A 141,167-nucleotide genomic window follows, 5' to 3' on the forward strand; every position below is an offset into this window, starting at 1 on the left:
AAATGAAACCTGGGCTTGGGTTAGTTTCAACTCTGCTATGAATGAGTCTTCCTGTATGCAACTTAATAATTATGTGCCTGGTGGTCTCTCTTTAATTACACATCTCTCCATGTCACAGGCTGTGGGGTCATTTGCAAATTCAGTCCATTTTGTGTTCATAAAGATTTTAATAAATTAATCTGGAACCAAAAGGAAATGAAACTCAGGCAGAAATTTGAGTTGTGATTCTGCCCTCAGCTCTTTTTAAACAATGACTGAAGATAAGAAACACAAAGTGCTGCCATTATTTCCCAAGACCATGATCTTCTCAGTGGTTCCAGTAGAACTAGTGGACTAGATGCTCAAACCAAGCCTCGTAGCACACGCAGGGGACACAGGACTGTAAACAAGAGCTTAAATTCCTAGTTGAGGCTGGGGACGGTGGCTCACACCTGTAATCTCACCGCTCTGGGAGGCTGAGGATCACCTGAGGTCGCGAGTTCGAGACCATCCTGGCCAACATGGTGAAACCTCGTCTCTACTAAAAATACAAAAATTAGCTGGGCGTGGTGACAGGCACCTGTAATCCCAGCTACTTGGGAGCCTGAGGCAGGAGAATCGCTTGAACTTGGGAGACAGAGGTTGCGGTGAGTCGAGATCGTGACACTGCACTCCAGCCTGGGCGACAGAGTGAGACTCCATCTCACAAAACAAAAAACAAACAAACAAACAAACAAACAAAAGACAAAAATATTCCAGTTGGGGAAGGATGGCCTAGGTCAGTTGATTTAACTCGAAAAATCTTACATCTAGATTATTCTCTGATAAGTAGCCAGAGATTGTAAGTTCAGAATTTGAACCATTTTAGGAGAGGAGAATCAGAATGCATTAATGTTATTGCTTCTGAGCAAATAGATTTCAGTAGCTAGTTCACACCTTCCTTATTTAGGAACTAGGAGAGAGCATGATGTAATGATCATACTTGGACCTTGGTGTTAGGCAAAGCTTGTTTCAGATTCTATCTCAGCTGCCTGCCAGCCTTATGACCTTGGGAAAATTGCTTAGCCTCTCTGAACTTTAGGCTTCTCATTTAGGTCACTGCACTGTTTCTCAACTGGGAGTGATTCTCATCCTCCAAATTCTCCCAGGGAATGTTTGGTAATGTCTGGAGACACTTTCGATTGTCATGACTTGGATGTGGGGGATGTTACTGGCATTTAGTGGGCAGAAGCCATGGTTACTGCTAAACATCCTATAGTGCACATTCAGCTCCTCACAACAAAGAATTATCCAGTCCAAAATGTCAATAGGACTGAGGTTGAGAAATCCTGGTTTAGAGATAATGTATGCAAAGTGTCTGGCTTAAAATAGGTAGATGCTGAATGAATGGTAGCTACCATTGTCAAATGATCAATTCAGTGTGGCTGATTAAAACCCAGATTCTGGGGAAGTGAAGACCATCCACGTCTGTCTTATATTCAGAAAAACTCCCTAACAGTGGTAGCCGCAATCTGTCAAACAGCACAGGTATAGCAAAAAGGTTAAAAGTGGTTCCTCTGGAGCCAGCCTGCTTGGGTCCAGATCCTGGCTCTACCATGAACTACATACGTGTTCTTGAGTAAGTCACTGAACCTCAGCCTGCTTATCTATAAAATGGGTACACCATGATATCCGCCTCACAGGGATGTGTTAACATACAAAAGAACCTAGTCTGCATAGAAAGTACTCAACTAGTATTTGCTGTTATTACTGGGGGAGTTGTTATGAGGCTAATGCTGAGAGGGGCACTGGTTTGAATAACAAGCTCTGAAGTTTTTGATGTGGAGTGTGAAGGGGAACGCACCAAACAGAAATAAATCATCCATGCAGCAGTAGGAAAGTGCATCAACCCACTGAGGACCCACTGTTAGTTGTTGGGCAAGGGGCCAGGTATCTATAACTAACATCTCATTGAATCCCCTTCACAGCTCTTTGAAGTGGCTTTTATTAACCTATTTCAGTCTCACTTCACAGATGTGAAAATAAGCTCAGAACAATTAAAGTAATTTGCCAAAACTCACACAGCCACTAAGTGGCAGGGCTGGGGTTTTGAATCCTAATGTGATTCTGGTGTGTGCTTTTTGTGGGCTGAAATTCAGAAATGCTCTACTCACAGCAAATTCTCAGAATATGAAACATTTAACCAGGTTTCTATATGTAAGGAAAGGAAGAGAAATTTAAAACCAAGCCTCTGGCCCTAGTAGCCTGGCTGCAACAAATGGCCTGGGGTATGTAGAGAAGAGAGTGACAGGCAATCTGGACGGCAGGATGCAATTAACAGGAGCAGTCCTTGCTTGCTTTTTTTTTTTTTTTTTCTATTGACAACTGGTAAATCCAAGGAAGTCATCCTGTACTGCTATAGCAGCATAAAGCTACTTAGAAAGAACATTTCTTGGAGATGTCTGAGGTGTGATAGCCTAAGAGAAAGGCTATGGACTCAGTCTCTCCAGGAGAGATTGAGGGTTCCTCAGACATCCCTCATTGCACTAAATGTTTTCATGAGGCTAGTGTGTGCATGCGTGTGTGTGTTTGTACACATGCGCAAGCATGAGCTTGCACTTCTGCACTTGGGAGGGAGGGAGGAAGGGAGAGGAGTGAGAGAGTGTGGGATGGGGCCATAATAGCCTGGGACTGAGAAGCCAGCAGAACCAGGGAAAGGTTCTAGGTAGTTGCTGTCACCTTCCCCTAAGCAAACAGCTCTATTTAGATAAGAGTGAGAATGGTGCTTGGAAAAAGCCGAAAGGTCTGATTTATCCCAAGACTAGCTGTGTTAAGAGGTTTATACATCAACACTCAGGGCTGGGGCTGTGGAACAAGTGTTGTTTTGTGGATTTCTGGCTTTCCCCAGGGTCCCCTTCACCTTATCCTGTGTTGGAAGGCATCGCACACTGCTCATACTGGCACAACCTAGCCTGGCCTGCCCACTCTCTTCCAAGCTGAGGTCTTCTTCAGACTTCAGCTTTGCGGCTTTCTGCCTGGAATAATGGGAGCTGAGGCCTTCTCAGAAACCCTGGGCCCCACTCACCCAGCAGAAGCTGAGGAGGAGCCAAGAACAGGCCACAGGCCTCGGTTGGTGTCATTGTGTGTCCTGTGTGCTCTGTTGAGGGCGTAGGAGGGTCTGTTCTTCCCTGGGCAGAAATGCTCTCTCGAGTTCACTAACCTGGTTGTTTAAATTTAGGGGAGGAAACAGATGCTGGCTGGGGCGGAAGTCTAAGGAGAAGAAGAGGTCTTGGCAGTGGTTTGCTGAGGCTGATAAGAGCATGAGATGTGCTCCAAGCCCGGCCTCTGCTGATTTGCTTTTGGGCCTTCCTGACGTCGCCCTGAGCCATCACCATCAGAACTTGGCTTTTCTGCAAGTTCCTCCTCCTGACTGACCTGGAGGGGGTTATTTTTAAGTTGATCTTTGTGACTTCCTTTTGGCTCACATTTCCACTCCCCTCTCTCAAATGCCCTGAGAGCAGTTTCCTGCTTAGGCCAACTTTAGCACAAGGTGCTGCCTGCAAGGCCCTGGGAGGTGAGGGCTGTCGGCCCTGGACAGCGGCCTTGCAGACAGGGGTGCTGAGGGCGCTGTCCTGGCAGGCAGGGGGCAAATCCAATTGCTCTCATGATAGGGCTGTGCAGAGGACTCCCAGCCTCCCAGGGACTGGCCTCCGATCAGTCCTCCAGCAGGAGTCATGCAGTCCCACCTGCAGGTCCCGGCCGCTCCCTGACATAAATGGTAGGAACGCCGCGGTTAGTTCCTCCAGGCTGTGCTGACCTCTGAGAGCTGCGGGGGAACACCCCTCCCTTCGGCCTCCCCGGCTCCCGGAGTTCCGGAGGAGTGCGTCCGGCCCCCGCAGCACCAGCATCCTCAAATTGTGTCTCGGATGAATCAGGTCGAGAGTCCCGCCCCCTCTGCCAGCAGCAGTAGAGCAAGGTAGAAGAGCCCACGCCACTGCGACTTCTAGGGGGTTGTCGGGGCCACAGTCCCTGGCGCCAGGGCCCCCTCAGCGCTGCTCCTGGGCTGCCTCTGTGTCCTCCTTCCCAGGCTCAGGGGAGCGGCCGTGCAGCCGCGGAACCCAGACGCTGCCAGGAGGCTCGGCGCGCATCGCCTCTGGCGCAGCTGGCTGCTGCAGGAACCTTCTTCCTTGTCATCTGCTGAAAGGGGACTGGCAGCGTCCCTAGCTCCCATTGGGGAACACGACGCCCCTGTCCTCTACCTATCTCTACAACCAGGGCATGAACAGCCTCTCAGCGGCGACTCCCTCCTCGCACAAGCAGGGCTAAGGACCGCAGGCCACAGGGTAGAGAACTGGCATTTCCCCAAGGCACAGGAGAAGCCAGGCTCAGTTTTTAGTAGGTGGGAGTTCTGGTTCAGCGACCCCAGTGAAATCAGGCAGGAAGAGCCAGTCGATCCTCCCCACTCTGCCGGCCACTGTGATGCTCAGAAAATCACTTCCAGGTTAGTCTGGGTCAAGAACTAGGTCTCACTCTAGAGATTCCCTCCGCATTGGAAGAGCTGACCAAGGACTGTCCTTCTGTTGAATTCAGGATTCTGAACTCTCAGCCTCTGTTTTCTATCTGCAGAAATGAGCCAATCCCACTTCTCAAGGTTGCAATTGGATTCAATGAGGGACTCCAGGCAGTGTAACACAGGCGACTGGGCGTGGGACTGCCTGAGGTCAAGGTGGGCTCTGCCCTTTGCTAGCAGTGTAAACTTGGGCAAGTTGCTTGACCTTGCTCAATGTCAATATCTTTACCTGTGAAAAGAAAAGGTGATGAAAATGACAGGCTCTATTACAGGGCTATGCCAAGGATCAAGGGAGAGCCTCTGACAAGAGTATTCCAAGGTTAATGAAAGATTAGAGGATGTGCTAGTGTGGTCCAGGCCCAGAGACAGCCCTGGAGTGTTACCATTATTGTGTTACTGCATGGGGAAGTCTGAGCATGGCTCTTGGCTTTAAGGGAGGCATGACTCTTTTCACTATGACTTTAAGGGAGGCAGCATGGTATGATGTGTCTGTGCGTGTGTGTGTGTGTTCCCACACTGCACGCACACTGATATACTAGCAGTGGGGTGATGGTGGCTCTGGGTATGGTTCAGACTTTGCTGCTGCTTTTTTTTTTAAAGACAAAGTCTCACCCTGTCACCCAGGCTGGAGCACAGTGATGGTGTGATCCTGGCTCACTGCAGCCTCAACCTCCCAGGCTTGACCTCCCTGACCTCCCAAGTCCCAAGTTGCTGGGACTAGAGGTTCAGGTCTATAATTTTTTTACACCATGCCCAACTAATTTTTTTCTGAATTTTTTTGTAGAGACGGGGCCTTGCTATGTTGCTCATGCTGGTCTTGAACTCCTGGGCTCAAGCAATCCACCTGTCTCGGCCTTCCAGAGCACTGGGATCACAGGTGTGAGCTGCCGCACATCCTAGACTTTACTTGTAGCTACTACATCTACTCCCTTTTTGGGCCTTTGTCGTCATCTCTGAAATGGCGAGTTGTACTTATTGTTTTCTAAGAGCCATTTTGGCTTTACCACACAAGAGTTTAACATTTTAAATGATATTTATAAAAGGATATGTGCATCCTCCCTTCACTTGGTCAAGACACTGCAAAGAGTGAATGTTTGGAGAGTAAAAGAAGAAGGGACGGGGTTGTGAGACCTGTGTGCCTATGTGCGGTTTTCTTTTCTTTCTTTTTTTTTTTTTTGAGATGGAGTCTTGCTCTGTCGCCCAGTCTGGAGTGCAGTGACACGATCTTGGCTCAGTGCAACCTCTGTCCCCCAGGTTCACGCCATTCTCCCGCCTCAGCCTCCCGAGTAGCTGGGACTACAGGTGCCCACCACCACGCTTGGCTAATTTTTTGTATTTTTAGTAGAGACGGGGTTTCACCATGTTAGCCAGGATGGTCTAGATCTCCTGACCTCGTGATCCACCCGCCTCGGCCTCCCAAAGTGCTGGGATTACAGGCATGAGCCGCCGTGCCCGGCCTATATGTGGTTTTCTGTTGAGGCTTCACCCTTCGCCCTCCTCCCTGAGATTCTTGGACCTTCTTCCCACAGCCCCTCCCACCAGCTCCCGTGCAACCCCATCCCAACTAGGGGCTGCCCTGCCTCCCTGCAGATGTTTCCAGTTTGCAGACAGCATGGAGTTCACGTTGGTCATTTGTTCCATTTGCTCAGAAACAACAGCTAGCATTATTGGGAGGAAATGGAGAGGGTGCCAACTCTGAGATAACACAAAAAGCCCTAGTCATGGGCACTAGGCGTGGGTGGAGTAGAGGGAGGGAGGGGGCATAGGCTGGACCATCTGCAGTGACCTAGAGTTCTGTTGGCCCTGCTGAAGTCATGGTCACTGAAGCAGTGTCGAACTTTCCTCTGGGAATGAGCAGGCCTGTTGACTTATCTTAGAGGGACAAGAACAGAATGAGATTTTATCTTGGAGGCATAGGAGAGACTGGAGAGCCTGGCTCCCCTGCCCAGCCCTGAGGCTAAACTCTCAACTAGAATAAATTCTATTTCTTTACTTCTTTGAAAGCAGAAATGATTCCAGGGTTAATGAAAGATTAGAGGATGTTTTGTATTTCAGGTCAAGAGAAAATACAGATAAATGTAATGCAAATTAAATTACTGGCCTCATGTGCCTCCGTGTTTGCCCGTGTACAGTTGTTGTGGCTGGAGTTGGCTGTAATATCCCCCCTTGTTGCTGTTATTCAGCAACCCTCACACCCTGCGCAGGAGGTGGCCCCTTTATTGTAGTGAGTAGTGCTGAGTGATCCGCCAGGCCTTCTAAAATGAGTGACACTCAAGAAACAGAAACTGTGAGTATTGCTCTGAATACTCTAGTTCTTGATATCTGGCCCTTAGAGGGCTTCACCTGCAGCAACTGAGGGGGCCTGGGTGGCTCTTGGGGACTGGTGACCTGGAAAACTATGTGTCTGGAAGCTGTGAACTGTCAGACCTGGGGCAGCCTTTCCCCGGGGTTCACAAAGTCCACCCAGCAGGCCTGCTTATGCTGACAAATCACTGCTTCCTGGCAAGGATGGAGAAAGGAGAGGAAAATGGTACCGCCTCCCACAATCTCTTTTGGATACTTCCTATTTCTAAAGCTGGAGGTAGCACTGGGGCAGTTGGGACAGGGATAGAGCACCTCCAGAGAAAGACTGAGACAATCAGCCCTGCAGAAAGACAGGGTCTATGGAACACATCCTTGTAGCTTCCCAACAAGTCAGTATCTCACAGTTCAGTAGCCCACAGGGTGGTGGATGTGGAATGACTTTCCTTTAATTCAACCTCCACCAAGCACCTTGTAAGTGGAAGTAGAGCACGGGTTGGGCACTGGAGTGGCTCTGATAGTGAAACATCAGCTCCCGACCCTACCCAGCTGTAGTACTCACATTTCTGGTAGCTGCCCGAGATGGTGGTGCCGGGGACCGAGTGCTGTGCCAACTGCCGTGCCTGAGTTACTTCATCCAGTCCACATGGAAGTATCTTATTTATCAAAGGGGGAAATGAAGACACAGAGATTCAGCAGTTTGGCCAAGGTCATCCATTTAGAAACAGAGTTCAAAATAGGAGAGACGCAACATATTCAGAAACACATGGCTGGAGCCTGACAGTGATTTCTCCTCTGGAGCACGTTGGGTTGAGTGGAGTGGGGCGGGCCTGATGCCCAGTGAGGAGGCACTAGAGTACATGCTATGCTGGGCACACAGGTGGCTGTGTCTCACTGCAGCTGAACATCTATTAGGCACAGCTTGAGAGGGCCTGAACGGCACTGCTGACGTGGGTAATGTAACTGATTAGCACCCACTGTTCTACCCATTAGCATGGGTTGACAGGCCAACTGGCAAAAGGCAAATGCAGTGATGAAGAAGGAAGGGTCAGCTGTGTGCTTGATTGGAGGGCCCTAAGCTCTTTGGCCCAGGTTTCAGAAAATGGGGACATGAGTGACAAAGGAGCCAGTGAAGGGGGCTTGCTAGCAAAGAAAGCGGGCTGCTTTTCCAGTTTTGACCTTGAACTGGCCACTCTGGGCCTCCATCCCCTCTGGTGTTCCATCTCACTCCAAATGTGTTGCGCCCTAAAAACACCATCATGAACACAGTGATTTGGGGCAAAATCAGTGGTCAGTGATCAGGAGTAATGTGTCAGACTAAGCTGATAACTAGAGCCAGAGGTGGTTCCAGGTCTGGCAGATAGAAGTGTGAACAAGACAAGCAAGGGGACAACCAAAGACAAGTAAATGAACAAACGAGCTCTGACTGTGGAAGGTGCGGCATAGGAAATACACAGAGAGGATGGAGAGAGCATGTGGGGTGTGTGTGTGTGTGTGTGTGTGTGTGTGTGTGTGTGTGTGTGTAAAGGGCACCATTTGAGATAGATCACAGAGATGAAGGAATGAAATGGACTGTTATAGGTAAATATGCTGAAATAGGAACTGTAATGTAAATGTTAGACATTCTCTCTGAGGGTTCCTTTAACTAGACCCAAATAGGTCACGTGGTGTTTTCTATCTGTACTGATTTGTGATTGAAGTTAGAAGATGCAAAAATCTACTTTTTGTTTAGGGAGAGGTCTTCTAAATATCCCTTCTGATTCCTCATTGGACATAGAGAGGTATAGCCAGCATTCTTACAGGTAAGGAGAAGACAGACCTGAGAATAATACATAATACATTCAACTGGAATTTATTGCAGGTTTCTTATGTGTCAGGTGTATTTTAGGATCTTCATGCTTTGGGGAGAGGGGGAGTGGGAGGAAGATACGAAAATGAATAAGGCATCATTTCTTCATTTAAGGAGTTTGCCAGCTAGTGGGAGAAGCAGTCATGTAAATAAATAACTACAGAATTGTGTAGTAAGTGCTCCAAGAGAGGAATGTGTAAGCTGATGTGGGAGTGCAGAGGAAGAAGCCATCGACTCAGCTTGACAGTAACTTTAGTCCTTTGTGGAAATAGGTGGGGCTCACATCAATAAAAATACATTCTTCCTGGGGGAATCATAGCATTATGTTTTACCCAGCGCCATTCCTAAGGAAGCATTTCCTAAATATTGCCGGATGTGGGTGCCTATGAGTGCTGTATTAAAAGACTCACTTCAAATGAGGGGACATTTTTAGTCTCATCAGTTTTTTTCTCTTTTGCCAAAATTGATAATCTAAAATGTTATTTGGGCCACTTGTGGGAGAAAAAAATCCTCACCCCCAAATCATGGGGGTACTGACAATTATCCCTGCATGACAGACTGGACCGAACAACCTGCAATATGCCTGGAAACAAATGCGTACTCCTTCTAACGTGAGATCTATGGAGTTATTTCTTATACCTTGCATACTGCCAGAAACGACGTGCAGCTCCTCATGAAAACAGGGCCTGACAGAATTACTAAAACACCGGTAGCCGAGGAATGATTTGGGGCACGCAGACATCCTAGAAAACCTAAGCCAAGTGTGATTACTGAGACTGAACATCGGCTCTGACACTCCCGGCTGCTCACACACAAATGAATGAGACAAAGCTTTGCCACTAACCAGATGAACAAGGCAGTCTAATTTATTAAGAAAAACGACCTCTTTTCTAGGACTAAAACTCCTCAGAGAAATTTATCCTATGAAACTTTATGTAAGAGACATAGCAACAGATAGTATCTTCAATCATGATGAAATGCCGAGACTTACTTCATAGGACAGTTTTTTTATATTAACCTTTCATAAAAAGCAGAGGAACTAAGGTCATCTGGGAAGGCATTTCAGCAGGGAACTAAAGTAAAACGGTTTTGCAATGTTGTTGTCTGATCAGGGAGTAGACGCAGGAGTTGCGGGTAGGGAGTGTAGAGGAAGGGCCTGCTGGCTGCTCTCCATGGGCCTGGAATAAAACTCTTGGCTGAGCTTTGACAAGAGCTGGAGAGTAGACAATTGACATAGAATGCACAGCCTTCAATAGCTGGCCCAGCCTAGGAAGCAAGACTTACCCATTAGGATACTGAAGAATGTCTGCCCAAAATGGCAATTTGGATTTTGGCATAATTGATATTGGACTGTTTTTGTGTGGCTCATTGAAAGAGTCAGAGCTTTGCAGCCAAGATAGACTTGGGTTCAGGCCCTAGCTCTGCCATTTGCTGCTGTGCTGCCCAGAGTGAGTCAATTGTCTCCTATCCTTAGTTTTCTACCTGTGAAACGGATCTAATAATACTTGCCGGCAGGATTGATATAGAATTGTGAGTGATGTGTGCAAAACACCTGGTGAAGTGCCTGGCACATGTGAATTGGCATTTTATCAATGGCAGCTCTTACAGTAATAATTATGAAAGGACCTTGTGCAGTAGGAGGGGAAGACACATGCCATCAAAATCAGGAGGTTGCTTATCTCCCACTGTGGCGGTAGGGTTTACATGCAATTCTCTGAGAAGTTTTGTCCCATTTGATAGGTAGCATGTTAAAAGAAGGAGACCAGGACATTGCCCTGCTGTAAACATTCGGGATCAGTAGTTGATATATCCAGAACTCATTGCTACACCTCCCGGTGTTTAGATAAAGGGCATGAGAATCAACATCAGGATCCAAAGTCTTCCTGGGTGAAATCAAGGGATGAGGCCCTACCACGGTGAATAACCCCTGACAGGGGTGGGGACACCGGGCCTGAGCACCCAGAAGCTGAGGGCTGTGACAAAGAGGAGGTTGGGTGGCCAAGAGACATGAGGACATTTGTAAAATTCTTGGACGCTCTCCAGCAAAAGCTGGGAAAATTGACCAGTGCGACCTGCACTCACAGGAGGGGAAGGATAGGTCAGAGGTTGACAGGTGCCAAGGGAAGGATCAATGACGTATGTGGCTAAAAATCCCACTGCAACCCCTTACTGGCAAATCCCTCCTGGTCTTCTCCATTCTCATCTTAAGCAAGGAGACCAGGAGCTGGGCTCCCATCCTGGTGCTGCTTTTGTTTTCTTGTTTGTTTGTTTGAGAGGGAGCCTTGCTTTCTTGCCCAGGCTGAAGCGCAGTGGTGTGATCTCAGCTCACTGCAACCTCTGCCTCCCGGGTTCAAGCGATTCTCCTGCCTCAGCCTCCTGAGTAGCTGGGATTACAGGCGCACACCACCTAATTTTTGTATTTTTAATAGAGACGGGGTTTCACCATGTTGGCCACGCTGGTCTAGAACGCCTGACCTCGTGATCCGCCCGTCTCGACCTCTCAAAGTGCTGAGATTACAGGCATGAGCCACCATGCCCGGCGGTGTATGATCCTGAGCAGATCACTCATTCCCCCGCCTCAGTTTCCTCCTCTGTGAGATGAGATTGGTGATACCTGTCTTGTGGGGTTGTTGAGTTAATTCAGTAAAGTTTACTGCGTGAGGAGCTTTGCACATCACAAAGCAAAACACAAATACTGTGTTTATTGGAACAGTCACAGGTTTGAAAGGCAAAGCTGCTTCTCAACCTTCTGGAGTCAGCAGGACTGAATTTTGTACTGCCCAGGAATATTCTGTGGGATTGGATTGACTTTAGGCAGTTGGCTACCTATTGTTGTCCCCTTTGCCTTCCCTTAATTCTCACTTCTTTCATTTTCTGCACCATCTGAGGTTGCTGGTTAAGCAGTTTCAAAGGAGCATTTCAAGTTCTTCCCGTTCTCTTTCTCAGCAGCAGCCTGGGTCCCGAATGACAGCAGGAACGTGCTGCCCTCTGGTGGCCACCGTTGAGCATAGCGCCTCAGCTGGGACGCAGGAGTCATTCTTTCAGACGCTTGAAGCTGATGCTACCGTGCTAAGACTCCGGCAGTTGAAACGCTTCCTCACTTTCTGAGTGCCTTGAATTCAGTTAGCTGAATCCTTATCTTTCCCCCAGGGCCTGGAGACCTCCTGACACACTCGGTGTGGGTGGGGGGTCTGGTGGGTGAGGCTGAGCGCCCAGAGCATTTCCCCGTCGTTGGGCAGGATTTCCTGTTGCTCAGAGTGAAGGAACCTTGACCTCCCTTTCCAGGCCTCACCCTCCCTCCCACCAACACTGGCACGGAGTGAAATTCCAGGTACTCAGACTACAGCCTGTGAGTCTTGGGCTCCTTGGATTGGCCTCAGTGGCTGGGCCCTGGTTAGAAGGCCCCTGTGGAGAGCGGCTCCAGACCAGCCCCTGGGCGCGGGAAAGCCTGGCCAGACCCCTGGGGCTTGATGGAGTGGCAGACCCGGAAGAGTGGTGGGGGAGGGGCCTAGGGAGCCGCACCTTCAGGGCTGACCCTGAACACTTGTCTTTTCTAAGCCTCTGCTGTCGGCTAGCAAACATGAAGCTCTATAAAAATACAAGGCTTTGGGGAAGTGGTGATGGGGCCAAGAGGAAGTGAGCAACCTAATTTTGCGCAACTCTGCAGGCCGCCGTGGGGTGGGAGAGAGCCTTGGGCAGAAGCCCCACCTTTCGCCTGCCTGACATCCGGTCTCAGCTGCCCGGGGACCAGCTCTAGGGCTCCAGAGGCCTTTTCCCTGGGCTCCTGCTAGCACTGCATCTTGCTGTTTTCGTAGGCTGGCAGCTGGGGTTTTCTAGGCTTTTCTGAGAAGCTGCAAAGGATCAGATGAATCATCTCTCCTGCCAGCCTCTCAGATTGTTACGCGGAACCCCAAGGGCAAGGTTGCAGCCTTGTGGTTGAGCTGTGCCCAGTTGCATCAGACCCAAGTGGGCCCCAGGCCAGGGCTTGGGACAGGTGAGGCCTTTCCCCTCCAGTCACTCTTCCTGTGATTTAAGCCAATGGTTTCTCCTAGATCTTTGCTTCCCTGATGGAGTTCAGGTTCTTTTAGTAGAATTTTAAAATTTATTTTTAATTAAAAAAAATAGAGATGGGGTCTCACTATGTTGGCCAGGTTGGTCTTGAACTCCTGGCCTCAAGCAATCCTCTCATCTCAGCCTCCCACAGTGCTAAGGTTACAGGCTGAGCCACCACACCCAGCCTCTTCTAGCAGAATTGAAAACAGCCATGGCCTTTCTTTTAGGTGGGAAATTCTCCTGAACCACAGTTAACCACAGTTAACATATATATATATATATATATATATATATATATATATATTTTTTTTTTTTTTTTAGAAAAAATTGCACCTTGAGCCAATAAAAATGTTTTCCTTTCTGGCCCAGAGCTCACCTTGGGGCCCCAGCCTTACCAGCGGTCTGCTCATGCAGTCATCTGGTCCTGCCATCTCTTCCTAGCTCAGAGCAGTTGCCAGATCTACGTGATACTTGAGCTTTGTGCCCATAGTCTTGGTGGCTGCTTTCTTTTTTAGATCTGAGAATACTGATCTCTACTAATTTTGATAGCATGGCAACATCAAACCCAGGGACTCCTTGTACTTTTGAAAGGTTTGTGTAGTTTATTTGCTCATTTACTTACTGAGGGCTGCCATTCAGAACCTGGGCTCCGAAGCAGAAGCCTAGGTCTGAATGCTGGCTTTGCCACTGCCTAGCTTACAACTTTGGGCAAGTTATTTAACCCCGCTGAGCCTCAAGTTGCTCAGCATAATGGTAGTATCTATTTCATTCGAGAGCATTGAATGAGTCTGTGAATGTAAGCTGCTTAACACTGAGTAGTTGGTATGATGGAGAGCACTTAAGAGTCCTCGCTGATTTATTGTTTCCTTATATACCCAATGCCTAGTTTATGCCACCTGATTCACTGAAGTGCTTTCCTATTCATTCATGAAAAATGTACTGAGCACCTATGATCTGCCAGGCATCATAGTAGGGGCGAGAAATGCAGCAATGGAAAGTGGTGGTCCCTGCCCTCCAGGAACTCATAGGCTAAGTGGGGAAGCCATATACACCCAGCACAATGCCGTCCCGGAGGAGAAGTGAAGACTGGGAAGTTTTCTTCAAGGTCCTGTTGGGGAACAGTCTTGGAGGAAAAGTATTTGTTTTCTAGGCGGACTTGGGGCAGAAGGGCCCTGCAAACCGGGCAAAGAGTGTGTGCACAGCGGAGAGGAAGTGAAAGAGAATGACTCTGAGCCACGAATTGCTCAGCAAAGTAGACCCAGGTGTCAGGAGACTGCAGAGACCGGGAGACCCATCAGAAGGGTGTAAGCCACTCTAAAGAGTCTGGACTTGATCCTGAGGCAATGCACAGACTAAATGGTTTGGAAGCGGCAGGGGTCATCCTGGGTGTTGAGCTCTGGCATGGTTCCTCTGGTTGCCTGAGGCGCGGAGTAGGAGGCTGCAGCATCTCCTACTTGAGATGTGATGAGGTGCATGACCAAGAGTGGCTGTGTGCCATGGGCTGTGGGTGCAGCGGTAGGAATGGGCAAATGAGGTGGTTTTCTGCCCCAGCCTCTCTGTCCCCTTTCCCAGATTGCCTTTTGGTTTTCAATCTAGGGCCGGGTTCCAGGTCAAAATGTTAAGTGACTGTGAAAGTCCTTCCTCTCTGTTCTCAAATCACCCGCAACCCCAACCCCAGCAGTGATGGACCTTGTCTATTCAGAGAACATGAAGGAAGGGCTTCCCTTGTTCACAGAAAAGAAACCCCCCATGGTATGTGCAGAGAATCCTGAGGATAGAATTCCCAGGTGGGCAGAGGTGGCTAGGTTGGTGACCCTAAGTGTGTCTCCTGCCTTTCTTCTCTCTAGTGGGTTATTCTTTCATGTGTTATCTTGCGTACAGCATGCTGGGTTTGGACACAGACCCCTTTCCTTGGTTTCTCTGACCCAGCTGAGATGGACTGATTACAAAAGAACTCACCTATATACTGGAGTAGGGGAGGGAGGGTTTTTGCAGTGTTTAACCAAGGTTCAAAGAGTGCTATATAGTGAGAAAGGTTTTTGGGTTTTTTTTGTTTTTTTTTTTTTTTGGTAGCATGCAGCCTCTTAGAAATTTCTCTCAGTAACTTCCTTCTCTGAAGCACAGATAAAGAAAGCAATTACAGTAGAAGCATTTGTGAGAGGACGCATTGGAGGCTGATGAAGCTTTTCAAGTTCCAGCAGTGCAGGGATGTGGGCAGAACTGATGTTGGAATATACTAGAATGATGGAAATTCAGTTGGAGAGGACTGCCCCTTTTTAATGTCTGGGGAGTTTGCTCCGGGAGAAATGACAAGTCTGGCAGGGACGAATATGGGATTTGGTAAGACTTGGATCAAACTGGGATACAGCGGTGGTGGTAGGGATTGGAATCAATGAATGATGCCAAAGCAGAGGAACTAACAAGAGGACCCTGATGGGCCCCAGGCAGAGGCCTCTCCCGTATGCCCCACTCCGAAGTGTTTGTTAGTAAACACCAGAACACTATTGTTGTTACTGCTGAATTTTGTTTTGGGCTGTACATATTTAGATGCTTAAGGTAAAAATAATAAAGCTCTCAAGCTACTGTGTGGGCTTCGGTCCAAGTGTTCCTTCTTGTTGCCTCTCTAACATGCCTGGTTAAAATAATCCTTTTGGGTGGTGCTGAGAAGCACCTGAACCAGATGGACTCCCCAAATAACAATGGTGTGCAAGTGTCTCGTTCCCAGAAGTTGGTGACTAGGTAAGCAGCTTCAGGGAGAGGGGGCTGATTCCCAGGCAGTTGCCTGTTTCTGCGGGGATGGGGCTGAGGCGTGGGGAGTGTGGGCAGGAGCACATGCCATTTGATTCTGTTGCATACGTTCTTTTCCCTTCCTTCTGTATGTCTGGTCATTCTGCTCTTCTGTCGTTCCTCACATAGGTTGGACATTGGCCGGCTGCCAGTGTCAGGGCCAGTGTGATTTTGCTGCGGTGTGAGCTGAGAAACAGAGGTGGAGGCTAAGCAGGTGTGATGCTTTGCAGAGGTGCTGAGATTTTGCCCTTCTGACCAGGGAATCTTTGCTTATCCCTTTGATCAAGGATCCTTGCTGCAAAGGCTGGGTATCGGCTGTGCTCAGTGAAGCAAGAACTTAGCAGGAATAGTTCTGGCTAAGGTTAGGAGGCTGCCACCAAAGTCTCTTTTGTTCCTCTTCTCCCCTTTGCCTGCTTGTCATGAGATCTTTTTGCTAAGCTGGCAGAAAGATTGCATAGTCAGTGCTTCCAGCTCCTCTCCCACCTGATTCTGCACTGTCATCTGGTCCCTGGATGAATGAATTCTGACACCCAATCTTGCTTTGAGCCTTCTCTGTGCCACTCGTGACTCCTCCTCTGCTCTTTCCATCTTTCTGCTGAGAGTTCCTGGCTCTGTACTTCCTCTTGGCCCATCTCACTTCCTGAAACAAGCCTGAAGAGGGTTGCTTATCTCGATGGAACTCAGAAAGCCAAAAAGCTGCAGGCAGAGGCCTTGAGGGCATCGGTTTGGGGAACTAAGAGCAGCAGCACTTTCAGATTCAGTCCATATAGAACTGTCCTCCAGGGTTCTGGGAACCTGAGGATGTGCGGCGCGTAAAGGGGCTGGAAGTGATCCACCTGTGATGAGCCCTTTCTAAGAGATCACCCCACCAGAAAAGAGTAGGAATGAGCGAGTTGGGAATTTTAGACTGTCACTGCACATGGACCTCTGGGAAGACGTCTGGCAAGAGCTAGGCCCACTGGCCCTACAGACGGATCTTGCTGGCTCACCTGTCCCTGTGGAGGTTCCCCTGGGAAGGCAAGATGCCCAACAACAGCACTGCTCCGTCATTGACCGATGTTACCTACATCACCATGGAGATTTTCATTGGACTCTGCGCCATAGTGGGCAACGTGCTGGTCATCTGGGTGGTCAAGCTGAACCCCAGCCTGCAGACCACCACCTTCTATTTCATTGTCTCTCTAGCCCTGGCTGACATTGCTGTTGGGGTGCTGGTCATGCCTTTGGCCGTTGTCGTCAGTCTGGGCATCACAATCCACTTCTACAGCTGCCTTTTTATGGCCTGCCTACTGCTGATCTTTACCCACGCCTCCATCATGTCCTTGCTGGCCATCGCTGTGGACCGATACTTGCGGGTCAAGCTTACCGTCAGGTAGCCTGCAGGGTGGGGTGGGCAGCAATTGAGACACCTGGGAAATGAGACTACAAAGCCCAGAGCCCAGACTTTTTGAGTAAAAAATGAATCCAAATTGGCCCTTGATGTTGAAAGAGGGCAGTAAGTGTCTTTTTGTGATATGGTCTGTGAGGGGGTTAGCAACAATGAGCTGGGATTCAGGAGCTAGAATCAGAGGAATGCTCCAGTCCTCTCCCCACTGATAGGGGTGGGTGCTCAATCCCTCCAGCTATAATTACTAATCCTTGGCTAGAAATGATGAAATCTTGATGCATCTTTAATTAGTAAAAAATTCTCTTCAGTTTTAGAAATGATAAAAGCCTACTAAGATAAGACGTATTATTTTAGGAGAAGCAGGCAGATAAGAATAAGAGGAGATAAACCGATGGCTCTATTGTTTTGCAAATGTAGGTTATTATTTTATCTTTGCTTCCTATTCTGTGCCCACTTCAATGTTGAGAAAGGGATTCTTGGAATATATATATATATATTCCTATATATATTTATTATATTAAATATATGTATCCTGTGTGTGTGTGTATATATATATTTTTTTTCCTCCTTCTCCTCCTGAGATGTGAGAGCTTTTTTCCTAAAAATATTTTTCATTACATGTGACTATATGAAGAGAACGGACTGCCAAATGGAGAAATCTATTTCCCCGGGCGACCTAAATTGCATTGGTCTCATGTTTCTCTTCACTTCTCTGGAGGAAAGAGCAGAGTGAGGGAGCTACAAACAAGCTTTAGATGTAGACAGTCTGGGTTCAAATCCCAGATGTGAGATCTGATCTTGAACAAGTTGTTTAACTTTGTCTCCTTTGGTTTCCACTCTGTATCACGGTGGTGACGATGCTCGGAACTCAGACTTACCTTTTTTTAGTTTTAGCCCCACCACTTCCAACTTATAAAAGTTACTTGTTTGTGTTTCACTTTTAATCTATAACATGGGGATAATTGCAGTATCCTCATAAGATGGAATGCGTTAACATATGTAAAGCTCTTAGAAACATACCAGTCACACAGTCTGTGCTCAATAAATAGTGGCTGTCATTACTATTATTTTCACAATTGCCATCAATAAAATGGAGGTTATAATAAAATATCTCCTGTTTGTTGTGAGATGTAATTGAGATAAAAATCTACTGATACTTAACTGTATTTGTTTCCTTTTTGTGGTCTGTACAGGCTGTTGTCCGGAAGGACAGTTTAAGGAGAAATGAGGACTCTTACTGGATGAGTCTTTTCAGGTCTCTGAAACACTTCAACACAATTTTGTAACTTCATTGATTCATTTAACTCAAATACCAAGTATGGATGCCCATGCAGATAGAGAAGCAGGAGCAGGCACAGGTAGAGGGGAAGTGTTGGGGAGGCATAGTATAATTTATGAGAATCTGCACAACAGCCAAAACAGAATAGTGCCAAGAGCAGCAGGCAAGCTTGCTTTGAGAATATCATTTCTCACCAGGCAGACAATCCTCGGAGACTTAGATGAATCTTAGCTCCCAGGAATCGAATAATTCTTGGGCTTACGCCTTATTGGGAACAGAAGGAGTAAACTGAGTTTAAGGGGGACTTAAACTGCTGAATTCATCTGTGGATGTTTTTGAGTTAAAAAAAAAGAAAAAAAAGAAAGAAAAAGATAGATAACTGTTGTATAGCTCTCAGGAAGTGGAGCCCTGAGTGGGGCACGTAAGCACTTGACTCTAGGCAACATCTTCCTTATCCATTCAAGAGTGTTCTTCTTTAGAAAAGTCCCCATAGATGTTTCCTGGATTTTTCTCCAATCGTTGTCTGCTCATCTTGTCTTCATATCCAGTGGAGTTTAGCTGAAATCACCATAGAATACCAATGCCACCCTCCCTTAGCAGAAGATTGGAGAATTAAGAGATTATATGCCTTATCTCACCTCTCTCTCTCTCCTTTACCAGCTCCATCTCCCTTACCCTTTAGCAATTCCTGCTATGAACTCACTGGCTCTCTTCATTCACACAGATACAAGAGGGTCACAACTCACAGAAGAATATGGCTGGCCCTGGGCCTTTGCTGGCTGGTGTCATTCCTGGTGGGACTGACCCCCATGTTTGGCTGGAACATGAAACTGACCTCAGAGTACCACAGAAATGTCACCTTCCTTTCATGCCAATTCCTTTCTGTCATGAGAATGGACTACATGGTATACTTCAGCTTCTTCACCTGGATTTTCATCCCCCTGGTAGTCATGTGTGCCATCTATCTTGACATCTTTTACATCATCCGGAACAAACTCAGTCAGAACTTCTCTAACTCCAAAGAGACAGGTGCATTTTATGGACGGGAGTTCAAGACAGCTAAGTCCTTGTTTCTGGTTCTTTTCTTGTTTGCTCTGTCATGGCTGCCTTTATCCATCATCAACTGCATCATCCACTTTAATGGTGAGGTACCACAGCTTGTGCTGTACATGGGCATCCTGCTGTCCCATGCCAATTCCATGATGAACCCTATCGTCTACGCCTATAAAATAAAGAAGTTCAAGGAAACCTACCTTTTGATCCTCAAAGCCTGTGTGGTCTGCCATCCCTCTGATTCTTTGGACACAAGCATTGAGAAGAATTCTGAGTAGTTATCCATCAGAGATGACTCTCTGTCTCACTGACCTTCAGATTCACCATCAACAAACACTTGAGGGCCTGTATACCTGGGCTAAGGGATTTTTACATCCTTGATTACTTCCACCAAGGTGGGAGCATCGCTCGTGTTCCCCAATTTTATCTCCCCCACTCCACTACTCTCTTCCTCCACTTCATGTTTCTCTTGGCCTTCTTCTGTATTCAATGTTTTGGAGGCCTGACTTGAGGACAACATATTATTGATACTATTGTCTGTTTTCCTCCTTCCCAAATAGAAGAATAAGTCATGGAGCCTGAAGGGTGCCTAGTTGATTTACTGACCAAAGGCTCTAGTTGGGCTGAACATGTGTGTGGTGGTGACTCAGTTCCATGTCATTGTGGAATTGAGCAGAGAACCTGCTCTCGGAGGATGCCTAGGAGATATTGGGAACAGAAGGAATGAACTGAGTTTAAGGGGGACTTAAACTGCTGAATTCACCTGTGGATGTTTTTGAGTAAATAAAAGATAATAGCTAACTGTCATGTAGCTCTTTGCTGGGGTAACTTGGAGCTTAAATACCCAGCTGGCTGTCTTTGGCACTCAACCTGCTTGCTACCTGGAGCCATGTGGTGGCATACACACCTTCTTACTCTTAGCCCCAGAACACCCTGATCCTTATTCCTGGGTTCATCAGAGCATTTGTCAACTTTATGAACCATTCCTCTATTGTGAGAGAAAGAATCCTACTCATTTTTCCTGGTGTTTCATTCTCATAGGAGTAGTGGGGGTAGGGCAAAAAGAGACAATGGATAGCCATGATTTGTTGAGCCCTTTTCTTTCTTTCTTCCTTCCTTCCTTCCTTCCTTCCTTTCTTTCTTTTCTTTCTTTCTTTCTTTCTTTCTTCTTTCTTTTCTTTTTTTGAGACAAGGTCTTGCTCTGTGACCCAGGCTGGAGCATAGTGACTCGATTACAGATCATTGCAGCCTCAACATCTCTGGCTCAAGGGATCCTCCCACTTTAGCCTCCCAAGTGTCTGGGACCAGGTGCATACCATCAAGCCCAGCTAATTTTTTAATTATTATTTTTTTTTGTAAAGACAGGGTCTCTTTATGTTGCTCAGGCTGGTCTTGAACTCCTAGCCTTAAGTGATCCTCCTGCCTTGGCCTCCCAAAGTGTTGGGATTACAGGTGTGAACCACTGCACCTGGCCTGTTGAGCACTGTCTATGCAGTAAGTACTTTGCATGCATTACCTCCTTTGATCCTGACAATCTGTGAGGTAGGTACCACTATAGTGATCATCTCCATTTTGCAGAAGAAAAAAACTGAGGCACAGAGAAGTTAAGTAACTTGTCCATAGTTTCATGATTAACAAATAATAGAGCCAGGATTTAAGCTTAACCTTGCCTTGCAGATCCCAAGCTTCTTGCCACCCATTCTCAGACATAAAGAGGAACTTGTAACATTAAAGCCCAAACTTTCAAGCTCATCTTACGTACGATTAACAGATAGGTACAGACTACAGCTTTGTACACTTGAGGACTTCCAGAGTTTTGCCTTAGCTACTATTGCTGATCTCTAATTAATCAGGATATGAGACAGGATAGAGTGCCAGTCACATCTTCTGAGCATTGAATGTGGCTCTAGAGATTCAAGGTGTCATCTCTGATTTGATCTATCCAAATTTGCTGCTGTGAACTCTCACTTTCAAGACAATATTTTAGCTAGACAAGAGCAATAAGATGGAGATTTCAATTAAACAGCATCAAAGTGGGTAAGCGTATCTGAAAATGAAATTAATTCTTAGCTGAAGGGGTGGCCTGCCCCTCCACACCTGTGGGTGTTTCTCGTAAGGTGGAACGAGAGACTTGAGAAAAGAAATAAGACACAGAGACAAAGTATAGAGAAAGAAAAGCGGGGGCCCAGGGGACCGGCGCTCAGCTTACAGAGGACCCACGCCGGCCCCGGTCTCTGAGTTCCCTTAGTATTTATTGATAATTATCTTTACCATCTTAAAGACAGGGGAGTGGCAGGACAATAGGATCAAAGAAAAAAGAGGAAATCGGCAGTAAGACATATGAACAAACACCTCTGTGACATGAATAAGTTCAAAGGACAATGCTGTGCCTTGAGATGCATATGCAAACATCTCCATAAACCTTTTAGCTGCATACTTTCAGTCTATCACATGGGGAGAAACCTTAGACAATATCTAGCTTTCCTAGGCAGAGGTCCCTGCGACCTTTGGCCGTGTACGTGTCTCTGGGTAGTTGAAATTAAGAGAATGGTGATAACTTTTAACCAGCAAGCTACCTTCAGGCATTTGTTTAACAAAGACACATCCTGCACAGCCCAAAATCCATTAAACCTTGAGTCACCGCAACACATGTCTCTTGCAAAGGACAAGGTTGGGGGTAGGGTCACAGATTAACAGCATCACAAATACAGAACAAAATGGAGTCTCTTATGTCTACTTCTTTCTATATAGACACAGTAACAGGCTGATCTCTCTTCCTTTTCCCCACATTTCCCCCTTTTCTTTTCAACGAAACCACCATTGTCATCATGACACCGAGATTACATATTTCACAAAGTAATAGAATATCACAAAGCAAGTGGAGGCAGGATGAGATCACAGGATGGTGTTAAAATTAAAATTTTTGGGCATGCATAGTCATGGATAACATCTTATCAGAAAACAGGGTTTGAGAGCAGACAACCTGTCTGACCAAAATTTATTAGGTGGGAATTTCCTCATCCTAATAAGCCTGGGAGCGCTACAGGAGGCCGGGGCTTATTTCATCCCTTCGGCTTCAACCGTAAAAGGCGGCACGCCTCCAAGGGGGTCGTTTATAGGCCTACCCTCAGAGCGCATTCTCTTTCTCAGGGGTGTTCCTTGCTGAGAAAAAGAATTCAGCGATATTTCTCCTATTTGCATAATGAAAAGAGAAGAAATATGGCTCTGTTCCGTCCGGCTCACCGGCGGCCAGTTCAAGGTTGCCTCCCTTGTTCCCTGAACATTGCTGTTATCCTGTTCTTTCTTCAAGAAGCCCAGATTTCATATTGTTCAAACACACATGCTCCACAAACAATTTGTGCAGTTAAGGCAATCATCACAGGGTCCTGAGGTGACATATATCCTCCTCAGTTTACAAAGAAGATGATAGAATTAAGAGATTAAAGTAAAGACAGACATAAGAAATTACAAAAGTATTAATTTTGGAGAACTAATAAATGTCCATGAAATCTTCACATTTTATGTTTTTCTGCCGTGGCTTCAGCCAGTCCCTGCGTTCAAGGTCCCTGACTTCCCGCAACGTTCTCCCTCCCTTTTCCTCTATATAAATGTGCCATGGTGATGAAGGCTTGTTCGTTAGTCAATGGTGCTCGATTGCGGTGTTTCCGTCTCCGTGGAGGCGCTTTTCTTTGCATCTCCGATGGGTTCATTGTAGAACTTCAAATGTTTAGTGGGTATCCAAACAGGAAGCTGATTTTCTCCTGGTGAAACACAAGCAAAACCTCTTCCCCAGGTTATCACCTTCCCTATTTCCCATGTCTTATTTTTGTTGTCTTTCCACCAAATCAGTTTTCCTTCATGTGGACTGTTCTTTTTACCAGTAAGATGTTGTTCTGCAGAAGTAGTAGTCTGATTTCTATAAATGTTTAAAAAATTTAAAGTATAGAGTGCTAGATTAAGCTGCATCTGAGGAGTGGTACACTCCTTACTGTCTCCCCCTTTTTTTTTGTTTAACTAACTGAGTTTTGAGTGTTCTATTAGTTCTTTCAACTATGGCCTGTCCTTGGGAATTATAAGGAATTCCTGTTGTATGTGTAATATTCCACTGATTTAAGAATTTTTGGAAAGCTTTACTACAATAACCTGGTCCATTGTCAGTTTTAATTTTTTCTGGAACTCCCATTACAGCAAAACAAGATAATAAATGTTTTTTAACATGGGAAGTACTTTCTCCTGAAACCTGGTGGCTGGTTCTTTATTATTTATTTATTTATTTATTTTTTATTTATTTATTTATTTATTTTTTTTGAGACGGAGTCTTGCTCTGTCGCCCAGGCTGGAGTGCAGTGGCCGGATCTCAGCTCACTGCAAGCTCCGCCTCCCGGGTTCGGGCCATTCTCCTGTCTCAGCCTCCTGAGTAGCTGGGACTACAGGCGCCCGCCACCTCGCCCGGCTAGTTTTTTGTATTTTTTTTTTAGTAGAGACGGGGTTTCACCGTGTTAGCCAGGATGGTCTCGATCTCCTGACCTAGTGATCCGCCCGTCTCGGCCTCCCAAAGTGCTGGGATTACAGGCTTGAGCCACCGCGCCCGGCCGGTTCTTTATTATTTATGGCTGGTATAGTAAAGGCAAATTTTTCACAATCTTACTCTGCCAGAGGAATGGTAAAAAAGCAATCCTTAAGATCAATTATAATTAAAGGCCAGTCTTTTGGGATCATGGCCGGAGAGGGCAACCCGGGTTGAAGAGGCCCCATGGGTTGAATTACAGCATTTACGGCTCTTAAGTCCATTAACATACGCCATTTGCCTGATTTTTTCTGAATTACAAATACAGGAGAATTCCAGGGTGAGAATGAAGGCTCAATGTGTCCTTTTTTTAATTGTTCCTTTGCTAATGAATGTAAAGCCTCCAGTTTTTGCTTTGGTAGCGGCCACTGATTTACCCATACCGGTTTTTCTGTTTTCCAAGTTAATGGAATGGGTTTAGGAGGCGCTACAGTGGCCGCCCCTAAAAAGGATACCCTATTCCTTTTCTTTCTTGATTTTTCTTAGTCTCAATTGGGACTTTAATGCCATTTTCATTTTTTCCTAACCCCTTTCCTGGTATATATCCCATCTTAGTCATGATTTTTTGACTCGTGGGGCTGTATAATGGAGCGGGCATAATGATTTCCGTACCCCATTGCTGTAATAAATCTCGACCCCATAGATTAACAGAAATTGAAGTAATCATTGGCTGAACAGTACTTTCTTGATTATCTGGTCCTAAACAATGTAAAATCATTGTACTTTCGTACACTTCTGAAGCTGTGCCTACGCCGACAAGTCTTGTAACAGCCTTTTGTTTAGGCCAATTTTTTGGCCATTGATTTAAAGCAATGACAGAGATATCTGCTCCAGTGTCTACCAACCCTTCAAACTGTTTTCCTTGAATAATGGCCTTACACACAGATCTGCTCTCAGAGACCAGATTTGCCCAATATGCAGCCTTTCCTGTTGGATCAGTGCTTCCGAACCCTCCTGTTCTTTTTATCTCACTGTTTCCAACTTTAATATAAGGTAGGAGTAATAATTGAGCAATCCTGTCTCCTGGACTGGCACTCCAAGGAATTGAGGAACTAATAACCAATTGAATTTCGCCTTTACAGTCTGAATCAACCACACCAGTATGAATTTGAACTCCTTTTAGATTTAAACTTGATCTTCCTAAGATTAGTCCTACAGTCCCCTCAGGCAATGGGCCATATACCCCTGTGGGGATTTTTCGAGGCGGCTCCCCTGGAAGCAGAGAGACTGCTTGTATGGTGCATAAATCTACTGCTGCACTGCCGCTTGTGGCGGGGGATAATTGCTGTATTGTGATAACTGGCTTATTCCCTGAGACACTTGTGACAGTGGGGGTTGTTGTTCCTGAAAACCCTGAGGAACAAAGGGCTGAATTTGGAATGCCCCAGTTTGTTGCGGGGCCTGAGGCTGGCCCCTCCTCTCGTTTCCCGACAGTGGTTGCCCATTTTTATCAAATTTAGAATGACATTGATCACCCCAATGTTTTCCCTTTTTACATCTTGGACATAGGCCAGGTGGCTCTTTATCTGTTCTTGTAGTAGCTTGAGTAGTTACATTTTGTTTATTTGAGACTAGGCAATTCTTTTTTAGATGACCAATTTGACCACAATTATAACATCTTCCCCCAAATGTTCTAACCTGTCCTCCTAAAGCAACTCCTGTGATTGCTTGAGCCATAAGCATAGCTTTATGCATAGCTCCTCCAATTCCATCGCAGGCCTTAACGTACTCTGAGATTACATCTGATCCTGCAGGAACCCTTCCTTTTAATGGCTTAATGGCTGATTGACATTCAGGATTGGCGTTTTCATATGCCATCAACTCCACTATGACCTCACGGGCATTCTCATCGGTAATTGACTTTTGAGCAGCATCTTGAAGTCTTGCTACAAAATCAGGGTAGGGCTCTTTAGAGCCTTGTCTTATTGTATTAAAGGAGGGGCAGGCAGTTCCTGGGTCTTGGATTTTCTCCCAGGCCCTAAGGCAGATAGCCCTAATTTGCTCAATGGCCTCATTTGGCATTATTACATGTTGGTCAACAGTGCTCCAATTTTGACCTATTCCTAATAGTTGATCTGCATCTATGTCAATTGGAGGATTGGCAGTCCTATTTTTTCGGACCTGTACTTGTGCCCCATCAATCCACCAAGTCTTAAATTGTAAAAATTGAGAGGGTGAGAGTGAGGATTTTGCCAGAATCTCCCAATCATAAGGAATGAGTCTATGTCCATGAGCAATGGAATCTAATAATGTTCTCATGTAAGGAGAGTTGGATCCATACTGTTTTACTCCCTCTTTCATTTCTTTTAGCATTTTTATAGAAAAAGACTTATATCTGGCTTCAGCTACGGGAAGCTCTCCCTCTTGGGCCCCTTCTCCAGGTGGTCTTGCTTCTAATATTACTGGGAATTGCCACGCCTCAATATCTCCTTGTTTTCTTGCCTCATCAATAATTTTATGTAACGCACTACCCTGTGTACTAGGCGGTGCTGTAGGATTAAGTCTCATGGTGGGCGGCTGAGGATATGGCGACCTGCCCTGTGGCGCTGGAAATGTTCCTGGCTGTCCATACGGATTTTCTGGGGGCTGCCGATACTGCAGTTCGGCTGGCAGCCAGTATTGATAGGCTACTGGCGGCTGGGTCTTATCTTCTACCGGCTGATATTGTGGACACTGCATTTGGAATGGCATTGCCATGATAGAGACTCTATCTTTTTCTGTTTGATCTTCTTTTGGAGTTTGTACTTGTTTAACCTGCATTTGAGGTTGTAAATTTACAGGCATCTGAACTGCTGGAAGAGCAGTTGGCCATCGTGGTCTAGACTCTGATGGCTCTGCTAATTCTGAATTTTTTTCTTCTAATTTTAACGTTTCAGGATACACTACCTCCTGTAATTGATTATTGTCAACATTTTGCGTTGACCGAGCCATAGCCGGCTCTGATACACATTGACAGTGTGAACTTTCCTTTCCTTTTCGGGATTCTATCCCTGCCTCTTTTTCACAATCTACTGCACAGCTTTTAGGGACATCAGAAATTGGAACGCTATCTTCTTCTGTTTGAAATGGTTCTAAAGCTACTTTAATAATGACCCAATCATTCCATGCTGTGAGCGGAATGATTTTACCTTCCCTACTTGCTTGTTTTAATTCTTTGCCAATTTTTTCCCAATCTTTTAGATCTAAAGTTCCCTGTTCCGGAAACCATGGACAAAACTGCTCTATTGTTTGAAATAGCGTAATTAGATTTTTGGTAGAGACTTTAACTCCCCCTCTTTTTAAGAGAATTTTAATAAAGCTGCGATAAGAGGCATATTTACTCTTAGTTTGCCCCATTGTTACCCTAGGTTCTTCCGAGCGCACAAGCTTACCGCAAGGCTGACTGTAGACGTACTCGGGAGTCTCTCGTCGACTTGTCCTCAGTGACCACGCTCCAGCGTACCTTCACCTTAGAGAAAAGCTTCCACGTTGGGCACCAGATGAAGGGGTGGCCTGCCCCTCCACACCTGTGGGTGTTTCTCGTAAGGTGGAACGAGAGACTTGAGAAAAGAAATAAGACACAGAGACAAAGTATAGAGAAAGAAAAGCGGGGGCCCAGGGGACCGGTGCTCAGCTTACAGAGGACCCACGCCGGCCCCGGTCTCTGAGTTCCCTTAGTATTTATTGATAATTGTCTTTACCATCTTAAAGACAGGGGAGTGGCAGGACAATAGGATCAAAGAAAAAAGAGGAAATCGGCAGTAAGACATATGAACAAACACCTCTGTGACATGAATAAGTTCAAAGGACAATGCTGTGCCTTGAGATGCATATGCAAACATCTCCATAAACCTTTTAGCTGCATACTTTCAGTCTATCACATGGGGAGAAACCTTAGACAATATCTAGCTTTCCTAGGCAGAGGTCCCTGCGACCTTTGGCCGTGTACGCGTCTCTGGGTAGTTGAAATTAAGAGAATGGTGATAACTTTTAACCAGCAAGCTACCTTCAGGCATTTGTTTAACAAAGACACATCCTGCACAGCCCAAAATCCATTAAACCTTGAGTCACCGCAACACATGTCTCTTGCAAAGGACAAGGTTGGGGGTAGGGTCACAGATTAACAGCATCACAAATACAGAACAAAATGGAGTCTCTTATGTCTACTTCTTTCTATATAGACACAGTAACAGGCTGATCTCTCTTCCTTTTCCCCACACTTAGCCAGTCCTGAAGGTTTGTCCTGAACCTAATTTTAGGCCAGAGCCTGATAACCAAATTTATCTTAACGTTTCATTTCAGCAAAGGAGCCTTGCTTCTCCTCCTGCCAGCCCAGGAATCAATAATTCTAGGTGTTTCCCTTCTAATTTGTAGTATTTAAAAGGCACTTCCAGGATGAGGCCCTAGGTTTATTCTAGGGCTTCAGGAGTCTCAGGCACACTGTTCACCTTGGAACAACTTTTGCCCCATTGGAGAAATGAGAGGAAGGGTCCTGCAGCCCTCAGTCTCCTGGTAATCCCCACACCATGCTTCTTAATTTACAAACAGCTTCTAATGTAGATACACTACGTTGTACACTATGTTGCCATAGAAACACTTAACACTGCCCTGTTTTTTAAAACTTGATTTAAATGGACCACTTCCCTCAAGACAAAACAGCATTCTGTCCTGAGTCATTTGGTATCCTTAGCTCCTGAGTTTCAGAACTGCTTTTACTTTTTTCTTTTCTTCCCTCTTCCTCTTCCTCCTCTCTGTCGCTCTCTCTCTCTCTTTTTTTCTTTTTCTGATTGCCGCTGCTTAGCAAGTCCACTGATAGCTTGCTGGGAGTTGTTTTTTTATTTTTGTCTAAAGGGAATCTTCTGACTTAAGGTGTTCCGTAAGCCCAGGAGTCCTTACAGTGAAAATAAATGTATTTCAAAGTAAACTCAAAAAAGATGAATGAAGAATCACGGTGAGGAGCTTGGTTAGAAGTGACAAGATCCACTCTGGTTTCAGGTTTAGAGATTAGTGTCACAGGAATCTCCCAGGAGCCCCTCTTCTGGCTTGCCCTCTTTCAGCTAAATGGTAAAGGATAACTGCAGACTTTTATTCTAAAGGAATAAGATTAAAAAGGCCACCCAGACAAAACTGAGGTTTGCTTCCTCCCTTTCCTCCATATGAATAAGCTGGAACTAGGGTGGATGTTGAGTAAGTGGGTTTATTTGCCTTATTTTTAAAATCAAGTCAACTGGGGAAAAAAGTAGAGACCCACCTAATGAGAAGAAGCAAAGGCTATTTATTCTGAGCTTGCTATATAGCAAGGGGGTCAGCTGTAGTCACTTGCATTTTGGCAGAGACTCAAAGGTAGGCAGAAGAGTGGGAAACATTTATAGTAGCATACAAACACAAACTTAGGCACATTCAAATTTTAATGAGTTTATTTGAGCATTCAATGATTCATGAATTGGGCAGCACCAGACTGCAAGTGGTTCAGTGCTCCACCAAAGGGGGCAAGAGAGGAAACTTTTATGAGATATTTGTGAAAGTAAGACAAAGAAAATATATTTTATTGGTTAAAGTGGAAAGTCCCTAGTTCAAGGTTAGGTTGGTGTTTTCTGATTCGTTAAGCTTAAGTTTTGTTTTACTGTTTGCACTGAGTTGGGTTTCAGTTTGTTATGTAGGAATCCAAGGCGCCAGAGCCATCTTCGACTAATGGCTGTTCAATTAATTTTTTTCATCAGTGAAAAAAGGGAAAGGCTTTAGGTGTACCTTGATTGGAGGCTGTTGTATGGGGAAGCTGTAGGCAGGGTAACTAGAAATGGGGCAGCCTATTTGATTAACTGGGGGCACATATTTGGCTTTCTTGGTTGATCCTAAGTTGAAACTGGGGACAAAAATTAGGGGAGTTTTTCAGTTACTAATCAAGTCCTGGGTATTTTTTAATATCTCTTTTTAAAAATTTTTAATTTTTTTTATGTTTTAAACTTTTATTTTAGGTTCAGGGATACGTGTGCAGGTTTGTTATATAGGTAACTTCATAGGTTTGTTGTAGAGATTATTTCATCACCCTGGTTCTAAGCCTAGTACCCAACAATTATTTTTTCTGCTCTTCTACCTTCTCCCACCCTCCACCCTCAAGTAAGCCCCTGTGTCTATTGTTTCCCTCTTTGTCTCCATGTTTTATCATTATCTAGCTCCCACTTATAAGGGAGGACATGCAATATTTGTTTTTTTGTTACTGCATTAGTTTACTAAGGATAATGGCCTCCAGCTCCATCTATGTTCCTGCAAAGGACATGATCTTGTTCTTTTTCATGGTCGCATAGTAGTCCATGGTGTATATGTACCACTTTTTTTAAAATCCGGTCTGCCATTGATGGGTACTTATGTTGATTCCATGTCTTTGCTATTGTGAACATACACATGTATGTGTCATTATGATAGAACAATTTATATTTCTTTGGGTATATACCCAGTATTGGGATTGTTGGGTTGAATGATAGTTCTGTTTTTAGCTCTTTGCGGAATTGCCATACAGCTTTTCACAAATTAGTTATACATGAATTGAACTAATTTTATTTAGTAATTGGTTCAATTAGTATACTAGTTGAACTAATTTACCCTCCCACCAACAGCATATCTAAGTGTTCTCTTTTCTCTGCAACCTCACCAGCATCTGTTATTTTTTGACGTTTTCATAATAGCCATTCTGACTGGTGTGAGATGGTATCTCATTTTGGTTTTGATTTGCATTTCTCTAATGATCAGTGATATTGAACTTTTTTTCACATGCTTCTTGGCCACATGTATGTCTTCTTTTGAAAAGTGTTCATGTCCTTTGTCTACTTTTTAATGGGCTGTTTTTTTCTTGTAAATTTGTTTAAGTTCCTTATAGATGCTGGATATTAGACCTTTGTCAGATGAATAGTTTGTAAATACTTTTCCCATAATTTATTTTGCTGTGCAGAGAAGCTCTTCAGTTTAATTGGATCCCATTTGTCAATTTTTGCTTTTGTTGTGGTTGCTTTTGGCCATTTCGTCATGGAATCTTTGCCCATTCCTATGTCCAAAATGGTATTGGCTAGTTTGCCTTCCAGGGTTTTTATAGTTTTGGGTTTTACATTTAAATCTTTAATCCACCTGAGTTGATTTTTGAATATGGTGTAAGGAAGGGATCCAGTTTCAATCTTCTGCATATGGCTAGCCAGTTATCCCAGCACCATTTATTGAATAGGAAGTCTTTTCCCCACTGCTTGTTTTGTCGGTTTTGTCAGGGATTGGATGGTTGTAGATGTGTAGCTTTATTTCTGGGTTCTCTGTTCTATTCCATTCATCTATGTGTCTGTTTTTGTACCAGTACCATGCTGTTTTGGTTACTGTAGTCCTGTAGTATAGTTTGAAGTTGAGTAATGTCATATCCTCCAGCTTGGTTCTTTTTGCTTAGGATTGCCTTAGCTATTTGGGCTCTTTTTTGATTCCATATCAATTTTTAAGTAATCTTTTCTAGTTCTGTGAAGAACATCATTTGTAGTTTGATAGGAATCACATTGAATCTGTAAATTGCTTTGGACAATATGGCCATTTTAATGATATTGATTCTTCCTATCTATGAGCATGGTATGTTTTTCTGTGTCTTGTAATTTTCATTGTAGAGATCTTTCACCTCCCTGGTAAGCTGTATTCCTAGGTATTTTATCCTTTTGTGGCAATTGTGAATGGGATTGCATTCTTGATTTGGCTCTCGGCCTGGCTGTTCTTGGTTTATAGGAATGCTAGTGATTTGTATACACTGATTTTGTATTCTGAAACTTTGCTGAAGTTGTTTATCAGCTGAAGGAGCTTTTGGGCTGAGACTGTGGGATTTTCTTGATATAGAATCATGTCATCCACAAACATGGGTAGTTTGACTTCTCTTCCTATTTAGATGCCCTTTATTTATGTCTCTTGCCTGACTGCTTTGAGTCCTGGCCATTTTGGGTTGATTGCTAAAGGGGCTATTGTTTGGCTTTCTGGCTTAAGATAGCAATCTGACTTCCTGTTAGTCTGACTTACAGCAGGCTGGCTTACTATTTATTGATTACCAGTTGGTTTCCTGAGCAGGTTGCTGCAGGTTGCAGGTCAGGATTCTATTTTCATATATGCTCTGGCCATAGTCCACTTGTATATTCAGTTTCTTTTAACAAAATGCACATTTTCTAGAGAAACTGCTCTTAGCTACTATAGCCGAGTATGATGGGCATAAGAAAACTTGGGCTGCATCTTGCTCCAGCTACTCAGATGACAGATGTCTGTAAAGATCCTTTGTAAATTCTAATATGCTCTACAATTTTACAGTATTATCACTATTGGGAAAGCAGCACAATGTTTGTTTTCCTCCCAGATTTACCACCAAATCACAGTGGCTCTACTAGCTGTGTGCATGGGGGCAAGCTACTTAAACTTCTGAGCCTCAATTTTCTTCATTTGTAAGATCAGATTAATAATACCTGTGTTGAAGTTGTTTTTGTTTTTTGATTTTTACTTTTTCTTATGGAAAACTTCAAACATACAAAAGTGGAGTGACTATGTCTTAGTCTGTTTGTGTTGCTATAAGAGAACACCTGAGGGCAGGTTATTTATGAAGGAAAGAGGTTTATTTGGCTCACAGTTCTACAGGCTGTATAAGAAGCATGGTGCTGGGACCTGTTTGGCTTCTGGTGTGGGCCTCATGCTGCTTCCACCCATGGTGGAAGGCAAAGAGGAGCCAGCATGCAGAGATCACATGGTGAAAGCAAGGGAAGCAAGGTGTGGGGAGGTGCCAGACACTTTGAAACAATCAGCTCTCGTGGGAACTAATTGAGAATTCACTCATTACCATGATGACAATGACAGCACCAAGACATTCATGAGGGATCCGCCCCCATGACCAAAATACTTCCCACTAGACCCCACCCCACCTCCAACATAGGGGATCAAATTTCAGTGTGAGGTTTGGAGGGTCAAATATACAAACTATAGCAGACTAGAAGAAGGACCCCTTATTTATCTATTATTCTGTTTAGTAATTATCAAATTATGGCCAATCTTGTTTCATTTGTGCCTGTATCCGCTTACCCTGCCTGACTATCTTGAAATTTTAGATATTAAGTTATTTCATCTATAAACTTTTCAGTTTGGATTTCTAAAAGATGTCTTAAAAAGTATTTGGTTTATTCTTATTGCCTATTTACCTTCCTATTTACACATCTAAATAGAATGAAAGTTAATTCTATGGAATTAATGCACCAAGTAATATTCAGAATACTAGTAGATACATCATTCATTCTCTGTAACTCTAGCACTTTCATTTACTTTAAAGATACTTTTTTTTTTTTTTGTAACCAGAAACATGTATACCTTATTGAATGCCATTGTAGAAAAGTGTGTGAGGATAAAGGGCTGATACAGGACTCGGCTCCTGGGGCAGGACCAGGAGTGGAAGGTGGAGCACGTGGGATACAGGTTATAGGCAGAGCTCCTGGCCTGAATGATGTCTCCTGATCTATCGATGGGCTTGGTAGATCAATACTGGGATGACAGTGAGCAGAATGGTCATGAGGATGCCCAAAATCAGGGCCCAGATGTTCAGGCACTTAGCGGTGGAGGCATAGGCCTGGGCCCCAGTCAGGTCGCCAACCATCTTCCTGTCCCTGGACTTCATGGAGTAGGTGAATGCTATGAAGCCCAGGCAGCAGGGGTTCATGAAGAGGGTGTTGAACAGGGACCAGACAACATGGTCAGGCACGGAGGTCTCACTGCGGATGTGGATCACGGTGGACGTCGGGGGAGCAGGGTTGTGGGGCGCCCCCAGCACAGCCACCTTGTGCTCTTCCTTGAGCATCTCATAGCTGGGGGGCTGGCCGCTGTTGACAGGAGAGAAGACGGTTTGGACCGTGCGGTTCATGGTGTCCTGCGAAGGCCAGCAGTGGTCAGGTTAGTGGGATGGTTCTCAGTGGGCCCTCCCTTTCCCTAGTAGTTTCGATTTCTCCTTTAAAGATACTTTTTCATGTCTTGGGTATTTTGCCGATATCTGTGCACAATCCATTTCTCTTTTTGCTGCTTTCTTTGGTTTCATGTTGCCATCTCTGAGCAATGCTGAGTGTGTTTGTTTTGCATGAAGTATTGTCAGAGATAAGGACTGCCTCTTAAAAATATAACCACAATATTTGTATTAATTATTCATTGCTGTGCAACAAATTATACCCAAAACTTAGAGGCTTCAAACAGCAATCCTTTATCATCTCTTATGGTTTCTATGGGTCAGGAATTCAGGGGGCATGATTGGGTGGTTAATGCATGGTGTCTCATGAGTGTGCTAGGTCTGCAGTTTTCTGAAGGTTTGACAGTGGCTGGAGGATCCACTTCTGAGATAACTCTCACATGTCTGGTGAATTGGTTTTTCCATACGGGCCCCTCTATGGCCTGCTTAAGAGTTCTCACAGCATGGTGACTGACTTTCCCAAGAGGGAGCAGCATGAGAGACTAGGGTGGAAGTTGCATGCCTTTTATGACCTAGCCTCTGAAATCACGTGCCATCACTTCTATATTTTATTGATCACACAGGCCAGTCCTGATTCAGTGTGGGAAGGAACTACATAAGGGCATGAATTCCAGGAGCCATCCTGAAGGTTGGCTATGGCAATGCCATTATCACATCTCAAAAAATAAATTGAAGAATTATATCCTAATAGTATCGATGTCCATATATTCTAAATTGTTTGCTTCAATCAGGATCCAAGTTAAGTTCCACATATTATAATTTGTCAATATGTCTCTTAAGTCCCTTTTGATCCATAGATTCTCCTTTCCTTCCTTCCTTCCTTTTATATTTATGTAATTTATTTGTGAAACTCATGGAGGTTTTTGATGAGGAGCAACTGAGGTGATGTAGATAAAAACCTACCATGATGCAGGCTTGCTGCTGCCCCACATGCTGACTTCACATTAATTAGAGACAGGCTCCCCTTCCTTCAGAGAGGACATTATTGCATAACCTGAACAATCTATATATGACCCTTGATGGGACGTGCTGGCTCTGGGATGTGATAAGTAGCACCCAGCTTAACTTCACCGGAGAGGTGGTTCAATAATTCAAACTTTTAAAGCCAGTGGTCAGAGCACAAGAGTCCCATTAGAATCAGGAGAAGCTGCTGCTGCTGCAAATACGAATCTTCTTGCTTTGTCCCAGCTCTTCTCAGGAAAGCTTTCAGGAAGTCTGAAGACGGCAGCCCAAACTGCGGCCATCCAAACACCCACACTTCCACCTGCTCACATGTTCCCCGTCCCAGGCATGCAGGCTACTGACAGCTGGCATGCTCCACCTCTGGCTGTACTCCCCAGATGAGCCTGCAGTGTCCACTTGGGAGCTGGGTTAGTTAGGAATCTGATTACTAGGATTTCTTTCAGCTATGTAAGAAATTGGGCTTCCAAGAGTGGTAGACAGACAAAAGTGGCCTCTGATGATGCCAGGACCATCGGCAGCAGGACAGGGCACAGTAGAGCACATACAAATGGGTACCAGTGATGGTTGTCTGTGTGTGCTTTTCTGAGTGTGGGCCAGAGCCTATTTATGCAGGAGGGAGATCTCTATTGCCCAGAATTTTCTTGGTTGCCCCGTCAGTAAGTTTATGTCTATGAAGAGCATGGGGTGTGGTGCGTTGTGCGGTGTACTTATACATGGCAGCACTGCTTGGACTAACTGGTTGTTTTCCCTTTTCATTGGTCTCTTCAAACCAGGATAAAGCCATATTAAACTCAAGCATATGTGTTTCCCTTAAACAGATTCAGAATGCCTGGGCTCCCTGGGTGCATTCTGTCATTCCAGTTGAAAGTTTGCTTCCTTCCAGTCATGTGGTTCTTCATTCTACTCTCCTTGGCTCTCTTTTCAGGTAGGATGGGGGAAGGAACAGCTCCAGCCCTTTAAGCTGTGCCCTTTCCAGAGACTTTGCACTGAAGTCCTCTCCTACTTGGAGTCCCTGCTTATTAACTCGAACCGTCTAAGGAGTGGGATGGGAAAATAAAAGGCGATGAAAATAGGTCTTGTCCATATTAGTTCTTGTTCTTAGCTCAGATAAGAGAGTTTGTGAGGAAATTGAAAAGCTTGACTAAAATGATGACTCTGCACTCACTTTGGCAGCACATATACTAAAATTAGAATGATACAGAGTAGATTAGCATGGCCCTTGTGCAAGGCTGACATGCAAATTCATTATGCATTCCATATTTTTCCCCAACATCTCCACTAAAATAAAATAAAATAAAAAAGAGCTCTGCATTTTCTCTTTTAGTTCACCCAGGTTCCCCTTCCCCCTTGTCCCCTCAAAAATATATGTGCACATATATGAGGACATGACTCTCCCCTTTCCACTCGTGCTTGTTCCCAAAGATGAGACGTGGAACACTGGCCTTTTCCTAGCTCTGTCTGACCTTCAGTTGCGTGGCATTTAGAGTTGCTGCACCTTTCTCTGGGTCAGCATTCATACTTATAAACTGAAGCCCATGCTATCTTCCTCGTGGGGTTGTTATGAAAACAAAATGTTATAAAGAAGCTGAGCCTGCATTTTAATAGTCTTTGCTATACATCTGGAAGGCTGAGAGAAGGATGGGCTCTGCTGTCCCATCTTCTCTTCTTGGTCAGACACTTTCCCTCCTATGGTCAAGCTGGACGTGGTGTGCACGACTTCCTCATTGTGCAATATCCTGAGATGATAGGGGTGCCTATGTTGGTCTTGTATGGAGGGAACATGAAGTTCTTATCCCCTAAAGACAGAACATGACTTCCTCTGTTTTTAGCCCCGTGCAGCCAGCAGAAGCCTCCAAACCTCACTTTCTTTCTGAGGGTGCTAAGGTGGGTTGGGAGCTAGGGACAGAGGGCCTTCTAACGGTAAGCCTCAGGCTCTTCAAGGACCTCTGTCACGCAGTGGTAGGAGGCCTCCATATTTTACCCACTCTTAAGCCAGGGAAAAAGACTTCTCCAGGGTTGCTTTATCAGTTTACTAGGGCTGTGATAACAACAACAGCAACAAAACCACAGCCTGGGCGGCTGAAACAATGGACATTTATTTCCTTCTGTTATGAAGGTGGTAAGTTCAAGATCAAGGCGTCTGGCAAGTTTGGTTTCATTCTGAGGCCATCTCTGGGTTTGCAGATGACTGCCTTCTGGCTGTGTCCTCATGGGCCATTCCTCTGTTTGTATTGTCAGTGTCTTCATCTCTCCTTTTTATAAGGACATCAGCTGAATTGAATTAAGGACTACCCCAATGACCCTATGTTCACTTAATTATCTCTTTGAAGGCCTTATATCCAAATACAGTCACATTCTGGAGTCACTGGAAGTTAGGATGGAAACATATGAGTTTTGAAGGGGACATAGTTCAGCCCATAACAGTTGCCAGTCAAAAGGAGGCAAAAAATTAGCCTCCAATTCTTTAATTAATTATCCTTCAGGAGGGCAGGAGCTGCAATGTTTTGAGAGAACAGTGGTGCTTGTGTGTGTGCAAGTGTGCGTGTGTGTGTGTTTTCACAGATGCCATGGTCATGGATGAAAAGGTCAAGGAAAGCTTTGTGCTGGACACGGCTTCTGCCATCTGCAACTACAATGCTCGCTACAAGGATCACCCCAAATACTGGTGCCGAGGCTATTTCCGTGACTACTGCAACATCATCGCCTTCTCCCCCAACAGCACCAATCATGTGGCCCTGAGGGACACAGGGAACCAGCTCATTGTTACTATGTCCTGCCTGACCAAAGAGGACACGGGCTGGTACTGGTGTGGCATCCAGCGGGACTTTGCCAGGGATGACATGGATTTTACAGAGCTGATTGTAACTGACAACAAAGGAACCCTGGCCAATGACTTTTGGTCTGGAAAAGGTAAGGAGCCTGCCTGGGGTCTGGCTGGATGTGACCCACGGCCATGGGTGTTTGCTGCTAAGAGAGCACCCTCTGAAGCCAGTGAGCCCCAACTCAGACTCCCACTGGGTACTTTGGGCCTGCCTGGCCTCTCTCTTCCACCAGCAAACATAGGGTGGTCATTAACAGTGCTGGGGAATAGTGGAAGTTGGGGACGAGGAGGGTGTCTGTGCCCTGGGGCACTTTTAGAACTTCTCTTCCCTTGCAGCAATCTGGTTTAAGGACCTTAGAAGAGGGCTGACAGGGTCTAATAGATGTGAGATCTTTGTGTTGAAAGGCTTTGAAGTTGTTATTAAATGTCTGTGTGAGAATCGCTTGAACCAGGCGGCAGAGGTTGCAGTGAGACGAGATTGTGCCACTGCACTCCAGCCTGGGCGATAGAGTGAGAGTCAGTCTCCAACAAAAAAAAAAAAAAAAAAAAAAAGAAGATGTCTGTGTGCCTTGTGGGTCTAGAATCTTGAAGATTAGTTTCTTGAGAGGTGTCTGAGGCTGCAAAAAATGACCCAGATGCCTGCTAACTGTCAGCTTAAATAATTTAATAATATATGGAGGTAGCCAGGTGCCATGGCTCACTCCTGTAATCCCAGCGCTTTGGGAGGCTGAGGCTGGTGGATTGCTAGAGCCCAGGAGTTTAAGACCACCCTGGGCAACATGGAGAAAGCCGGTCTCTACAAAAAATACAAAAAATTAGCTGGATGTGGTGGTGCCTGCCTGTAGTCCCAGCTACTTGGGAGGCTGAGATGGGAGGGTCATCTGAGTCCAGGGAGGTTGAGGCTGCAGTGAGCCATGATTGCACCACTGCACTTCAGCCAGGATGACAGAATGAGACCCTGTCTCAAAAAATAATAATAATTTACAGATATAAATATCCAACTAGTGGTCCAGCTAGTAAGCACCCTCTTTTGCTTTTAAGGAATGTGCAGTTTATATTTGGAGACCGCTGAGAAGGTATGGGTGGAACTGGAACCCACAGCAGAAAAGTCTGAGTTAACCAACTGTGACTCTTGGCTGGAGCTAAGACTTAGGATTTCCAGACATTCACTCAGGTTCCTTCTGTTGAATGATGAAAACTTCCTTTTGCACTAGAAAACCTCTGTCTCCCAGACAGAGGACTTATGGAAGGCACTAGCCTTTCTTTCTTCTTCTTCTTCTTTTTTTTTCCTTTCCCCTGTGCCTTCTCCTTGTTTCCATTTCTAGAAAGGATGTCCTTTTCTATTACAGTCCAGAGCACAATGCTGGTAGGAAAACAAACCAGAAGGGCTTAAGGGGTACCCTGGGAAACCTAGCCCCATGCTAGAAAGAGAGTTTTGCTAACACTTGACCAACTAGTGATTGATTCAGCAAGCATCTTATGGAATGTAATATCGTTCACACCCACAGTGTTTCTACTTTGTGTGGTTCTCCTTTTACTTAACTGTGCATCTTGACCTGAATCTTAGGCTCAGACAAGAGAATGTTCCCACCTGAACGTACTCCTTAGTTTAAATGAAACACAGACTTCTCCCACATCTTATCAGAGGGGGCATCGTAGGTGGTCGTGGTGCCACTGCTCCCATTGGGTTTTGGTGGCTGTCATAAGAAAAACATGGCAATTACATCACCAAATGAGCAATTCTTTAAGGATAGGATTGGCCCTCTGGTGCCTCTGGCATCCCCTTCTATGGGGAAGAGACCTCTGTGGGACTCTAACCATGGGCCACTTCTAGTCCATTTGGGGCCTTTGTTCAAATCTGGAAAAGGGGCCCCTTCCTTCAGGTGCATGGAGCCCAGTGGCAGGGTGCATGGCCTAGCAAGCAGAGTGTGGGCTAAATGTTGGTCCCTGATTGTCCCCTCAGCTTTGTTCCCTGTGCCGGGCACATTTATACAACTGTACTTGGTGCCTCTGCTTTACTCTGAAGTCAACCAGGGAACTCACTCTTTGGAGACTGAGAGAATGACAGGCAGAGCTACAGCTGGGAGGCAAAGGCAGGACCTGGCTATGGGCCTCACCTGACTTAGCAAATCCTTTCTGATTTAGACCTATCAGGCAACAAAACCAGAAGCTGCAAGGCTCCCAAAGTTGTTGGTGAGACTGACCACTCCAGGTGAGTCATAGTCTTGGCAGATGAATGGGCTTGGGGCGGTGGGGTGGAGGTAGGGGCTGGCGTGACAACAGTATGATATGACAGTTGATTTGTACCAGTAACTTTTCTGCTGCACGTTATTTCTCCATCTTAACTGTGTATCCTTAATGTGAGTATTTGGTTTCTTTCCAAAAAAAATATAGTTTAGGACTCTTGGTTGCAAGCAGCAAAAATGTCCTCTAGCTGGTTTAATTAAAAGGGGACATTTATCATAAGGAGAGAGAGGTGCAGGAGCAGGGTTGTGGTCACGCTTGGAAATTGTCAGATGCATCATCACGAATTTACCTCAGTCTCTAATCTGCCTCGAATCTGTGTGTTTCCTTCCTTCTGTCTCTGTATTGCCCTTGTATATTTCTCTTTTTTCCCCTAACAGTCATCCATTTGTGGTTCCTGAGTTTATTTCTCCCCCATTCAAGAAACTGGCAAGTCTGAGACTGGATTCTCCTATTCCCAATCCACAGTTAATTTCTGAGGAAGGGGTTCATTGGCCCAGCTTAGTCAGATGCTCAGCAGGTCCCATTGAGTGTGGTCCAAAGGACAGGGTCACTCTAAAGGAATACAGTTGCCAGAAGCTACTGTAACTGGGTTGGGTGGGGGCAGGGGTGCAAATCCCAGAAAAAGGGATCTAGAGCTAAGAACCAATAGGCAGTTTCTTCCAGGGAACATGAAATCTGCTGTGGTTCCTTCTAGGACGTCCATTCTCATCATTTGCATACTGATCATGGGTTTGGGAATCATCTCTATAATCAGTCATTTGACCAAAAGGAGGAGAAGTCAAAGGAATAGAAGGGGTAAGTAGTTGTTGTTGGGGGAGGGGGTGGGCAAGAATTAGAGAAAATGAAAGAGGTCAAGGAGCAGCTTTCAAATGAGTGAAGGAGAGCTCTTCATATTGTCTGGTCACCTAGAGACCAATGTAGCCAGCCATGGGCTGGGGTAGATATCTGCTGGATGGTGACGAGGCATCATGAGAAGTGACAGAGGGAGCATTGCAGCTTTCTTAAGTGGATACACGTGTAGATCAGGAAGGAAGGAGATCCTGAGACAACTACCTCACAGGTTCCCATCTGCAGAGCCACCTACCTCCCCAGCACACACACTTTGGGCTCCTGGCACAGGAATGAGCTTCTGGGACCCATGGGTAAGCAGGTATAGAAGAGTCTCCTTTTTCATATACACAGGGTGTTGCCCTGTTGCCCAGGCTGGAGTGCAGAAGTGTGATCATAGCTCACTGCAGCCTCATGCTCCTGGCCCCAAGTCATCCTTTCACCTCAACCTCTCAAATAGCTGGGCCCACAGGTGCCTGCCACCATGTCTGGCCAATTTTAACTTTTTTTTTTTTTTTTTTTTTTGAGACATTGTCAAGCTCTGTTGCCCAGGCTGGAGTACAGCCTGATCTCAGCTTGATCTCAGCTCACTACGACCTTCACCTCCCAGGTTCAAGTGATTCTCCTGCCTCAAGCCTGATCTTTAGCTTGCCCCATTCCTAAATAGAGAAGGGACTGTGTGCCCACCTTTCCCTGTGGGGCAGCACCAGAGACATGACTGGTCAGTAAGACAAGGCTGGTCTTACCGTTTAGAGAATCCTCCAGACCAACATGTGGCAAATATGCCAACCTCTGAAGTGTACACAGAGCAGAAAGAACATTGCACAGTTGCCACTGTTTGGCTAATAGTAGTTTTACATTTTTCTTTTTATTCTCAGAAACCACAGGAACGCCTTAGGCAATGAAGAGTCTGTAGGCATAATTATAAAACAGACTGCAACCACCCGTGGGTATGGAAATGTAGAAGAAAAACATTTCAGAAAAAAAGAGAAAAACACTCCTAGTAACCCTTGCTAGTGACACACCAGGATCCATAGCCAGAAGAATCTGAAATGCAAAGCAAATGCTGCAAGGCCTCATACTTCCCCTGTGATATTTTGTTCCTGTGGTCAGAATAGGAGCCCTAAAGAAAGGAAAGTAGCGGCTCCCTTAGCATTCTTGACCTTTTGTCCTCTAGCAGCCTTGGGAACTGCGAAGGTGGGGCATGTGGACAAGACAATGCCTTTCTCAGGTCTGCCCAAGACCATTCCCTTTGGGACACAGTTGTAGTCTAGGTTTTTGCTAAAACCATTATCACTTTTTTAAGGTGTGACCTTGGGCAACTTTATACTTTTCTGGGTCTGTTTTCTTTTCTAGAAATTGAGGGTCTCATTCTCATACCCCCCAATATTTTTATTTATTAGTTCAACAAAAAATGACCATGCTAGCTAGATGCTGGGGATACAAAGATGGGCAGAACAAATACTATTTGTGTCCATGGAACTTGTAGAGGGGGAGGAAGACAAACTATCACACATCAACACCCAAATGTAACATTGCCACCTGGAGTCAGTGCTCTAAAGGAAAGGCACATGATACTATGAAAGATGAGGCCGTAGAACTCAATGCTATTCCTTTTTAGCAAGAAGTTGTACAGCCTGTTGTAGCCATGGCCTGCTTCCTCAAACTCAGGCAGTTGAAATGTGGCAGCCTAAACCAAGGCTCCTAGCTTTGACATTCTTGGGTTCTGAAGAAGTTCAGTTGTGTTCACATCACCAAAACTTGGTGAGAGGTGATTGCAATCTCTGTGTACCAAGCCTTCCTATTGACTTTCCTAGTGATGAGCTTTGCAGTAATGATATCTGATCTCGGCCCTGAAAATAAACTTGTGTCTAGTCCCCATAAAAGCCCCATGATAGAGTCTGGAACTTTTGCTTCAGAAACACTCTTCAGGGGTAGGCAATAGATCTCAACTCCATTTTCCCTTTCTATTCCCCAACAAAGTAGGCAACTCTTTGAAGCCCTTCTCACGTGTCCTGACTCCAAAGGAAATGGCTCCTACTGAACAGATGTGACTGAAGATTTCTTTTATTTAGTTCATAAATAAAGTGATGCTACAACAGAATAATCACCATGACAAATGGCCCACACCTCAGAGACTGATTCCGATCTCCCAGGAATTCTGAAGGACCCTCTATCCTTGCCAACAATCATTTGCAGCCAGGTAACAACGGCGGTAGTCAGAGGAGCTATGATGGACCAAACCCGAGCAAGGCTGCACTCAATAACATCTCAAGATCTTAGTTCTCATGCATTCCATCAGTCAGAGGTGAAGAAGAGGTGGAGAATCTGGATCGGGGGCCAGGAAATCACTTGTATTTTTTTAGCCAATAAATTCCTAGCCAGTGTTGAATGAACTGCAAGGTATGAGTTACTTCTTCTAGGGTATCACTGTAAAAGTATTTCTGGAAACGTTTCTTTCAAAGAATAATATTCTAACTCATTTCTGAATTGGTATCAAATGCTGCCCAACCCAAAGAAAGGGAGATAGACTAAATCAGTGGTTCTCAGCTTCTCTTGGTGAAAAGGCCATTCTTCTCATCCTTTATGGGAAACTGCCACCTGACTAAAGGGATGCTGCTTTTGATCAATGAGAAACCAAGGTGTGATAGCTTAAGTGAAATAGTCATTCAAATCGGGAAAAACAAATCAAGAACAAGACATCAGCAGCCATGGGTGCGAATGAGGTTATATTGCCATTCATGCCAGAATCACCAACACTCTTAGCTCCCACCCGCATATCCATAACCTCTCTCCCCATATAGGGCCTCTCCTGCTATTTCTGGGAGTTTCCAGGGCCTCCCCATCACTGTCTGTGCTGCCGTCATCACAAGCCTGCTTTTCACCGTGCCGTGATCTCTTCTAATGGGCATGCTGGCCAGCCTCAGTCCTCAGGGTACTCAAGTGGCCTTCTGGTCTGAGCAGAGTTGGAACAGAGAGGTTGTTTGTTGATATGATTCTGCACATGCCCTGCGTGTTTAGATCCAGACTCCCACAAAATCTTTCATGAACACACTTCCTTCAGCTTCCACCCTAACTCCTCTCCCCAAAGGTAGGGAATTCACAGCTACTCAACATCCTGATGGGAAGAGATGAGGGTGTGGATACCCCACCTCTGTGTTTCTGAACAACCCACGTTCCTGCCAGAGGCTCAGATCAAACAACATCAAAAGTGCTCTCTTTTCCCTCAGCCACAAAACAGCCCCAATTCTTCCCCTATGGCCCTGTATTGATTTTAAACAAACGGGGTCATTAACCCATCAGTTCTGCAAATAGCAATCCAGTTTGGGTTTGGTTAGGACATTCCATTCTACAAGGCAAGATAGCAGACATAGATCTTCCACAGCAGATGAAGACATCTATAGATGTCTTGGAAGATTTACACTCACGATGTCTGGAAAACTATTTTCCTATAGATTTGTTCTGATTCCATGATCCAGGATTCAAGAGCCTGCTCTTACCTAGCAAAGATCTTTGAATCTGGGGTCAATCATTTAATTACTCATTTTATCCTCCATCAAGGCTGGCTGCATAGTGTGAAGACAAAAAAACAAGACTCTGTTTAGGGCTATACCGTTTAAAAAAAAATGGGCAGCTTCAAGAAAACAGGAAAGGGCAATTAATTTGATATTTCTTATACAAGTAGATGCCATGTGATAGTGCTTACTCTACTCTTGCCGTTATGTTTAAAAGGTGCTGGCCCTGAACTGGAAAGCTGATATGGCCTCTAGCTTCAGGGATGGCAGGATTGTTTCATGTCAGCCCCGAGTTTGGAAACAGTTGAAAGCTCAAGAGGCCTCCCTGTGTGCACTTCCTAAGATCAGCGAATGGGAGAAGACCGTTCCTGGGTCTCTGCTGCCCTCGTGGGGCTGGCTGCCCTAGTGGTGCTGTGGCCGCCTCACTGAACTATCGCCCTTAAACCCGTCTGTCTTCTAGACCTGTTCATTCCCACAGACAGACTACTTCTTTTTTAAATTAAACTCTCTTCCACTGGCTTCTCCCTCAAAATCCAGCTTCCAGCAGCAGCTGCTCTCTCTCAGAAAGAACATGCTCTCTGGATCACATCACTTGACTCTTTGCCTTTCTCGTCTCCTTGCCACCGCAAGTGCTGTGGGGCAGCTTGGTGTGGAGGCCAGATGCAAAGAATTTGAAGCCAGAGGACTTGATTTAAATTTTTGTCCTGCCATTTATTTTTAGCCAGGTGTCATTGAATAAATTATTTCATCTCCTTGGACTTCAATTTTCTTAACTTGATTTTGCAAGTTATTATTATTATTATTATTATTATTATTATTATTATTATTAAGACAGAGTCTCATTCTGCCACCCAGGCTGGAGTACAGTGGTGTAATCTTGGCTCACTGTAGCCTCAACCTCCTGGGCTCAAGTAATCCTCCCACCTCACCACCCCAAGCAGCTGGGCCCACAGGCGTGCACCACCATGCCTGGCTGATTATTTTATTTTTTGTAAAGATGGGGTCTCCCTATATTGCCCAGACTAGTCTCAAATTTTGGGGCTCAAGCAATCTTTCTGCCTTGGCCTCCCAAAAGGCTAGAATTACAGGCAAGAGCCACCACACCTGGACCACAAAATATTATTTAATGTATTTTTGAAAGTTCTGTGGTGGGTGCTTCTCTCCCACTCCTGCTTCCTTTGGTGTAGACTGAGTTCCATTAAGGAAACACTCCTCGGTGACCACCTATGGGAGGTAGAGGGGGCTGTCTGACATGGGAGACTGGGAATAGGAACTGGGCATACATACTTTCTCTCTTCCTCTTCCTCTTTTACTCTTTTGGGTACAGCTTTGAAAGAGCATGTGATCTCTTCTGCAGCTCCTTAGGGGCAGGCTGAACAACTGCATTGCTTGTTGGGAGGGGTGGGCTTGCTCTGGTGCAGCTTATAACTCAGTTGTGGGGTTCAGTGTTCTGAACTCCTTTGCAGCTGTAGTATAAGCCCTATTCTCCAATGTTGACCATGTTCATAATAAAGACGATACTTTGGTTTCTGTCTGCTGAGTCCTCTTATTTATATCTATATATTTAGAGATCCTCAGTCCCACAGGTAGCAATTTCCTCTCCCCAGAGGCCATCACCAAGACGGTCCATTGTGTTTTCTTCCAGAGATATACTAAATATATAGATACACATATACTGTACTACACGTGAGTAGAGCATATTCATAATTCTGTTCAACAGTTTGCAGTATACTGTAGGTATCTGTTTTTATTAGAACATACAGAGCTGCCTCATTCTTTTTAATGGCTACATTGCACTGAATGAACCAGTCCCCTCTCCGTGTACAGTGAAGATTTTCTCAATCTTTTGCTGTTTCAGAGAATCGAGCATGATGGATAAACGTGCAAACTCTGGAGCCAGCCTACCCAGGGTTGAGTTCCAGAGCCACTACTTAGCAGCAATGTGAACTTGGGCAAGTTACTGAACCTCTCTGTGCCTCCATTTCTTTATCTACAATTTGTAATAATTGTAACCTCACAGTGTTCTGTGAGGATTCCATGAATACATGCCACTCACTTAGATTTGTACTAAAAGTGTAATAAGCCTCAGTGAGTTCTAGCCAATTTGATTACTGTTGCAATTCAAGTTATGTAGGCAATTTTCCATGTATTTGAGTAGGATAAATCCTTAGAAATAGGATTATTTATAAATTCTTAGAAAATAATTTAGAATGTTGTTGGCTTTTGCCAAATGATCTTCTGTGGTAGCTGTACCAATGTGCTCTCCCACCAGTAGTGTATGTGTGTCTTGGTTCCCCCTAGTCTTGCCCAGTCTATTAGCAAACTTTTTGAATTTTGCCAGTCTTACTGATGGAAAAAAAATTATCTAATTGTAGTTGTAATCATTATTTACCCTATTATGAGGGAAGTCAAGTATCTTTTCATATATTTGAGCCATTTATATATTCTCTCCTACAAATTGCCCACCCCATCCCTTGTCCTTTCTATTGAGTTGTTCATTTTTTTCCCCTGTTGATTTACAAATGATCTTTCTATGTCTATAAGATGCTTTGAAAGTGTTTTCTAAGCTTGTCATTTGCCTTTTCACATTTTAATGGTACTTTGGACTTTTTAATTGTACTTTAGAAGTCAAGTTAATCTTTTCTGGTTTCTGAGCTTTGTGACATACATTCAAAGGGCATGCTCTACAAAAATATTTTTAAAAATTCTCCCATATTTTCTTCTAGTGCTTTTATGATTTTTTTACAGTTAAATTTTTTGACATGTCTGGGATTTATTTTCATATGAGAAGTGAACTATGGATCCTACTTTATTTTCATTTACTTGGTTGTCTAGTTATCTTAATACCACTTATAGAATAAACCAATTTCTCCCAAATGATTTCATATGCCATCTTCATCATACTCTAAATTTCCTTATGTATTTTGATGTATTTCTGGTCTTTAAATTCTATTCAATTGATTTATTTATTCATGCACCATTAACATATTGCTTTAATTAGTGATGCTTAATAAAACAGGTACTTTTAGTTAGCTGCAAGGGCTAGCCTTCCCATATAACTTTTATTATTTATTTTTATACATTTTTCTGGATTTGCTGTCTTGTTTATGGTTTACGTAGGAAATTCAGAGTAAGCCTGCCCATTGAAAAATAATCTTATTGATGTTTTGTTGTTGTTCACCTTTGGGATTCACCTGATGATATTTTTAATGGGATTTTTATATGTGATTATTCATTGGGTTTTTGGGGGAATTAATGTTCAGATTAATCTTTATCTTTGGTTCTCATATAATATTGTTATGCATATCTCTTATGCTATAGGATGGAGGTAGAAATCTCCATTTGCATAGTGCTTTATACACTAGGGACCTTGTGTTTGTGTAGAGCTCTGGCATGTGTAGAATGCTTATGTATAAGATATTTCATTTAATCCTCATACTAAACATTAGTGGTAAGTGTTATCTCTGTTTTCAAGATGAAAGACTTGAGCCTTGAAAAGTTTAACAAGTTTGCCTAAATGAATGCCACTAGTTGGTGGCATAGTTTGGTACCTGCACCCCAGTCAAATCTGAGCTTGTTTCCAAGTGCCATCACTTTTGGTGGTGTTTTTGGCTGTGAATGAGCTCTGCACTTTTAGTCTTGACCTCTGGAGAAGGTGGCAGGAACAGACAAATAAATAATAAAGACAGAGGCAGCACTGTGGGGGGTTTGACTTTATTTGAAATTCTTGGTAGACTGTTCATTTGGTTGACTCCTCCCAAGTTGATTCATGATGCTGGGTGAATATTCTGTGCACTGACCTCCGTACCACACACTTTGGAAGGGTCCAAGGAAGGCAGTCTATGCCCCCAAGGGGCTCACAGGCTGTCAGTTCAAGTGGGAGGGCCTTCAATCTTTGCTCTGGCCAGGAAAAGACTGACCATTGGTCTCCAAAGCTGCTGGATAGCATTGCCAGATCACACCTAAACAACTCTGACTGCAGTTTCACACAGGTGGTGATCCAAAATTTGTAAAAAAGGGAAAGTGATATGTGAAGATGGGGCCGAGATGAGAGGAAATGGATTCAAGCCTCGTTGGAAAAGCCAGGTTAGTTTGTCACTTTAATTTGAGCATAGACAATGGGGTCAAAGTCTGCAGAACGGTTCTCAGCCAAGTGATTGCTCTTATCTTCTGAGAGTTTGAAAGTCATGCTGGCATGGGTAAGTGATTCTCCTGGGATGGATGAAAGCTGCAGAGGGAAAAAAAGGAGGAAGGAGTGAGTTCAGTTTAGAGCAAAAAGGTTGCTCTTTAGAAGCAACCTGAGCACTTTGGTCAAAGAATCACTTGCCCAGTGTCTGGAAATCAATCTCACCATTCTAGTAGATAATTCAGAGTATAGAGGGGAATTCCAATGATGGTAGCCCTTCAGTGTCGCCAAAACAGTGTGGTCATCTTACCTTGGCCGGAGGATCTGAGTGAGGATCCGGGACCCGGGGCTTGGAGTGACCTGCCATGGTGCCAGAAAGAAGAGGGACCCATCTCAGCAATGGGCCTGGGGAAATGGGAAACCTCTCCCTCCGATCTTGGGTGAAGGGTGGGGTGGGGAGGGGATGTTGGCAGGTGGGTGGGGGCAGGGCAGAAGAAAAATGAAGGGATTTGAGTCTTCAGTCTGCAGACAGGGTGGGCTAAGCAGGTTTTATCACACTGCACCCTCCCCTACCTCCTCCCGTTACTCACTCATAGCTAATTCTAGTATCAATGGCAGACAGAGAAGGGCTGTCCTATCACTTGGAGACCACTTACATTTTCTGCAGCTCTTTATGATGAGGAAGATAAAGGCTATCAGCAGCAGTGTCAGTAGAACCCCAGCAAAAAAGGCAAGGATTAAATAGTTTTTGCTGTTTTGGCAGAGAAAGGCAGAGGATGAACTGTTGGGATTTTGAAGGTCTTTCCTAAAGAGTGAAACCTTTCCTGCCTATGGATGGACTCCTGAAATTGTTTTCACACTGACTAATGAATTTTCACCCAGTGGTTTTCAGCTTTTGCTTTTGAGTTTCACATCCATTTGAGGCCTCAGAGAAAGCTGTGGCCTCTTCTTCTCCCCCTCCCTCAACCCACACAATGTTCATAATTCCCCACCCAGCAAATTTTACCTATAAGCTTAGGGGATCCATCGATCTCTTGAAGCTTAGGGGATGCCAAATTAAGAGCCATACTCCTGAGATCACAAACTGATTTTTTCTTTTACTGTTTCTAGTCCTTTCTCCCCAGTCTCCCTGCCCAAGTCCCTAAGCCAAGGATGTCAACATAACATCAAATCCTATGTGGTACAAGATGAAACAGATGGGAGAATGCTCATTTACTTGTGGTGGTTAGAGAGACACGGTGCAGGGCTAGTTGTTGGGGCTGCTGTGGAGAAAGGGCCGTGTTTTTCTACAAGAAAACATAAAAGGAATTAGTGTATTAGTGTATCTGTCACTTTTCATGATATTCTTCCAGCTTAAATGTCCCCACGTGCCCCATTCTACCCAATCAGCCAGTGGAAATTAAGGATGGGCCTGCAACTCTTGCAAAAATGTGAGAATGTTGTTTTTTAGATTCCAAGTACTTTTAAATGAAAATTAGAACTGGAACTTAAAAATCAGCTACATAAATGAAATACAAGCCTAGTGTCCCTTTGATTAAAAAAAAAAAAAAATCTCATGTGTTGCCCTCCTCAAAGAGTTTAATAGGAACCCCTGAAGAGATGTGCTCCTTCTGACCTAAGGAAAGCATCTCCCAGCTAGGGAGAAACAACAAATGCTTGCCAAAGTCCTTGGGGAATTTGACCTTGAAACCGTTGCCCTTTTTTGTTTGCTCTTTTTGCAGAGCAGCTATTAACAGTGCATAGCCAAAAACAGCCACAGTGGTTTTCTCAATGCCTACACCACAAATAGGGGAGAATGACCCACCTAGTTTGATATTAAGCAGAGACACTCTACTCAGATTTGAAGGGCCAGGCAGGTCTCTGTGATTTCCCCTTTTACCCCTCCTGGCATTAGATTCTGTATCCTGGTAAAATTGGATTCTTCTAACTTCAGAAATGCACTAGCTAGTGCCTTTCCATTACAGCCCTTCAGCACAATTTCTAGTTATTTTAACTCAGAAGTGAGGCAGGTAATTATTCCTGTCATAAACTCACCAGTGTAGGGTTTAGATGTGGAGCTAATTCCTCCCATGCTGTCATCCCCTGAAAATAAAACAAGGTATCTCTTAGAAAGCTTGGAGAGGAGAGCCAGCTGAAGGGCCAGCTCTGAGACTGTGATTGTCATATAAGAGTAGTAACAATGAGAGGCAATCTGTAGGTGTTCTACTGCCATCAGTGGTCACAGACCACTCATCAGAGGTCAACAACTCTGGTGTTGTTTCTGCAGCTCAGCAGCCAGCCTTCAGGTTTGCAGGTTCAGAAATTTGATCTTATCAGGGCACCAAGAATTGACTGATTTCTCCAGAACTGATTCCCACCAACCAACTCACAGGAGACTGATGTATAAACTGAAATAACATAAGGTACATGTTGGTGCAATCAGCGAATTTTGCCTATCAGGGGAATATATAAGAATGCCAACGAAAATCATAATTTCGCTTGATAAGCACTGAACTGAAGTAAGTATGAGAGAAGATGAATGGATGATTTTTATACTGACTGCCAACTGGGTCTGATGTATCAGTCTTACTCCTCCCTGGCATTGCTACATAAACTTTGACAAACTTGCTCTTGGAGACCCTTACTCTAGACCTCATTAGACACTTCTAATCTGCTCACATATTATCTTCTCAAGTCTGCCAATAGTCTTGTTTAGGCTTTATATCAAAATGTATAAAGCATCTAAAGGCAGAAAAGTGAAATCACCCAAACTCCTACTACTCATTAATATTTTTAGTGTCTTTCCTTTTAGTCAGACTTCCATGCATTTTTTAAAAAGCTAGTTGAGATATTTCTTTTTATAAGAGGTTATATCTTCCTTTTATATTTAGCATTTTGCCATACACATTCTTCTATGTTACTAAAAACTTTTTATAACATTTTTAGTGGTGATGGGTCTTTCTGCTCTAGCTATGTACTATAACTTGCTTAACGAATTCTCCACTTGATAGAATTGTTTCCATTTTTATTTGAATCAATTACAATGAAACAGATATTTTTATGCATAAAACATTGTATGCCTCCCTGATTTTTTTTTTTTAGGGGGCCAAAATGTTACTTCATATTTAGGCAAACTCATGGGAAAATGTTTTGGCTTTGTTATTTCTTCTATATTTAAGGTCATTTCTTTAAACAAATGTCATCAATTATTTATTGTTGTATTGTTCAGTTCTCATAAGTTAACTTCCAAGTCCTTGGACCTGTGGGAGGGTTGGGAGGACACCTCATCTCCCTGTACCTGTTACAATAGCAGCAACAGCAACATTACCAAGTACCTTACAATTCACCAAACATTTTTAGATCATGCAATGTCAGATAAGAAAGGGGCCAACGGGAAAATATGGTGAGGAGTCTGAGCCATGAGAATAGGAAGCTCACAGTCTTCAGCAGAATCGGCAGTGGTAATTATTCTGACACATTTTGCTCCTTTTCTAACTTGTACATCAATGGTGCTCTTTGCAGACCATCATAATATATTGACATAATATTCTTTAAATATTGACATAATATTTTTAAAATATTGAAATATACGTTGGTGCTAAACAGAATATGAGCTTACACTAGGCTTCGCCACTGGAGAGGTGGAAGAAGATAGGATCATAGGTTTCTGTAAAATCCTGAAATTCACTGCAGCAGTTCTGAATTTACAAAAATGTTACCATAGCCATTGTGAAAACGTTAGGCCACTTCACCCGAACTTTCACATAAATGGACAAAATCATCACACACAGGGAAATAGTTACTCACAAATCCAGGCCAAGAAAAGCAGGAAATACATTTCCCTTTAAGCACAACCTAAACATTTGGCAGAAGCATAAATTAAAAGAGAAGCGGTGCTATATATACTTTTTCACGTTTCATCCAGCACTGGAGAATCTTACTGACTGCTGTAAAATCCATCAACTAAATAGAACCATTCAAATACAACCCTTCCCGCACCAAATAAAACAAGTGACAGAAGCCACTAACAATTAGACGACACTTTCTTTTGGTAAGTGATTATTTAATCTAGATTAAGAGCATGTGGTAAATGCATTTACCTTTCAAGAAAAAGTCCGGTCATACGACGCAATCGTCTAAGATTGAGCATTTCACTTGCTTCCGTTACCTCTCCTATGTTTCAGAAATGACGAAATAAAGATTACTGCCCCTGCCACTTCCAGCATCACATTGTATGTCGCAAAGATCCTGTCTAAACTCAAGGGTAGGCTTCCTCTTTGAGGTCAACATTATGATTTTTTCATCTTTCTTTTGTAACTTTGTGTCTGACACATGAATGCCAGAATGTAAGGAGGTAAGACAGGTTTCTTGCTAATTAAATATTTACTAAGTATTTACTTTAACCACTGTGTCAGATTTACTGTGGAGATCGCATCACTATGACATTATTATTGCCATCAAAAACCTTATAATCTCATCTATTCTAACCAGGGAGATGAGGCTGATAACGAAAAACGAAGAGCAAACAGTGTTAAGAGTTAAGTACTAGCTGTGCAGACTTCAAATGTGTTAAGAGTATGAGATCCCTTCAAAGGGAAGGCGAATCATTTCTTTATAAATTTTTCTGTAAAATAATATTAATAAATATACTAATTAAGTAAATGCTGTAGGCTATACAGTGAGCTGGTGTTATAGGTTTTTTTTTTTCTTTTTTTCTTTTTGAGATGGAATTTCATGTGTGTTGCCCAGGCTGGAGTGCAGTGGTGCAACCTCAGCTCACTGCAACCTCCACCTCCTGGGCTCAAGCAATTCTCCTGCCTCAGCCTCCCAAGATTACAGGCATGTGCCACCATGCCCGGCTAATTTTGCATTTTTAGTAGAGATGGGTTTCACCATATTGGTCAGGCTGGTCTTGAACTCCTGACCTCAGGTGATCTGCCTGCCTCAGTCTCCCAAAGTGCTGGGATAACAGATGTGAGCCACCGTGCCTGACCAGGTTATATGGGTTTAATAACTGACCAGGTTATTATAGGTTTTTTGGAGAGCAAGGCAGAAAAGTTCCTTGCCTCATGGACTCTACCACCTAATTGAGAAGAGAAATGAAAAACAAGGAAATGATAAGTCAATGACACATTGTATTAGGGCCATGAGGGAAAGAAACAGAGTGCTAGCTAGAGAGAATACACTGGGAGAACATCTTTAGAGAAGATGGAGGACTGGGGAAGGCTTCTCTAAGGAGTGGACATTTCCACTTAGAGAACTTGAGGATGAGCAGGAGCTAGCCAGGCACAGAGTCTGAGGAAGAGGTTTTCAGGTGGAGAGAAGAGTAACTCACAGCTGGCAGAGCTGGAAAAATCAGGCAAGGATGTGTGCAGGTAAACCTGGAGCACAGATAGGCTTTGGATGGATGGAGGAAGAAAGGGCTGTGGGAGAGGTGTCCTAGGCCCAGGGTTGGTTGCTGAAATTCAAGTGATGTATTTCTAGGATATTAGGACAGTTCAAGAGTGGAACATTTTGACTGGGTGTGGTGGTTGACGCCTGTAATCCAGCACTTTGGGAGGCTGAGGCAGGGGGATCCTTTGAGCCCAGGAGTTTGAGGCTGCAGTGAGTCACGATCATGCCGTTGCACTTCAGCCTGGGTGACAGGGTGCTTAAATAAATAAATAAATAAATAGGGAGGGGCATTTGGAGAGGGTGGGAGATGAAAAATAGTTGACATAGATGGATTTTAGCCAGATGGTGGGGAGCTTTAAATCCAAGCAAGATATATTTAAAATATTTTTAAAATAAACACTAAATCTTTTTGATTGAGATATAACATGGTAAACATAACCTTTATGACAGATTGTACCATATCATATAAGATAAATTTTGGGTAGAGACAAAGAAACTAGAGGGTATGGGGATATTCTGGGTATTGTGTAGTGAGGGTGTGGGCTGAACCACAGGGATCATAAAATTGGAGGACATATAACTTGGGACCTGGATATGGGGAATAAAACAGTAGGATGAGTCAATGATTACTTCAAGTTTTCGAATCCCAGTTGCTGAGATAATTCATTTCTTCATTCACTTACTCCAAAACATTTATTGAACATTTACTATGTGCTATGTCCCATTCTAAGCTTTGAGGATATTATGACGAGCATGAGGGCCTGCCTTCATGGAACTTTCACGCTAGTAAAGGAGGCCCTTACCACACAAAGAAATGGCAAATTGTGATTGTTAAGTGTGCTGTGAAGGATCAGGACCCTGTGCCATGGATGCCTACAACAGAGGGGAAGAGGACCAGGGAAGCCTTCCTAGAGCCAAAAAATAAAACGACCCAACATTTAAACTGAAATCAGAAATGTGAGTTGGAGTTCCACTAGACCAAGAGGAAGGGAAAGTTTGGAGGGAATAGAACATTTAAAAACCCTGTGCCAGAAGGAGGGTAGGAAGTTGAAGGGGGAAAAAAAAAAAAAAAAGACTAGTTTGACAAAAACTGAAAGAGGAAGTATGTGAAGTGGCACTGGGGTGTGGGCAGGGGGTGGAGCATGATGAGGATGAGGTTAAATAGGCAGGAAGGGGCCAGTCCCTCACAACTTTTGTCTTTAAGAGAAGTGGGTTTATCTGTACTAAACATATTTAAACAAGGGTGACACGATCAGGCCTGCATTATGGAACAATCACTAAAACTGGAGCAAACAGATTGGAAGTTAGCTAGAATAGATACAAATAGACCGGTTGAGAGATTACTGCAGTGATCCAGTTGAGGAGGGTAATAGTAACGTGGACTAGGATGGTAGCAGTAGAGAGATGAAGAGATATATATGGATTTGAGAGATATTTAGGAAAGTGGCAGCAAAAACAATGGGGGATAAAAGATCAGATAATGATCAAAGATACCACCAAAGGGCAAGAAGGAGGAAGAGGAGCCAGAGAAGGAAACAGCTGTAGTTCAAGACTTAGAGGGAGGATTAACTAATTAATCAGACATTTACTTAGCACCTACCCAAACACCCTGCCGAGCTCTGGAGGTTCAATAATGAGTAAGACATAGTTCTTGACTTGCGGGATCTGTCTCTTGTAGAGAGAGAGATATGTTCATTCATCTACAAAAGCATGCTCCAGACTGGCCAGTCACAAAAATAAGCATAATGAAATATTGTAGATGTGAGACATCTGTACAGGATAGAGTGAGATGCAATGAACAAAGGGGTCAGGCTACACGATAAGGAGGGAGGATAGGTGTCAAGAAAAGCCTCATAGAGGAGATAATGTTTGAGTTGCACCTTGAAAGATGAATAATTTTCTAGGCAGACTGAGGAAGGAAGTGTATTCCAGGTAGAGGGACAGGGTAAACAAGAGCATGCTTTGGCACAATGCTTGAGTTTGGGGAAATGCAAGTATCTCAGCATAGGTGGTGCTATGGGGAATGAGGATAGGATAAGGGTGGGGGATGGAAGGGGAAAGGCTGGAGAGGATAGATAAAACCAGGTAATGGCAGGCCCTAAACATACTTTTACCCTTATAGGCAATGGAACGACTGCTGAAGAGGAGTAACACAAGCACATTTGGGTTAAGGCAACAGAGTGTAGAGGGGACCAGTGAGGTGCCAAACAGTGGGTGAAGAATCCTTTGGTGTTGTAGAGTTCCAAGTGAGAAATTAGGATGATCTGAATAGAGGCAATGGCCATGGGGAAGAGGTAGAGTAGATAGGTGATGAGTCTAGTCATTTATTAGGTGTGAGAGGAAAGTAAGAGAGAGAGGGGAGGTGGTAATAACTACGTTTCCTGCGTTGTATCCATCAACTAACTTTGAGAATATAAAAGAAGGGGTTATAGGATTGAGAAAAAATAATGAGTTTAATTTTGGACACATTGGATTTGGGGTGCCAGTGGAACATTCAGGTAAAGATGTTGAGAGAGCAGTTGGATGCACAGATCTGGGGCTCACAAAAGAGATCTAGAATTGTGTGGTAGACAGTACTAGTTCTCACCAACAACCAGTTCTCCTCTCTTTCTTGTGTGGAACCTCCCTTGTCATGCGACAAGTTCTGGCCAATGGGCAGTGAATGAAGTGATGCACGTCCCATTTAGTCAAAACATTTAATTGCTGATGCAAGACCTCCTCTGACCCTCTCCCACAACAATGGAGATTTTATGATGGGAAGGTGAAGGTGAGAGTTCTAACCCTGGATCCTTGAGTCAGCATATGGAGGACAGTTTCTTTGGGGAGTCACTTGGACCTTCAATAGATTCTATATGAGCAAAAAGTAAACTTTTCCATATGAATCTACTGAGATTTTGGGTCGACCTTTTCTTTCTTTCTTTCTTTCTTTCTTTCTTTCTTTCTTTCTTTCTTTCTTTCTTTCTTTCTTTCTTTCTCTCTCTCTCTCTCTCTCTCTCTCTCTCTCTCTCTCTCTCTCTCTCTCTCTCTCTTTCTTTCTTTCTTTCTTTCTTTCTTTCTTTCTTTCTTTCTTTTAAGGCAGGTCTTACTATGTTGCCCAAGCTGGTCTTGAACTCCCAAGCTCAATCTATCCTCTCACTTCAGCCTCCCTAATAGCTGGGATCATTGCATCTGACACGTGCAATGTCACACACCTATGATCCCAGCTATTATCTCATCTCACTTAACCTAATCTATTTTTCCAAATATAATTTGAGATATAGACTAGGAAGTCACCAGCATGTATATGATAGTAGAAGCCATGGGAATGGATAAGGTAATCCACATACAATATGTATTATAGAATGAGAATAAAATTCCTAGGATAGAACTCTGAGGAGCACCAAGATTTAAAAGGGAGGCAGAAAAAGTAGAGTCAGTTAAGGAAATTGAGAAGAAACAGTGACAGCAGAAATGGCATAAACGTATGTGATTAGGAGCCAGAGGAGGAAAGAAAGGAAGGAAAAGCTGTGGCCAACTGTGCCAAATGCAGCTGAAAGAGAGGCCAAGTAACATGAGGACTGGAAAGAGTTGACTGGATTTGGCAATTAAGAGATCATAATCTCTTTTGCTTAAGTAGCTTGGGGTGTGGTAGTAGTAGGAAATTTACCTTCAATGGGGCTGATCAGGAATGGATAGTCCCAGGCATATAGCAGATTAGGTATGTAAAGAAATCCTCTTGTTAAAAAACATAACACTTGTTGGATAAAATATTTTAAACACCATAATTTAAAAGCGCATGGCTAAAGTAGATGTGGGAAATCCTCAAAGAAATAAGAAAGTTGATTGAGACCTGAAATGGGTGTTTGCTCTGGGTTTGGCTACCAGTTTTTGGTGATCTGAAGGTTGGGTTTAAAGGCCATCTATGCAAGGTTAGGAAACCAAGTCTAGAACCTGCACAAAGGTGGCGATTTCGATTATACTCTCTGAAAAGGGACCCCTGGTGGGTGGACCAGGAAAAAAAAAATCCACGCCACAGATGGAGATGGTAGAGCTCTTTGCTGCATTAGTTTTCTATTGCTGCCTAACATATTATCACACATTTAGAGGCTTAAAACAATACACATTTATCTTTTAGTTTCTTTCTTTATCTTTTTTTTTTTTTGAGACGGACTCTTGCTCTGTCGCCCAGGCTGGAGTGCAGCGGCGCGATCTCGGCTCACTGCAACCCCGCCTCCCGGGTTCACGCCATTCTCCTGCCTCAGCCTCCCAAGTAGCTGGGACTACAGGCGCCTGCCACCACGCCCGGCTAATTTTTTGTAGTTTGAGTACAGACGGGGTTTCACCATGTTAGCCAGGATGGTCTCAATCTCCTGACCTCGTGATCCATCCGCCTCAGCCTCCCAAAGTGCTAGGATTACAGGCGTGAGCCACCGCGCCCAGCTATCTTATAGTTTCTATGGGTTAAAAGCCTGGACCTGTTTTATCAAGGTTCTCTGCTTCAGGGTCTCACCAGGCTGTAATCCAGGTATTGGCTGGGGTTGTGTTCTTATCAGAGGCTTCACTAGGAGAAGATATACTTCCAAATTCCGTCTGGTTGTTGGTTGAACTCATTTCCTTGTGACTTATATGACGGAGGGCCCTGGCTTCTTACTGGTTGTCAGCTGGAGTCTGTTTGCAGGTCCTAGAGGCTGTTTACAGTTCCCTGCTTTGTGGTTCTCTCCACAGGCAGTTCACAAGATGGCAGTTTGAATGCCACGGAAGAGTCTCTCCAGCCTGTTAAGACAAAGTTGTATATAACATAATGTCATAATGGGAGTGACAGCCTGTCACCTTCGCCATGTTCTATTGATTGGATGCAAGTCACAGATTCAACCCACATTCAGGGGAGGGAGGATTATACTTGGGGTAACACAAGGGAGCAGAGATCATGGGGCATTGTAGAATTCTGCCTGTCACACATGTTTATCACAAGCTTCGCTCTGGATAGAAGGGGACAAAAAGAAAAACAAAACAAAATACCTTTTCCTTGGACATTCCTAACCACAAACCTAACTTTAGGAGGTTTTAGGCCAGACTTTGTACTCTCTGTGGACCTCAAAATTCCAAGTTTAAATTGGTTGTTTAAGTTGGACCCTGGGAGAAGAAAATGCAAGTTATCTGTAGAAGAATGCCTCTTCGACCAGGTGTCAAAGACTTCCACAGACACATTTCCAATAAATATGAGCTAACAACAAGACAAATCACAAAAACACAAAAAGTAATCAAGCCATCATGAAAGAGACAGCAGAAATAACAAACCACAAAGGTTAGAGACAGAGACCTGCAAAGGCTGTAGGTATAAGAATGATCAGATCTAAAATACAAGTATGCTCAATATTTTTAAGTAAATAAAGTGGATATTGAAAGTGTAATGAAGGAACAAAAAAGTACTAAAATAATCAGGCAAATTTGAAAACAAATAAGTAGAATGTAAAGATGTTAAACCTATCATTGAAATTAGAAATTGCTGTGTTTGGATGTGTCCCCTTCAAAATTCATGTTGAAACTTAATCAGCATTATGATGGTATTGAGAGGGGAAGCCTTTTGGTAGATGATTAAGTCATGAGGACCATGCCCTCTGAATGGATTTAGCATCCTTACAAAAGGGCTCAAGGTTGAAAAGAGCCCTCTCTTGCCCTTCTGTCCCTACTGCAATGTGAGGACACAGTATGCCTTCCCACCAGAAGGTATAGAAGCAAGGTACCATCTCAGAAGCAGAGAGCAGTCCTCACCAGACACCAATCTGGCTGCCACCTTGATCTTGGACTTTCCAGCCCCCAGAATTGTGAAAAATTAATTGTATTTTCTTTATAAATTATCCAGTCTCAGGTATTCTGTCATAGAAGCACAAATGGACTAAGACAGAAATTCAATACTGGGGACAAATAACAAGTTTAAAACATTTGAAGAAAAAAATAGTGGACTAGAAATATAACACAGAGAGACAACAAGATAAAACATAAAAGAGAGATTAAAATATTAAAATTTCTAGAGTGGGCCGGGCGCGGTGGCTCAAGCCTGTAATCCCAGCACTTTGGGAGGCCGAGACGGGCGGATCACGAGGCCAGGAGATCGAGAGACGATCCCGGCTAACACGGTGAAACCCTGTCTCTACTAAAAAATACAAAAAAACTAGCCGGGCGAGGTGGCTGAGGCAGGAGAACGGCGTAAACCCGGGAGGCGGAGCTTGCAGTGAGCTGAGATCCGGCCACTGCACTCCAGCCTGGGTGACAGAGCAAGACTCCATCTCAAAAAAAAAAAAAAAAAAAAAAAAAATTTCTAGAGTGATCATTATAATAGAAATAGAGTAACTCAAACTGTTAGAGAAAAAACAATTGGAATTAGTCAATCCAAAACAATGAATAGCAAAAACCAGAATAGGCCACAAAACAGAAAATATAAAATATATTAGTGGGAATGAATCAGAATAGAACAGTAATTGCTAATTACAATAAATGAAAATGGACTATACTTTTTAGTTAAAAGTCAAAGACTACCAGATTGAATAAAAAATCTGCTATATGCTATTTGAAAAGATGTATCTAGGACTTAAAGAGCCATAAAAGTTGAAAGAAGAAGGATGAAAAGTTACACCAGGAAAAATGTTAACAAGATAGCTGGTATATTCATATCAGGCAAAATATGGCTTAATGTAGACACTATTAGTTAAAAAAAGAGATCATCATTACATACTGATAAAAGCTTAACTCAGTGAGAAGAGATAACAATTCTAAGCTTATTTGCATCTAGTTACCTAAACTACAAATTTATAAAGTAAAATCGACAGAACTATTAAAAAAGCCCCAAAACAAACAAAAAAAACGAACTTAACAGATCCACTGCCAAATTAGAAAATTTAGTTTATATTTCTCGGTATTTGGTAGATTAAGTAGACAAAATGTTGTAAGTATATAAATTTGTGTAATACAGTCAGTAAGATTAATCTAATAAACATATATAAAACCCTGCATATGTTATCTGGAGAGTACAGATTTTTTTCAAGAACACCTACACATTAAAAATTGAACACATTGGAAGCCAGGGGTAGGTAAACTTTCTCTGTGAAGGGCAGATAGTAAATATTTTGGGCTTTGTGGAGCATGTGGTCTCTGTTGCTAGTACTCAGCTCTGCCAACATGGTAGCGAAGAAGCCACAGACAATATGTAAATGAATGAGTGTAGCTATGTTCTAGACTCCTTAGACTACTTTGATAGCTTCCTAGATGCTCCCACCACCTACTCTTACTGTTTTCTACAGTCTTACAGGGGTCAAACCGTTGTAAAAAGAAAACACAACAAAACATAAAGATGATTATGTAGCACAGACTGTATGTGGCCCTCAGAGTCTGAACTATTACAATCTGGCCCTAAAGAAGAAAAGTTTGCTGGTAACTCTTTTAATACATTATCCATACTGACCTTGCATAAAGTCTCTTAAAAAAAGAACTGCCTTTCCATTCTTTTTAAAAAACATAGAATTCTCTAATATGGTCAAAAAGGCCATAAACGTGCATAATCTGGATGATCTACTTCTCCAGCATTATCTCCTGCACCCTCCCTTTCCCTCTCTGTGCTCCAGTCATTCATTTCTAGGGTTGTTTTTCAAGGTGCCATGTTCTTTTCTATTTCAGGGGCTTTGCACAAGGTATTAATATTCCCTCTGTTTGATGATCTCTCTTTTCTACAGATACCAATTTAAATATTACTTGCTCCAGAAGGCCTTTCATAATCTCCTATGCTAGATTAAGTTTACTCACATATGCCCCATCACCCTACAGTTTTAACAATTGTAACCCTTATACTATTCAATGTCTAGATTGCTAGACTGTAAGGTCTGTGGAGATGACATATTGTCTTACCTTGATTTCTAGCAGTAAGCATGATACATGGTATTTTTTTAAATAAATGGTTGTTGAATGAGCTTCCTGTTCCTCCACTGAAAAACGTCATTCTTTCAAGGCCCATCTTTACCTTTCTAGTTTCAATGGAAGATGTTTACCTTCTGTTAATTCCTGTCATCTGAATATTATTCTTCCACTTAGGGATTTTACTATGTTTATCTTCCTTCACCATTTTCTTTTCATCCTCTTCTTCCATTGACTTTTTCTTCATTCAAGCCTCTTGTCTTAAAACATCATTCCCCTGAGCCAATCTTTGGTTCCCTCTAGTTACTGGGGTGAGACATGTTCTGGAAATTATTCCATTTACGTCAATTTCTTCATTGCCATTCAATCCTTTTAACCCCATGTAATCTTTTTCTGTCCCTACCATTCAGCCAAACTACTGTAAGGGCATCAAAGACCTCTAAGCTCTTAGCTCTAATTGGCACTTTCAGTCCTTCTCTTAATCTTTCTCCCTAAAAAGTTGGTTACTATTGACTCTTCTATAGATGAAAACTTCCACTCTCTCAATTTTATGACATTACTCCCCCCTGGTTTTCGTCCAATGACTGCCATTTCCACTTTTGCAGAATTCTTTTTTATCTGCCATGCCTCAAACATTGATGTGCTTTCATGGCTGTATACTTAGCCCTATTCTTTCCTTTCCTGAAGCACAGTTTCCCCTGTATTACAAATCAGTGAATAGTGCCTCCCTTTTCTACTCTCTCAAGCAAGAATCCTGAGTCAACCTGATTCTTTCTTTCTTCCGTAGTCTCTACAGTCAGGTCCTACAAATGTTACCTTTAATATTTCTCATCAATTCTTTCCATCTGTACTGCCAAGGCCTTTGGTTAAGGCCTTCAATGTCGGTTAGCCAGAATGATTCAACAGCCTAACTAGTCTTGCCTCTCCAAACCATCCTCTGTTGCTAGTGATTTTTCTGAAACAAAAATCTAGTCATCATTCCTATTGCCTGAAACTTTTGGGGGGCTGCCCTCTGTCATAATAAAATCCAACTTCTAAGCACAGCATTTAAGAACACTAATATAGGTCAGGTGCTGTGGCTCATGCCTGTAATTCCCGCACTTTGGGAGGCCGAAGCCGGCAGACTGCTTGGGCCTAGGAGTTTGAGACAAGCCTGCGCAACATGGTGAGACCCTGTCTCTACCAAAAATGCGACAAAAATTAGATGGGCGTGGTAGTGCATGCCTGTAGTCCCAGCTACTCAGGAGGATCACTTGAGCCCAGGAGGCGGAGACTGCAGTGAGCTGAGATTGCACCACTGCACACTCTGGCCTGGGTGACAGGGCCAGACTGTCTCAAAACAAAAACAAAAATGAAAACATAAAAACCCCCAAAACCCATTAATATAAATTAAATATTTGTATTTCACTCAAACTTGAGAGTTTTTAAAATGTCACACTCTGCTACATCTTTACAATCACAAATGCTGTTCCATCTTCCTGGACTCTATCTAATCCTTGAGACACCCTCTCGGCTAACTTCCAAATGGCAGCTCAGACACCATTTGTTTTCCGACCTGTCACCTTTCCTCTCTCTCCATGTTTTACTTGATCTCCTGAGGCTGAAATTTTTAAGCATTATTCATTCAGGTTAACAATTATTGATAGGATAGTTAGTGTGGTGGTTTGTAATGTCAGCTTGGTCAGGCAGAACTACATTTTCCAGAATTATCTTCCTTCAATGTTCTGTAAGCCACAAGTCTTGAGCAAAATTTGGAGGGTGAAATGTGAAGCAGCAGCTGTTTTATAGCTAGCTGAACAACTTCCCCTCCTTTCCCTGGATCACTCGTTTCTCTAACCAGGTTTCTCTACACCACGTGTTTGTGTTGGATATGGGGTTATACAGAACAACCACATTATCAAGGCCAGAGATGATACAAACTGACGTGGGTTTGTCTGTGCTTGTTATTTCCACTTGTTCTCACTGCCTCCCATTTTACATCCATCTTCCCTTAACCGACTGTCGTGTGGACTTCAAGCTCCAGCATCAGAAAGAACACTAACAGCTTTATAGATTGTTTAGCTCCCACAACAGGGTAGTCAAATTCCTTATATATAAATATATATTCTGCTTCTCTGACTGAACCTTGACCTGGATGATGTATATGAGGGAAACATGAGGCTGGTGAGACTACCTAAAATGATGCTTGCCACACTCTCAGAGCGCTCTGTGCTCAAGTTTGTATCATCACATATTCTTACTATCTTCCTAGTAGATATTTAACTCCGAGGTGAGGACTTTTATCTCTGTATGATCACTGCATTATGTTGCTTAGCACAAACTAGGTGTTTTATAATTTTTTGTTTAATCAGTTTGAAATACCTGTTGATCCAATCAAATTATCTTTAAGTAACAAAGATATCAATCTGATTTCAATATTAGATTAGTACATTAGCTATGAATATTGGCTCAAATGATTATTACATAAAATCTTAGGAAGTCAATGAAAATACCAATTACCCGTGATAAATATTTTCAAGTATTTCCTATTATGTAATTTGTCCATTTGAATACAAATAAATCCTTGTACAAGTATGGGAGAATCGAATGCAGATAAACCTATGAAGGGAAGAATTTTCTAATTTATCTACTGGATTTTTCTTCAATTAAAAAAGAAATTGTAAAATACACTTAAAATTTACCATCTTAATCATTTTTAAGTGTACCGTTTAAGAACAGTATTAAATACATCCTTAATGTGCCACCATCACCACTATCCAGCACCATAACTCATCTTGTAAAACTGCGTGATGTCCTCAAGGTTCATTCATGCTGCAGCCAGTGTCAGAATTTTCTTCCTTGAAGTGGAGTAATACTCCATTGCATGGATATACCACATCTTGCTTATCCATTCATCTACTGATGGACACTTGGGCGGCTTCCATGTTTTAGCTATTGTGAATAACGCTGCTATCACCATGGTGTACAAGTATCTCTTCAAGACCCTGCTTTTAATTTTTTTGAGTATATATGTAGATGTGGGATTGCTGGGTCATGGTATTTCCATTTTAATTTTATGAGGAATCACCACACTTTTCCATAGTGGCTACACGTACCATTTCATATTTCTACAAACAGTGCACAAGCGTTCCAACTTCTCCATATCCTTGCCAACACTTGTTATTTTCTATGTTCCTGTTAGGTGTCTGCTGGATTTTTTTTTTTTCTAGATGGAGTCTCGCTCTGTTGTCCAGGCTGGAGTGCATTGGTGTGATCTCGGCTGACTACAACCTTTGCCTCCTGGGTTCAAACAATTCTTCTGCCTCAGCCTCCTGAGTAGCTGGGATTACAGGCGCCTGCCACCATGCCTGGCTAATCTTTTGTATTTTTATTTTTATTTTTTATTTTTATTTTATTTTTTTTGAGACGGAGTCTCACGCTGTTGCCCAGGCTGGAGTGCAGTGGCGCGATCTCGGCTCACTGCAAGCTCCGCCTCCTGGGTTCACGCCATTCTCCTGCCTCAGCCTCCTGAGTAGCTAGGACTACAGGCGCCCGCCACTGCGCCCGGCTAATTTTTTGTATTTTTAGTAGAGACGGGGTTTCACTGTGGTCTCGATCTCCTGACCTTGTGATCCGCCCGCCTCGGCCTCCCAAAGTGCTGGGATTACAGGCTTGAGCCACCGCGCCCGGCCTTCTTTTGTATTTTTAGTAGAGATAGGGTTTCACTGTGTTGGCCAGGCTGGTTTCAAACTCCTGACCTCAAGTGATCCACCTGTCTCGACCTCCCAAAGTGCAGGGATTACAGGTGTGAGCCACTGCACCTGGCCTGCTGGGTTCTGAAGAGTGATTTTATGACACACTGAGTCCATAATATTTTCTACAGGCATACTACTAAAATAGTAATGTCAACTATATGAATTAATATATATAATATTCCATTTAGTTATTTTAAGAGTACTAGAATAGCTTTACACATCTCATAACCTATCAGTCAGAAATAGTTCATCACTGAATGGTCTCATAAACAAGACAGTAGTTCAACAACATCTTTAATTTTTACCCGATGACAAAAGCTGAGTATTTCAGAGAATTATACAACTTGAAAAACCTTGTTTCATTCAATTGTCACTTTATTGCAAGATGGTAGAATTAATTGCAAATTTAAACTATAATCTGGTAATCTTTAGTCAGGCTGCAAGTTTTTATAAAGACAAACTGCTTATTCAGAAGTGATCATGGAACAACTCAAAGGCAGAGTAAGAAGGATGAGAAACATTTGACTGGCCGATAGAGATTTTGTTCTCTTACTATATGAAACAAACTTTTCATTTTTAGGAAGGGTAAACTATAACTTCAGTAGACATCAATACAGAAAGATTTCGTCAAATAGACTAGTTTCCATTTAGTCTGTCAACTGTTTCTAGCTGTCTCAATTGGGATAGATTCATTTACATAACCAGGGGTGCTTGAGCCTTCTTTGCCAGCAGCTTTAGGTCCGCAATGCACTTGGCAACTGTCTCCTTTTCCTGTGATAAGGAAAGAGAAATCTGGTTAGACCTTTCCAAAACATAGAAAAGTATAGAGTATAAACACCATTATTCTAAAAGACACCTCCTACCAGACCAGAACCTCAAGATTACTGGCTTAACATTATACGGCTACTAGACAGGTTTAGAAGTAAAACTAATTAACACAGAGGAGATACAATTTATTTTAAGCAAATCCAGGGGGTTAGTTAAAAATCCCTGGCTCACAGCTTTTATGAGTGAAACCTGTATAGAATCTGAGACCAGATATTCCTGTAACCATCTGCCACTGATGTTGGCTTGTACAACTAACAGCTGCTTGAAAAAGACCAACTCAACAAATATTAGTAATATACAAATGTTAAGAATGAAAATAATTTTTAGTCTCTTTTCTAGACTTCTTTTGTATTTTCTAAGTTTCTTAAGCATGTATATTACATTTATGTAAAAGACAGTTTACTAGAAAAAGAAAAAAACTTTTGATAGGACCCTGTTTTTCTTTTTTTTTCTGAAACGGAGTCTCACTCTGTCGCCCAGGCTGGAGTGCAGTGGCCGGATCTCAGCTCACTGCAAGCTCCGCCTCCCGGGTTTACGCCATTCTCCTGCCTCAGCCTCCCAAGTAGCTGGGACTACAGGGACCCACCATCTCCCCGACTAGTTTTTTTTTTTTTTTGTATTTTTTAGTAGAGACAGGGTTTCACCGTGTTAGCCAGGATGGTCTCAATCTCCTGACCTTGTGATCCGCCCGTCTCGGCCTCCCAAAGTGCTGGGATTACAGGCTTGAGCCACCGTGCCCAGCCTAGACCCTGTTTTTCTAATCCTACATACATTATGCTGAAAATGACCAGAAATACTTAAATGTTATAAACCCGAGAAAGAAAAAAAATCAAGTCATATTAAAGCAAAAATATAAATGAAAAAAAAATCGATTCAGTTTAAGCAAACAGAAAACATTTCCGTTCAAAACAGACAAATTATGCAGGTGAAAAGAAGAAATGGAATGTCATGGAATTAGAAAATGGAAGGGGCTTAGAAATAGCCTTGTTCAGTCTTTTATTTATTTTATTTTTTGAGGCAAGGTCTTGCTCTGTCACCCAGGCTGGAGTGCAATAGTGCGATCAGAGCTCACTACAGCCTATGCTTCCTGGGCTCAAGAGATCCTCTCACCTCAGCCTCCTCAGTAGCCCTAAGTACAGGCGTTTGTCATCGCACCCAAGCTACTTTTTAAATATTTTGCAGAGACAGGATCTCGCTATGTTGCCCAGGTTGGTCTCGAACTCCTGGTCTCAAGTGATCCTCCTGCCTCGCCCTTCCAAAATGTTGGGATTACAGGCATGAGCCACCATGCCCAGCCCAGTCTGTTTTATAGAGAAATTAAATATATCAGTTAATGCTACCCAAATTTGAGGAAAGAGAAAAGCCAGCCTGACAGATAGGCAGCATCTTCCTGCTTATCACTATCCAGAAAAACAAACCGGTGTTACACTGCTACTTCTAGGCTAAAGACTCCTTGCCAGCTATTCCTACCTTAATGAAACATCAGCAGATACTTGTTAAGAGATACCAGTACAATGTCAGAACCTGTAAAAATGTTGTGTACCTGCTCTGCGGAGATGCTTTGCACCACGTGCTTTTCCACCCAATTTATCATGTGCTCTTGTTCCTTTCGACGCGTCATGTTCTGCACAGCTATATGATAGTCCAGGCGACTCTTTACTTCCTTATATACTCTATATAGTCGTTCCCGGTAAGTAACCTCCAAAGCCATAGCAATGTTATTCTGGGGCAAAATGAAGAAATGATAAACATTGTATACTTGAAGGAATACTTCTACTCTGAAGATTCTGCCAGTGAGAATGCCCCACTTCTTTTGTATTTTATGTGGAATTCTTTTATTTAATAAATATATACCTAGAAATTATAACAGCATATGGCAAAAACATACTTAAAAGTGTATGCTGTAAGAAATAAGTCTCCTTCAGTCCCCCCATGGCCACTAACTTCCTGTATTTCTTGTATTCCCTCTCAGAAATATTTAATAAAAATATAGGTATACACATGAAAATATAGGCATATACACATCACGTTTATTAATTATGACAGAAAAACCTACCTAAATTTTAAGCTACATTGGATTCCACTATACTGGTACTCCATAATTAATTTTTTGGTTCTACAAATAATGGTGCATACATTGTATATTTGTCTTTGTGTTTATGTCATAATACTTGCTGGATCAAATAATAGTTAACATTTGTAGAGTACTGACTACACTCTAAACACTTTTGTGTTTGGATTCAATTAAACCTTATAATGAAACCATGGCATAGTTATTATAATTATATCCATTTTGCAGTGAGGAAACTGAGGCAGAAGTTAGGAAACTTGACCAAGGTTACAGAGCTAATAAACTATGAAGCCAAGATCAGCATACAGGCAATAAGGCTACAAGGTCAAGCTCTTATATATTTCTACTTAGCTAACCCATAGGCATCACAAACCAATGTACACCAAACTGAAGGTTATTGGCAACAAGGCAATCAGAGTGATCCTTCAATGACTTTCTCTCATTCAGAGTCCAAGTCAAAGTTCGTATAGGAGCCTAAGGTCTTTATGTATCATAGTCCCAGGCCACCCTCTATCTCCTTTTATTCTCCCCCCACCAATTCTACTTCAGCTGTATGAACCTTCTTACTTTTCCTTGACTATATCAAGCAAACTTCCAGGTTTAGGGCATTTGCAACTGTTCTTCCCTCAGCCTGGCACTTATTTCCCCAAAAACCCACATACTTTGCACTATTAGTTCTTTCACGTCTCTGCTCAAATATCATATTAGAGACATTTCCTGAATGCCCTTATGAAAACAGTAACTCCTTCTTCCTGCAATTTTGTAGAAAGGGTCTATGCCCAGGCTGGTCTCAAACTCCTGGGCTCAAGTGATCCTCCCGCCTTGACCTCCCAAAGTACGGGGATTATAGGCATGAGCCAATGCACCTGGCCTGCAATCTTTTTAATACTAGTTTATTTTTCTATCTAGCATTTACTACCTGTTGACATTTGCATCTGTTCAATTATTTATTTTCTGTGCTTCTCCCAAAGACTGGCTAGAAAATAAGACTCCATGAAGGCAGAAGCTGTTTGTTCTCCACTATATTTTCAGCACTCTGCCTTGGTCAGAATATCTACATAGGAAGAACTCAATAAATAGCCATCAAGTAAATATAAATAAATAAAAACCTAAATTACTATCATTTCACTCTTAGGAAAAAGCTACATTTTCCAGTATGGTTTTTTAAAAAAGCCAAAATATATGTATGCATGCATTCACATATGTGTATATACTACGCAAGAAGCAGGAAGCATTTTCCCTTTGTAACCTAAATATACACGGAATTAACATTTTTCTGGGATTTTTCAAATATCCATGTGCTTACGAGTCCTTAGGGATCTTGTTTAAAAGAATACAGATTCTTGGGTAGCCCTTAAGAAAGGTTCTGATTCCACAAGTCTTGGAAAGAGGCAAAAAAAATTAACACCAAAGATAACTCTAATGCATGTGGTACCAAGACCACATTGGCCAAGATCCTAAACATTTCAGATGCTTACTATCTTAGCCAGTATTGAGAAATATTGGCCAAGATCCTAACTATTTCAGATGCTTACTCTAACTCCAGTCTTGACTTCCTGGGTGCAAGCAGTCCTCCTGCCTCACCCTCCTCAAGTCCTAGGATTACAGATGTGAGCCACTGTGCCCAGCCTGCTTTGTGGATTTAGAATATCAGATTTCCTTACAGCAAAGATGTTAAGATGTTCTTGTAGCAAGTGTGTATGAAATACACAGGATGTATTTTACCTATAGTCTTCCTTATACAGTGCATGTCATTTTTAAATCAGCTTTAACTTAATGACTATTTCTTTTTGTGTGGATCCGAAATGTTTTTTTAATAGCTTCTACGGTTTCTAATTTTATAATAATTTGAACTATTTTTCCACTTGACAGTTCTTAAATGTTTGAATAGCCGTGAATGCCAACTGCTACATAAATGTTCTCTTTTCTAAATAAAATATGTTCAATCTATTTAATCATTCTTCATAAAAAATTCTGAATTTAAAAAATGCACACAAGTAACTTCATTCTTTCTAGAAACTTCTGAAACCTACCCTTTGCACATCAAAAAGGTAATGGCGCTTCTGAGTCAGTGCCTGCTGTGACTTCTCCATATCAATTGCATTCTGCATTTGCTGGATGGAAGACTGCTTCGCCTCTTCTAGTTGGGCAAGTTTTTGCTACAATTGCGATAGCAACAACAAAGATCAGTGAAAGCACAAAGGGTAAAAAAAAGAGATTCATTACATGCTTCTTCAAAGTTGCATCTCTCATTTGTAAAAACACCCACAAAGAAAATAGAAAGAAATGCACAAATCCTTAAAAATAATTTCCCATAATAACTATACAATACCTTTTGAATGATTGTAGAAAAGCTGAAGGGTTTAGTAGATATAAAAAAATTATCTCAAATTAGTAACTAACATTAACACTTATTTGAAGCATTAGATTCATTTCTATGTGTTGCTCCCCTAACAATCATATCAAAAATATCACTAAATGACCTTCATGTTTCTGCTAGTCTAAAATAGGAAATAAGGTTTATGGTTCTTACCTCATTGATTTTATCAGCATATGCTGCAACAGACGGACCATATTTTTTAATTCCATAGACCATTATCCCTATTAATGTCATGGCAGTGAAGGTCTCTGCGGTAATCACATATATTTCTTTGGATAAAGCATACAAGATAAGCCCAGTTCCGAGCACATAGGGTCCTACAAGAAGAAGAGTTATTTTATGAATGGATATGCTATGCCTAAAAGAGGGAAGATAGAAAGGCACTTCTATATTTGATTAGCAGAAAGCAAAGTAATGACTTAATTAGATTCAAAGACAAAACACTGGATTGGGAAGCAGTATGGTAGAGCTGAAAGAACAAAGATATGGACTCAGGGAAATCTGTATACTGACTCTGCAATTTTAAAGAAACTGAGCAATCTAAATAATCTCTGAATTTAGTTCCTTATTTGTAAAATGGGGACAATACCTTCTTCAGTCTGATAAATTTGAGAAATAATGTTAAGCACAATACACAGCACAGTAAATTACACTATTCTACAAAGATACCAGATAACTTTCTGAAGTAACTTGTCCAGCAAAATATACTATTTATTGAATGGGAACACTAGACAGGTTAAAATTTACACAAGAAACAAGCAAAAACAACTACAAAGTGGTATGTATATAAAAGAATGAATAAATATTAGGATTCCCAACTCCTGTAGCACCTAATTACAACGCTTCAAATATGGTTTTTTCTTTAACCAGGCCATGTATTCTGAAAGGATGCAAACCATGATTTACATTTCTTTAGTCTTTCCTCCATGCTTCGCAGGATGTAAGAGAGGCCCACAGCAGGCTTTTAGGAAAGCATTTTACAGTATTTCTGAGAATCATAGGATGGCAGGATGTATCATGACAATAACAGGGTTACAAACTCAAATACATTTTACCCGGTTTCCCATACAAAGTTCCAACGTTTTTTTTTTAATTGTCTTTAATATACAAATTTTAAATATGAATTTGCAAGAAACATCTATCATATGTAACATTTTTATCACCCATTGAAGTCTGAGGAGACTAATGTTTCTAGCAATTTCAGTTAGGAAAATGCTACTTTAGGTGACTCTAGGGCTAAAAAAAGAGTCTTTGGCTTCCAATATTCCACAGTCATAGCAATACTTGGGTATGGGCCAAGAAAGGCAGTACATGTAGTAGAGACAATCATAAACTTAATCAGGGGACTCCTGCTTTACCTGGCTTCATTTTTATTCATACCCTTTTCATTATCTAACAGTATATTACACAGTTACTCATTTCTTTATTGTCATCCTACAACAGAATGTATGTTCCATGACAGCAGGCACTTAACACTGTTTAACACCATATGCCTTCAACAGTGCCTGGCATAGAGCAGGCATCAAAAAATTTGATCTACTAACAGAGATAATTCCGTAAAATTAAGTTTAAAATCCCAAATACATTTATACCAAAAACAAGTTGGAGCAATCAAATCAACTGTTACAATTTCCTTTTGAAAACAGCTGACTTGCGGCTGCAGGCGGGTGGCTCAAGCCTGTAATCCCAGCACTTTGGGAGGCCAAGGTGGGTTGATCCCACGAGCCCAGGAGTTGGAGACCAGCTTGGGCTACATGGTGAAACCCTATCTCTACAAAAAAATTAAAAATGAGCTGGATGTATGCCTATAGTCCCACCTACTCGGGAGGCTGAGGTGGGAGGATGACCTGAGCCTGGGGAGGTAGAGGCTGCAGTGAGCTGTGATTGTGCCACTGCACTCCATCCTGGATGATAGAGTAATACCTTGTCTCAAAAAAACAACCAAACCAACAAAAAAACAACCAAACAAGAAAACCCACCTAATTTGATTTTAGTGATGCCATCAAACCATATTATCAAAGACCAGGCAAAAATGCTCACCTGTTACACCAGTTTTAGGATAAAGAAACTGGAAGAATTCCTCAGGGATCAGTCCATAACGAACTTTTCCTCCATATTCAGGAAGAGGCGGTATAGGGGCAAGGTGTGGCTGCCCTGTACGGAAGGTCCTTGTTGCCTGCAATACTCTACAGGTAATTATTGTACAAATGTAAAGCCTATTTCTTTAAGGAGAATACAATGTATGAATAATTAGCAGAAACAATAAATGGGGTTGAGGATTGAGGCAGTTTTCTAATTCTCATAATGGAAAGAGAATGGACTGGGAATAGGAAGGTTAGGGTCCAGTAATCAGCTGTGACAAGAGCAAAGAATTAATTACAGACACTTAACCTTCTACCCAATACTGGAATCCTTTCTATAAGCCTTGCAGATCATCTGTCTAGCACTGTGTATGTCTATTATTAGCACTGAAATATGTAAGAATGTGGATGTGGCAGCCAGATAGACTCCTTGAGTTCAAATCCTAGACCTGCCCCTTGACTTTGAGTAAAGAATTTAAAGCTTTTGTAATCTCAGATTTCTCTCAGTAAAATGGAAATAAAAGATAATACCTTCTATGGTTGTTGACAGGATTAACTGAGTTAATATGTGTAAAGTGCATAGAATGATGCCTGGCACATGGAAAAGTGCTATGTAAATGGTTAGCTATTATATGCCTGGTATGTTGGCTCCTCAACCTTTCTGAATACTCTCTTTGATGGGACTGCTAATCACTACATGTAACAGACTTTTTCAGTACTGGGCAGCTCTAATTATATTCATCTTTGAATTGAGATGCTGCATACATTCTTGGAACCTCAATCCATTCTTAGTTCTAATTTTGCTATGTAAGATAACACACATGTACCTGGGTGAAACATCTGTTCCCTCACAATCCTGATTGCCCATAAAGACTTCTCTGGTTTTGTCTTTTTTTTTAATGAGGTATAACAGAACTGTATATAATACTCTAAGTATAGTCTGGCCAATTCATTCATTCTACAAATACTTATTGAGAACTTGCTATTGCCAGTTTGGAAACTATTCTTGTATTAAAGCAGCTTAAGACTACACGTTTAACAGTTACAGCATACTGATGTCTCCTTAGGCTTCTGATGAAATAAAATTTAGTCCCTTTATGTCTGCTGTCAAGTTTAGTCTCCTTCAAGTTTTCAGTATATTTTTGTCCCACTTCCCACCTCCCATTCCTCTACTCTGTCAACCTCTATCTCCTTGTAATGTAAGAATTTACATTATTTCATTTATTTTGGTACAATGCTTATCTTTTGAATATTATTTCTGCCTCCAAATATATTAGCTACCCCACCAGGTTTTGAAATCTGAGAATCACGCTCGAGATTCCTTCATTTACATCAAGGTTTCTCAACTAAGCACTACTGATGTTTGGACTGGATACTTCTTTGTTTTAAGAGGTTGTTCTGTGCATTGTAGAACGTCTGGCAGTATCTTTGTGGCCTTTACACAACAGATACCAGTTGCCTCCTTCCTCCCCGACCCACCCAATGGTAACACTGAAAAATATCTCCAGACATTGCTAAATGTCACCTGCAGGCAAAGCACCCCAGGCTAAGAACCCCTGATTTAAATCATAGTACTAAAGGGTATGCTTAAGCTGATAAGTCTCCCTAACTAGCTATCTTAGTTCAAGCCCTTATCACCTCTTGCTTAGTTTAACAATCCAAAACCTGATCTCTCTGCTTATTTTATTTTTTTTTTGAGACAGAATCTCGCTCTATCACCCAGGCTGGAGCACAGTGGCGTGATCTCTGCTCACTGCAACCTCCACCTCCCAGGCTCAAGCGATTCTTGTGCCTCAGTCTTCCGAGTAGCTGAGATTACAGGCGTGTGCCACCACGCCCAGCTAATTTTTTTATTTTTGGGACAGATGGGGTTTTGCCATGTTGGCTAAGCTGGTCTCAAACTACTGGCCTCAAGTGATCTGCCGTCTCGGCCTCCCAAAGTGCTGAAATTACAGGTGTGAGACACTATACCTGGCCTCTGCTTCTTATTAAATACCCCAACTTAAACCTAGCCCTCTCACATTACTGCCAATGTTTCTAAGATGAAAATTTGACTTGAAAACTCAACAGGCTCTCTCCTGCCTACTGAAAACTACTTAATATAACATATATAATCTAGTACCTGTCATTTTTTTTTTTTTTTGAGACAAGGTCTCACTCTGTCACCCAGGCTGGAGTGCAGTGGTGCCATCACTGCTCACTCGCAGCCTCCACCTCCTGGGCTGAAGCCATCCTCCCACCTCAACCTTCCCAATAGCTGGGAGTACAGGCGTACACCACAATGCCCAGCTAATTTTTAGAATTTTAAAAAAATTTTGTTGTTTTGTTTTTGTCTCACTATGTTGCCCAGGCTAGTCTCGAACTCCTGGGCTCCGGTGATCCTCCTGCCTTGGCCTCAGGATTATAGGCATGAGCCACCACTGTGCCTGGTCCTGTCAAATTTTATAACCTCATCTTCCTTCATTCTCTTACTCTCCTGGAATTACTTAACAGCTCTCAAAAACAAACGAAGAAACACCACAAAAAAATTGCCCAATGCTGCTCCTTCTGTCTTGTATGCCCTTCATACCATGACTTCATAGCAATGACTACCAAGACCAATCAGCCTCCAGATGTGTAAAGCCCTCCCCCATTTTGGGCTAACATTCATTCTTTTAATCAATAAAACATTTACTGACTTTCTACTAATGCTAGGTACCAGTAACATGGCAATGAACAAAGCTCCAGCCTTCAACATTCTAGTGGGGGTATGGGAAGGGTGAGTGTGTATCTCCATACAAAATTTCAGGCAGCTCTAAGTGCTGTGAAGAAAAACTGAGCAAGGTAAGGGGATAGGGAGCAACAGAATAGGGAAGTTTTTTTGGTAGGGAGCCAGATGACATTTGACCCAATGATCTGAGGAAAAGAGAGAAGAGCAAGTAGAAAGATATTGAGGCACGAATGCGCTTGGTAGTTTTCAGAGGAACACCAAGGCCAGTATGGTTGAAGAATGAGCTAAAAAGAGAACAGAAGGAGATGGTGTCAAGAGATAGGATGGGATCAATTCATGTTGGACCTTCTGGGTTATGCTAAGTTTGGATTTTATTCAAGTGGGATGGGGAGCTCTGGAAGGCTTTGGTGGGAGATTGACATAATCCTCCTGGCTATTATGAGAATGGGCTGTAATAGCACAAGAATAGAGATGCAAGACTAATGAAGAGACTACTAAAATACCTAGGTGAAAGTTTGCGGTGGTTCATACTTTAGTGGTAGTGGAAGCAGCAGTCAGAGTCCAAATTTCTAGAGGAAGAGCCTTGCTGAGGTACTGGACATGAAGTGTGAAAAAAAACCAAGGATATTCCTTGTATCTTGTAAATATAAGTTATTTATTACCTGGTATTACAATTATTTGTTTACAAGTCTGTATGGGGTCCTTTTTCTTCTAAGTTGGAAGCAGTCAATTATAGCCTCACTTCATTGCACACATGAGACTCAATTACAGACAAGACCACTTTTTCAAGTCCAGTTTTTTCAATTTGATAGTTAACATAATTTGCAAGCTTTAGAACTAAATTTGGAAGTAAAAAGAAATCTCTAGGAAAATGAACGTCTTATGAAACAATTTTAACGCAAACAGCTGCTAAATTTACTAAACACACACCATGTACCAAGAACTGTTTTTGAATTTCACAGAAATTGCCTCTTAATTCTCAAAAGCCACAATGCACTATCATGCGCCATTTTGTAGATGAGGAAATTGAGGTCACACAGCTAGTAAGTGGAGGGGCCAGGGACCCTGTACTGGCTTTGGAGCCCTCACTCTAAACCAATACTCTAAAGGTGCCTCCCATTCCTAGACTGTGAGCTCCATGAGGGCAGGTAATTTGCCATACTCATTCTTGTATCCTTGGTTATGTGTTTAGGCAACATAAATATTTACTGAATCAATGAATGATTTCTCTGATTGTTATTATATGGCAGCAAAAACTAGGTATCTGGGAAACAGACTATAAACAACATGCTTCACTGTTTTATTGAACAAAATTTGTTCTTGGGTATGTAATCTACTCTGATTCAGGCTGTGGAGGCTACATGTCATAAGGTCCCAAGGGAAGGTCACAAAGGAGAGGGGCGGGCATAGAAGACAGCAAAACCAATTTCTAGTTTAGTTAGAATACGTTACATATCCTGTTAAAGTCTTGGTCATCAGTTCATATGACAGCGTTCCTGGCAGTTACAGGAACAAGTGTTTGAAAGAGGGTTTAAGTGTCCCAAAATTATCGGAAAGAGATTTCTGGCCTAAAGCTAAGGGGGTGGGGGCAGGAATCGAGAAATAAAAGATAGTAAAAACAAAGACGAAAGGGACCATTATCCTCACACTTACCCTGGACCTAGGAAGGCTGCATTCTTCAGAGACGGGGCTGCAGACAGACAAGACGAAGGTCAGCAAAGTCAAATGAACTCTAGTTTGTCCCTTCCTCATCCCTGCCAGGCTAGATCACTAAGGCTATGTACCCCTCTTTCCTGTCCCTTAAGTCCCCACGCTCCTCTCCGAGCGGCGCTGATCACTCGCCGCTCAGGCCCGTGTCGCTGCGCCCTTCTCCCCTCCTTGTGACCCCTAGATTCGCTTCTTTCCAATCACTCTGATAGCCCAGAGCAGCGTCTACACCCCTCACCCGCTGTGGCGGCGGCGGAAAGTACCACCCGGGACAGCATGGTCAGCGAAGGTGCAGGTAGCAATCTTAGAGTCCCTGTGACCCCGACAGGAGAATCTGTCAGGGCAGGAGCAAGATGGCCGCTCACAAGTCTCGCGAGATGAAAATTTTGTAGTCTTCCTTCAATTTTCCTCGGGAGATTTTTTTTTTTTTTTAATTATCGCGAGACGAGGCAAGTAATGCTGAGAACCTATCGCAGGAGTGCGACAGCCGGAAAGCAGGATGGAGCCACAGAAGCAATTCTCGCGAGAAGTAGACTTGCCGTAGCCTCGGGAGAGGGGCGGAGGCTCAGAGGCACACCACGTGGGGTTTGCTATCGGAGCTGAGTCTCCGGCCGGCGTCCAATTTGAGTCTAGGTTGGAGTTGGAACCGTGGAGATGCGGAAGGAAACCCCGCCCCCCCTAGTGCCCCCGGCGGCCCGGGAGTGGAATCTTCCCCCTAATGCGCCCGCCTGCATGGAACGACAGTTGGAGGCTGCGCGGTACCGGTCCGGTGAGCCGAGATCCCGGGCCTGGGAGCTCCCTTACCCCGGCCCAGGGCGCCCCTCCCCAGAGACTGACCCTCCCAGCCCATCCCCGCCCTGCATGTTATCCTGACCCGTGGGTCGCGCCGCCGAGCTGTCCCCAGCCCTGCCCCGCGTTCCTGAGCTCAGATCCAGACCCGGCCCGAAAGCTGTTCTGTGCGGTCTTCATGGAGGCGAGCCCTTCCACCCTTCACGCGCTGACAGCTTGTACCCCCCGTAGATGGGGCGCTTCTCCTCGGGGCCTCCAGCCTGAGTGGCCGCTGCTGGGCCGGCTCCCTCTGGCTTTTTAAGGACCCTTGTGCCGCCCCCAACGAAGGCTTCTGCTCCGCTGGAGTCCAAACGGAGGCTGGAGTGGCTGACCTCACTTGGGTTGGAGAGAGAGGTATTCTGGTGGCCTCTGATTCAGGTGAGTCACTTTCCCCTCATCCACCCCTCACCCCCACCCCCAGCCCCGGGTGGAGTGGTAGAATGGAGGCTTGGGGTACGGGTAGGGCTGAGCTCAATATCTAATGTCCTATGTTCAGTGCTTGGAGGAGCCTGAGAGTGTTGGCCCTGAATGCAAACTCTTGTGTAGGTGGGAAATATATTTTCTAAAATTCTAAATTGTCTGTTGAGATTTCCTAGAAAAATCCGTAACAAAATTAAGCAACGGATTGGAACCATTTTTCTTCTGTGTAACCTGCTGCTTAACCCCCGCAGCCCAGACCAAGCATAATCTTGATTTTAAGATGACACTGAAGCCAATCTGTGCTACATGTCTCTTTCCATTTCTTACTGCTTTCTTGTCTTCATTCTGCTTTCTTTGTGTTGACTGTAGGCTCAGCGATGCAGGCTTTGGATTTTTTTTTTTTTTTAATCAGAATTTGGAAGTTGGCTGGCATTGCATGGAAGTTTAAAAGACCCACTTATAGATTTAACCTCTCTGACAATTGAGCTTGAACAGTACATAATCAAGAAAACTTTTGGCGGATTCTCTATACTGAGCCAGTCACTGTGCAAAACGTTCAATTATTCAACATATTTTTAAAGACTCTGCAAGACATTTATTCAACTAGTTCAGCAAATACTTATTAGTGTCCAAATAATTGGGAAGTGTTAACATCACTGGCTTTCTCCACCTCCTTGTCTGGGCTGTCATTAGGAAAACAGTAACACAGAATAAAGTCAAAGGCTCAGAAATTAGCTAAACTCTTCAGTGATGTGGACTTTGCTTTTATAGGAATAACTAACTTACTTTGTTAATTTAGTGACAGTGGCTCTTTGAATCCTAGAAGTGAATTACTACCTTGGTATAATTCAAGCTCATGTTTTCCTTACCCTACCCCCAACAGGTGCTGTTGAATTGTGGGAACTAGATGAGAATGAAACACTTATTGTCAGCAAGTTCTGCAAGTATGAGCATGATGACATTGTGTCTACAGTCTGTGTCCTGAGCTCTGGCACACAAGCTGTCAGTGGTAGCAAAGACTTCTGGTGGGTCCCTGTTCTCATTGCTTCTGTCTCTGAGCCTCCTTTGGGCGCCTTTCCTATCCTGTTAACCTCATTAGGTAACATTTTGGGCTTATTCTAAGAATTCAGTGACTAACTTTAGCATGTCTATAAGGTTTCCTTAGGGATTTTGCAGTCCATTGTAAGTAGACCATAGCAGCAGTCCAGGAGGCAAAGACTTGGGGAATGTTGATTACAGGAAGTTCATGTTTGAACACGTTTTTATGTTGCTAGTGTAGGTCAAGATTAAATGTCTGTTTTCTTTTGCCTCTTAGCATCAAGGTTTGGGACCTTGCTCAGCAGGTGGTACTGAATTCATACCGAGGTGAGTATTCTTTCATTTTTAGCCCTGGTCTTAGCTATTGTGTTTTTGGACTTTCTGAAGTTTGCTTTGATGTTAGGAACAGCAATTCCATGTTCTGATAGTTTTCTTATAAAACAGTAGTCAGGCTCCAGTATCTACCCCTTGTCCTTTTCTCAATTTCCTTGTTTCTTTTTTCTTTCTTTTTTATTTTTTTTTAATTCGACTAGTCAAGTACAGTAGTGAAAAGAGGGGAAGAATAGACAAGGAGTTTAGTCTGTAACTGACTGTGAACAATCAACTGAGATAACTCGCTACCTTCAGACCAGCCAGTTTCCCTGTTTCTATTGATGGCCTCACCACCTTGGCAACACAGGGCTCAAACTCTCGGTCCTTTTCCACCCCTTCTGTTTCCCCACCATCAGTTGGCCACTAAGTTCTTTTTAGTCTTTTCCACTGGTCAGTCACCTTCCTATCCATTTCTATGCCCCTATTCGCTTTCAGGCTTTACCTTACACAGGTAGTAGCACTCATGTCTCCACTAGCAATCTAGCTCTTTTGGTCTTTTATTAGTTTCTTGTGGCCAGTGGATTAAAATCCCATTTTCTTGTAATGGCATTGAAACCCTTTTACTGCATTTCCTCTCTTCAAGCTTATTAGATCCTTGACATTCTCAAGGGATAAATCTTGAGACTTTCAAATCTTGAACTTTTGAGTATTTACCTTCATAAAATGTCTGTTTTCTTTTGAGAACCATTGCTTTTTTAATGCCCCTCTTTCTGCTCACTTTCATTAACAGCACTAGTGGTTGACTTTATCTTGGGAGCCATTCTTTGTGAAGATAATGTCTAGAGCCTTAATGTGTGCATGTTCCAAGATTTAGATGCTGGGTGATTGATCACTGTGGTTCTCTTAATGGCTAAGTGCCTTTCCCTGCCATTTCTAACTTCAAAGTACATGATTAAGTTATAGACCAGAGAAATCACAGACTCATATCCAAGGTCCAGTATCCTGGACCTTCAGGGTCACTTGCAAATAGTTTTACAATAATGTTGAATGCCCAGCTGTGCGCAGTGGCTCACGCCTGAAATCCCAGCACTTTGGGAGGCTGAGGTAGGCAGATCATATGAAGCCTAGGAGTTAAGAGACTAGTCTGGCCAACATGCCGAAACCCTGTCTTTACTAAAAAGTACAAAAATTAGCCAGGCATAGTGGTGCACATCTGTAATCCCAACTACTTGGGAGGCTGAAGCCCGAGAATCGCTTGAACCCAGGAGGCGGAGGTTGCAGTGAATCGAGATCACGTCACTGCACTCCAGCCTGGGCAACAGAGTGAAGCTGTTTCAGGAGAGAAAAAAAAAGTCAATGCCCTACGTCTATTATATTTGCCTTTTATTGCGTAGACATATGTGCTTTCCTGGTTAATGCTAACTCTTTTTCAGCATTTCTGCCATGCAGCCTTTCTGTTATTCTTTGTGTTTGTGTCTTATTCCCCCTGCTGAATTCCAAATCCTTTATTTTTTTTTAATTTTTTGTAGAGACAGAGTCTTGCTATGTTGCCCAGGCTGGTCTCAAATTCCTGGGCTCAAGGGATCTCCCGCTTTGGCCTCCCAAAGTGCTGAGAGATTACAGGCATGAGCCACTGCATCCTGCCCCAAAACCTTTGAGGGTAGAGGAACCATGTATTCTTCATCTTTTCTTTACCACCATGATGCTTGTCCCAGAGCTTTGCTTTTTTCAAGTGAGCAATAAATTCCTTTTCTTACTTCTTATTCTGTTGACTTTCTATGAATTCTAGGGCTAGGAAAGAACTATGGAAGCTGGTTTAGTTCCATCCTTCTGCCTCAGGGAAGGGCCACATTCAGACTACCTGGGAAAGTCTGGTAAAATGACTGTGGAAGAGGTTTCCACAGTTTCCAATTAACATGTAGCAGTGACTTTAAAGTTTTTTACATGTAGACCTCCTAAAACAATTTTGAAAATCTGTGCCCCCTCATACATTTTAAAATTGATACCTAAAGAAATTTTTTAAGTAGTTGCAGAGAAGGTAATTTCTGGCATATAATTTATTATATACTTATTTCAAGCGTATATTTGTCCAAATTTTAGGTTTGCAGGTTAATCCTATTTAGTTTGTACAAATGTCTACCAAATAGCCTAACTGGCAAAAGCCAATCTGCATTGTAAAGCCAGTGGACCAAGTTAGACTAAATTTTCCATCAGAAAAAGTCTGACTTTGTTTTTAAATTCAGATAAAGTTGTTGAATATGTCCTTATCACAACGATCTGTCATATGTTTTAGTTCTCGTTATTAGACAGAAACAGAGTGAAGTTACAGAACCATACTTGTGTTTGTGGTGTGACTGAAACAAGATCAGCGCCCCCTTCATTGAATTTTACCTAGATACTCTTTCTTTTTGCTCTTCGGTTCTTAGGGAAAAGCCGCTTTTGTGCCTTAGTTTAGAACCCTTATGTTTTTATACCCCTGAGCATTGTACCATGGAAAGATCTGGGATGAATGACAGGTATGTGTTCTTTCTTTAAAGTGGAAGAAGGGTGATTGTGAAAATAGAGGCAGTTCAATTTTAAGAAAGAGAACATTAGAGAAATTGGCTCTCTTAATACTATTAGCGCCCAGAACTCCCTCGAAAGTTTTTGTATACTACTTGGAGGTATGTGTGCTCCAGTATGAAGACTGCTATTCTAGAATTATTTAGATCTCACGTCTAAGATGCCTTAACTGGAAATTCCTTTGTTATTCTTAATAAGCTCCTAATTTCTCATTCATTGTTTTCACTAATACATTTTTTTTTTACAAGGCTTTTTAGGTTTTATAAGTGTATAAACTTCTCCTCTTAGCTTTTGTCTGATCCATAATCTCCCACAAAATTTGTTAAATTGCATCATGAGACCAGCCCTCCCTCCCTCCTGCACCTTGATTACTCCTGGGCTGGCCCTCTTGTAATGCTTCAGCTTGTTTTCTATCATGTTTCTCTTTCTCTCTCCTTTATAGCTCATGCTGCACAGGTCACTTGTGTTGCTGCCTCTCCTCACAAGGACTCTGTGTTTCTTTCATGCAGCGAGGTAAGAGATAGCTCCTTCTTCCCTAAACACACTCCAGCCCTCCATAGGCCAAAGTCTCTAGTGTGGAGACTTTCTGGCCTGCAGCGCTTTGGACTGTGAGATCCTTTTTCTGTTCCGCCTTCCTCTAGGACAACAGAATTTTACTCTGGGATACCCGCTGTCCCAAGCCAGCATCACAGATGGGTGAGTCTGAGATTCATTGGTGGGAGAGTAGTACTTGGAACCCTGATAGAAGAGAATTTCTTTGGCCAGTGTCAAAGCATAGTTGCCAGATGCCCAGTGTAGTTACTGTGACATGAGTGACATAATCTCCTTCTTTTCCACTGAGACTCTGCTAACCCCATTCTTGCAATGCATACCAAGAGGAAGGGCCAGTTCCTGGGTGGCTGATTTACTTTATTAGACGGGAGGACAAAGGGGCCAGAATTGTTATCTTCATGATTTGTGCCTGAAACTTGCCTGTGACTCATGTCCAGAAAGGGCAGGAAGCTGGTGGATAAATGGTTATGAGGCTCAAGGATGAGGACACTGCTGCCTTAGCAGGGTTTGGGAAATCAAATAAAGGTGCTCCCAGGATTTAGAGTGATGTCATTTGAGAAACCGCTTCTTCTGGACTCTTTTGAGTTTTTGTCCAGACCCTCTTCTCTCCTTTGCAGGCTGCAGTGCGCCTGGCTACCTTCCTACCTCACTGGCTTGGCATCCTCAGCAAAGTGAAGTCTTTGTCTTTGGTAAGGCAGCATGTCAGACTTCATATTGACTCTGGGAAAGGGGAGGAGGAAAGAGAAAGAGCTGACTCCACAATGCACAAGGCCCTTGCTGCTCAGTCTTAGCCCTCATGGACACTAGATGAATTATGAATTGAGGGTGGGGAGGTGGGGTGATGCCAAGGTAGTTTTAGTGTAGCTTTGGAGAACATGATTATTTTCCCAGTGGATTTGATTTTTGATTGATGGATCTAGCTCCTATATTCTGGGCATGGCTATAAGTCAGTGAGCCACAAAGCAAGTGGATTGCTATACAGCGAATTCTTTTCTACTGTGGGTAGGTGTAGAGCTATCGTGGTCATGAGGCTGTGTGTATGGTGACGTAGTTTGTGGTTAAAATAATAACTGCTTCATTCATTAACTTAATTTTCACAATCATCCAGTGACGACTTATCCCTGCTTTGCAAAAGAGATAACTGATGCTCAGAATGGTTAACTTTTCCAAGCTTAAGGAACTAGGATTCACATCTTTGGCCCCAAAGTCCATGCTCTTAATTACCATGACATGTCCCTTCTCTTCTACAGGTGATGAGAATGGGACAGTCTCCCTTGTGGATACCAAGAGTACAAGCTGTGTCCTGAGCTCAGCTGTACATTCCCAGTGTGTCACTGGGCTGGTGTTCTCCCCACACAGGTACTGTTCTTTGTCATCAGGGGCCTGATGGGTATAAATGGGAACAGTGAGGGTGTGTGTGTATGTTTTCAAAGCATTAGCTCATTAAGTAGTTCCTTAAAGCAGACAGTGTTCTAACTGAGGTTTTGGAACATCAAAGATCTCTTAAGTGGGAAGTGGAATCCTTTGGGAATCAAAGGATTTTTCAGATTATACGGTTTCTGTCTGAAATGGCTAAAATGTGGTCTCATTCCTGCTCAACACCCAACATGGTTCATATTGTGGGTTTCTGGGACTGTGAGGTTGGAAAAGCCTGTGTTTCTGGGTTATTGCTGAAGCTATAGAGAGGGACCAGATGGGGCGGTTAGTTACCAGGATGGTTGTCAACCCTAACTTTGCTTCATTTCCTTCATCTTTACTTGAAACTTTTAGTGTCAACTTAGAGTAGCCAGACCTTAGCCAAAAGTGGGAATCAGGCTGCCTTTTCTGGGTCACTTTACAGTAGCGGTGGCGCCAGCTCAGTTAAGGTTTTGTCTTGGGATCCAGGCTGTGCCTTTCACAACCCTCTCCTCCCTCTGATAGTGTTCCCTTCCTGGCCTCTCTCAGTGAAGACTGCTCACTTGCTGTGCTGGACTCAAGCCTTTCTGAGGTGTAAGTGTGAAGTGGAATCCTTTGGGAATCAGGGAAGGGGAGCAGTGGGTGGGTGAGTCATTTTCCTCTTCAGAAAAGTGTATTGTGCTTTTGGAGAACAGATTCTCCGTCTGTATCTGAAGGGACTTGGTAATGGAAGCAGGCTGGCTGTTGACCCTCTCCGTTCATGGGGCACATTCACAACCCCAAGGACAAAGCTGTGTCCTTGGTAGAGCGGGGTGGTAGGTGGAATTTTTAAGTCTAGCACTCCAGCCCTCTCCCACAAGGGGGCGGCAGTATATCCTTTCACATAGAGAACTGCATATGAAATGCAGTCTGCTACAGGGTAAAAGGCAGCACTTGGAAGACCTGAATTGTACTTCCCTCCTTGCCATGATTTGCTGCCTGTTACTGCCCCACATCACTGTCTTGTTCTATCCAGCATTTCTTCATCTATGAAAATAGAGGACTGGATTGGATGATTGATGACATCCACTGTGGATAGCTACACTGCTATCCTGGCGACGAGGCCATACAGTTGGTGAAATGTGTGTAACACACCCAAAAAATATGCCCCAGATGTGTTGGGTTCTCTTTTTTCTCCAGGTCTGCTTTTCTTGTCTCTACTATGCCCTGACTTTTTTTCTTCTAGGTTTAGAAGCCGAGCCCACAGCGACTTTGTGAGAGATGCGACTTGGTCCCCGCTCAATCACTCCCTGCTTACCACAGTGGGCTGGGACCATCAGGTCGTCCACCACATCGTGCCCACAGAACCTCTCCCAGCCCCTGGACCTGCGAGTGTTACTGAGTAGATTGGATTTAAGACACAAAGCAAGTCCCCCATGAGCGTCCACTTCTTTGCCCTACCCTCTCAGCTTGTGAGACAACACAGGAGCCTTCTGTAGTATGTTGATATGCTAGATCTGTGCCATTAAAAGGCATCGTCCCTCAGCCTGAGGGAGGCTGAATTCTGGGTTCCTGTAGTCACAGGGAGGAAAAGCTTTCTTAAAAATGGACATGTATGTGCGTGTGACTGTGTGTGTAGATTTATAGTTTTTGGTAGTGGCAGGAATAAAACAATCCATCCTACATATTCCCTAAGCACTGCCTCTCCCTCACCCCCCAAAACAAGTTGATGAGAGGGTTTTATTCTTCCCATGTAGCTGTCTATGAGGAATTGGCTGTGTCTGGGTGGGTTATGGGATGTGGGCATCCCTGGGTTCTTAGAAGCAGCTCTTATGCTACTTATAGAGATGGGATTGATTTTATTTTTTTAAAGTGCTTAATTCACCATTACGAGAAATGCTTCCAGTCACAAAAATGCAGCCCAGCTCACTTTGAGGAAGAAGCAGGACTTGGTACGGATTTACATAACTCTTTGCCTTTAAACTGAATCAGAAATCCATTTTCTGGCTGAATAAAAAGTTTGGCTTGCCTTTATAATGCCCACTCCCTTCTCCCCGGCTCCCCAGTGATGGGGCATATATGAGAGAGGAGTGTTTTTCTATCATAGATGCCATAGGGTAAAGTTTGGGGATGAAGGAGAGCTTAAAGGCATTTCAGTTAAGTTAGAAAACTGACACAGACTGTTGAGAAATCTTTGCTACTTTTCCCACCCCAAACAGCCTGGGTCCTGACATCTTCTGCCCTGGGCCCCCTTCTCTTGATGTGGAAAGTATGAATGCAGTATTTATAGATTTCTAAGGTTTTAACATCCAGTATCAGGAGGAATATCAGAAATACTGGTTGGTGAAATAAAGAGTTTAGGCATTGTTGGCCTGTCTTTTTTGAAGCGTGTGTGTCATGTGTAGTTAGATATATTTCACTTATGTGAGTCATCATGGTGTCAGTCTTGTAGCCCATTATTTTTCCTGTGCTTCCGCAGCTTCCCAAAGAAGCTAGTTAGAACTTCAGGTAAACATTAATTCTTGGGTTGGTGGAGTGGGTATTGCCAGTTAGAAGTCATGGATCAGTTACTGATTATATTGAAACTAAATATAATCAATTATGTGCTTTTGAGCTTTGCAGGTTCAATTTAGGTAAAAATCACATTATGAAACTGGGGAAGTCTGAAGGAATATGGGCAAATACTTCTCAGTAAAGCTTCCTTGCTTCACCCTTGACATGACTGATTACCCTTGAGTAAAACATGGGAATTTATAGTCATGTGATGATCTGGGGTTGATGAGGAGTAGGAATAAAGTCTTCCATCGTTTTTATAATGTGGGAGGAAATAGAATGGGTAGGTACAATCATTTAAGTTCTGCCTCTCAAAGAGAAAACTTTAATTTTGTGGACACTTAGAGAAAGTAAGGGGTGGGGGAGCTTGAGGTGAGTAGGAATTTGCATAGCCCTTTTCTTCATGGACTTAAGAATGATGGAGAAAAAACTCAGTGAGAGAGATAAGAAAGGAAATGTGTGTATGTGTTAAGGTGGTTACAATAAGGAAGGAAAACATAGGTTTTTTGTTTTTTTTTTCTTTTTTTGAGATGGAGTTTCACTCTTGCTGCCCAGGCTAGAGTGCAGTGGCATGATCTTGGCTCACTGCAACCTTCACTTTCTGGGTTCAAGCGATTCTCCTGTCTCAGCCTCATGAGTAGCTGGGATTACAGACGCCCACCACCATGCCCAGCTAACTTTTGTATTTTTAGTAGAGACGGGTTTCACCATGTTAGCCAGGCTGGTCTCAAACTCCTGACCTCAGGTGATCTGCCTGCCTTTGCCTCCAAAGTGCTGAGATTACAGGCATGAGCCACCGTGCCTGACCAGAAAGCATGGTTTTTGAAGGACCATGTTTTATTGTAAAAAAATGTTTTAGTTCAGATAGATCTGTACTGATGAGAGTAATTCACATCTATCAGTGACCACCACCAAGATATTTATAAACCTTATCAAATACAGTAGGAAGAACAACTAGCACAATTTTGGGTGAATGTATATGTTGCAGTGAGCAAAGAAGATAGTTTAAAATAAAAGATGACCACAGAATAATTAGAAATGGTGCTATCACATGTGGGGTGATTTGCTAGGTCCTTCACTTGAGAATAGTTCTAGTAGAATGAGTACAGAGCTGATGACAGGTAGAAATGAGATCAATCTATTGTTTAAAAATATACAAATATTTTGCATTTAATTTCATTGGTTAAAATGTCTAAACACTAGAGTAAACCCATTTCTCTATCTACATCCTTACTCTGAAGTCCACTAATCAAACCTACTCTTCCACGGCTGTTCTCTGGTCCACCAAGGGCTGTGAGACTCACCCCTTGCATGGTGCTCAGAACCACAAGGAATACTGAAGAAGGCTTGCCTACGATTTCAGGTGGCATCAGACATTGGGCTAATTTCCAGGGTATCTCTCCTGCCCAACAGGACAGTTGGAGTCTGTTTCTTTAATAAATAGCTATATGGACATTACTTACTGGTTCACAATCACATTACAGCAGCAAAAACACCCAAGCTCGATAACTGCTCTGGGCCTCCAGCCATGTTTCCTCCAGATAGCATGTTAGGAGATTTTTAAAATCAGACTGGACTTCAGAGGGCTCCAAAACTTCTTGCCACATCTAGACCTGAAAGTAAAGGGCTCTGATTATTAAGAGGCAGATTCTTGTTGCATTTGGACAGCGCGAGTAATGGTCACACTGAACACATTAGAATCAGTTGTGTAATTGATTTTGTTTCAAAAAAGGATAGGCAAGCTGTAGTCTCAATTTTGAGTTAAAGTTTCTCAAGAACTTAATCAACAGCTCACAGGATACAGTTTTGGAAGAGTAAACAAGGTAAGCAGACAACTCTTGGACCCCAGACACATTTTCTTTTTTAGTTCTCCATCAAAAATAGGCATTTCTGGAGTTTTGGTCTCACTGAGTGATCACAGGACTACTGCAATCCAGGGAACTGAGGGAGCTGTGAGCATCTGAGAGAAAGGTTAACTCTCGTTTTAAGTTGTTACACAATTAGTGATCCCATAATCTTTTATCATCTGGTACAACATTTAATACAGTAGCATTCTACTTACTGTGGAAACTCCTTGTCTCATAAATGATGTTCTGCAGCTTCAATATGTAATGGATAGGCCATCAAAGTTCAAAATATAATAAAGAATTTGATTCCCAAACAACAATTTCACCTTTAACATTCTGGTGAAAGCCCAACCAGTGTCACTGGTTCAAAGTGCCTTCAGTGGATATAGCTATATTTCACATGTCCCTGTGATCATGAGATACCAGATTCCAGTCAAGCGTTTCACTTTGAGAGGCACCATGTTGTAAGCATTAGGAATTTCAGTTGCAAACTAATTTTCCGTTCTGGCAGTAACTTTTATCTGGAGTCTGAGCTCTAAGTCATGAAAACTGTTTAGATTAGAAAATGCACTTTTTATGTACAGCCTAAATTAGCTTCATGTTCTGCAGTTTCTGCAACTTGTCTCAGAAATCCTCTGAGTAGAATTGATGTATGAGACCCTTTAAGACCATTATCCAACTGCAGTTTGCTTGGCAGAGTTAGCATTAATGCAACCTTTGATCTAGGCATCTGGAGGCAGGTAAGACAGGCTCTGCGTGCACCACCGGCCCTGGACCTGTTGTGGCAGACTCCTTGAAGCAAGATCAACTTGGGCCTTGTTTGAGTTTTTAAAGTTTTTTTTTTTTTTAATGTAAAATTTGTCATTTTAACTTTGTAAGTGTACAGTCCAGTGGCATTAAGTTCATTTGCATTTTTGTGCAGCTTTCACCACTTTCATCTCCAAAACTTTTTCATCACCCCAAACTGAAACTGTACTCATTAAACAGTAACTCCCCTTCCTCAAGACCCTGGCAATCACCATCTTCGTTTCTACAAATTTGACTATTCTAGACATTTGTGTAAGTGGGAGCATACAATATTGGTGTTTTTTTGGACGGGGGTTCTGGCTTAATTTTATAAGCCATTAACTTGTTCCTCAAAATGTGTTCCATAAACTGGGAGCATCTGTATAACCTGGAACTTGCTAGAAATACAGAATGTCCAGATCTACTGAGTAAGAATTGACATTTTCAAAAGCTTCCTATGTGACTCATGCGTATTAAAGTTTGGGAAGCACTGCCTTAGATTGCCTTTTGAGAATTCCAAATGGGTCAGAAACCAGGCAGAAATACTCGGCAGTGAGCAGCTATGGTGTATCAGAAGTTGTTAGGCATTTTGTGGTTTGATAGTGAGCAAGGCAGACATGGTTGTCCTGCATTCAGCAACTTAGTCTAGAGAGAGACAGGATGGAATTAAGTGTTTAGGTGCTAGCCAAAAGTAAAGATTACTGGAAAACAAGGGTTCATATCCCAGTCATCAAAGTGATACATTTTCCCTGCTTAACATTTAAATTAAAATAATTAGGCCAGGTGTGGCGGCTGATGCCTGTAATCCCAGCACTTTTGGAGGCCGAGGTGGGCAGATCACTTAAGCTCAGGAATTCATGACCACCCTGGGCAATATGGTGAAACCCTGTCTCTATAAAAAATACAAAAGCCCGGCACGGTGGTGTGCGCCTGTAGTTCCAGCTACTCGGGAGGCTGAGGCAGGAAAATCACTTGAGCCTGGGAGGCGCAGGTTGCAGTGAGCCGAGATTGGGTCACTGCACTCCAGCCTGGGCGATGGGAGTGAAGCATAGTCTGAAAAGAAAAAGTTAATTGACAAATATTGTGTATATTCAAGGTATACAATGTGATGATTTGATAGACGTGCAATGAATTATCACAACAAGCAAATGGTACACTCAAGATGGTTTTGGAAGGTTTATTTATAAGGGGACTAATTACAAAGGTTTGGAAATGGTGTAGGAGAACCAAAGAGCTAGTACCCAAGGGCAAGGGAAGGGAGAAGTTACCTGAAACTGGAAGAAAAGATAGTTTTGGAGAGCATCTGCTTTGAGAGCAGCGGTGACCTTTATCAAGAGATAAGAGTTCCCTTGATGCCATGTCATGGGGTGAATACCCCAATTTCTCTCCCTTCCTCTACTCTTCTGTCAGGCTGAACCTGACAAAGCCCATTTGATGTAGTCCAAACAGACAGACTTTCAGGGGCAGCAAGCAAGGTGGAGAAAGATGGGAAATATTAATAGAAGGGCAGTTGGAAAATATGTTTAGTCTACTTTTTTGCCCCTTATCCTCTCTTGTCCTTAATATAGGTGAAATTTCATGTCCTCAACACAAGAGATGCCCAGAGTCCCAACAACTATTTTATCATTATGGGGTGATAACCATTTGTTCATACTTCCGTCTTAAACCTAAAGGATTAGGTATCATTAGTATCCTCATATAAAGCAGCAGTAGAAAAGTGAAAAGAGAAAAACAAGTAACGGAATATAGCTGTTAGAGTTCCTACTCATAAATGGTCATACAGCCTAAGTATCATGGCCATCTTTTCCCACCATCCATTCCACGTTGGGTTCCCCTCACCCTCTGAGAACTCCTCGTTGAGGTTCCCCTCACCCTCTGAGAACCTTGGTGAGATGACCGAACCTGTGTGCGGGGTCTGAGTTCTTAGTGATTTGCTCTTTATTGGGTTTCTGCTGCTTTCTGTCGTGGGAATTACTGGGCAAGGGAGTACTGAAGATGTCCCTGAGTCCCCAGAGTTGTAAACACAGTCCTTTCTCTAGTTGTGCAGCAGCAACTCAATTCCCCCCTGGCAACTGGGATCAGTTACCCCAACCGGTACAATGGCTTCTTTCTTCACATTTTTTTTTTCCAGTGGCTAAGGAGCCCCAGATGGCCAAGAGGTAGCCTTAGCTTCTAATTCATTGAGACCATAACTACTGGGTGAAACATTGCTCATTTAATGCTAGAATCTTCAAGCCTGCTTAGCCGGGACTACTGAATAAGAAGCAGAAACTCTTCAAGTGAATTATTGGATGCAATAGTAAAAAAGGCAACTCCTATTTCTACCCCTTGGTTCTTAATTGCAGCTATGCATTTTGGCCTTGGGGGAGAGGACACTATATATTCTCCCTGATTTAAGGCATAATGGCATTAATACAGTGGACCAATATAATGTTTTGTGGGCTACTAAGAAAATTAAGTTCACTTTGGACTACATTGTAACAAAAAGTGGAAGAGTTGACAGTCCTGGGGCAAGATGGTATTAATAAAAGTATACTCTTGTCCCTACCATACAAGTGCAGTTTCCCCAAATTCCATAATGATTGGAATGGAAAATAAAGCAGGTCAGTAGCTGTACGTCAAGTGCAAGGGGCTATGTCGTTTTGCTCCATTAAAGAACAGCACATCTGGAATTGCAGTTGTGATTGGCAGCACAACCTGATTATCAACTGTCATTCTTCAGAATTTGTCTGGTTTCCAATTAGGTGAATAAAGGGATGATATTGTAAGAATTATCACTCTGCATTTCTCAAGTTTTTGATGGTAGCATTATTTCTGCCATTTCTCTAGGGACGTCGTAGTGGTTTTTTGTTTTGTTTGGTTTGGTTTTACTATTTTTTTAAACTATAAAGTTTTACACACACACACACACACACACACACACACACACACACCCCACACATACATATATGCAACTCCAGAGGTTTCTGCCTGATCCTACCATAACAGTCCTCCTACCAGAGGCCAGGGAAATAATGTAAGGACTCTGCTTGTTTCTGATATCTATTCTCAGTATACATTCTGGGACTTGGGAAGAATCACATAATAAGTCCATGGTTACGCTGCTTAGATGGACTCAGGCCAAGACTTCATTTACCCTTTGAACTTTATAAGCCCCCAGTGACACGTTAGGTGCATTGGTGTTTCCAGTCTCTGAGAATCAGTGTAAATTTAGAGACAGTATCTAATGTCTCTGCATAGTCTAGGCATTTCTTTTCCCCAATGTGAAGTCATGCAGCCCACACTATCTCTGGGGAAAGCTTGGGTGAAAATTCAGAACGCATACGTGTGGCTACATTGCAGGATCCTTTCTCAGAAGGACCCAGCTTCCTCATAGTTAAGTGGCTCCAGGACTGTGAACTAGCTTAGACCTGGGAACTGGGTAAAAAGCTGTGAATCTGGGTTAGGTTTCTGTCTTGTAGACCTAGAAATTTTTCATCTATGTATATCTAGCTGCACCTTAGTAGGCTGCTCATTTATTTCATTTCTTGGGACCTCACCATCAATTAGTCATCACTACAAATTCTTATAGGTCAAAACACCATGATTATCATATCTTTAGTTTAATTTATTTATTTGAGACAGAATCTTGCTCTGTCACCCAGGCTGGAATGCAGTGGCATGGTCACAGCTCACTGCAGCCTTGAACTCCTGGGCTCAAGCGATCCTCCCACCTCAGCCTCCCAAGTAGTTGGGACCACAGACATGTGCCAACATGCCCAGCTAATTTTTTTAAAAACTCTTTGTAGAGACGGGGGTCTCTCTATGTTATTCAGGCTGGTCTTAAACTCCTGGACTCAAGTGGTCCTTCCACCTCGTCCTCCCAAATTGCTGGAATTACAGGTGTGAGCCCTGTGTCTGGCCCATGACTATCATTTCTTTCTTATGGTTTATTGTGGTCACTGCCTAGCTTGTATCTGATTGATCAGGGAACTGATTCCCTTGTATCTATTCTCACCGTTATCTCCAGCATACAGAGGACAGCCACCATAGAGCTGCACCTTTCTGAATTGGGAATCAGTCACCATGAGCAAAGGCACAGCACTGGGAAGGTGGGAAAAGATCAACTCAAGATGGTTTAGCACCCTGCCCCTTTCCTGCCATCCAGTGGGTCTCTGCCCCATTCCTTCTTTTACTTGTCTCTAAGCGTCTTCCTAGAATATCCTTTTGATTGTTTCCCTTTCCTGCTCAGATACCTTCCATGGTAAAGAAGTTTCTAAACCATCTTCTTCCCAAACAGTACATCCTGCATGTTTTCTTAATCATACTTATACAAAATATAAGTAGATAGGGAAAGGTGACTATAGTAACGGTTGCTATTGGAATTCCTCTTTGGATTTATCTGAGAAAGTACCCTAATATCTGCCTTGGATATAGACAGTGAAAGCCCAAGCATTATGGATCTGGTTAGAACTAAACTGTAGCAAGCAAGGGAGGGGTTTTTCAGGGACTCTGGAATGGGAGAGAGAGAACACCGGGATCGCGGAGAGGAGCCAGGAGTTGGTGAAGTCTTTGCATTAGGGGATGTGACCCTTCACCGGCACCCCTCACCCCTGTTTTTAGTAAAAACTACCAAGAACTAGATGTGTAAGGATTTCTTATGGAGGCCAGTAAAAGGGTTAAGTCATGCACCAGGCAGCTATGCAGAAGAACAGTCTACACCCAAGGATGAAGGAGCACAGGAGTAGAGAAAAACATAAGGAGGAATTCTTGAGACTTTGCTGGATTATCGGGGACACTGGGCTGACACAGGTTGTGGGGCTGGGATTTAGGCAGAGTGTAATCAGACCACTGAGGGGCAGGGAGTCTCTAACATCTAAGTTGCATGCTTGTATTTTAAATTTTTGTGATTTTAGTTTTTGCTTACTCCATTAGAGTAGAAAATAAGTATTTGTTGAATAAGTTAGAAAAATGAATGAATGAATGAATTGCTTTCAGGACTGTGCCACAGAATGAGTAGGAAAGGACTTTAAGGATCTATTAGTTAAACCTGTTGAGCAGTTAGTTCAATGTTGTTAGGTGCTGATCTCACTGCCAATAATAATAACCATTAGCAGCAATAACAACCGTTGCCTCTATGAGTGCCTACCATGAGTCAGACAGTTTACATTTATAATCTCTGTTTTTTTAAACCTTTCAAGAAAAGTGTCATTATTGCTACTTTTCAAATATATTGTCCAGAGTTTCTCTATTAGTGACCCAAATCTGCCTGTTTCTAAGCCAGGGTGTGCCCACTTCTTTGGCTATGCTTTTTCTCAGCTCATTCATTCCAAAGACAGACCATTTAACCATTGGATCTGGGGTAACAAAGGTGAATCAGTCATGAATCCTTCACCAAAAGAGCTTGCTTTGTAATAGATGAAACAGTTTACTTTTTAAATCTAGTGTAATAAGGGTTTAACTAGTAGCACACGGTCAAACTTCTTTTGGAATGAAAAGAGTAAGAACTGATGACCACAAAAAAGCAGTTCTGCTTAAACCAGGGTCTCTCCCCTTTGGCACTATTAAATTATCAGTACAGGTGGTCCCTGACTTCTGATGGTTCAACCTATGATTTTTCGGCTCTACAACGGTGCAAAAACCAAACAAACAAACAAAATGTGTTGTCAGTTTGTTCATCGACTTATGATGGAGTTACATCCTGATAAAATAGTGGTTAGTTGAAAACATTAATATTTTTTATTTTACTTTAAGTTCTGGGATACATGTACAGAACCTGCAGGTATGATGCATAGATATACATGTGCCATGGTGGTTTGCTGCACCTTTCAACCTGTCATCTAGGTTTTAAGCCCCGCATGCATTAGGTATTTGTCCTAATGCTCTCCCTTCCCTTGCCCCTGACTTGCTGACAGCCCCGGTTTGTGATGTTCCCCTCCCTGTGTCCATGTGTTCTCATAAACATTAATATTTTCCACTTCAATGGGTTTATCGAGATGGAATCCCATTATAAGTCAAGGAGCCTCTGAACTGAATATTCTTCATTGTGGAGGGCTGTCTTATGCATCAAAGGAGGGTTAGCAGCATCCCTGGCTTCTACCCCTTAGGTACTGTGGCATACCTTCCTTCTTCCACCGTTGTGACAACCAAAGTATCTCCAGACATTGCTAGATTGGGCAAAATTGCGCGCAGTTGAGAATCACTGGCTTAAAAGGAAAACGGCCATTGCATGGATGTGCAATAACACCTTTAGCCATTTCCTAATGACGTCATTTAATCAGTTAGGATTTTTGTTTTGTTTTTAGTATTTTGCTGTTACAAATAAAGCTGCAATGAACATTGTTTCTTTGTGTACTTGGGCATGATACATTTCTAAAAGTGAAATTGCTAGGTTATAAGATTTTATATTTAGGATTGCGATATTGCCTATGTGACCTGTAAAGACATTAAACAAATAGCACTACCTTTACTATTTTATTACAAATATTGTTTTTTGAATTTCCTCAATTTTTAAACTTTAATAAGATCCATGAAAGTATGGGTTTATACGATAATATTCATTTTCCCACTATACATTAAAATAAACACATTAAATATTTTTTAAAAATCCCTCATGCACAACCAAAAATAATCTTTTACACCAAATATTGGAACACTCCCTTCACTTTAAAGATGTGGTAACTGACTAGAGAAGAGTCTTCCCTTCAAGTTTACAGTGATCTGTAGTCAATACTCTTTGGATTTCTTTTTGTTATTCAGCCAACTGATTTTGTTTAAGTCATACTTCTCTAATTCATTCACATGGGTATCATGAAATATTTGGCCAAATGCTCTGTTCAAACCAAAGCACTTCACGTCTTTGATCTTGCCTTCATCTTGATAATTGTTGTAAAATGTGAGAGGTGTCACACTGCTGCAGGGATTTATTCAGTAAAAAAGACATTTGCAAATGTCTTTTCTAACTTCATGAGAACAGGCTAAGCACTAGGGAGGGATATTTTCTAAGTATCCGGGTGGGTGTGTAAAAATAAAAAGAAATGGTTGTATTTTTTTTTGACAGCAAGAACTGAAGGAAAAGGATTGAGAACACACAGAGCGACACGGCACACTGATTTTCAACATAACCCCCATTCAGCATTTTACTATTCATCATCTGCTGAACATATAGAGGCATAGTTGCCAGCTCTTTGGCACGGTCATCCCTGCATTATGCAGAGGTCATTCCTGGGCATCCATTGTTATATCTTGGCATTCTCAGCATCATTAGTCATTTTTGCAAGGTACAGAGGGGTCAGGTCTGAGATCTAGCCATGCTTAATGCAGCAGAATAGGAATCCAGAGGATGACTCAGGTGCAGATGAGTGAAGTTCAAATTGGCAGGCAAATTTGGCTTCTGTGTTAGGTACAGCATTAGCAGCTAGTGCCCCTATTAGGAGTTTCAGTGGAAGGCCACAGCCCAGTGGGAAATCTCAGTGATGTGAAATCTTGAGGGGCAGGGGATGCTGCGGGAGGAGGCTCAGAAGTAGAGAAAGGTAGGCATTCCACATCAAAAAGGTCTTCAAAGACAGGAGGCCCTGAGGCTATGGGGTATGAGAAACCTAGCAAGACAGAGTCAGCACACCTAGGCCCTAGGAACCAACTGTGGTGCCAGCAGTTTGTAGAACAGGAAGAGAAGTCAAAGCAGGGACCAGACCCAGTTACAAGAACGAGGGCACAAGGTCTAGGAATGGGGGAACAACAGCATGGTCATTGTAGTCAGAAAACGTACCAGGGGTAGTCTAACCAATGGTACAAGTTGTTGCCAAGCATGATCCAGTGTTGGTCTCAGGAGGCATAATTATCTGCTGATTCAGGTTAATATTAGTCCAAGGAATGGAGGGTGGCATTGAGCATGCAAGTGGGACCCAGGTTGCCTCAGTGATGGTACAGAGTGGGAATTGTATCTCAAATCATTATGGCAACAAAACTCATGTTTTCCTCACTGCACTCATCATGCTACTTCTCCAAGAAAGAGAGACATACACTAGCCCTAGGGATAGAATCAATCTGTTCACTAAATCGTAAGCTCCTTGAAAGCAGAAACTGTTTCAAGTGCCGAGCAGGGTGTGGCACAAGCTCAGTGAATATTTGTTGAATACGTAAAGAAAGGCAAAGATGGATGAAGAAAAGGAGACATAGTCTTGGTTGGGTGGGGTATTCTATCAGGCTTTCCCAGAGTTTCAGTGAAATACTCCAAAAATTCTATACAATTTGTTGCTTTTATTCCATCATATTCAAGCAAACTGCTGATTTAAAACAATGACTTTCCTGGTTTCTTCATACTGGAAATGAAGGATAGATGTTATATGAATTTGATCACTAGTCATTGTTTCCCTGTGTTGTGGATTATGTTGACATCTGGTTAAAACCTTGTGGTAGTTCATGTGGATGAGATGAGTGGCATCAGTCTCTGTGACGATGGGCAGAGGGTCTGAGACCCTCTGTAGCAGAGAAAGAAAACGGATGAATCATTGGTTTGCAGTCTGGTAATAATTTTTTTTTTTTTTTTATCTTTCATACTCCTGTTGTTGCATTTTTTAAAAACTGGCTCTTAGATGTCCAGAATTGTATCCATCATATTCTTGAGGTTCATGACACATCCTCACAATTGGCTCATATACTGACTCAAATATTGTTGACTCATAAAAATTCAGGTTTTGTCTTCTCCTGAGAAACTGAAGGATCCAGCAACACTGGTTCTATTTCCCTGCAGGGCAACCATTAGCAGCTGCTCAGAGTGCTGTCCCTCTTTATACTGATCTCTGTTGTCTCCTGACCAAGAGGCTTCATGTCAGTTGATGTACATCATTGGGCATGAACTGTTACTTTTCTAATAAAATGGAGAGAGCTGTTTTATTGCATCTATGCCATCCATTTACATTAGCTGCCTGGCAAGTGTCATTTGAGTTTGAGAACTCTGCTCTCCTGGGCAACCCTTTTGACATCCCTAATAATAGCTACCATTCACTGAGCCCTTATTATATGCAAGCACAAAACTAACACTTTTTGACCCATTATCTCTTTGATCTCTATAAAGCTCTATGAGGTAAGTCTGAGCTGTCATCTCCATTTGACAAGCATGGAAACTGAAGCTCGCAGAGGCAGGTAATTTGTGCAAGATTACAAAACTTCTAAGTGGTGATACTGAGACTCAAACTTTGAATTCAAACCTTGGATTCAAAGCCTAAATCCAAAGCTAGGGTTTAAACTTTTTTTTTTTTAAATTACGCTGCTTCCCAGCCAATCATCTTTTAATAATAGAACTGCTGCTACCATATGGGGTTTCTCCCCCATATCTGATCCATGTGGTACTGAATATCAGGAAGACCCTCTTCCTGGTATTCAGTGCCAACCCGGAGCTGTTGCTTTGTTGGAGAGGGAGGACAGGTGGTTTTGGGGTCACTATGACTCTCATAAATTACTGATCCTAGCACTGGTGTGTGTGTGTGTGTGTGTGTGTGTGTGTGTGTGTGTGTGTGTGTGTAGCTGGGTTGTCTCAGTGCTATCCACAGGGGAGCTCCTATAAAGGGCTCCATCTCACAGCTATCAGATCATTGAGATGTGGAAGCTGTTGCTGTGGGTTGGTGAGTGTGGCAGGTCCCAGCAGTGTCACTCAGTCCAGGAGGTGCCAGGCTTTATGAGTTTGTTATCTCTTTGGTTCCTGAGAGAGCAGCCTGAGACTCAGGGGGCCTGGATTAGATAGAGATGGGATGGGCTATAGTGAATGGTCAGAGGTCAGAGGGCCCCAGGGAGAAATGGTCAGAGCAGTGGTTCTGCAATCTGGTGGCACATTAGAAATTTTAAATGCTCGAGTTCCACCTTGGACCAGTTCCATCAGAATCTCTGCATGACCAGCCAGGATATCAGTGCTTCTTAATTTGCAGCCAGGGTTGAGAACCACTAGCCTCAAGCTTTTTCTGGGACTTCTAAGACTCATCGTTGTTCCTGAGCAAAGCATGAGCATATACATGTGTTTATCAGAAGAAAAGGAACTTCTATCTAGCTCCACTGGTCCAACTTTAGAGACTAGGAAATGAGTGAATGGTGTGTGTGTCCCCATTTGTACGTCTGCATCTGCGTAAGGTGCTGTGTTGGTGGGCGCCCTTGCTAACCAGAGGGTGTGCTGTGGTATGCCACTCTGGGGAGGGTGTGAATCTCTGTGTGACTCCTCCCTTTGCTTCCCGCAGGGCTGGTTCTTGTGCTGAAACACCACGATGGTAAGGAAACTGTGTTTTCCCTTCCAGAGCCAGGGAGAGTCTCTGGCTGAGAAGTCCTCCACACTGAGTGTCCCCTGCAGCCACCTTTCCCTGGCTCCTCTGACAGGGATTAGGGATCCAACACAGTTTCTCAGAGGGTTTTTGGTCACCTGCTGTTTGTGTCTCTGACTGTGTGCCTTGGTCCAGACTTGAGAATCCATTCTGACCAGGATTTCACGAGGCATTCTCTTCTTCCCGAGACCTCAGCAGTGGGGGAGGAATAGAACCACAGTGTAGTTTTGAGGTGTACTTCAGGGCCAGGGAGAGACGATGTGAAAATGTGGCCCGGTCTCTTGGGCTGCTGCGTTCACATTGCTTTCTGGAAGCTGAGCTCCATCCACTCCCTTGGTTTCTGTCAACTAATGTGTGCTCTCCCTTACCAGGTGCTGCCCATAAACTGGTGTGTTATTTCACCAACTGGGCACACAGTCGGCCAGGCCCCGCCTCGATCTTGCCCCATGACCTGGACCCCTTTCTCTGCACCCACCTGATATTTGCCTTTGCCTCAATGAACAACAATCAGATTGTTGCTAAGGATCTCCAGGATGAGAAAATTCTCTACCCAGAGTTCAACAAACTAAAGGAGAGGTGTGTTCATATTGGATGTGGGGGTGGTATTTTCAGATTTCACAGGTATAAGATAACAGTCTATTTCTCTTGTTACTCTTCAACTTTCCTCTATTTCTTCCAGTCCTAGCTTCCTCTCAAATAGGGGTCCAGAGCACCCCCAACTTGAGAACTCCTTGTCACAGACGCCTTGAGCTCTTTCCTGCCTCCTTACTTTTGTAGTTGCTGTTGCCTCTGCCTGGAATGTGCTTCTCTCTCTTCTCTGCCTGGCAAAACCCAACTCAACTTTTGAACCTAGTTGTGAGGATTTTAGTTATAATTGCGGTTAAAGTGGGCCTACACATCCCTAATGCTCAACAAATGCTCAAGTTTTTATTACCGTTTATTAGCTATGAGCTACTCCAGGGAAGGGGCAGTGTCTGCTGTGTCGTTGTATCCCCAGTGGCTAGGTCAGTGTCTCACACAGGGTTGGTGCTCAGTAAGTGTTTGCTTACATTTTCCTCTCTCCAGAACTCCTGGGATCTCTCCGTGCCCAAGGGAAGGCTTGTTACTGCATTAATGATTATAGATGGGCAGGGAACAAGTTCTATGCCACTAGATTATAAGCTCCCTGAAAGTGGGGAGCTTATCTGTGTTGTTCTCTGTTCTAAAGTGCCTAAAGCAGTAAATGGCACATAGACATTGCTCAATAAATATTTGTTGAATAGGAAAAAGAGAAACATTTTAGACTACTCTTTTTTTGGAAACATCATGGGGACATGTGTGAGTTTGGCAGACTTTGTGCAACCTTGGAGTTGTTGGGCTGTGATGGCCCTTGGGTTGATTGTTCTGTCTGTCTTTCTTTCTCTGTCCTGTGCTCATTTCTCTCCTAATATCACCTTCCTCCTTTTCCTTCCCTTACCTCCCATGTCTCCTGTTTCCTGTTTTTCTTCCACGGAGCAAAACAAAAGAATGTGGCAGCAGCTGCCCACTGGAGTGGAGGACCCAGCTCATCAACCCTCTCTCCCACATCATAGGAACAGAGAGCTGAAAACACTGCTGTCCATCGGCGGGTGGAACTTTGGCACCTCAAGGTGAGACTTTGCTGTTATTGTCTTCTCCCTGGGAGGGTGGAGCAGGTTGGCTAGATGTGAAGACAGAGGGGGAAGCCAGCGAGACGGGCGGATCACGAGGTCAGGAAATCGAGACCATCCTGGCTAACACGGTGAAACCCCGTCTCTACTAAAAAATACAAAAAACTAGCCGGGCGAGGTGGCGGGCGCCTGCAGTCCCAGCTACTCGGGAGGCTGAGGCAGGAGAATGGCGTGAACCCGGGAGGCGGAGCTTGCAGTGAGCCGAGATCCGGCCACTGCACTCCAGCCTGGGCGACAGAGCGAGACTCCGTCTCAAAAAAAAAAAAAAAAATGCTAAGCTTAGTGCAGGCACATAGTACATGTTCAGTATGTAGCAGCTGCTCTTGTTAGCACTTCAATCTCCATGAGGCAACGTTGAGATGACAAATTGCCTTCATATTTTCTGAAGAAACATTTCCCCTATTTCATGGCTGAGGCTTGGAGTAGAGGCCGTGCTTGCCTTGTTGCCTTAGAGGCATGAGATGCACAAGAGGGAGGCCTGGTGGACTGAGAGTGTGTGAGGATGCACTTTGCAAGATGGAGGAAAGATTTGGGGCAGAGGGGTGAGAACTAGCTCTGCCCAGCCCAGGCTTTACCTCTTCCCCTCTCTGAACACTCCCAGTGCTCCAGATACTGGGCTAGGGCTGTACATGCATTAACCCGTGAACACTTGGAGGAAGCTTACAAAGTGGTTGTATTCCAAACTGGTAGAGCAGAAAGCACAAGTCACGAGTATTAAGGAACTTGCCAGATTTGTCCCAGGTATTCCTCAGAGATTGCCCAGCAAGGAGGTGGCAAACTCACCATGGAACCCAGGTCTATTTATGAGTCTGGTTAATCTTGTAATCATGGCTCAGCTCAGGACTAACCCAGAGTTGCTTAAAGTTCAGCTCCAATAAGTTAGAATTTTTCCAAAGTGTCATCACTATGGAAGAGAAAACAACGTAAAATAGAGAAAAATATCAAACAAGCAATGAACAAAAGAACACACGATCAGGAGCCCCTTATCAGAGCACAGGCCTCTTGTGCCAAGTTATACAGCTCAGGCCCACATTAACTCATAGATGTTTCTGGACATGCTGGCCCTAGACTCATGTTCTCTCCCCTAATCCAGTCAGGTAGAAAATGTCAGTGCTAGGACAGGCTGTGGGAATTGAGTGGTTACCTATGAGGAGACAGCACAGAGAGGGGCGGTGCCTTGCCAGTAGGCATACCATGTTTTGGGGGGCAGAGCTGGACTGAGCCGTTTCTCTGTACCCCAGGCTACCTGCTTGGTTCTGTGCCTGCTGTTCCCTGTGCCATCTGCCCTCGGGGCAGTACGTGGTTTTCAACTTCTTTTAGCTGCCTGAATTCCCTACTCTTGGGTATTGAGCTCCTGGTGCTGGGAGAGGCATGGAAGAAGGTGGGAGAGTTTTGGAGATCTGCCTTCCTTTCCTCCAGCCACATCTGTCAGGCCCACCACAGGGCACCAAGCTTGCAAGGGGCCTTGTAGGAGGTTGTCATTCTGTGGATAGTGTTGTCTTACCCCTGGTCTCCCTGCAGGTTCACCACTATGTTGTCCACATTTGCCAACCGTGAAAAGTTTATTGCTTCAGTTATATCCCTTCTGAGGACACATGACTTTGATGGTCTTGATCTTTTTTTCTTATATCCTGGACTAAGAGGCAGCCCCATGCATGACCGGTGGACTTTTCTCTTCTTAATTGAAGTAAGTCTGGTCTGGAAGCGCCAGAATCCAGAAATGATTCTACTTTTATATATCTGGGCTTATGGCAGGAGAGGAGCATAAGTCCAGGGCCAGGGGCAGAAGAGGGTGACAGAATGTTCTTTTATTGTGAACCCCTGGAGGGTAATACCTGTAACTCCCCAAGGTTGCTCCTTTCTCTGCACCTGGGGCTTGCTCCAGTCCTCCAGCCTAAGGGATGCCTTCTGTGTGCAGCTTCCTGCACTCCCTCAGGCAGTGTCTTTCTGAGTTCCATGCTCCTGAGCCTGCTCGCCACTGCACGGTTAAATCATTCACCACATCAGCCCTCATCTGCCTGTCTCATGAGCCTGTGGCATGGCCCATGTCCAACTCACCTTCGTATCCCAGAGCCTGGCTCAGGAGCTCAGTAAATGCTTCTTAGATGACACTGTCCCCAGGCCCCACCTCTTGTTTGTCCAGTTCTCTGTGTCTTTCTGTCTTTCCTCCTAGGAGCTCCTGTTTGCCTTCCGGAAGGAGGCACTGCTCACCATGCGCCCAAGGCTGCTGCTGTCTGCTGCTGTTTCTGGGGTCCCACACATCGTCCAAACATCCTATGATGTGCGCTTTCTAGGAAGGTGAGTGTATATTGCCTTGGTGGGGCAGGACATTGGAGGGAAGCAGGTGTCTTGAGCTCAGAACACCAGAGCTTCCCAAGCACTGTTTTTGAGCTCACCATGTGCCTGCCCTGACGTCAGTGCAAGTTTGGGGCTGGGCTGAGGGGCATGGGTGGGGACAAGGGCTAGCTCCATTATACCCTGAGGGTTTCTTTAGACCTGAGAGGGAGGTGATGTAATATCTGCCCACAACAATGTTAGCACAGGTAGAGTCTTCTGCACAGCTTAGGAGAGAATCCCAGGGACCTGGCCTCTTTCTACCTAGAGTATGTCTGTAGACATACACTGTGCAGCAGATGCTAGCATCAGAGATGGGTGAATTAATAATCACTGTCACACAAACAAAAGTAGGAATGCCCAGTCACACCCATAATTCAGAGCAGTTCTTCATGCAAAAGTTAAAAAGCTAGTCAAAGAGCAGCACATAAATCTTTTTGGACATGTCAGCTCTAGGTATATTTTCTAGAACTTTGAGAATCAAGTATTTACAGAAGAGGAAACTGAGGCAGATGCAGACCAAAAGAGAAATGGGATGTTCCTGTGCGTGAGTGCACTAGAGAGTGGTTTCAACGTGGGAGGAGAGTGAGAGACGCAGGGGACATGGAGTGTGTTAGTGTTGATCTTTTAGCCAGACAGGATTGAGAGAGTCCTGCCCTCACCCAGCTGGGCAACTTCAGGCAAACTAGTTAACCCATCTGAGTTTCAGTTTCTTCACCTTTAAAATGGAGATGCTTACAGTACTTAGGGAATTAGCCAGATTAAAATTAAATTAGATAATCAGTGTAAACCCTTATCCCTGTAACCTGGTAATGATGAAAGCTTTATAAAGGAGGTAGGTTTCAATGGCTCCTGGAATTATGGAAAGACAAGAACAGACTGCTTTTACTCATGACCATTTGTGCAGATGCCTGTTAGCATTTGTATCAGGCCTGAGTGTATTTTCTCTCATCTAACTCCTGCCTACCTCCACAGATACTCTCAGGATGCATAGATCCTCACACACAGCTGTTCCTAACCAGCTGTTTGTTCCAGTGGCAGGTGGATAGCACAGCATGGGCAGGCCCCACAGGCAGAAGGAGCAGGGAAGCTCTGGTGACCAATGTCTAGCTAACTAGCTATATAGTGCTGTGATGATCTGACTTGAAAATCTGGCGGCCGGGCGCGGTGGCTCAAGCCTGTAATCCCAGCACTTTGGGAGGCCGAGACGGGCGGATCATGAGGTCAGGAGATCGAGACCATCCTGGCTAACACCGTGAAACCCCGTCTCTACTAAAAATACAAAAAAAACTAGCCGGGCGAGGTGGCGGGCGCCTGTAGTCCCAGCTACTCCGGAGGCTGAGGCAGGAGAATGGCGTAAACCCGGGAGGCGGAGCTTGCAGTGAGCTGAGATCCGGCCACTGCACTCCAGCCCGGGCTACAGAGCAAGACTCCGTCTCAAAAAAAAAAAAAAAAAGAAAATCTGGCTAGCCCAGTCTTTATATCTCTTCCTCCTGCCCCTTACAGACTCCTGGATTTCATCAATGTCTTGTCTTATGACTTACATGGAAGTTGGGAAAAGTTCACAGGACATAATAGCCCCCTGTTCTCTCTGCCTGAAGACCCCAAATCTTCGGTAAGGAAAGGAAAGATCTCAGGTGGCCCAGACATCTGTCCCCCTGAGCTCAGGCCATTGGCTCTTAGTAACAAGGAGGAGTGTGGATTCTTCTTACCTGCAGGCATATGCTATGAATTATTGGAGAAAGCTTGGGGCACCCTCAGAGAAGCTCATCATGGGGATCCCCACCTATGGACGCACCTTTCGCCTCCTCAAAGCCTCTAACAATGGGTTGCAGGCCACAGCGATCGGACCAGCATCTCCAGGGAAGTACACCAAGCAAGCAGGCTTCTTGGCTTATTTTGAGGTGATGGGAATAGAATAGCAGTCTCTCTCTAGCAGTTAGGACTCTCCCACCCCAGCTGGAGCAAAGGCCAGGACAAGGGGCAATGGCAAGGGTGAGAGCTGTGGACAGGGCAAAGAGGGGGGCTATTAGGACAAGGGAAATCACTCTCTGGGGTATTTTCTTGTTCTTTGGGGTAAATTATTTGAGCCCTTTGTAAGGGATGAAGGACTTGGTGGAATCTGGATGGAAGGGTTTCATTGTACCCCAAAAAAGGATCTTAAATGCTATACAGGTAAACCCTGACTTTCTGTATGGCCTAAATAAAAATCATTAATATTTGCCATATATATAGTTTCAAACATATGCAGAATTAAAAGAATAGTATAGCCTCTGTACCTCCTCCACATACTACTCACTCAGCTTCGATCATTAATAATTCATGGCCAATTTTGTCACATCTCTGCTGACTCCCTCCCTCCCTACTACTAGATTATTTTGAAGCAATTCCAAGGCATTCTCTACTACAGGTTCTTTCTCTCCACTCCAGCTCTACCCTCTTCATCTTCATCTCAACCAAGCTTGCTATTGAGTGGTGGAAAGAGACATGTTTCCAAGGGAATGTAACTAGCAGAGGTGACAATACTAGCCACACAAGTAAGTGTGTGGCTGTAGTGACCTGGAAAGGTCTTATGGAGCAGGTAGAGTTTGAGCGGAGTTTGAAACACGGGAAAATCCTGAGGGACAGGAATGACTAGATGGGAGGGACTTCCCAGGTAGAGGACAGCAGGTACAGAGGGACAGGTTGAGTACTTTAGGCAGTAGCGGAGGTGCTGCAGGTCTCTGCAATCTCTGCTCTGTGCTGGATGGATGAGGGTGTTTTCCTGCTAATCCAATGAAGCGTTTTTAGGAGTGTTGGCAGAGTTGAAACGATGTTCTTGAAGGGCAAAGAAGCTTTGATAGACACTTTAAAGCACCAAAAGCACAAAGGAATGACTTAGACATTAACTTCTGCAGCACAACTTGCATACCTCTACTTGTTTGCAGCATATAGTTCCTAGCACAATGCTGGGCATCCAGTAGACACTCAAATGCTTAATTGATTGTAGCAACCTAGCTCTCCCTGCCTTCAAGAACTTCCAATCTACTAGAAGTTCAGGTGCTAGTTTGAGAACTACCTCTGTGGGGCAGTTTGTGCTGGGATCTAACGAACAGGAGAGACTTGTTTGTGAAAACACTTTGAATGAGATACAGATTTGGTCAAGGATCAGGTATGTTACTCTTACGATTTTGGTACTGGCATTATATCCCTGGCTTGGTTTCTTAAGGATGTAATCCACTCTTTGGCTCCCTGTTTCCCATCATGGACAGCAGAGGAAGGAACAGGTAACAGTAGGAATTTATTCAAAATAGAGAGGAACTCATTTCTGAGTGGCCTCTCCATTCTCTCTTTGGTTTACCTTCTTCTCGTTCGCTGGTGAGGGATTCTTGGGTTCTTTAACCTTGAGCAAGGAACAACTGTCTCCTGGTGCTTGTCTCCGTGGCACTTTCCAGAACTAACCTGGTGGTCCTCTTGGCAGATTTGTTCCTTTGTCTGGGGAGCGAAGAAGCACTGGATTGATTATCAGTATGTCCCATATGCCAACAAGGGGAAAGAGTGGGTTGGCTATGACGATGCCATCAGCTTCAGTTACAAGGTGAGAGCCTGGTTCTTTCATGCTCCAGCACATGGTTTCTTACTGGCTTCCATGGGGCCCTTTTCTGTGCAATGTATGCATGTGTATCGGGTGGAGGGTGAAAGGTGAGGATGATTAGACCAGGGGAGTTTCAGGCATGCCTACATTTTAGTTCTAACCAGGGTTTCATAATCCCATCTGTTCCAATTCTCTATTCTGAAGAGAAGGAATCTAGGTTCTGAGGGAATAAATAGTTCTCTCAGTTCTTACAGCTTTTTGATGATCTTTTTGGTCTCTTCCTTTCCATTTGGACCAACTAATTTCATAGCAGATAAATAACCAACACAAAGTAGATCATGGTAAGTGCTCTGTAAATATTACTGACACGTAGCAGAAATGAGGAAGTCTGGGAGGGCTTCCTGAGGGAGGTGAGCAGGAGTAGGAGAAGATGATGACATGGGGGAAAGGCTCAGTGGTGTAGAAAGCTTATAGCAGATTCAAAGAAGAATTTGGGTGAAGCAGAGGCTTTTTATAAAGGGACTTGAATGCTGGTAAAGGTGTTCGGTCTTCATCCTGTGGACATTTTAAGGCAAAATCAGGTTTCTACAGGTGGATGACCTTTAATTTTCAAACTTTTAGAACCAAACTGTGACCACCACTCTCCCTTCATGTAGGTGGTATTTTATGAAGTTGAATCTGGCAGGTTTTTATAGTGAACTAAAAGAGAACTGACGTGCTCCAGCAGTTCCTAAACCTGCCTCTGTTTTGGAATCACCTGAGAGACTGGATACATGTATAAATCATGGTTCCACTCCTGAATATTCAGTAGGTCTTAGAAAAACTTTGGAAACTATTTTAGAATGCCTCCACATGTGATCCTTCCAAATGCTAAGTTGACATTTTGGGAGCTCTTGGCGGGGACACAGAGGTGTCCAAGCATGAGATAATGAGGGTCTGGACTAGGGTAGTTGGAAGGAACAGCAGTTGAAAGGTGAGAAATTGTCATAATGTGGCAACTGCTTGGTATTGAGACTTAAATAGAGAGAATTCACAGTTCTCCTGTTACCAGTGATGCAGAAATGCCAGGTGTCGGCTGTTTTGGGGGGCACGTTTGTGTGGGAAGCACCAGAGAGGAAGGCACTCATGAAGATTCACTGTGTAGCTCTTCTGTGCATTAACACTGGGTGAGGCCTGCTGGGGAGGAGACAGATAAAAGAGCGTGGCTTCTCCCATGCTCCCATGTGGGATCTTGCTCTGTGGTTTGGGAATGGGAAGACACAAATAGGAAAGATTAATGACTCAACGCATTTACCCAATTGGATGGAATTAAGTCTAAGACCCGTAGGACGTCAGAAAGGGGACTGACCCGTGTGTTGGGGGAGGCCCTGGGATGAGCAGCAGAGGGTGGTCTTGCTTTGAGGTGCAGTTACTGTAACTTGCAGAACTAGGTGAGGGGACATGAAGCCAGGGTGGGGATGGTTAAGGGATTTTGACACAGAATATCAGAGCTAAAAGAGACTTTGGGGATTATTGTTGGGAGATAATTATACCCTGGATTTCTCAGAGTTCCTGCACAGTTTGAGGATTTTGGGCAAAGGAAGCAGACAAGCTATACTAAAAATAGAGAGCTGCTTTCCTCTTTCCCCCAGAGCCATTTGCTTACCTTCAATGATTGCAAAAGTCCCCTTCCCAGGGAGGACTTGTTTATGTTCCAAGTTCTCTCCTCTCTCTGGAGGGAGGAGGGCCACGTAGGTCAACCATTCTATATAAGCTCTGAGTCTCATAATTTCAGGGTTCTTTTCTGTAGCGCAGACCCCACTGTACATGCAGGTGAATTGAACATCTGACCTTCATCACATTGTCCTTTGGGTAATTGGGACATGGAAACTGACTCAAGGTGCTATTCTGGCTATTTTTTATTTTATTTTATTTTATTTTATTTTATTTTATTTTCTGTGAATAATGAATGTTCTGTCCTCTGATCCAGAGGTCTGGGGCGTTGGGGTTTGTGAGTATATGTGTGTGTGTGCGTGTGTGTGTGTGTACACACAAAACTGACAGGCTAATTTGTTAGCTTGTAAGTAGGATAAAAGTCTCAGAAACTTCACAGTATCAGACTTAATGATTGGGTTCCTCCTTCCTCTTATTTTACGTTTGGGGAAAGTCAACCCCTGAAAGCAGCCAATTGACTTGGCTAAGGCACACAGCTCTTTGGACCTGATGGAGTCTGTCTTTTCCATCAGACTTGACAGAGCGCTGGCAAAGTAATAATAAAACCTGGACTTGAATCTAAGCTCTGCCATTTAGTTGTAGTGGAGGTTTTAAAAAGTGTGGATGAAAGCCTTTATTTTCTCATCTGTGAGAAGAATATAATATTTTGCTCTACTGCATTTTATAGCATCACTGTGAGATAAGGAAATGAATTTTAAACAGTAGAGCAATATCTACAGTTTAATATGATAATAATAGTGATTAGTGAGGTGGGGAACCCAGAGGGTTAGTAGCTAAGTTTTATTGAAGATTCACTGTGTGCCAGGTATTGATCCAAATATCTTATGCATAGGAACTCTTTAGGAAGGCTTATGTAGCATTCCTATGTAACATAAAAACATAAGATTCACCTTTTTTTTTTTTTTTTTTGAGACGGAGTCTCGCTCTGTTGCCCAGTCTGCAGTGCAGTGGCCGGATCTCAGCTCACTGCAAGCTCCGCCTCCCGGGTTTACGCCATTCTCCTGCCTCAGTCTCCCGAGTAGCTGGGACTACAGGCGCCTGCCGTCTCGCCCGGCTAGTTTTTTAAAATATATTTTCAGTAGAGACGGGGTTTCACCGTGTTAGCCAGGATGGTCTCGATCTGCTGACCTCGTGATCCCCCCGTCTCGGCCTCCCAAAGTGCTGGGATTACAGGCTTGAGCCACCGCGCCCAGCCAAGATTCACCATTTTAACCACTTTAAAGTCTGAAATTCAGTGGCATTAAATACATTCATGTTGTTGTATAATTATCACCACCATCCATCTCCAGAACTTTTTCATCTTCTCGAATGGAAACCCTGTGCCCATTAAACAGTAACTTCCCCTTCCTCCTTCCCCCATCGCCTGGCAGCCACCATTCTATTTTCTGTTTCTGTGAATTTGACTACTCTATGTGCCACACATAAGTGGAGTCATACACTGTTTCTTATTTTGTGTCTGGCTTATTTCCCTTAGTATAGTGTCTTCACGCTTCATCCATATTGTATGTAGTATGTGCATGTAAGAATCTTTTGGGTCTAAAAATGTTGACCATGTTATTATCTTCTTTTTTTTTTTTTTAAACAAATGAGGCAGTTAAGACACATAAAGGTTGCATAACTTTTTCAAGATCCCATAGCTAATAAGCAGCAAAGCTAGATTCAAATGCAGGCTACACTCCTAACCACCCTGCTACGTTGCTTCCTGAGGGACTATCTTCAGTTTTTTGCCATTGTACCCAGTGTGGAGAGTGCCAAGTACAGTGAGTTGACTGACTGTTACTTTTACAGGCGTGGTTTATAAGGCGAGAGCATTTTGGGGGGGCCATGGTGTGGACATTGGACATGGATGACGTCAGGGGCACGTTCTGTGGCACTGGCCCTTTCCCCCTTGTCTACGTATTGAATGATATCCTGGTGCGGGCTGGTAAGTAGCTGTGACCTAGAAGCTGGGGTTGGAAGTTGCATAACCAGGCACTGGGTGAGTCCCTTCTGCTAGATCTAAATGCCTTGGTGGGGCAACATGACATCGAGGGGAGAGAAAAAGCTTTGCCAGGCCGATATGTTTTCCAGTCTTTGCTGGGATACTTGGCCCTTATTTGACCTCTTTGAGTTTCCTTTGTTCTATCTAAAATGGGAATAATCTATATACTCATGACATTATTATAAGAGCTAAGTGAGCTATGGAATGAAAATTCTCATAGTTAGCACTCAATATATGTTATTTCTTTCTTTCTTTCTCTTACTTTCATGGGCAAGGGCTGAGGGAATTAGGTTTCTTTTAGTATCTCTTTTTGATGGTAGAGGCTACCCTGGCAATTAGGAAATGGAAACTAGCATGCAAGGGGTGAAGCATCCTTACAGATGGTTTATAATCCTCATTTTATGGGTAATGCGACTGGAGCTCAGTCAGGTCAAGTCTTTAGGTGGGCCCCAGTCTCATTGTTCACAGCATGCTGTCTCCAGCCTCCTTGCTTTGTTCCTGGTGCCTCCTACAACATAGAGACATAAGAAGCTTCTCCTTGAGGATTCATCAAGTAATTCTTTAGCATTAGGCCTCGAGGGCAAGGTTTTGCTGATGGTGCAATCAGAGATGTCACAGTGAGGGCTTGAGCACAAGGAATGGGTGGGCTCCTTTCTGGGGAATGTGGCATGGAAAATGTAGCAAATCCACTGAGTGCCTGTGGGTGTCTGGGACCTGTGAACATGATGGGGTCTGGAGCAAGGCTTCTATGTGGTGGGATTTCATCTATGTCCTCAAGTAGGTATAGTAGTAAATCTTCCACTTCTGAATTTTTGGAGCAGGTACTTCAGCGGTGGAGTGGTTCTAGTTCTGCCAGTAATTAATAGGATGAGAATGAAGTGGTAGGAATCTCATTCTTTTCTGTTGATTTTCTTTAGAGTTCAGTTCAACTTCTTTACCACAGTTTTGGCTGTCATCTGCTGTGAATTCTTCAAGCACTGACCCTGAAAGGCTGGCTGTGACCAAGGCATGGACCACTGATATTAAGATTTTGCCCCCAGGAGGAGAGGCTGGGGTCACTGAGATCAATGGAAAATGTGAAAATATGACTATAACCCCTAGAGTTACAATTGTGACCCCTACAAAGGAAACTGAATCCCTTGGAAAGCACACTGTAGCTCTAGGAGAGAAGACTGAGATCACTGGGGCAACGACCATGACTTCTGTGGGTCATCAGTCCATGACCCCTGGAGAGAAGGCCCTGACCCCTGTGGGTCACCAGTCTGAGCTCCCTGGGAAGAAGACCCTGACCCCTGTGGGTCATCAATCTGTGACCACTGGACAGAAGACCCTGATCTCTGTGGGTTATCACTCTGTGACCCCCCCTGGGGAAAAGACCCTGACCCCTGTGGATCATCCATCTGTGACCCCTGTGAGTCATCAGTCTGTGAGCCCTGGAGGAATGACTATGACCCCTGTCCATTTTCAGACCGAGACCCTTAGACAGAATACAATGGCCCCTAGAAGGAAGGCTGTAGCCCGTGAAAAGGTGACCGTCCCCTCCAGAAAGATATCAGTCACCCCTGAAGGGCAGACTGTGCCTTTAAGAGGGGAGTATTTGACTTCTGAGACAGGTACTCACCCCCAGGATGGGTAACTTGGGTCTTTAGAGGGAAGCTGAAAACAGGATGATGCTCTCCTCCAGCCCTGTCATCCAGCTCCCAGAACATACTCCTCAAGCTTTTGACAACCACTTTGTTCCTGTCTATGAAAACCATTCCTCTGTGAACTCAGTAACCCCTCAAACAAGTCCTCTTTCTCTAAAAAAAGAAATCCCAGAAAACTCTGCTGTGGATCAAGGAGCCTAAGCCCTGCTGGTGTCAGAAACCAGGGAAAACCCTTGTCTTTTCTTCTAAGTGACATGCTTCCTCATCCCGGAGCAAAACAGGCATCAAAACCACAATAGGCCAATCTCTTTTCCATTAAATAAACTGTAAACACAAGAACCCACCGAGTTCTCTGAGATTCTTTTCTTGAATTGAACTCTGCAACTCAGTTGTTGGCTTCTCCCTTTCAAGGTCATTTTCCCCACTGCTATTTTTGGAAAGATGGAGTTTGTGTCTAGTCTACAATGATGCTATCCTGTGTGGATTATGTGCTTCCTTCTTTGTTATGAACAACTGCTCCCTTCACTATTGGTTGGAGGCAGAGCCTCTTCTAGAACAGTTTCCGCCACCCTCAAGGGGAGCTGAGATGGGGAGGGGGAAGTTGAGTCATCCAATTATAGTCTCTCCTTGGTAAAATTCTTGTTTTCCCTGAAAAAACAACCCCATCTATTCTTTCCTCAAGAAGTGTTTGAGGAAAACGTATAAAAAAGGTACTTTAAAAATTATTTTCTTATAGTATTACCTTCACACTTCTGCTTGGTCTCCTCTAGAAACACCAGTTCTCACACATTAAACCTTTAATCCACCCAGGGAACATTTTCCTAGGCATGACTGTCCCTCATAAGTTGCTATAGCCACTGGATCAATTTCTAGCCCTCCAATTCTATGAGCTAGCACTACACAGAGTGGGTGTCGTACCTATCATTATGTTACTTTTTCTTTTGGAAGTGTAGCCTCCAAGTCTTTAATCTGGAGTCTGAAATTAACATGTCCCTAGGATCAGGCACCTGCCATTAAAGCATGTGAAAGCACATGGCCATTTGCTTAACAGAACCTAGGTCATATATGAAACCCTTTTGCCTCTACAAAAAAATTAGCTGGGCATGATGGCTCATGTCTGTAGTCTCAGCTACTTGGGAGGCTGAGGTGGGAGGATCACCTGAGCCCTGGAGATTGAAGCTGCATTGAACCACGATGGTGTCACTGCACTCCAGCCTGGGTGACAAAGCAAGACCCTGTCTCAAAATAAATAAATAAATAAATAAATATTTCTGATGAATCTGTGAGTTGTTTTTCTGCCCCATCTTCTGCATGCACTTTATTCAAGGGCAACTTTCCTTCCAGTTCCTAATTTATCTGTGTTTTTTTCTTATTTATAAGCTTCCTTGAACTTCTCTCTTAGCTATACATTGATTGAGTCTTCTGTCTTTATCCTCTAATCCAAAGCATAGATCAATGGGTGGTCAAGATTCTTGCCTCTATTTATGATAGCTGTTAGTTGCAGATAATGGAATCCACTAAAGTTAATTTAAGAAAAAAGACATTAGATGGTATTAGAGTTTCTGGGAGGATCAGGAAACCAGGATGGGATACTATACATCTGGAAATAACATGTCCAGGAGATATGGATGACTCACTTTTTAAGACATACTGTTAGAGGTCTCAGATTTTACCCTACTTGCAACCTAACAACCTAGCCTTTTGCCGTGTGTGTATGCACACTATAAAAAACAAGACCTGTGGGTCAGAGACAAGGGAATTTATTATTAATAGCAAAAACCAGATCAAATTTTTTTCCCAGTTCCACAAGCTACAAGGGAGATGCAATGAGGACCAAGCTGTGCCTGCACATTCAGTGGGTGCATTTCAAGAGAGAAACCCCAAGATTAGGAAACTATGATGTTATATATAAGGCTGCTGATGACCAGCTCATTTTTCCCCTCTTCTTCCTTGCCCAGAGATAGAGATTTATCTGCAGTTCTCCAGGCTATTTGCTATTCGAATATCCTTGAAAAGATAGTCCAAGATGTGCAGAAATGTCAGATCCATGGAGAATACCTTGGAACTATTCTAGCAGTAATCCCACTGCTATCACTGCCTGCAGCTCAGCATCCGTGATGTTGGAGACTAGATACTAGAATCTCTACCTCTGCTTTCCCAGAAGACCTGGTCTCCCCTATACATTCATTACCTTTATTCTATAATTCACCTAAGTTTCCTATAGGCACATTTGCTTAGCAGAACCTAAGTCACAGATGAAACCTTTACTTCAGGGAATCTGGGAATTCTAGGTTTAGCTTGCTAGCCTATATCACAGGAAAGCATACTGGAGGGGGTTAGAATGAGTACCGAGTTGGGCAATGTTTACAGCTGTAAGGATCACTCTGGGGGTATGCAACGTACACACATACATATTAATTATTCTTCTCATACTTAAGTATCCTAACAACAATTGCAAACAGTGCTCTTATCTAATACAATGCAAAAATTCATCCTCTCAATGAAAATGTGGTGGTGGGGGCAACTGAAAATGGAATACGAGCAGTAACAAATGAACTCTACTTAACAACAATATAACTGCAATGAAGAGGTCAGGAAAGAAAAGTACTAACCTTGGTAATTTTAACTTTGGAAAATAGGATTTTGAATTTATATGAAAAGGGTAGAGACAAAAGGAACTATATATAAATGCTGTACTCTAGTTAGTGAATTTATTTCTTACTGGTGTATACATTAGCAATTCTTTTTTTTTTTTTAACCTTCAAAAAAGGTTAAAAAAGGTAAACTTGTGTCACAAGGGTTTGTTGTAGATTATTTCATCACCCAGGTATTAAGCCCAATACCCAATAGTTATCATTTTCCCCTCCTCCCACTTCTCCCACCCTCCACCCTCAAGAAAACCTCAGTTTCTGTTTTTTCCTTCTTTGTGTTTATGAGTTCTCATCACTTAGCTCCCACTTATAAGTGAGAACATGTGGTATTTCTTTATCTGTTCCTGCATTAGTTAGCTAAGGATAATAGCCTCCAGCTCCATCCATGCTCCCACAAAATACATGATCTTGTTGTTTTTTTTATGGCTGCATAATATTCCATGGTGTGTATATACCACATTTTCTTTATCCAATTTGTCATTGATGGGCATTTAGGTTGATTCCATGTCTTTGCTATTGTGAATAGTGCTGCAATGAATATTCATCTGCACATGTGCTGTATCCTTTTTTTTTTTTTTTTTTTTTTGAGACAGGGTGTCACTCTGTTGCCCAGGCTGGAGTGCAGTGGCACAATCATGGCTCACTGCAGCCTCAACCTCCCCAGGCTCAGGTGATCCTCCCATCTCAGCTTTGCTGGTAACTGGGACCATAGGCATGCACCACCACATCTGCCTAATTTTTGTATTTTTTGTAGAGACGGGTATTGACCATGTTGCCCAGGCTGGTCTCAAAGTGCTGGGATTACAGCTGAGAGCCGCCGCACCTGGCCACATGTGTCTTTATGGTAGAGTGATTTCTATTCCTCTGGGTATATACCCAGTAATGGGATTGCTGGGTTGAATGGTGGTTCTGCTTTTAGCTCTTTGAGGAATAGCCACACTGTTTTCCACATTGGTTGAACTAATGTACACTCCCATTAACAGTGTCTAAGTGTTCCCTTTTCTTTGCAACCTTGCCAGCATCTGTTATTTTTTGACTTTTCAATAATAGTCATTCTGACTGGTGTGAGATGGTATCTCATTCTGGTTTTGATTTGCATTTCTCTGATGACCAGTGATGTTGAAGTTTTTTTTCATATGCTTACTGGCCACATGTATGTGTTCTTTTGAAAAGTGTCTGTTCATGTCCTTTGCCCACTTTTTGATGGGGTTGTTTTTCTCTTGTAGATTTGTTTAAGTTCCTTATAGATGCTGGGTATTAGACCTTTGTGAGATGCCTCGTTTGTAAATATTTTCTCCCATTCTCTAAGTTGTCTGTTTACTCTGTTGATAGTTTCCTTTGCTGTGCAGAAGCTCCTAAGTTTAATTAGATCCCATTTGTCAACTTTTCCTTTTGTTGTGATTGTTTTTGGCATCTTTGTCATGAAATCTTTGCCCATTCCTCTGTCCAGGATAGTATTGCCTAGGTCTTCCAGAGTTTTTTAGTTTTTGGTTTTATGTTTAAGTCTTTAATCCATTTTCAGTTGATTTTTGTATATGGTGTAAGGAAGGGGTCCAGTTTCAATCTTCTGCATATGGCTAGCCAGTTCTTCTATTACCTTTTATTGAATAGGGAGTCATTTCTCCTTTGTTTTGTCAGCTTTGTTAAAGGGCATAGGTGTGCATTCTTATTTCTGGGCTCTCTGCTCTGTTCCATTGGTCTGTGTGCCTGTTTCTGTACCAGTGCAATGCTGTTTTGGTTACATGCACTCCAGCCTGGGCAACAAGAGTGAAACTACATCTCAAAAAAAAAAAGGTTTGATGAGAGGCTGGCAGAGCCCATGGAAACATAGTCCTTGGTGTAGAATTTCACATTTTCTCAGCCTCCCAACAACCTGCAGCTGGAGTGGGAACACTCTGGTGTAATTAGTTTCTGCAGTTCAAACACAGACTTCCAGGAACACTGGTTACAGTCAGGTCCTGTGGAAGAGCCAAGGGCAGGGCAGAGCAGAGCAGGAGAAACTAAATAATTCAGGAAAGAAGTGAAGAGAATATGTCAGTTGAGTTGTGAACACCCTGGAATTAATGTAGTCTAATACTGAAAACATAGCAAGGGCTTCATTGGGCTTCTCCTCATTTTGAGAAAGACAATGTCTACATTCTGCACCCATTTTCCCTAGGACCCCATGTGAAGCTCCATGTTGATCTTCCCAATATCATCATCTACCTTTTATTTTTTTCTCTCATTAAAAAGGTCTTTTTCTTCTGTTATGCAGACAGAGTGAAAGCCAGCTAATTCCAATCTATTTAAGGATTGAGCCGGGTCAGGGTTGAGTTGCAGCTTTTGAAATATTCATCTACTTTTGATTTGTCCCTGTTGCTCTGGAATGACTTCTCTGGGATTTTGTTGGACAGTTGGTGGATATCTATCTCTTCTTAAGTTTTGAAAGACTTAAGGGGGTTCATCTTTCATCATAAGTTTCCAGCTCAACTCTATGGCCTCCTGCCCTGTGTAGCTTCGAATCTTGAAGGGAAGACACACGTTTGAGGCGGACACTTTCCCGTGATAAGTCTTTGTTTTCTAAGCACCAAGAAAACACTGTAAGAGAATTCACTATGAGAGAATTCGCTCTACATTTAGAAGGTTTTGGTAAGGTTACATCATCAGTAGTCTAATATTGAACACAGAGCAAATGAGTCTTTCTCATTAGACTTCTACTAATTTTGAGAAAGAAAACATCTATGTTCTGTGCCTGTTTTCCCCAGGACCCTGTGTGAAGCTTCATGTTGCTCTTCCTAGTATCATCAGTTGCCTAGGACATTGTGCCTACCTCTTTCCATTCTCATTTAAAATGTGTCTGGTCTCATCATTCCATTCCTAGCTAACAGGAAAAGCTAAACTACAGGCATGATAATATTAAAAGTAATGGCAGAAAACACAATGACTTTTGCACCAACCTACTAGGAGCTCTGTAATGAACCTGAACTGGCAAAATATGTGTATTTTAACAGGACAGTTTGAAGCCCCATCTATAGAGTTGGCTCATTCCATACTTATTTCTTGGGTACCTATTACATAGAAGCCACTGTGCTGAGTACAGTGTGTGATATTTCCAGAACCAGGCTCCCACAAGTCTTTAAAAATGATGAGAGGAATGACGTATCCCGGAGAACTCAGAGGCTGCTCTGCACTTTACATACATTCTTTCATCTTAGGCTGAGGAAACACTCAGAGAGCTTATCTAGTAACATCATGCTGCAAAGAAGACTGTCCAAATGTAGGAAGAGAGCACTTAGAAAGTTTTCTGGAGTGTTAAAGGGACGAACACTGTCGTGTTAAAGGATTGAGAGGTCAGAGGCATGGATGTGAGATGGGGGAAATCTTAAGAACAGCTGGAAAGGTGATGTTTAGGCTGCTTTGACATGGGTGGGGAAAGAGCAGTCTCAGACAAGACAAATGAACAGGTACATGTTGTCTTCACCTAGGAAAGAGCTGTGGAGAAGATGTTAGGAGCTATTTTCACATCTGACTTGGATTGTGACGCTTTTCAACCTTTCAAAACTCTGTTTTTGTAAATTAGGAATATTGCCACCAGGTGGCAGCAGTTTTCAGCGTTAAGTTTTTATATGCAGGCAGGAAAAATCTAGGAAAGATGAGAAAAGCAATTAACATACTTTTCCATAGAAATTATTTTCATTATACTTTAAGTTCTAGGGTACATGTGCACAACGTGCAGGTTTGATACATAGGTATACATGTGCCATGTTGGTTTGCTGCACCCATCAACTCGTCGTTTATGTTAGGTATTTCTCCTAATTCTATCCCTTCCCCAGCCTCCTACCCCCTAGTAGGCCCCAGTGTGTGATGTTCCCCACCCTGTGTCCAAGTGATCTAATTGTTCAATTCCAACCTATGAGTAAGAACATGCGATGTTTGATTTTCTGTCCTTGTGATAGTTTGCTGAGAATGATGGTTTCCAGCTTCATCCATGTCCCTGCAAAGGACATGAACTCATCCTTTTTTATGGCTGCATAGTATTCCATGGTGTATACGTGCCACATTTTCTTAATCCAGTCTATCACTGATGGACATTTGCGCTGATTTCAAGTCTTTGCTATTGTGAGTAGTGCTGCAATAAACATACGTGTGCATGTGTCTTTATAGTAGCATGATTTATAATCAGGCAAGTCTATCCAACAGACAATGGAGGAGCAGGGTATACTGGAAACGTTTCTGAGGGACCACCCAAAGGCTGATCCAATTGCCAAGTATCGTTTCAATAATGGTGCTGTTGCTTATGAGCCCATCACCAACTACATGTGAGTGATGGGGCAGGGAGTGTCCATAATCCTTGCATAACCACCATTCTTAGACATTCACTTATACTGCTCATTAGCTGTAATTTTTGACTAGTTACTAAACCAAAGCCTCACCTTTCTATGGAAAGAATCAGAACAAGCTATGAGTTGGTACCATCTAACAGTATAGTAATTCCTTTTCTTTCCTCCTTTCTTCTCATTGCTGGCCCATCCTGCTAAAGCCTCATTTATAAGGTTGAGATTCATGGTAGAAATGTTCAAGTCAACTGAGAGATCCAAAGGAAGTCCTGGCAATGAGCTGCAGGGGAAAGAAGGAAAATACATGTGAGACTGTCAGACAAAAGCTCCAGTGGCTCAGATACTGCATCTCTCTCTCTTTGGAAAGACGCATAGTCCCCAGAGCAAATGTCTGAATGTTCTCAAGCAAATGTCTGAATGTCTCTCATCAGGGCATCTTGACATTCTCTTGTCCTGTGGACTGTCATTAGTGAGATGTTATGTTACATGTCTGAGCTGGAAGCCACATTAGGGATCTTCTATTTCAACTCCCACATTTTATAGATGAAGAAACTAGAGGCAGGTAAGTGACATGACTGGCCCAAGTTAACTTAGAGCTTAAACTACCTTCCAGTGAAAAGCTCTTCTTTCTCTTCATGCTATCTCTTCTCCAGCTGCCTAGCACCCTCTGCCAGTGTGTGACCGGGAGGGAGGAAAATGGTGGTAGAAGTATCTAACATTGAAAGGGAAGGGGAGAGGAGTGGTGTGTGTGTGTGTGTGTGTGTGTGTGTGTGTCTGGACACTGGAAAAAGAGAAAAAGTGATTGTTTCCTCAATTCTGGGCACTCCAGTGTAGTGAAGATACCAGCTTATTGTAAAAGTAGAAAACACTTTTGGAAGAGGATATTGTCTTGCCATATTAAGTCTTGGCTAGCCAAAGGCTTTCAATTAGGGACAAAAAGTAGAATCTTGAAAGGAACTAACTCCAGATGGGAAGGAGAACTTGTGGGATAAGCCTCTCATTCCCCCAAGAAAATGATTTGGGCAGAGTGTGGCTTCCTGTGGGTTAACTGCTTGTCCATTCTTAAGACAAGGCTTGGTTGCTTAATGAAGGTGATAAACCTTTCTTTTGCAGTCTTTCTACTTTGGGGAGATCAGCATTGGGACCCCACCCCAAAATTTCCTAGTCCTCTTTGACACGGGCTCCTCCAATCTCTGGGTGCCCTCCATCTACTGCCAGAGCCAAGCCTGCTGTGAGTATCCACACCATGAGGGGAGCAGATAGAGGGGCAGAGCTGGGATTTGAGTACAGGCGTATCATTCTAAGTCCAGAGTTCTTTGTGCATATCCATCACGTATCCTCCTTCTGTTTGGAACATCTAGAAATTGCCCTCAGTCTATCACTTCAGCACCACTTTCCAGAAGTGCTGACTTTTTTGGAGACAGAGAGCAGAAACCGACTAAGGCTTCCTTTCCTTCCTCCCAGCTCCCTCTTGTGGCCGAGTATTCCTGGCAAGTCTGAGGCAATCTTTCCCTCAGAGAATGGTCAGCTGGAAGGAATTTGGGCAATGTGTGTCATAGACTTTTCTAGGACTAGCACAGTTTGTCTACAAGAAAAGATCTAGGGTGATGCCCTATCCCAGCCTTGGTCTGATGAGCCCAATCCATCAAGGATAAGTAGCCTTCATGTGTTTTGGAAAACTGCAAATGAAATTAATATTCCATTCTGTCTTTCTACAGCCAATCACAACAGGTTCAACCCCAGCCTGTCCTCCACCTTCAGAAACAATGGACAAACCTATACACTGTCCTATGGGAGTGGCAACCTGAGTGTGTTCCTGGGCTATGACACTGTGACTGTAAGGAGTGTTTTCATAGCCTCTGAGGGTCTGTGGTTTGGCTCCCATTTTCGAGAGTCTTACACCTTATTAGAGAAATCCATGCTTACTAATTAGGTCCAAGCTTCCCAGAAGCTGAGTGTTGGAAAGAACACAAAGCCTATCTAATTCAGCCTTCGTCCCAAGATGTAAATTGCTTCCATAGCAGTCCTGACTGCAGGAAGCCTTTATGTTGTGCTAAAGTTGTTGTGTCTTCTTGCAACTTTGCTGTGTGGTCCTAACTCTGCCCCCTGGAAACACACAGATAGGTCTACTCCCTCTTCCACCCAGTTGCACTTTGCATATTTGAAGACAAGCCTTTTTACTATTTTCTTATTTCTTTAGTTCAAACACCTACAATTCCTCTAATCATTCTTGCACATAGATTGTTCAGTATGCAACCATTCAATTCTTTCACTGTCTATGGAAGTAGAAACTATAACTCCAGAAAAAACTTCTTCCACTTCTCCAACATCCACACTCTTTTTTCCAAGACACACATGATTGGAAAGGCTGCTCTTTCACCCTCCACTCCCACCCTTGTGGTTGGGTTCTGCATGAAAGAAGCTGATGTTCCCTCTCTAGGAGGGTTTCTGGATTCCATACCCTGTGCACATAAGTCTGGGAAGCCGTACGATTTGTGCACCTGAATTGTCAAGCTATACTGTCGGCTTGCCATAGGTTCAGAACATCATCGTCAATAACCAGGAGTTTGGCCTGAGTGAGAATGAGCTCAGTGACCCGTTCTACTATTCAGATTTTGACGGGATCCTGGGAATGGCCTACCCAAGCATGGCAGTGGGGAATTCCCCGACAGTGATGCAGGGGATGCTGCAGCAGGGCCAGATCACTCAGCCTGACTTCAGCTTCTACTTCACCCAGTGAGAACCTTCGTCCTGTGAAGGGCTCAGAAATTGAAGGTCCATGGGGATTCTAGGCAACCCAAGATCAGATGGGGTCCAGGTTATAAGGTGTTCTGACACAATGAGTATAACTTGCTATATAAAATTCCCGTATTTCAGAAAATTTGGGAAAAATCTTATTTTAAATACACTTTAAGAACTTTCAATTAGGCCAGGTGAGGTGTCTCATGCCTGTAATTCCAGCACTTTGGGAGGCCAAGGTGGGCAAATCACGAGGTCAGGAGATTGAGACCATCCTGGCTAACATGGTGAAACTCCATCTATACTAAAAATACAAAAAAATTAGCCGGTCTTGGTGGCAGGCACCCATAGTCCCTGCTATTCAGGAGGGTGAGGCAGAAGAATGGCGTGAACCTGGGAGGTGGAGCTTGCAGTGAGCCGAGATCGCACCACTGTACTCCAGCCTGGGTGACAGAGTGAGACTCCGTCTCGGGAAAAAAAAAAAGAATTTTAAATTATATTAGCTATAAGCTACATGATGACTTTTCATAAAATGGAGTAACTGTCCCTCAGGGTTTATTTAGGAAATCTGGAGACTGCTGTGATAGCACTAAAGAACAAGCCACATGAGCATTACTAGTAAAGAGAACTATAATGGAGGAATAATCATAATACTACGTCTGGCTTTATAAAGTGTTCTCCTAGCAGTTACTTCAAATGCCATCTCAAAAATCCTCATATTAGCCCCATCTTGCCAGGGAGCAAATGGAGGCTCAAACAGATTGTTAGAATTGATCAAGGTCACTCATGGTAGGTATGAAGCCAAGACTCAAACTCAAATATCTTGATCACAAATCCAGTACTTTTCTTGCTCCACTTGGCACTGAACTTTTGTGCCAAACTTTATCCCTTATTCCTTCTTTCCCAAACACATGATCCTCAAAGTACCTGAAGTTCACCTGTCTTTCTTCTACGACTGGCCAGCATAAGGAGCACAAAAGGCCAAAGTCCTTTCAGTATTGTCTAGTTAATGACCTGACCATGATGGGAGCATGCCTCTCAGAGTGCACTCGCGGGCTCTCTTAGGCTCCGTTCTAGTTGTCCCCAAAACCGTTTCCTGTTGTTCTCACTTCTTCCCAGGGAGGGTTTCTCTGCGATCCTTTTCTGGTTCATTTTTGGGTGCCTGGTTTCTATTCCCATCTTCTTTATGGGCATCGTGTCTAGTAGTTTGGTGTTACTCTGAGAAGCCTCCTCCTGTGCCTCAGCAGGCCAAGTCTGAGAGCAGCTCAGAGGACAGCGTCCCCTCATCTGCGGCACCCCTGTGTCTGAGGGAGTGCGGGAAGGAGAGAGACGAGAGAACGGCCTCACTGACTGTGTGTGGACACTCACGTTCTTCTACATCTCTCCCTAGCCAACCAACCCGCCAGTATGGTGGAGAGCTCATCCTTGGAGGTGTGGACCCCCAACTTTATTCTGGTCAGATAATCTGAACCCCTGTCACCCGGGAACTGTACTGGCAGATTGCCATCGAGGAGTTAGTAGAGAGGGCACCTCCTGTAGATTGTGGACACTCGCAGGGTGTTCCCCCAGCTTAACAACATTTCCTGTTCCTCCACATCACACAGGTTTCTTAAATAGAATCACCAGCCCCGGGCTGAGGTGGTCCTGGAGCTCAGAAGACACTGGTGTCTGGCGCTAGACTTTTGAACTGGGTACTGAGCCTCAGCATGCTGGCAGGTTGGTCATTCCTAGGCACTGTGAATCTATGTTTCTATCTTGGAAGCTTGATGATTTCCATCAGCATAATCTTTACCACTTCTATCATTAGTGAAAGTAATAGCTGTCATTGATGTTTTTATATATGCCAGGTACTATGCTAAGTATATTTTTTATTTATTTATTTGAGACAGAGTGTCACTCTGTCGCCCAGGCTGGAGGGCAGTGGCATGATCTCGGCTCACTGCAACCTCTGTCTCTGGGGTCCAAACGATTCCCTTGCCTCAGCCTCCTGAGTAGCTGGGATTACAGGTGCCCACCACCATGCCCAGCTAATTTTTTGTAATTTTAGTAGAGATGGGCTTTCACCATGTTGGTCAGGCTGGTCTCAGACTCCTGACCTCAAGTGATCCATCCATCTTGGCCTCCCAAAGTACTGGGATTATAGGTGTGAGCCACCGTGCCCAGCCTAAGTACTTTGAATACATTATTGTATATAATTTCCACAAGAGCACTATAAGGAGGTCAGCAATATGTTTCATTCTATAAAGAAATCAAGGCTCAGAGGGCTAAGTAACTTGTCCAAAGTCACGCATTATATAAGGCCAAAATTTGAGCACAAGCTTATCTGATCTGCATTGGGATCAGATAAGCTTGTGCTCAAATCAGTTATTTCTACAGCCAAGAATTCTCTATCACATGCCAATTGAAGACAAAACTCCTTTGATCTGTATTTAAGACCATACAAAGTCTCGGCTCCACCTATCAATACAGCCTCTCAGTGCTTCATGATATTTAGCACAGACTTCAACAAGTCCTTGCAGCTGGCCATGATTTTCTTGCTTTTGTTCTTTTAATCATGCCACCTGGAGTGCTTACTTGAATTGTAGGCATTCCTCAAAGCCCAGATTAATTTGTATCTTCTCCTAAAAATCCTTCCAGGGGCCCAGAGCACAGTGATTTCTCTCTCTTTTGATCCTATAATGCTTACCTGTGCTGCTGTCACAATTAACATGTCCTAGTCATTGGGCAAGGCAGTGGGGAAACAGCCCAACCTACAAGAGTAGAAAGAGGTAAGAGCTTGGCAGATTATCTGTACATGGAATAGAGGTGTCTTTTCATATAGCCCAATTCTACTCAACCTTTATCACTTCCTCAGAAAAATCCTTGTTCTGGCTTTCCAAACTAGATCAAGTCCTCTTTTCTCAGGCACATTTCAACGTGCACCTATCAGGGCTGCAATTAGACATCATTTGTGTGTTTTTGTTAAGTGTCTGGGCTCTCCACTAGACTGTGGTGTATGTCTTGTTTACCATTGTATTTCCAAGTGCCTTGCATGACACCTGGCTCATAGACAGATCTCAACACATCTATGTGGGATGAAGAGGAAGGGTAGAGCAGTAGAAAAAAGCAAGACAAGGAATCAGAGACTGAATCATGTAAGATGCTATGTACCACATTACAGGGTTTATCAGCTACTGCCTTACAGTGTTAGTCATGGCTTGATTAATTGTGTTGTTTTGTCTCTATTAGAATAAGCTCCTTAAAACAGTAAGCACAAATTACCCACTCCTTGTATCACCATAAACCCTGAAAGAGTGTCTTACACATAGTAGGTGCTCAAAATGCAGCTATTTATTGATTACAAGCCCTGACTGTGTTTGGCACTATGTGCTGGACCCCAAATAGGTAGAAGAAAGAAGATAAGACACAGGCTCTGTCTTCCTAGAGCTTTCAGTCAGAGCTGGAGTGGGCATCAGATCAAGACTGAGGATGCGACTCCAATAATCACAAATGCGCTGAAGCATTTCATGGGCAGATGTGTAATAGGAGTGGCTTGGCTGCCTGGAAGAGGAAGAACATCAGAGCTGCTGGGTTGGGGGACAAGGGATGACATGGCTCATGTTTTCAGTAGAGGCACTTGATTCTCTTTGTCCTGGTGTCCCCCTCAGATTTGCCGTCGGTAACCAGGCCACTGGCTTGTGCTCTGAGGGTTGCCAGGCCATTGTGGTTACCGGGACCTTCCTGCTGGCAGTTCCCCAGCAGTACATGGGCTCCTTCCTGCAGGCAACAGGAGCCCAGCAGGCTCAGAATGGTGATGTGAGTAATCAGAAGCCAAGGGCTTTTCTGCACACCCAGACAGACTCAACACAGGCGCCTGAGTGCAAGGAGTTCACAACAGAGAGGAGGAAGGGTAGAATGGGACCTGAGGCTTTGGTAGGAGAGATGGGTGGGGACACAGCATGACATTTCTGTCATGAATCTTCAATGCAAGGAAGGGGAAGGGGAGGGAGTAACACCATCTCTCCTCAGACTGATTGAGTATGGGGTGAATGGTTGTCAGGAGGCGCTATGAATTCACTGTAGGTCCTGGGGGCAAATTTCAGCTTTCTGGCCACTATCATTTGACTGCTCTGAAATATTAGAGTCAACACATTTCTCCATTCCTTTTGGTTTCTTTCTCCCATAGGAATACATCTTTGGATTTCACTCTGAGTAGCCTTCTCTCCCCACACCTGCCCGCTTTGTACTCATATCTGTTGTTTGCTTCTCCTCACATGCAAGAATCTATTCCCAGACTAAACCTTGGTTTCTCAAGTTGTGTGTGTGTGTGCACATCTGTGCACGTGCATGCATACATGTGTGCATATGCTATGGTGAGTACACAGACGTGTGCACACAAATGTGGATATGAGTGTGTGGGAGAGTAGGCTTCCACAAGTGTGTGCCCATGCCTTTTCTCTGTAATTTTCACTTTCTGAGGCTAGAGACTCTGTTCTAGAATAAGCCTCATTCTTTATGACCATATCAATACAACCAAAATCCAAAAGCTGAGATGTATTTAAGGAGAGGACCGAAGACAGCAAGCGGGCCTGGTCAGAGTTATTCCTGGGAAGGCCAGGCATTCCATGCTCTGAAACAGCCTTTACTGGAAGGTCGAGGGGAAAGTCTTACAGGGAAGTCACGGGAACAAAGTGGGCCTTGGGCCTTTTACCTGGGCTCCTAGTCCCCTGGAGCGCCTCAGCTTTGCCTCTTCCCCCTCTCAGTTTGTGGTCCACTGCAGCTACATACAGAGCATGCCCACCATCACCTTCATCATCGGCGGGGCCCAGTTTCCTCTGCCTCCCTCTGCCTATGTCTTCAATGTATGTATTCACTCCTGGCTTCCTGGGTACTGGGATTCGGTGGCCCAAACAGGTGTTCCATGTCTCAGCTCACATCTGGGCACCTATGATGTGAGTGGGGCACCAGGGATCAGGCTGAGGCTGAACAGGAATTCAGGGCCCCCTACAGGTGTCATGTAATATAAGGTGGGGAGTCCCTGTGGGGAAAGGGCTCTACAGTACAGCTGGTTGTATCTTCATGTCCTTTGTCTCTTCAGAACAATGGCTACTGCAGGCTGGAATTGAGGCCACCTAACTGCCCCTCCCGCAGTGGGCAGCCCCTCTGGATTCTGGGGGATGTCTTCCTCAAGGAATATTACTCTGTCTATGACATGGCCAACAATAGGGTGGGCTTTGCCTTCTCTGCCTAGACTAGCCAGCAACTGCTGTCTCCACCCTCTCTGCAGGACTCTGGGATCGTCCTGGTGTTTCTGTCGGTCCATGGCAGCATTTTTAATGATCCTGACTCCCTCTGCTCACTAGAGTCTTACTTTCTGGAACTAATAAATTGGAAAACTCCGAACACCTTTAATGTTCATTCCCAGATGTCTGTTTTGGTGTGTTCTGCTTTTTGTGGCTTATTCTAAGTTGAAACTTAGCAACAGTTACTACAGGGGATCAGTTAGTTAATCAATGGGAGAGCGATACAAGGAGGCAATCTCTGCCTGAGTATAGAACTGCAGCATAGGCATTAAGGACACAGTGATATTTCCTTGGGAAGCTCTGGTTGGAGGTTATCACCCACCTAGCTCTCTCTCCCCCGATATTGTTTTTGACTGTCCTTAGAAAGAACGTGTACCAGAGCAATGGCTGACTCAAGAACAATGTAAGGGATGGGGGAAGCAACAACTTTATAAAGCATTTCAAACACGTGTTTTGCAAGCCAAACATAATCAGAAAACTTTTTTTTAAGGGAAGCAGCACAATTTCAATGAATTTGCAGATTAATGGGCATTATCATAGTCCTCATGACTCCCTACTGGTACTCAAGCTACTTCACATGTTCACTTTGCCTGCCTGAATCTGAAAGCATTTGAGTTCAAAATCCCCAGTTTTATTTTACATTGGAAGGAACTGAGGCATGGAGAGGTGATCATACAGTTGGTGTTCAAGTCAGATTCAGATTCAATATAATAATTTTTTTAAAGTTATATTTCTATGTAATAAAGTCCACTATGCCATGGGGTCATGGAAAATATAAATGAGGCATGGTTTTGATCCCTAAGAATTTTAAATCTAGAATACCTTGCTTTTGAGCATTTCCCTGTTTGAAGTGAGCTCAGTGGTTAGATTTGCATTACACAGTCAGTAATCAAAAATCATTTGAAATGAGGTCCTCTAATGTAGAAGGTTACCTCAGGGAATTAAAAACTGTCATTGCCTTGGGATCTCAAAAAGGTTTCAATAGTGGAGATATCACATTAATTCCAGTATAATTAGAAAAATGTATCTGGATAAAAACATGCAAAGCATTCTCAACCCACCCATGTATGGGGTAGGGGGCAATAGTGGTGAATGTTAGTGTCCATTTTCTTACATAGTTTTATTGGTCCTGTCTACTGACATGTAATAGAGCTGGTCTTATTGAACTGAATAATGTCTGCATTTGGTCATTTGTTTTTTCTTCAGTGTTGTGTTTATCTTATGGAAGAAATAGATTCTTTTTATCAAAGGGAAGGGCGATGCAGGTCAGCCCCACTGCACCTCCATCCTCCTCCCCTGCCCTGTCAGTCACTGATCTTGCCTTAGCATCACCTCTGTTTATGCTCTGACTTTTGACCTCAAGCATTTAGAGCAAAGATGTTGAGTTAGAGATATAATTTCCAGAAAGTTCTCACTACAAGTCATCTGAGGTTTTTCAGCAGGTACCAGTCTGCTAGAACAATTATAGTATTTGCAAAGCCAGAGTTAGAAAATTATATCTGCTCCTGTTTTCTAGAAAATAACAATGCCCAGGCGCGGTGGCTCACGCCTGTCATCCCAGCACTTTGGGGGGCCGAGGCGGGCGGATCATGAGGTCAGGAGATCAAGACCATCCTGGCTAACATGGTGAAACCCCATCTCTACTAAAAATACAAAAAAATAGCCAGGCGTGGTGGCGGGCGCCTGTAGTCCCAGCTACTTGGGAGGCTGAGGCAGGAGAATGGCGTGAATCTGGGAGGTGGAGATTGTAGTGAGCCGAGATCACGCCACTGCACTCCAGCCACAACAGAACGAGACTCTGTCTCAAAAAAAAAAAAAAAAAGAAAAGAAAAAAAGAAAATAACAATCAACAAAAACTTCCCCACAACTTAAGGTCTGTTCCCCTTTGCTTATCATCTGTGGGGTGGGGACAAGACTTCTATTAATATGTGAGTGTTCCTCACCTTCCTCTAGCACCCTTCTGTCCTCATTGTACTAAATAAAGACCTTGGCTGTCCAATCCCTATATTTTTGTGAAAGAGAATTGGGGGGCTGCCAAAAACTAACAGATATTGGTGAGAATGTGGAGAAAAGGGAACACTTACACACTGTTGGTGGGAATGTAAATTAGTACAACCACTATAGAAAACAATAGATTTCTAACTAAAAATAGAACTACCCTCTGATCCAGTAATCCCGCTCCCAGGTACCTACCCAAAGGAAAAGAAATCATTATATCAGAAGGACACCTGCACTCATATGCTTATGGCAGCACAATTCACAACAGCAAAGTCATGGAATTAATCTAAATGTTCATCAACAGATGATTGCATTAAAAATGTGGTATACATATTTCATGTAATACTACACAGCCAAAAAAAGAATGAAATCATGTTTTTTGCAGCAACATGGATGGAATCAATGGGAGAGAAAAATAAGGAGGCAGTCTCTGCCTGAGTATGGAACTGCAGCATAGACATTAAGGACACAGTAGTCCTTATCAGAGGCTGTTATCACAAGTGAAATGACTCAGAAACAGAAAGTCAAACACCAAATGTTCTCCCTTGTAAGAAGGAGCTAAACATACGGAGTGGAATAATAGACAATGGAGACTACAAAAGGTGGGAGGGTGGAAGAGGGATGATGGATGACATACTGCCTATTGGGTGCGATGTGCACTATTCAGGTGATGGGTACACTAAAAGCCCAGACTTCACCATTACACAGTATACCCAAACCTCCATCTGTACCCCTAAATCTATAAAAATAAAAACAATAAAAATAAAAAGCAAAAAGAGAAAGAAAACACGTGGATATCTAATGACAGTTTCAGTTTCCAACATAAAAAAGACAACTTTAAAAACATGAAAAAAATTTGTGGACTGGGTTGAGAGAGAGGGGAAGGTCTGCAGAAGTAGAAGGAAAGATGAGAGAATTAGACAGAAAGAGCTGGAAAGTAACAGGGGCGTGAAAAGGCATAGAACTATGAACGGTGGATGTGAAGACAAGGATTTGGGCTTTGTTGGGGGAAATGTCCCAGCCCAACATCTCTGGAGGAGAATGTAGAATGGTAATTTTGAAAAATGTTGCCAATGCTTACATATTAGAGCTTTTCAAATATTCTTTAAAGAGATAGATAAGTATTGGAATTTCTGTTTAATCTTTATTTGTGCGGGTGTAATGTGCTTGTTAAAAAATTTTAATTTTTAATTTTTGTGGGTACATAGTAGGTGTATATATTTATGGGCTACATGAGATATTTTGATACAGGCATGCTATGCATAAAAATCACATCAGGGTAAATTAGGTATCCATCACCTCAAGAATTTATCCTTTGTGTTTCAAACAATCCAATTATACTCTTTTAGTTATTTTAAAATGAGCAACTGAATTTTTAAAAATAGTCACCCTGTTGTGCTAGCAAATATCAGATCTTATTTATTCTTTCTACCTATTTTTTTTTAACTCATTAATCATCCTTTTCCCTCCCTCCTGACTACCCTTCCCAGCCTCTGGTAACCATCCTTCTATTCTCTATGTCCATGAGTTCAGTTGTTTTAATCTTTAGCTCCCACAAATAAGTGAAAACATGCAGTGTTTGTCTTTCTGTGCTTGGCTTATTTCACTTAACATAATGACTGCCAGTTTCATTCATTTTGTTGCAAATGATGAGATCTCACTGATTTTTTATGGATGAATAGTAGTCCATTGTGTATATGCACCACGTTTTCTTTATCCATTTGTCTGTGAATGGACACTTAAGTCGCTTCCACATCTTGGCTATTATGAATACTGCTGCAATAAACATGAGAGTGCAGATATCTTTTTGATATGCTGATTTCCTTTCTTTTAAGTATATACCTAGAAGTGGGATTGCTGGATCATATGGTAGCCCTATTTTTAGTTTTTTGAGGAAGCTCTAAACTGTTCTCCATAGTGATTGTACTAATTTACATCCCCACCAATAGTGTACAAGGGTTCTCTTTTCTCCACATCCTTACTGGCACTTGTTATTGCCTATTTTTTTTAAAATAAAAGCCATTTTTTAATTAGGATGAGATAATATCTCATTGTAGTTTTGATTTACGTTTCTCTGATGATTAATGATGTGAACATCTTTCCATACCTGTTTGCTAGTTGTATATCTTCTTTTGAGAGATGTCTATTCAGATCTTTTGCCCATTTAAAATCAGATTATTAGGTTTTTCCTATAGAATTGTTTGACCTCCTTATATATTCTGGTTATTAATTCCTTGTCAGATGGGTGGTTTGCAAATATTTCTCCCATTTTGTGGGTTGTGTCTTCACTTTGTTGTTTCCTTTGCTGTACAAAAACTTTTTAACTTGATGTAATCCCATTTGTTCATTTTTGCTTTGGTTGCCTGTGCATGTGGGTTATTGCTCAAGAAGTCTCTGCCCAGTCTAATGTCCAGTAGAGCTTTCCCAATGTTTTCTTTTAGTTTCACTAGTTTCATAGTTTGAGGTTTTGGATTTAAGTCTTCAATCTATTTTGATTTGATTTTTGTATATGGTGAGAGATAGGCATCTTGTTTCATTCTTCTGCATATAGACTCTAGTTTTCCCAGCATCTTTGTCAAAAATGAGTTCACTGTAGATGTATGATTTATTTCTGTGTTCTGTATTCTGTTCCACTGTTCTATGTGTCTGTTTTTTTGCCAGTACCGTGCTGTTTTGGTTACAATAGCTCTGTAGTATAATTTGAAGTCAGGTAATGTGGTTTTTCCATTTTTGTTCTTTTCCTTAGGATAGCTTTGGCTATTCTGGGTCTTTTGTGGTTCTATATACATTTTGGAATTTTAAAAAAATTTCTGTAAAGAATGTGATTGGTAATTTGATAGAGATTGCATTGGATCTATAGATCGTTTGAGTACTATGGACATTTTAACAATATTGATTCTTCCAATTCATGGATGACATGGAGTATCTTTCTATTTTTTGGTGTCCTCTTCAATTTCTTTCATCAGGGTTTTATAGTTTTTACTGAATAGATCTTTCACTTCTTTGCTTAAGTTAATTCCTAGGTATTTAATTTTATTTATGGCTAGTGTAAATGGGATTACTTCTTTGATTTCTTTTCCAGATTGTTCACTGTTGGCATATAAAAATGCTAGTAATTTTCATACATTGATTTTGTATCCTGCAACTTTACTGAATTTGTTTATAGTTGTAATAGTTTTTGTGTGTGGAATATTTGGGTTTTTCTAAATATAAGATTGTATCATCTGCAAACAAGGATAATTTGGCATTTCACTTTCCAATTTGGATGCACTTTATTTCTTTCTCTTGTCTGATTGCTCTAGCTAGGAATTCCAGTACTATGTAGGGTAACAGTGGTAAAAGTGGGCATATCTGTCTTATTCCAGATCTCAGAGGAAAGCCTTTCAGTTTTTCCCCATTCTGTATGATACCAGCTCTGGGTCTGTCATGTATGGCTTTTATTATGTTGAAATGTGTTCTTTCTATCCCCAGTTTTTTTTTAGGGTTTTTATAATGAAGGGGTGTTGAATTTCATCAAATGCTTTTTCAACATTGGTTGAAACTATCATATGATTTTTGTCCTTCATTCTGTTCATATGATGTATCACACTGATTGAGCCATTCCTGCATCTCTGGGATAAATCCCAGGTGGTCACTATGAATGAATTTTTAATATGTTTTTGAATTCCGTTTGCCAGTATTTTGTTGAGGACATTTGCGTCAATATTCATTGGGGATATTGGCCTGTAGTTTTCTTTATATATATGTATGTTTTTGTCTGGTTTTGGTATCAGGATAATGCTGACCTTGTAGAGTGAGTTTGGAAGTATTCTCTCCTCCTCTACTTTTCAGAATAGTTTGAGTAGGATTGGTATTAGTTCTTTCAATGTTTGGTAGAATCCAGCAGTGAAGCCTTTGGATCCCTGGCTTTTCTTTGCTGGGAGACTCTTTATTACAGCTTTGATCCTGTTACTTGCTATTGGTCTGTTCAGGTTTTGGATTTCTTCACAGTTCAATCTTAGTAGGTTGTATGTGTCTAGGAATTTGTCTATTTCTTCTAGATTTTATAATTTATAGGCGTATAGTTGCTTATAGTAGCCACTAATGATCTCTTGGATTTTTGAAGTACGAATTGTAATGTCTCCTTTATCATCTCTGATTTTATTTATTTGGGTCTTCTCTCTTTTGCTGTCAATTTTGTTTATATTTTCACAAAACCAATTTTTGTTTCGTTGATATTTGTATGTTTTTCCCTTTCAATTTTGTTTATTTCTTCTTTGATCTTTATTATTTCTTTTCTTCTACTAATATTGGGTTTGGTTTGCTCTTGCTTTTCTAGTTCTTTAAGGTGTATCATTATGTTGTTTTTTAAATTTTTTCTACTTTTTTGATGTAGGCACTCAATGCTATAAACTTTCCTGTTAGTACTGCTTTAACTGTATTCCATAGATTTTGCTATTTTGTGTTTACATTTTCATTTGTTTCTTGAAACAAATGAAACGTATTATATATTATGGTTATTAATTCCTTGTCAGATGGATATGATATTCTTTTTTTTTTTTTTTTTTTTGAGAGGGAGTCTCGCTCTGTTGCCCAGGCTGGAGTGCAGTGGCGTGATCTTGGCTCACTGCAAGCTCTGCCTCCCAGATTCACGCCATTCTCCTGCCTCAGCCTCCCAAGTAGCTGGGACTACAGGCACCCGCCACCTCGCCCAACTAATTTTTCTTTTTGTATTTTTAGTAGAGACGGGGTTTCACCGTGTTAGCCAGAATGGTCTCGATCTCCTGACCTTGTGATCCGCCCGCCTTAGCCTCCCAAAGTGCTGGGATTACAGGCGTGAGCACCTGGCCGGGGTATACTATTCTAGTATAAAAGTTTTTCCTTCAGCACTTAATATATGGTCTATCCTTGAGAATGATCCGTGTGCTGAGAAGAATGTGTATTCTGCCGCCATTGGATAAAATGTTCTGTACATATCTATTAGGTCTATTTGGTCTATAGCACAGATTAAGTCCAGTGTTTGTTGATTTTCTGTCTAGATAATCTGTCCAATGCTGGCTTGTAAGATTTCCACTCAGAAGTCTGCTGCCAGATGTACTGGAGCACCTTTGAATATTATTTGTTTCTCTTCTCTTGCTGCTTTTAGAATCTTTTCTTACCTTTGACCTCTGGGAGTTTGCTTATTAAATGCCTTGAGACAGTCTTCCTTGAGTTAAATCTGCTTGTGTTCTATAACCTTCTTGTACTTGGATATTGATATCTTTCTCTAGGTTTGAGATATTTTCTGTTATTATCCCTTTGAATAAACCTTCTGCCCCTATTTCTCTCTACCTCCTTTTTAAGGCTAACTTCATTCTTTTTTCTTTTGTCTTCTCTGGCTGTGTATTTTCAAATAGCCTGTCTTCAAGATCACTAATTCTTTCTTCATCTTGATCAATTCTTCTGTTGAGATAATCTTATGCTTTCTCCAGTATGTCAATTGATTTCTTTAGCTCTAAAATTTCTGCTTGATTTTTTATTTATTTATTTATTTATTTATTTATTTATTTATTTTTGAGACGGAGTCTCGCGCTGTGTCACCCAGGCCGGAGTGCAGTGGCGTGATCTCGGCTCACTGCAAGCTCTGCCTCCCAGGTTCACGCCATTCTCCTGCCTCAGCCTCCGAGTAGCTGGGACTACAGGCGCCCGCCACCACGCCCGGCTATTTTTTTGTATTTTTAGTAGAGACGGGGTTTCACCATGTTAGCCAGGATGGTCTCGATCTCCTGACCTCGTGATCCACCCGCCTCGGCCTCCCAAAGTGCTGGGATTACAGGCTTGAGCCACCGCGCCCGGCCTCTGCTTGATTTTTAAACATGATTTCAATCTCTTTGTTGAGTTTAACTGACAGGATTCTGAGTTCATTCTCTGTGTTGTCTTGATTTTTTTTGTTGTTGTTGTCTCAAAATAGCTAGTTCAAATTCTGTTTGAAAGGTCACATATCTCTGTTACTCTGGGATTCATCATTGGTGCCTTATTTAGTTTGCTTGGTGAGGTCATGTTTTCCTGAATGGTCTTGACACTTGTGAATGTTGGTTGATGTCTGGGTATTAAAGAGTTAGGTATTTATTGTAGCCTTTGCAGTCTGGACTTGTTTGTACATCCTTCTTGAGAAGACTTTCCTGGTACTTGAAGGGACTTGGTCTGGGCGTGGTGGCTTATGTCTATAATCCCAGCATTTTGGGAGGCCAAGGCAGTAGTATCACCAGAGGTCAGGAGTTCGAAAACAGCCTGACCAACACGATGAAACCCTGTCTCTACTGAAAAACAAAAAACAAAAAACAAAAAAACAAAATTAGCTGGGCGTGGTGGCATATGCCTGTAATCCCAGCTACTTTGGAGGCTGATGCAGGAGAATCGCTTGAACCCAGGAGGCGGAGGTTGCAGTGAGCCGAGATTTTGCCATTACACTCCAGCCTGGGTGACAGAGCAAGACTCCATGTCAAAAACACAAACAACAACAACAAAAAGGAAACAAAAAAACCCAAACAAACAAAAACAAACAAACAAAAAAATGAAAGGACTTGGGTATTGTTGTCTAAGTCTTTAGTTACTGCAACTGTGTCTGCATTAGGGGGCAACCCCAGCCCAGTAAACAATGTGACTCTTACAGACTTGTAGAGCTACCACTTTGGTGGTCTTGGTATGATCCAAGAGAATTATCTGAATTACCAGGTAGAGACTCCTATTCTCCTCTCTTCCCTTACTTTCCCCCAAACAAACAAAGTCTCTTTCCCTCTGTTCTAAGCTCCCTGGAGCTGAGGGAAGGGTGACACAAGCATCTCTGTGGCCACCACCACTGGGACTATCCTGGGTCAGACCTGAAGCCAGTACACCACTGGATCTTGCCTAAGGCCCAGGGTGACTGACCACTGCCTCGCCACCACTGATTTTCACTCAAGGCCCAAGGGCTCTTCAGTCAATAGATGTGAATCCAGGCAGGCTTGTGTCCTTCCCTTCAAGGTGCTGAGCCCCCTCACAGCCTAGGGTGGGTCTGGAAATGCCACCTAGAAGCCAAGGCCTAGAATTGGGGACCCCAGGAGCCCACTTGGTGGTCCATCTACCTGTGGCCAAGCTGGCAACCAAGCTGCAAGAAAAAGTCCCCTTTATTCATCCCTCTCCTCTTCTCAAGCAGAAGGAGTCTCTCTCTATGGCCACCATCGCGGGGAATGTGCTGGGTTACATCTGAGGCCAGCATGTTACTGGGTCTCACCCTAGGCCTGTGGCGAGTACTGCCTGACTACTGCTGATGTTTATTCAAGGCCCTTGGGCCCTTGAATGAAGGTGATGAATCCTTCCATAGCTGGGTTCTTTCTTTCAAGGTAGAGCGTTGCCTTCTGACCCAGGGTGTGTCTAGAAGTGTCATTCAGGAACTGAAGCCTGGAATGGAGGCCTCAGGACTTTGCCTGATGCCTTATCCTATTGGGGCTGAGCTGGTATCCAAGTTGCAAGCCAACGTCCTCTTTGCTCTTTTTTCTTCTTTCCTCAAGCCAAAGGAAGACGTCTCTTTCAGAGGTGCAAGCTGTGCTGCCTCAGGTTGAGGGAGGGGTGGTGCAAGCACTTCCTTGGCTGCCCCAGCTGATGTCTTCCTGGGTTGTGTGCACCCCAAGTCTGCTGACTCCAAGCCCAGCACAGCATGAGAACTTGCCCAGGAATTGCAGTCCTCGTAACCTAGACTGCCTTTCAAGTTTATTTAGGACCCCAGAGCACTTCAGCCTGTGGTGCCAAGGCTAGCTGGAACTCAGTTTCTGACCACTGGGATGGGCAATTTCTCTCTGGCTAGGCCTGGTGTCCACTGAATTCTATCCTGTGTTGGTTTTTGCAGCACTAAGTTCCAACGCAAAGTCCCACAATCACTGTGCTCTCCCTTCCCCCAAGAACATAGATTCCCTCTCTGCACCATGCAGTTGCTGCTGCTGCCAGGAGATGAGAGAAGGGTGTGTCAGCAATTCAAGACTGTCTTTCCTATCCTCTTCAGGCCTCTTCCCTTGCTATGATGTTAAAATCAGGTAATGTAATTGCTCACCTGATTTTTGGTTCTTATGAAGGTCCTTTCTTGTGTGAATAATTATTTAATTTGGTGTTCTTGTTGGGAGGATGATCATTGGAGGCTTCTGTTCGGCCATCTTGCTCTGCTTCCTCTCCCTATGAACTGAAAATATATATATTTTAAAAAATAAAAGTAATAAAGACTTGTCTTATAAGATGTCAAAAATATTACATAAAGCATTTATTGATTAATGGAAAATCACACAAAGTTCACAATTACTTTTGTGTTTATTGAAATGTATTTGGTTTTCCCTCTTCAGGCTATTTTTTTCCCTTAAATGATGTGCAATTTTCCTTTTTCCATGTGCGTGGTTCAGTCCTCATGCAGGTCAGCCTATTGGGCGGGGGTTGGGGGCTCTCAGGTAGTGATAGAAGTAGGAGGTGAATGATAATTTCAGTGTTTCTTTTCCAAGGGATCAGAAATATTTCTAGGCCAATTTTCAAGTTACTGTGAAATGGAAAAAAGTGTTTTGGGTCAAGGTAATAGAAAAACATATCTTAGGTGTTAGACAAATAGTAAGACATGAGAATATTGGGAATCTTGAGGAATAATTTTTATATACCTGGTAAGATTTTACTAATTTTCCAGAAAGATCTTGGGCTGGGTTATCTGCCCTGCTGTATGCCAATGTATATTTTTACCATTCAAAGAAGAAAGGAAGAATGGAGTGGAAATCATTTAACCTAAAAGATGCAGACTGTTCCATTGCTTGGAGAGTAACTTGGCTGATGGAAGCCAAGACATAGGCTGTAGTCTGGCAAGTCCTATCCTGAGTTGTAGATATGTGCACAGTGGACAGCAAAGCAGCTGGGCAGACCCAGTCAGCAAACTGGGAGAGTAACACCCATCAGCATCTCTACCAATAAAGTGGGCCTCAGACAGGAATCAGGTCTGGAGAAAGAAGAAGAAAACTCAAGATTTATTGAGCACTCTCTGTGGGCCAGGCACATGTCCCTGGAGGACAGTGGGTAAGTGTATAAAAATCTGAGAACTCTACTAAAAACTCCAGTTGGATGAGTCAGAGACTTGGGAGGTTATGGGTAAGCAACTCAGTAATCCTTCCCTGTGCTCCCATGGCACCCCACAATAGCCCTATCTCCCCAACTAGTCTCTGAATTCCTGGAGGGCAGGGATGGTGTCATCAATTTTTGGCTGATGTGACCAATGGAATATTGGGGATATGATGGAATGTGACTTCTACTATGCTCTTTCTTGATTTACTTACTCTGGGAGAAGCTGTCTGCCACTCTAGAAGCCCTATGGAGAAGTACATCAAGGAAATACCGAGGCTTCCTGCCAACAGCCAGCACCAGCTTGCTAGCCATGTGAGTGACATATCTTATGAGTGGATCCTCCAGCCCTCATTAAACCTTCAAAGATGCCCCAGTCAACATCTTGACTGTAACTTCATGAGAAAACCCAAGCCAGAACCACTCAGCTAACCTTTTCCTGAATTATAGAAACTATATGAAATAATAAATGTTGCCTTATTGTTTTAAATGGTTAAGCTTTGGAGTAATTTGCCATACAGCAATAGACAATGAACAGGGTCAGGAGTAGCTTGTTGGTTGAATACTGCCAACACCAGAACAGTTGAAGACAAGACATTTATTAATTAAACCAATTTTTATCAAGTGCCTAGTCTGTGCCAGGTGCCACATATCTAAAGATGAATGTATTAGTCCATTCTCATAAATTACCTGAGACTGGGTAATTTATGAAGAAAGAGGTTTAATTGACTCACAGTTCTGCAGGCTGTGAGGAACCGTGAGTCAATTATGATTGAGGAGGCCTCAGGAAACTTACATTCATGGTGGAAGGGTAAAGGGAAAGCAAGTACCTTCTTCACATCGTGGAGCGGGAGAGAGAGAGAGAAGGGGGAAGTACTATGCTACATACTTTCAAGCAAGCAGATGTCGTGAGAACTCACTATCAGGCGAACAGCAAGGGGAAAACCAAACCGCCCTCATGATCCAATCACCTCCCACCAGATCCCTCCCACAACATTGAAGATTACAATTCAACATGAGATTTGGGTGGGAACACAGAGCCAAACCACATCTATGAACATGGCCATGAACCACCTCCTTCTTAAGCGGCTAAAAGGAGGCTAGAATCCTTGAGGAAATTCTTGGCTCTGCCTGAGGATCTGCTTTCAAGCCAAAGCTGGCAGCTGCCCCTGCACCTGTGCCCTCTCTTATCTGCCTGGCTTAGCCCCAGTACTGAGGGGTATATATGGCCTTGGGATTATCAAAGTGAGATAAACAGCCTGGCACCTGCAACCCTAGCTTCCCAACTGTGTCTGAACCCACTTCAGCCACATATCTCTCTTACTCACAAATCTAGTCTGTTTTTTGTTTTGTTTTTGTTTTTGTTTTTTCCCTAGAGAGTCAGACTCTAGCAAAGTAGGTTACAATGTTATTTGCACCATACTTCCAGCACTCCTCCTAGGATGAGAAGGGGGCAGGGGTACAAAGATAATGTTTCTCTGGGAGCAGCTGCCCTCTCCCCATTCTTGCCCTTGGCTGCAATAAGGGAAGAAAAAGCTGAAGAGCTGGCAGCTGCAACATCTTATAGTTGTTCTGTCCTTCCTCTACAGCTGTGCAGCAGAGCACAAGGAACTGAGGAGATGATGCACGGGGATAATCATGCCACTTCCCTGAACTGGCTCCCTTCCAAGACCCTGGCGCTAACTTTAGGCACTGGGCTTGGTCCATCAGGAGGAAAATTACATGCTTTAAATGAGCATTCCAATATATTGGCTCTATCCCCCATGTGCTTTTCTAGCCCTGAGCCCTGGACCTGGGGACCCTCATTCCCAACATAGCACCCTTCATTCTCTCCCGGGGCTTCCGCATCATCTGAGGGAAGAACTCAGCCTCAGTTTCCAGCTAAGGCTTCCAACAGCAAGCAGTTCTGTCAGAGTAGCTGGGTCTGGGCTGGTGAGGGGTCTTTGCTGGCTTTGCTAGGTTTCTCTCCTTCTGGGTGGGGTCGGGGTGCTTGCTTTCATGAATGATAGGAGATAGGAACATGATGGTCTCAGGACCTGGGGTCATGAGGTGGCAGCTGTGCTGCTCCCACAATGATAAAAGGGACCTCTTCCTTAAATAAGGCTGAACCAAGAGGCTGAGCAAGACAGCTGGTGTGGAAGCATGATAGAAGGGGTGCTGCCCTGGGCCTGTGAGTCTCCCATCCTTTTTGCCCTTTATCCCACAGATCATGGGGGTGTCCTGAGAATGGGGTGTGAAGGTCAGCATCTGTTCCAGTGAGATTTCTGTATGGAGCCCTGACATAAACCTGGAGGTTTCTATACGGAGTCCCTCTGAACAGTGGGACTTGAGCTCCAAGCCTGGGAATAGTAAAATGGGGCCCTGGGAATGGCCACTGATAGGTCCAACGGCCCTTGGGTCCTTAAAACCCTGTGAGTCTCCTCGCTAGCACTAGATCCTAACTGGGAAGCCTATATGAGGATTTCTTGTTTTTGTATTTTTGTTTGTTTGTTTCACCGCAGCTGTTCTACTGCAGGTGCAACTAGGTAAGGAATAACATAGCCTCCTACCTACACTCCACT

The 141,167-nt window shown here is 43.2% G+C and overlaps 6 protein-coding genes, 1 long non-coding RNA gene, 1 other non-coding gene and 1 pseudogene across 19 annotated transcripts; 5 read left to right on the top strand and 4 right to left on the bottom strand.

Moving 5' to 3' along the window:
- The first annotated feature begins 11,961 nt into the window (after positions 1-11,961).
- On the top strand, positions 11,962-45,680 carry ADORA3 (adenosine A3 receptor). 5 transcript variants are annotated; one of them, XM_073998936.1, is made up of 6 exons: positions 11,962-12,009; positions 35,562-35,668; positions 37,306-37,653; positions 39,710-39,776; positions 40,506-40,606; positions 42,623-45,680. In XM_073998936.1, the coding sequence occupies exons 2-6, from the start codon at positions 35,569-35,571 to the stop codon at positions 42,691-42,693; spliced, it is 687 nt and encodes a 228-aa protein (XP_073855037.1). In that variant the 5' UTR covers positions 11,962-12,009; positions 35,562-35,568; the 3' UTR covers positions 42,694-45,680. The 5 variants fall into 5 exon arrangements, with proteins under 5 accessions (XP_073855037.1, XP_005542410.2, XP_005542411.2 ...); XM_005542353.5 differs by lacking the exon at positions 11,962-12,009 and adding an exon at positions 16,201-16,890; XM_005542354.5 differs by lacking the exon at positions 11,962-12,009 and adding an exon at positions 16,201-16,890 and having other exon boundaries at positions 42,626-45,680.
- Positions 22,035-27,440, bottom strand: LOC135971802 (uncharacterized). Its single transcript, XR_010588071.2, has 2 exons — positions 27,176-27,440; positions 22,035-23,153 (listed from the first exon to the last, which is right to left on the bottom strand). It is a non-coding gene; the product is annotated as an uncharacterized lncRNA (long non-coding RNA).
- LOC102145452 (interferon-induced transmembrane protein 3 pseudogene) lies at positions 33,147-33,769 on the bottom strand (annotated as a pseudogene).
- Positions 35,901-36,007, top strand: LOC123570876 (U6 spliceosomal RNA). The gene has a single exon (XR_006695095.1). It is a non-coding gene; the product is annotated as a U6 spliceosomal RNA (small nuclear RNA).
- A 2,172-nt stretch (positions 45,681-47,852) lies between the features above and the next one.
- Positions 47,853-52,450, bottom strand: C1H1orf162 (chromosome 1 C1orf162 homolog). Its single transcript, XM_005542359.4, has 6 exons — positions 52,360-52,450; positions 50,315-50,362; positions 49,497-49,566; positions 48,937-49,031; positions 48,591-48,640; positions 47,853-48,382 (listed from the first exon to the last, which is right to left on the bottom strand). The coding sequence occupies exons 2-6, from the start codon at positions 50,349-50,351 to the stop codon at positions 48,242-48,244; spliced, it is 393 nt and encodes a 130-aa protein (XP_005542416.1). The 5' UTR covers positions 50,352-50,362; positions 52,360-52,450; the 3' UTR covers positions 47,853-48,241.
- Positions 52,451-65,628: 13,178 nt separating this feature from the next.
- On the bottom strand, positions 65,629-77,413 carry ATP5PB (ATP synthase peripheral stalk-membrane subunit b). 4 transcript variants are annotated; one of them, XM_073999000.1, is made up of 8 exons: positions 77,287-77,413; positions 76,995-77,031; positions 75,560-75,625; positions 72,591-72,757; positions 70,704-70,867; positions 70,204-70,329; positions 67,643-67,822; positions 65,629-66,042 (listed from the first exon to the last, which is right to left on the bottom strand). In XM_073999000.1, exons 1-8 carry the CDS (start codon positions 77,324-77,326, stop codon positions 65,965-65,967), a joined length of 858 nt encoding a protein of 285 aa, XP_073855101.1. In that variant the 5' UTR covers positions 77,327-77,413; the 3' UTR covers positions 65,629-65,964. The 4 variants fall into 4 exon arrangements, with proteins under 4 accessions (XP_073855101.1, XP_045241234.2, XP_005542418.3 ...); XM_045385299.3 differs by lacking the exon at positions 75,560-75,625 and having other exon boundaries at positions 72,591-72,726; XM_005542361.4 differs by lacking the exon at positions 75,560-75,625 and having other exon boundaries at positions 72,591-72,736.
- A 202-nt stretch (positions 77,414-77,615) lies between these two features.
- Positions 77,616-86,503, top strand: WDR77 (WD repeat domain 77). 2 transcript variants are annotated; one of them, XM_015431256.3, is made up of 11 exons: positions 77,616-77,817; positions 78,069-78,254; positions 79,180-79,321; positions 79,612-79,661; positions 82,651-82,721; positions 82,850-82,904; positions 83,378-83,449; positions 84,011-84,119; positions 84,681-84,749; positions 85,381-85,456; positions 85,512-86,503. In XM_015431256.3, the coding sequence occupies exons 1-11, from the start codon at positions 77,703-77,705 to the stop codon at positions 85,572-85,574; spliced, it is 1,008 nt and encodes a 335-aa protein (XP_015286742.3). In that variant the 5' UTR covers positions 77,616-77,702; the 3' UTR covers positions 85,575-86,503. The 2 variants fall into 2 exon arrangements, with proteins under 2 accessions (XP_015286742.3, XP_015286736.3); XM_015431250.3 differs by having other exon boundaries at positions 85,381-86,503.
- Positions 86,504-98,883: 12,380 nt separating this feature from the next.
- OVGP1 (oviductal glycoprotein 1) lies at positions 98,884-112,881 on the top strand. 4 transcript variants are annotated; one of them, XM_015431277.3, is made up of 11 exons: positions 98,884-98,922; positions 99,526-99,555; positions 99,978-100,182; positions 101,178-101,234; positions 102,816-102,981; positions 103,468-103,592; positions 105,135-105,243; positions 105,347-105,532; positions 107,089-107,205; positions 110,704-110,839; positions 111,814-112,881. In XM_015431277.3, the coding sequence occupies exons 1-11, from the start codon at positions 98,898-98,900 to the stop codon at positions 112,530-112,532; spliced, it is 1,875 nt and encodes a 624-aa protein (XP_015286763.3). In that variant the 5' UTR covers positions 98,884-98,897; the 3' UTR covers positions 112,533-112,881. The 4 variants fall into 4 exon arrangements, with proteins under 4 accessions (XP_015286763.3, XP_073855081.1, XP_073855080.1 ...); XM_073998980.1 differs by lacking the exon at positions 110,704-110,839; XM_045385304.3 differs by lacking the exons at positions 98,884-98,922; positions 99,526-99,555; positions 99,978-100,182 and having other exon boundaries at positions 100,789-101,234.
- A 4,906-nt stretch (positions 112,882-117,787) lies between these two features.
- Positions 117,788-127,540, top strand: LOC135971470 (pepsin B-like). The gene is given in 9 exon segments (XM_065547048.1): positions 117,788-117,821; positions 119,356-119,495; positions 120,623-120,740; positions 121,228-121,346; positions 122,046-122,245; positions 123,639-123,761; positions 125,896-126,043; positions 126,991-127,089; positions 127,326-127,540. Coding segments are annotated over 9 exon segments (1,134 nt in total). The 3' UTR covers positions 127,479-127,540.
- The last annotated feature ends 13,627 nt before the right edge of the window (positions 127,541-141,167 follow it).

Source organism: Macaca fascicularis, chromosome 1, assembly GCF_037993035.2.
Source record: "Macaca fascicularis isolate 582-1 chromosome 1, T2T-MFA8v1.1".
Lineage (NCBI taxonomy): Eukaryota > Metazoa > Chordata > Mammalia > Primates > Cercopithecidae > Macaca > Macaca fascicularis.

What these genes read in the sequence shown, in the direction of transcription:
- ADORA3 (XM_005542353.5), top strand. Translation starts at nt 16,541, where the DNA reads ATGCCCAACAACAGCACTGCTCCGTCATTGACCGATGTTACCTACATC. An exon ending in TGACTTTTGGTCTGGAAAAG is followed by an intron (nt 37,654 to 39,709) that starts GTAAGGAGCCTG and finishes TTTCTGATTTAG; the next exon opens with ACCTATCAGGCAACAAAACC. An exon ending in AAGTCAAAGGAATAGAAGGG is followed by an intron (nt 40,607 to 42,622) that starts GTAAGTAGTTGT and finishes TCCCCAACAAAG; the next exon opens with TAGGCAACTCTTTGAAGCCC.
- C1H1orf162 (XM_005542359.4), bottom strand. Translation starts at nt 50,351, where the DNA reads ATGGGAGGAATTAGCTCCACATCTAAACCCTACACTG. An exon ending in TGTCTCTCTAACCACCACAA is followed by an intron (nt 49,032 to 49,496) that starts GTAAATGAGCAT and finishes CTGCCAAAACAG; the next exon opens with CAAAAACTATTTAATCCTTG. An exon ending in CATAAAGAGCTGCAGAAAAT is followed by an intron (nt 48,641 to 48,936) that starts GTAAGTGGTCTC and finishes GCACCATGGCAG; the next exon opens with GTCACTCCAAGCCCCGGGTC.
- ATP5PB (XM_073999000.1), bottom strand. Translation starts at nt 77,326, where the DNA reads ATGCTGTCCCGGGTGGTACTTTCCGCCGCCGCCACAGCGG. An exon ending in ACCTTTTTGATGTGCAAAGG is followed by an intron (nt 67,823 to 70,203) that starts GTAGGTTTCAGA and finishes ATTTTGCCCCAG; the next exon opens with AATAACATTGCTATGGCTTT. An exon ending in AAAGCATCTCCGCAGAGCAG is followed by an intron (nt 66,043 to 67,642) that starts GTACACAACATT and finishes TCCTTATCACAG; the next exon opens with GAAAAGGAGACAGTTGCCAA.
- WDR77 (XM_015431250.3), top strand. Translation starts at nt 77,703, where the DNA reads ATGCGGAAGGAAACCCCGCCCCCCCTAGTGCCCCCGGCGGCCCGGGAG. An exon ending in TCTGGTGGCCTCTGATTCAG is followed by an intron (nt 78,255 to 79,179) that starts GTGAGTCACTTT and finishes TACCCCCAACAG; the next exon opens with GTGCTGTTGAATTGTGGGAA. An exon ending in TGTTTCTTTCATGCAGCGAG is followed by an intron (nt 82,722 to 82,849) that starts GTAAGAGATAGC and finishes GCCTTCCTCTAG; the next exon opens with GACAACAGAATTTTACTCTG.
- OVGP1 (XM_045385304.3), top strand. Translation starts at nt 100,912, where the DNA reads ATGGGGACATGTGTGAGTTTGGCAGACTTTGTGCAACCTTGGAGTTGT. An exon ending in GCTTCTTGGCTTATTTTGAG is followed by an intron (nt 105,533 to 107,088) that starts GTGATGGGAATA and finishes TCCTCTTGGCAG; the next exon opens with ATTTGTTCCTTTGTCTGGGG. An exon ending in CCATCAGCTTCAGTTACAAG is followed by an intron (nt 107,206 to 110,703) that starts GTGAGAGCCTGG and finishes TTACTTTTACAG; the next exon opens with GCGTGGTTTATAAGGCGAGA.